This window comes from Fimicolochytrium jonesii, assembly GCF_025526975.1.
Source record: "Fimicolochytrium jonesii strain JEL569 chromosome Unknown EV422scaffold_25, whole genome shotgun sequence".
In the NCBI taxonomy this organism is placed as follows: Eukaryota; Fungi; Chytridiomycota; class Chytridiomycetes; order Spizellomycetales; family Powellomycetaceae; genus Fimicolochytrium; species Fimicolochytrium jonesii.
Window position 1 is genome coordinate 337,946 of NW_026515692.1, and position 121,854 is coordinate 459,799.

Sequence of the window (121,854 nt, forward strand, 5' to 3'; positions counted from 1 at the left end):
ACTCTGTCAATGGCCAGGCCCCACATGGGTGGGCAAGTGAATCTGTAACCATGTTGCTGGGAACAGAAATTGCCGGGCTAGATTCATGAGCAAGTGAGTCGTCCTATGTCTCGAAGGAAACGACGGCGAGAATCAGGAAGAAATGTTATGATTCATTGATTGCAAGTGTTTGTAGTTTCTGCATATGCTATTTACACTCGACAGTAAGTGATGCCGGCGCAGCAGATTCGACAGCGCGAACCGACAGCGAGACGGGGAGCGCAGCCGTGCGGCATTTTTTGTGACATTGGGACCCGTCTTACGCGGGAAGCTGAGCACCTCTATCCCAATAACCCCCACTAGATGTGCGTATGTAGGACGGGAAGTGGACGCATGAGCCTCTGCGTGTGTGGCTTCCAGTTGACAAACCCGCGTTGGTGTTAGGACCCGGGGCATTTAAGGAGGAGGGTCTTTGCTCCTCTTCCCCGGATTTCTTTTTACTTCCGATTTTCGGATCGACTACTTCGTTGCTCCTCCATGGTCTCGAAGATAAACCGGACCCGCAAGCAAATGCTCCCACAAAAGAGATTCCCCGCCGCCACTGAGGGGTTCGTGGGTTCGTGGTGAGGCAAAACAGGTCGACGGACGGAATACATCCTTCTTCATCGCACTGCGTGGATCGCAGACATGGATATGAGGCCTTTCACATAGAATCGGGTCACTCAAAGGTGTCGTACGACTCCTCGCCAGGAAACATGCGACCGCCGCCGCATGTTGCGCCTTTCTATCCACGGCGGGCGTGCGAGCAGACTGGGAATCGGACATTCGATCATGGGCTCCGGGGAATTCGGACACCGCGTACAGTACATACGTAAGACGCGTTCTTTCCAAGACGCGTAAACGAAAAGCTCTCCGACGACTTATCAATCTCTACTCTTTCTCGACAACGCAAAGGGCTCCCTGGGCAGCGGCAAACACATACCTGGTTGCGCGGGCGGAGTCAACACGAAGCGCACCGAGACCTTGCATATCGCTGAATCTGGACCGGATGTTCTCCGTAAGCTGGGTCCTGGGCGAGTGCTTTGAAAAACTGCGATGTATCTCCGGTCAACATGGCCTACGCTCGTCAAACGGCCATACTGGGCGCCCGGAAATCGACCCGCAGTAGCAAATCAGCGCGCCTCTGCAGCTGTTTTGCGATCCGTTAAAAGGGCGCTCCGGAAACCGATGTAGGGTTCAATCCGAGGAAACCACCATTGCGGGACAAGCGCGGAGTGCGCTCGGGTTTACTCGCAACGCAACCCCGTGACGTATTGCCAGCGTGGAATCACCCGACATGTGGGGCGCGCACAAGAAAGCGTGGAGTGGGGATACTCGCGGCAATACGTCCCATCGGATGCTCGCATACCTATCCCGCCGCCAGAGTTACGTGGACTGGCCTGGTACGTTGCCTCACCTTTTCTTCTCAAAAAGCTCCGCAAAGCCTTTCCAGAAGAGTTCGGATAGGCATGGCACCGTGGGATGTCTCATGGATGCGCGGATGTGCAGGAGAGCGTCCACCGCTACATAATGGACCTATCTGACGTCCGCCGGGCAGATGTGGGAAGCGCGAGTCGGAGTTGGAAAGGCGCGTGCAGCCAAAACACGCGTTAGATCATACGCGTTCGGAGGTTCGGCCAAGGCCATCCTGTGTGCTCTGGACGAGAAACGTAGTCCTCTAGAGTCTATGGACGAGGAGGAGGTTGCTTAGTAACCTCCGAACGGAGTCCATTCAGTGCAGTGAGAATACACAACACCTTCTCTCGAAAGTCGAGCGCCATTGTCGCCTGGAGGACATGGCCACCTGTCAAGTTCACTCCGTTACGAAATGGAGGAACTTTTACAAGATGGAGGAAGGGTCCCGCCAGCATCGTTTTGTCCCACGCGGCTCGTGCAGAGCTTCGTCGCGCTGGCGAACCACGAACAAGTTCACTGAACGATGTCAATACCAAGCACCAAGACTGCGACGGGACTGTGTCTCACTGTCGGCCGGGTGCGGTCTCCTCAACTTGCCGTCCGTGTGCCGTCCCGTTGGTCATTCCCTGCACATCTCCTCGCACATCTACTGTACGCCCTCCAGGAATGAGAAAACGTGCAAATACCCAACATGTCGAACAGGAGCTTGGATTAAGTAATAAGCCGTCGGGATTATTTAAGGCCCTCAAACCCGGCCCATTGAGGCATCAAACGCCGGGTGTGGACCGCATGTGCGGAATGTCGAGCGTATTCGTCGCTGGCAGAAGGTACAGCGCGGGATATAGTACACATCAGAACGTAGCGAAACCTTGAACCCGGCGACATTGCACCATGGATGTGTCATTCCCACCCATGCAAATCGTTCATTTTTCCTAACATCATCCATCCCCATGGATTTAGTTCGTCTGATGAAGACGGCACCCCGGCAGTAGATATCTGATTGCATGGACAGGACGTTCAGAGGATGGAGGTGCACGCATCAGACGGGTGTAGATGCGGCATACTAGCACTGCATGAAAACAATCCGGTGGGATGCAACGGCTCGCAAAACATGTGAGTGGGCTGTGCCTAGCGACCTCATCCAGGAGGCGGCCCACATCTGACCAGTAACCAACGAGAGTGGCTTACCGTCGCCGCACGGCGACGGGGATATCTACTTGATGTCCCCAAACCGTTCCGGCGTCGATGATGAGCAACGTAGCTGATTATCCCCTGCCGCATGCGGGCCCCTTCTCATGCGTTGCGCGATCTATGCGCTCTCGGCCCCAGCTTGTCCGTATCCTATTAGCACATGAACACCAACGCATGGCGTCCGTACGACTTTTGTTGTTCTTGGCAACCTTTTTTGCAGGCGTTCGGTGGCCCATACGCAACCCTCCAATCTCATCCCGCGCGGTTACATCGCTCCTACAGTACGTCAGCCCCCCAAAAAAACCAGCAAACATCTTTCAAAAGAGACCTCTGCATTTTTCTTTCAAGAAAACACTTAACAAAAAAAAAGAAGAAGGCGACAAAAAGGGCAAAAAAAAAACACAAAAGGTTTAACAAAAACCCCGCTCCACTCTCCCTTCCTCCATCGTCAGGGGGGGGGGGGGGGGGGCGGGAGCGAGGCGGGTGTAACGATGAATACAAAAATGCGAGACGGGGGGGGTGGGTGGGTGGGTGGTTCATGTTCATCCCAAGGAGGAGGTGGTGGTGTCCCCATCTATATAATCTCTCACTCACTCCCCGCGTGCCCCCTCTCAGCCCTCCCAATCTTCCTCTGGAAGTTTGGAAACCCGGGATGACGAAATTTTTTTTTGTCTCAGTCATTCAAGGTAGGCCGCTCGATCTTCACCGGCACAAACGTATCCAGCTCGATACCGCGGGCGCGCAGCGCGGCCTCCGCGTGGGGCGGGACCAGTGCGCGGTTCAAGTCCGGCTGGATCGACAATTCTAAAGATTGCAAAAAAAAAACAAATTCGCAAATTCAGCCATCGCAAAAAATAATTCCCCCGGTCACATATCACCGAACGCCCCACAAGGAGAGTGTGTGATGGGACTCACCCATGGGACTGAAATCAAACAGCTGGGGTAACTCCTTCCCGTTGGGCATGCGCGTGTTCGGATCACGCAGCTCGTCAAAGAAGTTGTGGGCGAGGGCTTCGATGGCGGTGAGGCGGTTCAGGGGCGTGTATTCGAGGAGCTTGGCGATCAGGTCGAGGGATTCGGGGGTGGTAGGTTTTGCGCGGAAGGTCTGCGGGGGTAGGATGGGCGATAGCGATGGCCGCCAAAATATCGTCAGTTGTTGATTGGGGAAGGGTGATACCCCCCACGCGAAGGGGACGATGGAAAGTAAAATGTACGAGACACTCCCCGCGGGGATAGATCGAAAAAAGGACAGGACGGGAGGTGTGTGAGTTCCGCACGCACCTTTTGCCACGGACTAGCCTTAATCTGCGGAAACTTATAATCGGTGTAGTTGCGGTTCATGCTCTTGATCTGCTCGCGGGTCGGGGTGCCGAGGACTTTGATGATTTCTACGAGTTGGTCGACGCCCGATTCGCCGGGGAAGATGGGCGCGCCGAGCATTAGTTCGGCCATTACGCAGCCTGTGGACCATATATCTGAAAGTTCATAATGGGAGTGAGTATACATTTGGCGGGAACAGAGTCAGCGGATGGAGATATTTTTGACGAGGGGTGTTCATGAAGGAGGTGTGGGGAGCTTAGCGGACGGTGGGGGTTTTTTTTACGTACCGATGCTAACAGAATAATCCGTCGCGCCAAAAATAAGCTCAGGTGCGCGGTAATACCTCGAGCAGATGTACGACACGTTCGGCTCGTCCTTGACCAGGATCTTGGCCGAGCCGAAATCGCACAGCTTCAGGACGCCTGAGTGTGGGTCTAGGAGCTGCAAAAGAAATAGGGGGTCATAGACCAAGTTAGCAGGTGCACGATGATGAGACACAGGGAGAGAGAGGGAACGATAATGAGACGAGACTTACCAGATTCTGAGGCTTAATATCACGATGACAAACCCCCAAGCAATGGATATACGCCAGCGATCTGAACAGCTGGTACATATACAACTACGAAAAAATCCAATCCCTATCAGTATCACTCCGCTAAACTGAACCTTCCCCCATGGCGACTTTTTGACGCACCTTAATAAGCAACATGGGCATAGTCTGCTTGGCCTTGGAATGGTGTCTGGAGGCCTTGTATATCGTCTCGGGGATATACTCTAAGGTGAGGTTAAGGAACAGCTCGTCCTTTTTGTCGCCGTTGGAGTAGAAGAAGGCCTTGAGGGAGCAGATGTTGCGGTGGTCGAGGAGACGCATGATTTGGAGTTCGCGGTTCTAATAAATGAAGAGAGTCGTCGGGTTTAATCGGGGTGTTGGGCGGCGAACAGAAGACATACACACAAACAGGCGAAAAACAAAAAACACCCTTCGCAAAACCAAAATTAAGTTGCCGGAAACATACCTTAAACCTCTTATCCTGCAAAACCTTCTTAATAGCAACCTGTTCCCGTCCCGGAAGCAGCTGCGCCTGAAACACGACCCCAAACGATCCATTCCCAATCACCTTATACCCCGTATACTGCAGCTCGATGCTCTCCCCCGTACGTCCATCATTAGCGGGTACACTGATGATCTTTGTCGAGTCGGGTTCGTTCATCAGGTGCACGCCGTTGATGACCGGGCCGGAGGTCGAGGATGTGGAGGGGGCGGTGGAGGACGGTGCCGCGGCGGTCGAGGATGTGCTGGGGGGAGGCACGGATTTGATGCTGCCGGGGTCCCCGAGGGCGCCGACAAGGTTGCGTGGGAGGTTTTTTTTGGTGGACATGGTATGCGCGGACTGTTTCTTTTGAGGCAGTTATCCCCAAAAAAGTTGATAGCGCGTAGGTGACAAAGAATCGACTGGTACTGTCAAATCAACCGTTGTGGCGGGGCGGGGTATATGGGCGTTATAAATTACGCTTCGGGTAGGGTCGGTGGGTGTACAGTCGCCGGCGACAGAACAGAAGAGAAGCGAGCGGATAATGGGAAATCGAGCACCGAGGGTGTTTATTCCGTCTGTCACGCTTTGGGGAGCAAAATTGGTGTCACTCAGTAGTGAACCCAAGAAAAGTTTGTTCGTTTTTTTTGTCCGCCAGGGATATTCCAAAAAAGAAAACGTCGGATAGGGGTGTGGGGCGGAAGGGATGGAGGATTGGGCGATATCCGTTGCAAGATGTTCGTCGGGGGCTTGGAAATCGAGATTCGCGCGTTCGGTGATTTGAGATTTTCGGGGTCGTCGGAGATTTCGCAATCTTCTGTGGTAAGGATAGACGGGGTTTGGGCCAAAAACGAGGATATTGCTCGGGACGAGTGGGGAGTGTTTCCTCGTCGATGTGATTTGGGGCGGTGGGGGGTATCTTGTACGCGTGCGAGAATCAACACGGGGAAGCGAGGCCAAACTCCGGGTGTTTGCTGCTGCTCGTTGCCGGAGGGTTGTTGGGTGGGATAGGGCAGGCGCAGACGGACCCTCACGCACTAGGTACGCTTGCGAGTTGGCGAAGGGGGGTTGGGGGAAGGGAAGGGGAGTTGTGGTTGGCGATGAGCAGGCAGCAGTTGGGGGGGTGTTCTGGCCTGGGCCTTCGAGGGGGTTTGGGTGGAGTGACGCGCGCGCACGGCGATTGCTGCGAGAGGGGAGACTAAGAGTAATTAGCGGTGCTTGTGGGGTCACCAAATACTTATGCGAATACGAAGCTCAAACTTGAAAGTAACATAACGCCAACAACTCTCACGGAAGTAAATAGGCACCCAACGTAACTAACCCACTGGCTGTCACTCACCTCTGTAACGTACGTGGTCTCTACACGACCGCCAAAGTGAATGGCCCGTGTTCAAGTCGGTTCCGTCGGAGTGTGAATTGCAATTCCGAAGTGGTACAGTTCCCCGACGATGCACTCAGTCACTCTCGGGCACGCAAGTCCCAACCAACGCCAGTGGCCGCAGTCGCAGTCCGTTCGTGCAGAGTGTTGTGAAGAGAAAAAAACCGTATGCTGACGAAAGCCGGTGCAGGGTGTCCAACTGTCGTGTCACGCTTGCTAAGGTAAGGTAACGTGAGGGTAACGTCGAGCGGTTCTGTGCCGGCGAGCGGTTCCTCTCCCAATACGAAGGTGCTGGTGGAAACAGCGAGGGGGCAAAAGAAGGCGCTCTGGGAATGGTGTGGGAAGGGGATTTGGGGGATGTTTATGTGTGTTCGTTGTCTTGCGTATTGTTGGCCCAGATATCTCCCACTGCCGATCACTTCCAAGAAACGTGTCCCAGCGCGCGCGTAAGAGGGGAAATACTGTACATACGCAGACACCCTGGTCTATACTGCGACAGTGCCCGTCAACCGGCAGGTCTCCAATGCACTCCGATAGCCTTCTCAACCCAAAAATATTGGATATTGGGTTATTCGAAATAGGAGGGGCACTGGACTTTCTGCGGGTGTCTTGACATCATTAACGAACCGCTTCCCGCGCATACGCTCCCGTTTACACTTTTTTTGCCCGTGAATCAAATCGATCGCTGTGGAAACTGTTCACTCGGGCCTACCCGCGCCATTGCCCCGGCGACCCCTTGAGTGAATTTAGATCGAGCTTCTTGTTTTTTCTTTCACCCCAATTGAAATTGATATTGTAATTGTTTGACGTGCACTTTTGAAATTGACGTTGGCCTTGACGTGCACGGGGGGTCATCAAGCATGGATGATTGATCCAGCGACGTTCCAAGCCCAGACAGAGTCTGACAGACATGCCCGCAAGCGGCATCACGTCGACTCCACAGGATATCCGTCAGCGCCCCAGTTGACATGCCCATAAGAAAGCCAGGGTGTCCTAACCCTAACCCTTTTCTGAGATTTCCGTAGTACTGTGATGGCGCGTATGTTGCTCGTGTGACGCGGTCCAAAAGGGAGTCGCATCACATTGGCCACAACAAGAATAAGAGCGGCCAAATGGGATTCATTCTGGAGGAGTCACAGTGACTCATGGGAGTGACTCACAGTGACTCCTCCGCCCATGTCCCCCTGCGCCTGCGGGAGTGTTTGCGCTGCTCAATTTGAACTGGGCGAGCCCCAGCGCACGAGGATAATACGGTAACAGGTAATAATGGCACTCCACCCACCACCACCAGCAACGGCCACCCCTATTCCCACCCACAGCACTGACTACGAGACAACCCACTTCCGTAGCGAGCCCAACTACCTCCACCTAAAAGAGCACTGCCGCGACCACCCCTTGGACTTTGACGCGCCGGAACTCGGAAGCGAACATGAGGCCACCCACAACGACTACGAGGAGGAGTACAAGGACGACGCCAACGAGGTGCAAATGGACGACGCGGGTCGCTACATGGCCGAAGAGGAGTATATGCAGAGCGACGGGCGGATAGACTGTGATGTGATGGAGGAGGATGTGCGGTGGGAGCGACATGGGGATGGGCATGGCGACATCTTGGCGAATGGCGTTAACGGCGAGCCCTCCGCATCACATACGATGGTGGTAGACGATACCCATACGATATCCATCAACGACACGGGAAGGCATATGCAACAGAGAGACGGGGCGATACGGAACCAGCAGAACGACCAGGAGAAGGAAAAGCAGTCCGAAGACAATGTGAAAGCCCGGTTGCTGATCAACCCCAACAAGGCTGGAACGCAGCATGTGGACAAGGAGCGGATACAGGAGATTATCTATGAGGCTTCAAAGGTATTATCGTAGAGGGTGTTGGCGATTTGGAAAGTGATTGCTGGATACATTGATGGACCCACGAACCAAATCTTCCCGCAGGGCACACCCTTCTTTTTGGACCAACAACGCCGCGACGCCCTCCTCACCTCCAAAATAACCCACTACACCCGTCTCGCAACTCACATCCGCTCCCTCCCCTCCCTCACCCGCGAACAATCTTACATCGCCTCCTACACCTCCACCCTCCTCTCTGCCGCCGCCCTCCAACCCCCGCGAACAATCGTCTGCGTCGACATGGACGCCTTCTACGCCTCGGTAGAGGAACTCGACCAACCCCACCTCAAACACTTACCCATGGCCGTCGGCAGCATCGGCATGCTGACAACGGCGAATTACGAGGCCCGCAAATACGGCGTTCGGTCCGCTATGCCAGGATACATCGCCCGTAAACTCTGTCCCCGGTTGGTCATCGTCAAACCGAGCTTTGAGAAATATACCCGCGTAAGCACCGTCGTCCGCCAAGTCTTTGCGAAATACGACCCACACTTTGTATCCATGTCCCTCGACGAAGCCACCCTCGACCTCACGCCTTACCTCACCGCCCATCCTACTCAAACACCCTCGGAAATCGTCCAACAGCTCCGAACCGATATATTCACAACAACAGGCCTAACAGCCTCCGCCGGAATCGCCCCGACAAAACCCCTCGCGAAAGTCTGCTCGGACCTCAATAAACCCAACGGGCAGTACGTCCTCACACCCGCCGCCGTCCCAGCTTTCGTCGAATCCCTTCAGATCAGAAAAGTACCGGGGATCGGGAGAGTGAATGAACGGATATTGAACGCACTGGGGATCCGCACGTGTGGGGAGATGAGGAGGGAGTTGGTGTTGATATATAAGCTGTTTTCGCCCATTTTCTTTGCGTTCTGCGCACGGACGGCGCTTGGGTTGCCGCCATCACCCGCTCCATCGGATGGCGAGAACGCAGGGGAGCGGAAGAGTATTGGAGTGGAACGCACCTTTGCGCCGATCGCAACCCGCGAGGAGATGTATGCCAAGATCGGGCATCTGGCGAGCCTGCTGGAGGAGGATCTGCGCCAGGCCAACAGGAAAGGGCTGCGTGTCACACTCAAGTTGAAAAGCGCCGACTTCAGATCCTGGAGTCGGGCAAAGACTCTGGAACGCTTTGTATGGAAACGCGGGGACATCGAACGTGTTGCGAGGGGGTTGTTGGATCGGGAGTGGGAGGCGATGATGAAGGGGGGAGGAGGAATGAAGTTGAGGTTGATGGGGCTGAGCATGTCGAAACTGGCTGTACGGTCGCTCCATCCCGGGCCTGCCGAGTCGTCGCCGCACGGAGCCGATGAACAGGCCGAAGGGCGGGAGGGAGATGAGGAGCAGGGAGAGAGCGGGGTGATCAACCGCGCGGTGGGACGGACGACGGCGGGCTTCTTTGCGCCCATCATACGTGACGCCGACGCGGAACGGAAACGGGAACGCGAGTTTGGGATCGTCAAGTTCCTGGTGCTCGATTCCGAGGTCGACCCACATGGAGGTCCGGCGGCCAGACACGGGGATCCTGACGACGACCACGACGACGACGACGCAGCGGAGAACACCACCCGCAACAAAAAACGTAAGTTGGACGCTGACGAAAACGGAGACTCTGCCACCCACCCGACGTGTCCGGTCTGCGGGAAAGTCTTCCTGTTCCGTGGCCTAAGCAACGGCAAGGGCATGGAAGCACCGGATGGGGTTGAGAAAGGCGACGAGGCGGCCGAACGCGCGATGAACGAGCATGTCGGGCGGTGTCTGGACGAGTCGCTCGGTAACCCAAACCATACCCACGACCCGCCGTTGAACCCTGATAACCTCGACCCGGTCCCACCCGCGACGAATCCCTCCGCAACCGCTGCAGCGAACCAACCCGAACGCACAGGCATCCGCAAATGGGTCGTGTCCACCCCCGCCGCCCCGACGTCGAATACGTCCCCGGCAACACCATCACAGCAGAGCGGGAACGAGGCCACGTCGACATGCCCCGTCTGCGCCCACCCCTTCCCGGACCCGCGCAACCTGGCGGCGGTGAACGCGCATCTGGATCGCTGTTTGTCCGCGTATACGTGAGCTGGAATCAGCGAATACACCCCGTTTTGGACGCGTTTTGGGGGTTCTTTTTTGGGGATGCGGGGGATGTACTGTATGTACGGTGTATATATTGGACGCGTAGTTTTTTTTTCACCGGCAAATCGGACGATGGAGAACCCCCGACCCCGCTGTTGGCGAACGCAGATGGGTTTTTAACGGTTCGGGTGATGGATACGCAAGGAACGGGCGTTTCCAATCTCATGAGTGAAGCGTATGAGTGTGGAATGAGAACGGGGGGTACGCCGACGAAGGGGAAAGCGGCAGGCTGACTTGGCAGGGGGGCGGGGGGGGGGGGAGGGGATCCTGTCTTTCTTGGCTGGGTGTTTTGGCGTACTAGATGATGTTCTGTCGCGCTAGGGCCCCCCCTGTTTCGCAAGGAAGTTTCGACGGGATCTCGACAGGATCGGCCCCCGACCCCGACCGGCGGCCGTGAGATATTCGGCGAAGACTGGCCCCATACGTGACCTCCGACCGCGGGTCGCGTATGGCGCTCATCGTTTATCCATTAGTCTTTCGTTCGAAATCGTTTATGATGACCGCCATACCTCACAAGAATAGCGACAGAGTTGTGGCGCTGGCTGCAAGACCCCCGTTGCTTGCCAACCCTGTTGTAACACCCCCTCTTCGATGCCCCGCATAGCCCGGAATCACGGACGGGGCAATCCGCCGAGAGTGCGGGTAGCAAGGAAGGGAGGTGGAACCAACACCCCGAGATGCTAGACGGATCCGGGGGGTGCATTGGTACGACCCCGACATCCCCCCGCTGCGAACTCATGGCGTGTTCGTGGGGGACTGTGGTCCCGGTTCAATCTACCATGAAAGACGTGCTGGATAACACCGCTGTTTTCCCGTTGATCAATACAGGCCGCGGAATACTCTACGAGGGTCGAGATACTCCCCTTGTGGATTCCGCAACCCCGTGGGAGATGTGAGCGAGTGCGGGGCCCACGTTCAACAACACGCGGGTATGGCCGACGGGGACGGGTTGGGCACGGAGATGGGCGGCTACAGTCAGCGTCCCGGATTGGATTTGGGGCTTTTTGCGGCTTGGGCAGCCGGGGCCGGGTCGGCAGGGCATACTCTATACCGCAAGTGTAACGCAGCACGGATGTTTTGCGCGCGGGGGTAGAAAATCGGAAGCGCAACGTACGAAGTCTGTGAGGGGGGTGAGGGAAGTGCGAAGGCTTCGCGGGGGACATGCTTTCGTTCGCTTTGCGCCTGGATCCGTGTGCGGCCGCGGATGTTAAAGGTGTTTTGTGAGTAAGGGACGACGAGCGCCGAGTATGCCTTTCGAATACTGAAATGAAGTGAATGCAACTGTATTCGTTACGCGCCAAGGTGGGTGGTGTATATATATATGTATGTACAGAGGACGAGAAAGAGTGTATGTGCAGTAGCGGATGTCCGGGATGGCAATGTACAAGAAGAAAAAAGGTGGACTGCTCTATATATAGTGTGGTGTGGGTCCAGCCAACGCCATACGCCGATATCTCCAAAGCAAGGGGGACGTCTCACTGACGGTTAAACCTTCTCACCCATCCAAAAAACACTCATCCCCCCAAAACTCGGCACCCACTCCCTCCACCTCTCCACCCCGCCCAACCCGACCGCGCCCCACGTCCTCTCCACCCCGCGCATGAACCCCTTGTACTCCTCCTCGTCCGTGTTCATCTGCTGCACCACCTTCCCCCCCTTCTTGAGGATCTTGACCACGTTCGCGTACAGCTCCGCGGTGTACAGCACCTTGGCGCTCTCGGCGGTGTTGTCGGTGCAGTCGATCAGCACGATGTCGAACTGGGAGGAAAGGGTGTCCATGTGCATGGTGAGGTACGCCGCGGCGTCGGTGTGGTGCCAGGAGACTTTGGGGTGCGTGAAGGAGTTGGAGGCGCCCGCGGGGGCGAAGAATGTGCGGGTGAGGTTGGTGACGTGCGCGTCAATGTCGATCAGCGTTATGCGGTTGATCAGCGGCGTGTGGTTGTCCAGGAGGTGCGATGCTACCCAGCCTGTGAGAATGGTGGGATTGATTAGTAAGTGAAAGAAAAGGAGAAGAGCGGGGGGGGGGGGGGGGGGGGAGGGGATTGTGGGTACGTACCATCACCACCACCGATCATAAAGATGTTGAGGCCTTCCGAGGGGACTTTGTTTTCGTGGCGGGCGGCCCAGTCGTCTTCATCATCCTCGTCATCTTCAACCACCTTTCCATCCACCGTCGTCGTCTTTCCCGCCTCGATCGTCTTCACCTTCTTCATATCAGTAGAAGGGGTGATACGTCGCGGCGCTCCACTCCCCGTGTACCCCTTCATGACCCTCCCCACCATCCCCTCCGTATACACGTGATTGTCACTCTCACAGAACTGCACCACGCGGTCAAGCAACATACACCGTCCAAAGCTCTGCGTGTCGACGATCTCGATGCGTTGGTAAGGGGATGTGACGTCCGCGAGGATCGTGGCGTGGCGGAGGAGGGTGCAGTCGTCGGTGAGGGTGTCTGCGTTGATGCAGAGGTGGGCAGTGTATGGGACAGAGGGCGGGGAGAGGGCGAGGGTAAAGTCGCGGGCGTGGCCGAGGGTGGGTGGTGGGACGATTTGGGGGACTTGGGTGAGGGAAGTGGATAAGGAGGAGGATTTGTCGGCGATGATGTGTTGCGGGGTGGGCGTGTCCTTCGTCACATGGTGCATCGTGCCCCTCTCGACGTACGTTTTGACCGTCTTGCCCGGTTGGAGTAACTTTTCGAAGCGGTTGACAATGTTCCCTGGATCCCCCGCGCCGCAGGTGTAGACGTCGAGGGCGACAAACCTGTTCTCGGGCCATGTGTGGATACTGACGTGGGATTCGGAGAGGAGGAAGACGGCGGTCATACCCCCACACTCGAATTTATGGGACGAGGATCCGAGGAGGGTCATTCCGGCCTCCGTGATGTAGGATTCGATCTCGGAGAAGGATGTGAGGGTCTCGAGGGTTGCCAAGGCCGAGGGGTTGACATCGTGCAGGTCGACGAGGTAGTGGCGGCCTGCGGGGAGGTGTTGTTGGGTGGAGCCCGCGGGGGATTTGCAGCGGAGGGGTGGGGGTGTGGTTGAACCCCATGTTCCCGAGAGTTGAACGGGAATCTTGTTATGTGTGCGGATTGTTGTCGGTGGGGTGGTGGATGATTCATCATCTTCATAGTAGGCGTCGCGGAACCGACGAGGGCTTCCGAGGGAGATGTAGCCGGTGTCAAAGAGGATGAAGGCGAGGGCCCAGAGACCGAGGTTGAGGAAGAGGAAGAGGTTGAGGAATCCGCGGGAGGAGCCGGTGAGGGAGGCGAAGGAGAAGGAGCGGCGGCGGGCGAGGAGGTCGCTTGGTCTGCGTTTGGCCGTGTCTGCGTAGGAGGGGAGGTGGTACTTGATGTCGATGTTGTTGTTGTTGCTGCCGCGGCGGGGGTAGTTGTCTTTTGTCATGTCGGACATGACTTCCTAACTTCCTAACGTGGGGAAATGCCAAGAAAGAAGGAGCGAAGGGAATGCAATAACGACCGGAGGCTGGCTAATGGGTGGGTGGGGGATGGGGGGATGGGGGTGGCGAGAAGAGACACTCTGCTACGTAGGACGAATGCCGCGGAGAGCAAGAGGGAGAAGAAGGAGGAGGGCGGCGCTTGGCACGGCTCCAGTGGTATATATATCCGCCCGTTTCGAATGGGTTGCTGAGCCTTCCTTCTCTCTTGTCTCTTCTCTCCAATTCAACTCAATCAGGGATGGGTGGGGGATGGGGATGGGGTCTCAATCGGAGGCACGGGGGCCCGCCGGACATTCTAAACTCTACGAACGAGATGCCTCTTTCCCTTCTTCTCTCTCTCTCTCTCTCTCTCTCTCTCTCTCTCTCTCTCTGGCGCACTTACTTAAACACATGGGGCGGCGGGGGGGTCTCCGATACACACAATGGAATAACGGGGGAGGGGATCATGGAAGACAATCGTGGCATGTGCTCTGGGGAGGGGGATGGGTTGGATTTAGCTCCAGTGCCGTCCGAGTGCGTGGGGAATAAGGTTACTTGCTACGTACTAGATACTCATTCTCTCTCTCTCTCTCTCTCTCTCTCCCCCGTACCAACAGGGAGTCCTCTTGATGCATGCTCTTCCCCCAAATAATATAATAGAACATGGGGGGGGGGGGGGGGAGGACGGGGGGGAAACAGTGTTTCGACAGGAAGGCAGGAGTGACAGGATGGGTGGTGATGGATGAAACGCGTCCACTGACTGCGCCACTTCCCATCGGAGTTCTCTCGTGGCGGCGCGGAGTGAGGGAGGCGTGTTTCGAACAGGCGAAACAAACGGGGGTGCGATAATACTATAGGGAGTGCGATGAGAGATGGGGGCGGCTTGTTTGTTTGTTTCTTATTCGGCGCCCCCATTCCCCCAATCCGTCGCAATAGGGGGTTGTTTATGACTGGGCATTATTGGCTTATGATGGGGAGGGAGGGAAGAGAAAGAGCGAGACGCACGCACAGCACACAGCAACCGGGCAATAGTATCAAATCAGATCATGATTGCTTGCGGGCAGAGGCAGAATCGGCGGAATCATCAGACTACTTGGCTCAGCACAGCACAGAGAACGAGAACGCCTTCTCCCACAAACACACAAAGAGAGAGAGAGAGAAAGAGAGAGAGAAAGAGGGGCATAGATATCATTACCCCTCCTCGTTCTACTCCCTCCCTGCTTTACTCCCTGCATCGTCTTGCATATCTCAAAGCGCTCGCATCCCATCACACTCACATCATCAACATCACATCACAAGTAAAAGCAAAGGAGGAAAAACTGCGAAAATGACAGGCGGCGGAGATATCCACCATCCGCCCTCGTCGCCCTCAAAGCGCCGTGCCAGTACCGTTCCTCTCTTGGGTGGTGTTTCCGGTGCCAGGGTTGCTGAGTGAGTATATTGGATGCGAATACAGACAGGGACGCAGGAAGCAGATGGGAAGGTTCCACGACGATGATGTGTCGCGGCGCAAGTTGGGAGAGCTCAGCAGCAGTGATGAGATTTTGATGTGCATTCGGCAAAGCCAGGCGCAGGATGACCTTTAGATCGAGCGAGCGAGCGCAGGGAGGATATCTCGCTCGCCGCAGGATGGGCTGAAGGTCGCACATCCAGTTTCTAATCATCATCCCCTTTCCTTCCTCCCTTAGGTCCCACCACTTCCCACCACTAAAACGCCGCTTCACCCGTCTCCTCACCCTCATCGCCCTCACCCTGTGTCTCACATGGGGCGTCTTCTCCCTCTTTCATAACGCCAGTGCCGGTGCTGCGTCAAAGTGGAGATCGACTGCGAATGCGGTAAAGGAGCAGAAGGACGGGCTGATGTTTATTTACGAGCAACCAGCTGTTCCTGCCGTCAAGGTCGAGAAGGCGGAGAACGAGGTGGTCAAGATCGTCGAAAAGGTGCAAGTCCCACCCGCGTCACCACCATCCGACATCAAAACGGACACCGACGAAATAACCCTCCACCCGCACCCCGCCCACGGCACCTGCCTCCACCACCCTTCCTCCGCCCTCCCCCAAACATGCACCGCAACCGACCTCCTCCACGCAGAGCACCTCCTCCACCCCACTCTCCTCATGCACCCCTTCCCCCGCCGCGTCCTCATCCTCGGCAACCCGCAAGCCTCCATCGTCCGCCAATCTCTCCGATACTTCACACTCGAGAAAATCACATGGGTTAGCGGTGTTGGGGAGGGAACTGTAAACAAGATCAAGGAGGCGGGACGGGGAATGTGGGAGTTTGATGATATTTTGGGGATGGTTACGCAGGTGCATGGGGTGAGCGTTGAGGGATACTTGGAGGATAAGATGAAAGATATCGGGAAGGGGTTCGATATCATCATCTTGGACGATGCCTCCACGGCCGTCACGTCCACGCTTGCAGACACTCTATCAACACATCTCGCACCGGGGGGGTTGGTGGCCGTCTCCACCCCCCAACCCCTCACCTTCCCAGCCTCGGACACATTCAGGAGGACATACACACACCTCCACCAAACCTTCCCCCACACATACACCGCAACCCTCTACCTCCCCCACCTCTCCTCCCTCACGTCCTACATCCTCGCAACCCACTCCTCCGCCCTCCCCGACCCATCCCGTCTGAGTCCGCAATACATCGTGGATTGGTTGGAGAGACGGACGACGGTGGGTGAGGAGATGCCCTTGGAGTGGTACGACGAAACAGCCCACGTAGGCATGTTCGCCACCCCCGCCTGGATCCGGGACGCCACGGAGAAAATCCACGCCGCCGTGTCCGCTACCCGCAAAGGGGAGGTGAAGCCGGATTACGCACCCTTCCCCCAAGAGAGCACGAAACGGATCACGGCCGCCGTGCCCCGGGGCAAGGCGGTGGTGAGGGAGTATCATGGTATGGATCTGGAGGATCACGACGCCCACTCTTTGAAGGGAATTGTTAAGAAGGGATTGGAGTTTGCGCATGCGCCGGATGCCAAGGTCAAAGTGGTCGAATATGAACACACGCGGAATCTGACGATGAGCGACGAGGTTGTCGAACACGACGATGAAGACGACGACGAAGACGAACTCAACCCCGAGAAGAAGAAAAAAAAGACAAAGAGTGTCCACGTCTCGCAACTCCCCACCAACCGCACGCTTCTTCCCCCCACGACCAAGAAACCGTCTCCCGTCCCAGCTGACGAGGACGAAACCACGGAAACGATCACGGTCACGGCGACGTACGAGGGCGGCTCCTTCACACTGACCGTGTTCCCACACTTCAACTACGCCATCGCCCACTCACTCAACTTCAACACAAACGTCCGCATCGACGAAATCACCGGCTTCATCTTCGAAGAACTCGACGCCGGCCTCGCTTCAGGGTCCGATATACCCCTAGGCCACGCCCTCGCGCCACTCACCCCGCGCGACAACAGGGTGCACCTCCCCAACCTCAACCACTTCACCCTCCCCACCCCCTACCACACGCACCCCAGCGTGACCACCCGCACCTCCCCAACCGCAGGAACAGGCCAGTTCGCCCGCTCCCCCATCAAAAAGGGCACCGAGATCTTCACGGGCCCCATCGACCCCCTGCTCCTCCCCAGCGCGGCCGTCACCACACCCAAGTGGTTCCACGCGTTCAGCAACCATATGGCGGAACAGGCCGCGCATAACATATACGTTGCGCCCGGCATACATAGCGTCGACGCGAGCTTCTTTACGAACCATAACTGTGACCCGAACCTCGTGTACACGTCGTATGATACGATGATTGCACGGAGGGATATTGCACGGGGAGAGGAACTGACGTACGATTATGGGACGGTCGATAGCGAGAGGTAAGACATCCCCACCCCCGCGCAAACCTCCCCATCCTAATACCTGATGCCCAACACGTACCATTTTTTCTCTATTTTTTTGTGTTTTTCAGTGGGAGTAGGTTCAAATGCAAATGCGGCGCACCGACATGCAGGGGCATCGTCACCGGCGGGGACTGGAAGGACGAGGCGTTGGTCGAGCGGCTCGGCGTCGGCGCGTTCTGGCCCCATGTGCGACGGAAGATCTTGGCGAGGAGACGGACGAAGATGCTGGCCGCGGCGTAGATCCCAGTGACTGTGCCCTCCCTATCGTTGACGGCGGTGTGGGTCGTACCTGTACATATCTTGTTTTTTTGCGCGTCTTGTGCGGCTTTCTGTATATAGCCGTTCTGTTGTATATATCGCATGTTCCCCACCAGTCAGCCCACACAAACACATCAAGGCTGATCAGTCAGCCTAAACCCGCCACGGAGATGCACGCCCGCCTTGTGAAATACATCCCACCTGCATATCACACGCGTCTATCTCCTTGAACCTGGCAACCCGCCCCGGGGGACTCACTCACTGCCTAGCGTGACAAAGCCCCAAAATCCCCCCGCCTCCGTTTTCCGAAGCAGGCGGGTATCCACGGACCCCAATGGACATGACATAAACCGTGCGCTTGTGTGAATGCGTCCGGTCGGCGTACGGGTGCGGAAGAACTGAAGCGATCCGCGAGGTGTCGTGGCAGTGGGGGAGGTGGGTCACCAGCAAGATGACTTTTTTTGCTTTTGCTTCATATCGACATATGCGGGGCAGATTCGGCATTGAGAGCACGGTTGCATGCACGCGTGTCTGTTCGTTGAGCCCAAAGCCAATCGACCCACTATCCGGCCAGATCTTTCAAGTCTTTTTTTTTTAGGCCAGGAAAGGAACACTTCTTTTGTTGAATGGACTGACTGATGATCGCATGAGATGGGGCTGCAGGCCGAGTGCCGCAACAGTAGCAACATGAGTTGATGCTGCGTGGGAGCAATGTGGTTAGACGTTTCCCACTTCGTAGCAACCCGCGTACAGCCATGTCACTTTCCAGCCCTGTCCCGACCATGATTCCGCCGAAGTTGGCACACTGGAGAAGAGAAAGGAGTCACCAGAGTTGCGCTTCGGTGAAGACCATCTGTGGGACCTGGGAACAACCATGGTAGACCGCCCGCAATCATTGGATCCGGGATCTTGAAATCGCGGATCTCTGAGAGCGGGGTAGGGATGGTTCGGAATGGGGGATGGTGCACTTGTGGCGGTCGCGGCTTGTTTCAAAGGAACTCTTCGGGCAAAGGCCTTTGCTACACAAGTGAAACCCCCCTCTCGCTTCTCACGCGAATGGCGACCGAGGTTCGGAGGGTCAAGGACGTCTCCTTGAAGGTATTCCCCACATGATGGCCGAGTCGGTTGACGGCGTTGGCGAATCGCCGCGGGATCAACATATTCGGCAATCGAAAACCGGAAAAGTCCATGGGTATCCGGCCGAGAGGCGCACCACGCCCGTTCCGGTGTCGCCCCTCTCATGAGTGAAATCAACGCCAACATCTTCATCCTCCGCATCGTTAAGGAAAGACTGATATGGTCGTGCCACCTCAGCTCCCACCACTTCCGACTCGTCCTCTGAGTTCGTCGTGGCGAGCATCCCACCTTATGCGGCGTAAAACACCAAAAAAACTCCTTGGAGGGGCTGTTATGTCCATCTCATGGCAAGCCCTTGGCAGGATTCTGACGGCATGCCACAGCCAACTGCCGCCGCTGTCAATTCCCCGTCGAAACCGACTCGACAGACAAGCCGCGCGAACCAGCCGCGTTTCCGTTCCCTTCTTCTTGTTTCCACAAAGAGTAGAAATAGCGTAGTCCATTGCGGTCCCCTTGTTGCTCTCCAGCAGATCAGCACAAGTCATCCCTTCTTGTCATAGTTCGGTTCCCAGTCAATACATATCAAGCCCTCGTCGCCTACACTACCTCTTCCACTGCTCTTGTAATGTCCCAGGCCCTTTGGGCCTCGGGACCTTCCCGTCTGGACCACTGTTCACACCGTGGCCGCACGACCCCATCTGAACCCAGTCTGAATCTGTTCCAAGTCCACGGAACCCAGTCTCAGCTCGATACTCGCCTTCGTCCCCACCCTACTCTTGCCGTGTGAGCCCCGTGCCTAGTACCTTTCCCGCTCGATCGTGACAGGGGCCGAGCGCCCTTTGCGCCGCATTCAAATGGATCACCAATCCATGGTGTGATAAGTATACGCGGGAGGAAATCAAAAAGGTTATCAAGAGACTCTTGGAGGCAGACAAGGTTGCGCTTGACGTGGAGCGTGTAATGAGTTTGGACGAGTGTGTAGTCCCGTCTCCTCGGACCCCTATGGAGTTTCTCAAAAGGCCAAACCTCTCGGAAGAGGTGCGGACGCTCATTCGCGAAGCTTGGCCGTCCGCTGGTTCCGTTCTCTTCACCTACACGTAGATCCCCTCAGGGGAAGTGGTCAGGACAGCTACTGATCCGTTACTGCATTCGCAGCAGGTGGTACATATCCTGTGTATTCCAACTTGTGATCATAGCTTGTAGCTAACTGCTATTTGTAAATCTCCGTGAACTACATATACATTAGGAAATAAATGCGTACCCTTTCCCATGAGAGGAGCATTCTCGGGCACGACCTTGTTGTTCTCGCGATGTGATGGGCATGACCGGGATTGATATGGTAGGGAACAAACGCGAGGCGTTCGAGGCGGGGGGTGATGCTCATCTGACGAAACCGGTTGGGCTGAATGGGCAGAAGGCTGTGTTGGCGGAGGTTTATGGGGAGCGGGTTCGGGGTGGACGCACGGCGCCAGCATTGGCACCGGCGTCTTAATCGGCGGTATACATATTTACCTCGGCGGTATACATATCTACCTATGTATTCACGGATCTTTACCCTCGGTCATATGTTAGGACTAGCAAGCCCCCGTCATCCTTTGGCGCACTACTATGTAGCTTGCTGGTGGCCAACATCTACATGTATGATCGATTCAGTCTACGGCCTCAGTAGATAATGGACATTCATTTCGATCTCTTTTGGCGGGTGTCATGTCTGCTGCGGGAAAGGTTTGTGTCCGCTCAGCGGCTACCCTACAGCGGTCGTTCGCGCAACAGTCCGGTTCATCCTGAAAGTGGCGGAATCAGCATGAAACTATGCGTCTAAAGCCGATAAGGGTGTAGGCTGCAACATTTCCGAATACAAAACGGATTGCGAGTGCGCTGTGCTTTTCATTGTGGTTGAGCAACGACTCCCATGTCTGACCTGTGCTTCACCGGCTTTTTCCTCACGCCGATACGAATATTATTCGGTTTGGAAAGGATATATAATGGAGGAAGAAACGAACGGCCACTATCTCGAATGAATCTCAACCTGAAAACGGGAGTAACCCCGCTAGAAACTTAAGACATATCTCTAGTCAACTTGTTATCTAACTCTATATTAGGTATGGGACTCGGAAGACAAAACTCAAACAACGTCCTTCGCTACGCGCCGGGGGTTAAGTAAGCAGCGTTCTTACGCCGTCCACAACTTGATGGTCTTGTCAGTGCTTCCACTGAAGACTTGCTTCAGATCCGGGGACGTCGCTAGGGCCAAGACTTCATCTCGGTGACCTGGGAACGTGTGCACGTTCTCCGCGGTATCCACGATCCATTCTTTGATGGTTTTGTCAACGCCGCCGCTGAACAGCAGTGTACCGTCGCGTGATAGGGCGACGCAGCGGATGCCACTTGGATGGCCAGCGAACTTCTTTACAGAACGGGTGGTAGTGACATTCCACTGGATGATGGTATTGTCCCCACTCCCGCTGAAAAGCATGGTCCCATCCTGTGAGAGCGCAATGCCGTTGACTTGGTCCGTGTGACCGGTAAAGATCTGGAGGGTCTCCCCCGTGGCAACATCCCACTGCCGGATAGTGAAGTCACCACTGGCGCTGAAGAGGTGCCGCCCGTCCGGAGATACTGCGAGCGAATACACCTGGCCCGAATGGCCAGTGAAGGTGCCGATGTTTTCTCCCGTCTCCACGGACCACAGCTTGATTGTTTTGTCATAGCTGCCGCTGAAGACGAATCTCCCGTCAGGCGACAGAACAATAGTGTTGACACCGTCAGAGTGTCCAGGGAATTGTTGAAGGACATTCGCCGTGGAGATGTTCCACTGGATGATGGTGTGATCGCCACTGCCGCTAAAGAGCGTTCCATCGGGCGAGAGAGCTAATCCGTTGACCCAGTCGCGATGACCCGCAAAGTTGCGGATTATCTGTCCGGTGATGTCCCACTGTTTCACGGTATGGTCTCTGCTAGCGCTGAAAAACTGTTTGCCATCTGCGGAGATTGCCATAGTATTGACTCCATCAGTGTGATTAACAAACGTACGCAGAGAACGATCCGCAACCGCCGTCGGAGTTGGAAGAATTGATGAAGTGGTGGTCGACGAGGTGGTAGGCTGCGTTGTGGACGCCGGAGCCTCGTGGTTTGATTGCATCAATTTGAAAACACCCGCAGCAATGCCGATGACGATGAGAACGCCAAAGACGGAGAGCGCCAAGTAGCGTCTTGATCTCGGCCAGGTGCGTACGCTGAACAAGGCGGCGCGGCCATTTTTTCCTTGACGCGTGCCGGTCGTGTTTCCGGGATCTCCTTGGCGTTCCATCCCAGGATTCGAAGCCGTCTCTATCTGGTCCCCATCGATTGCTACCAACGTATTTGTTGCAGAAGGATTCGTGACGGGTTGATGGGGGACATGCGTGTCCGTCTGTGATGAAAGCTTCGGGTAAACCGAGACAGGCCTAACAGTTGCGGCAACACCTGATCCCGATGTCGTAGGATTTGCAGGTCGCGCGGGATTCACAATCGGCGCCATCGGGGCCGGTGAAGCGGGCGCTTCTCGTAATGCTGCTGACTCGGGATCATCGGCACTGCGTGCCTGAGACTTTCCAGGAAACTCAAGGCGTGATGGCTCAGCACTCGTGGGTCGAAACGTGACGGCTCCACCAGGTAGGCGTTGATCCCCTTCCTCGTCGCCAACCAAAGCCTCACTGTAAGCCGGTGGAAGTGGCGCGAGGGAGTCCACATCGTCGACCGACCTCCTTACTTTGACCAGAAAGTCCAGGCGGGGTTGCTGTGCCGTATCCCTCGGAGCAAGCAAGGTCCACACATCCGCCAACGGGTCATCCAGTTCGGTGACGCGAAACATGTCCTGGATGTGGGGAGGACTGCAGGTCAGAGAAACGCGCCTCAGCCGGTCGTCTGTGACGCCAAGCGCATCCTCCTCGTCGATTCGGTACAACGTAACGTCCGCAGCGGTGTAAGGTGTCTCTGGTCGTCCCCCCGCTCCTGCTGCTACTGCTGCGGAGTTTGAGAACGAAGTTTGAGCAAACACGAGGCTGCGAAGTTGCGCGACGGTGAATGTAGAAGCGAAATCCGACGGAACTTGCACGGCGAATACCCTCCGAGGATCGTCCCCGTACAGAAGGCAGAACAGAGTAGCCGCCATTGCTGCTGCTGCAAATGATTGTGAGTGGGAGGGAACAAACCAAGGCGTACTGTACTAGCCTGTCTTAAATAGGAAGGTCGCATACGCAAGAGAAGGCGTTGCCGCTGGCGGCACAAGCGGTCGGTTACACGAACCCCCCTCATTGAATAGTATTCATGACCGGACGACATATGTGTGTAGTAGTGTACAGCTGCATACAGTACCGTACAACCGCCCTTGTGAAGCGCACCGGTTGCCTCTACATGTACAGTACAGTCTGAGTAGGCTGCCAGATATCAGGTTACGACGGGTTGTTGAGCCTCCGTGTGCAACCCAGAAGTCACCGGCCAGCTGCCGTCAATTTCCAGGACAGGCAGGCCGGCGACTTCTGTTGGTGGCCATCTCGGCCCAGAGAGTAAACAGCCAACGCCGTCGCCAAGATTGCCAAGAGGCCGACATTGCCTCCGGCATTTTGACAACCTCAGACATGTATGGTTGATCTCTTCTGGGGGGGTCATCAGTGCTCTCCCCGTCGTGTGCTGGTGTGGTTGTTGTCAAGTGCTGGGGTTGTGTGGTTGTCAAATTGTACCTGACTGTAACTCACGGCATTGTACAGTATACCCAGGTATCTGGCCACCTACTGTATTACATGCCGCTCGAGATCCAAACTGCCAGTCAATACTATAGGCGAAGCGTCGTGCACGATCTGCTTTAGAGGCGTCAAGGAAAGACAAGTTGTATCATGAACGGGTCCGGGGACAGAGACACAGGTAGGATAACCGGAGCCAACTTCCAAGAAGTATTGTCGAGTAGGTTAAAGGCAAAACGGAATTTGAACAGACCGTACATGGACGGAATGCCTGGCACGCTGATGCTTTTTCTTAAAGCCGCTCAAAGCGCTTTGCTGGCACACTGGCAGGATCATCCCTGGAAAGTGAGAACATAGTGCCGATTGCTTTACGGCAATCGGGGAGGGCAAAACGAACTGAGCGCGATGTTGGCGCCTGGCTGTTGGAGCTTTCCCACGTGAATTCCATTGCGGCGGTCTCAAGAACGTACGGCTTGCCTATTGCGTGAACTCTGATTGCCATGGCCCCCCGGTTAATGCGTGACAGCCATCCCATCCCCACTGCAGACCCGCTAAATATCGCCCTCTTGGCGGGCTTTGCCAACGTCCCCTCTCCCCGCTCGCACATAACGGTTTTCCCAGGGTGCAGCTGACAGTCTCTTCCTCGTCTCGGCTCTACGCGTGTCTCTCAGCCGGTAAGATCAGGAAGAGATCCTCGACTATGCTCGGTGGTCTTTCTATTCTGGTATCTTCGCCAGAGGAAGAACTCGCCATCTTCCCTGGACATCTTCCCTGGTTATCGTTGAATATATCTGTTTCTTGAAGGTTGTGAGTGCTGGAAGAGCCTCGAGTGACCAGCAGAAACCAGGGTCCGTAGGCTTGACTCTGTGGTTGTACTCCGTGCCACTTGGGACTTCTGGTTCGATGCACAGGTTTGGAACTTGCGAACCCGTTCAGCCCGTTTGTGGCGAGCGGGGAAATGAATGTGGAGGGCTTACAGGGCGTGATGACTCAGCAATTGACGGAATCCGACAGCGTGGCAGCAAAGCGGGAAGTCAATCGCGAATTGCGCTCAGTGACGCTCGGTGACGCTTGCCATAGGCAAACTTCCTTTGAACGCACTCGTGTGAAGGAAACAAGCTGTTACCTATGGCCATGAGCTAGCTTTCGCTCCCGCACCCTATAAGGAGGATTGATTCGGTCGCATGCCCTGCGGCCGTGCCCATACGCATCAATTACCCATAGAACCTTCAATTTCCAGTAACATCCAAAGAAACAGCAAACGTGGCCAAGTCCTTCTAACTCGGCGCTCCTTCCCACGGCTCACCAGCGCGGCGTCTCATTTGATTCGAACAGTCAACAGACCCGGTCCATATTTGACAGAGCCTGCAAGGAATGGTCTTGCCGTCACAGGAGGACGGCACAGTGGAGGAAGGAAAACGCCGGCCCAGCCACCTCACCCCTGGATGTTACAGTCCGCCCTTTGCCCTGTTCCTGATAGGTAAAGGTTGATCAACGGCAGAGAGATTTGCATACCCCACCTCGTCTCATGCAATACCTTGTAGTTCTTGTCATTGTCGCAGTTGCGGTAACAAGTGCCATCATAAGCCAGCTCGCTTTCCGTGGATGGAATTCGACGGTTGACCATAGTAAGAAAGCGTTTACATTCCATACCTTCCAGAGTCTATTGCTGATGTACTATTTTCGCAGGCACCGCCCTGATTTTTGAATCCAGTTTGCAAAGAAGTTACGATGCGGTGACGAGCATACTCACTGGGGGGACGGCAGCTCTGGACGCCGTTCTCGCGAGCCATGCCGTCCGGAGTATGGCCACCGATATGAACCCCGATACGAGATTAAAGTTTTCTGATTACCCGGATGCGTATGTGCGCCACCTGTATCCGAGCAGTCACTCCTTCATCCGAAGCCTTATGTATCTTCTCGCAGAATCTCCACTATTTACCACACCGCCAAACGAACTAACGGCGCGGCCAACATGGGGCTTGCCACCGGCGCGCAACCCAAAGCCAATCTCTTGCTAGCTTTCCCCAACGTCCCATGGATACTAGACACAACGGGCAAGGATCTAGGTTTTTTCCTTGTGCAAGACGGATCGACCCCGTTAAATCAGGCAATCGGGAGCGATTACTACTTCAATGCGCTGTTCCAAAAACTGGCAATCGCGGGGCCTACGGGATTGGTTCAGTGGAGCTTGCTGCCCCCGATCCCCGCCCTCGACCCGCCAGGCCATCAGTACCCCATAGATCTCCCCGCCACAGATCCTGCGTCAAACGTCTCCGTCGGGATATGGGCGCCGATCAAGACTGACAAGGCGGGCATGCATTTTCCGTTGTACCGGAAATACTGGTGAGTATCAGAGCGAGCTTCGCGTCGTCTGGAGGTCAAACGAGAGCGAGGGGGCCTATATGACAAAGCTCATCGTTTCGTTGACGCAGGAAGAATCAGCCTTTAGGGAGTGCGACGCCGAACGAGGACCATGAGGGAATGGGCATTGTTGCGCTGTCAGTTCGCTCGATTGAGGCGTTCCTGATGTCGATATATACGTCAGACAATGCTGTGTTGCTTATCTGGTACATCAGCGGAGCATCACAGAAGAATGTTTCGCGCTTCGCAATGATCCTGACCTTTGAATCCTTTATATAGCGAAGCGAACGGGTCCATGGTGGCAGCATCGGTCCCTGACCAAACGCAAATAGGCAACACAACGGAGCGATACAGCGCGACATCCGCACCAAACCCGTTAATCCAACAGACCGCCCGGTACCTCGCAGGCATGTCCGGCGGTCTTGCGGGGCTCGGCCACCGGTTTGGAGGGTCTTTCGAAAGCTCAATGGGCACGACGCTCGTCAGCACCAGGCGCCTGCAGGACAGCGGCGGTCTGAACTGGATTTTGATCCTCAGCGCACCACAGTCCGATTTCACCGGCACGCTCTCGCAGACGCAAAAGACCATTATAATAGCCATCGTAGTTACGGCCGTCACCGCCGCGGCAATATCCGCGGGCGTCGCCTACGCGCTCGTTTACCCCATCCGCCGTCTCTGTCTCTTCATGGAACAAGCGACCGATTTTGATTTTTCAGCGGTCAGGAGCGATTTCTTCGCCAAGAAGCTCACGTTGGATCCGAGGGAGATTGTCATCTGCAAAAAGGTCTTTTTGGTCATGCTCACGAGGTTTGCAACCGCTGTTCAAAGCTCGCGCCAAGGCTCCAGTGTACGAAGTGCGCCTCGAAGTGCGCAGGACGGGATTAAACAGACCCCTGCCGCGAAGATGATCAATGCGTTGACAAGAAGCGAAGTGACGAGGGATGCACCCGCGACACGGTATGGATGCGACATGTGAACATGCAGCCTATGCTCGAGACAGTGCAGACTGGGACCCTATATATTCCGTAGCGATGCCCAAGTTGCAGAAAGGACATTAGTGAACGCCCAGTGGAGATGTCGAAGTCTGTTGCCGCTTTGCACATCACGACAATTTGTTCGTCTTTTAGATAGGATCGTCTCACACTCGGATAACCCGGAATGTCAGCTTTATTTGGTGTACAGTTGCAGAATCTGAAGAGCTTGATATATAGGAAAGACAAGCCCCATGTCTTCCTGTTGCGCCAGGGATTCCTATGATGCTCAAATTAGTGCTTACCCGATGAAGCGCAAACTATACTGACGCGCATACGCACTGCAGTCTAACGTTTCGAGACACCGCCCCAAGACAGCGTTTCGGAAACTTTCAATCGCGAGTGCTACCCATGGGACTTTCGTCGGCGCCAGCAGCGTGGACTCGTTACATGATCACTCTCTTCTCCGATCTCATTGATCAGGGATTAGTCGTATACATGGCCGATTTGCTTACCTATTCGAAGGATGACGCCACGCACCGATCCCTGTTAGACGAGCTCCTTCGACGTTTAAGCGCTCAACGGGTTCGCAGCCAAATTATCCAAGTGCAAAGTTCTACGCCGAATCAGCACTTTTTGCGGCATTGTCGTGACGCGTGACGAAGGCCGAAAACTCCGCCGAAAACGCCGTCAGTAGCCCGTCATTTCATATTCTGAGGCCTACCATGCCGCCGCAGCAATGGGAAGAAAGTGTCCTCCGGCCCTCCCGAGCAGTCCTGAGTGGCCTCCAGAAGGCTGGGAGGTGTCCTGTAGGAAAAAGAAAACGCCATTCTGAGAATGGGTTATGCGAGCATACGGCATGGGCGATTGAGAGCATTTCTAGTCACCTATCACCGCTTTTCCTAAATTTCAAATCTTCAATGCGGTTTTGCTATTGCACAGTTGGCAAATTGACGTCCCCGGAGGAGTGGCAGGATATATATATGTCCCGGGGAAAGGCAGTGTTTCCAACGTCTAGAATCGGCACTGTTGCTACTATATATATAAGTAGACAAGCTGAAGGCATATCGAAAACCTTTGCTTCGCCACTTCGCTGGTTGCAAAGATATATCTCTGACCCTCTCCGTCTTACATCTCTCCCGTCTCCGTTCGTTCTCTCGCCCTTTGCTAACACACCTATCTCGACAAACCATCCAGCACATTCAGGTCTAGCGGAAGATGTGTCCCACGATGAGCAGGTCCCCTTTCGATATTCTCGCTTGAAAAAGTAGTCCGCCGTGAGCAAGAACGAGGGCTTGTATATGTAGTGAAGGACTACGGAGACCATGACCCGGTTAGTTTCGCAATTCGACCTATTGCGTTTTGACAGCTCCAGTGACAGCTTCCGAAGTTACTGCAAAAGGGGCTTTTTCACTTCGTTGTTAAACATATCTTGCTTACTCATACTCTTTCCTCTACATTTGCCTCGCTTCTCTCGCTCGCATACGCTTTCGTTCATTTCTGGTCATTCGATCCCCCTTCGACATCGGAACATGAAACTCACCATCAACACCGCCTTGGCCGCCATTTGATGCTCCCTTTCGTGCTGCCCGGAAACAGGTCGACTCTGTTAGGGGCATCCCCGATGCAGGCGTTCTGCCACAGTTGCCAGTGGGAACTGTAAGTGCTGTCAACTCATGCATAGTGAGCATCGCCGAAGCTTTGCCTGAGTTTCGACGCAGACATTGGACAACGTATCAACTCTGCCCAATCCCCAGAATTGGTGGCCTGTACCGGCAGCATGGCCAACAATTGGGACTACCGCTACCGGCCCAACGCATACTAGCGTCATCAAGCACGGCCTCCGGCTTTTTTGGCAGATGTTCACGGTCGATGAAATTGTTCAACCGTTTGCCTTTTATTGCAAAACAGTCCTGAATCCTGCCATTCCTCAACGCGTTTTTATCCAAGACTATCAGGTGAGCGCTTCATTTGCGACATTGAGTAGTTTGCAGCCTCCATCCCTGTCCAAGCTGGTCTGATCGTAGATAATGGTCGACATATTTTGCAGAGCCGTTCGCCTAGCGAACTTAGGCAGCTGATCTTGCAGCACCTTCCGGAGATACGAGTGGAGGCCACCAGAACCCGACGCGTATATACGGAAACAACTTTGGCGCCCACGGTTACCCGAGACATTCTTCGCATTCCTCCCGAATTCTACCAAGAATGCGTTGAGGAAACGGTGGCGGTGGCTATGATGGTTTGAATTGGGCGGTGGCTATGATAAACCAAGTCATCTGGGCTGTAAGACCATTCCGATCGAGTAGCTTGGCACCCATGCCAGGTCTGGGTGTCGAGAATAGGTTTCTCACACCTACGGCCACGGAGGTGGTCTACGAAACGGACGATCTGCCCCTGGAGGAGAGGGGGGCGCAAACCGCACCGGCTGGTCCGGCCCCCGCCTGACTAGAAGTGCGTCGTCGTTCTTCCCGACGCGACGCACTTCTCGTCAGCGGCGTCGAGGCGTTTAGGTGATGCTAACCTTCGATTGGACGCTTGTTTCTCGTGTACTTACCCGAGTCGGAGGAGGAATCAGAAGGAACTCGCTCCCCTGCTTCCTTCTGATTCCTCCTCCGAGTCGGGTATGTCCGACAGGGGAGCGAGTTCCTTCTGATTCCTCCTCCGAGTCGGGTATGCAAATCCGTTGAACGGCGTAAAGAAAGGTGTTCGGTGTTCGGAGCGCGTTCTTTACGCCTTTCAATCTGAGGAAAGTTCCATGAAGGGAAGGCACAAGAAAGAAAGGGTCTCCCGGCTTCGCTCCCCGGCCTTTCACATCCACAAACACGCCCTCGGAGGGACTTCAGTGCGGCGGAACTACGGTCGCCGGCGACTTCGACAATGCACCAATGGAAAGTCGCCAGTGTAGAGGCCATGGGAAGATCAAGCCGTTCTGTCGGTGCAAACGAAGGCAAGCGTGACGAAGGCAAGGCGGTCGCCGTCAGAAACCCGTCATTTCCAGGTCATGCGCATTTATCAAACATAGGGCCAACCGGCCAAACAAGCAGAAAAGGTCTGGAACTTCGACGTCAAACACAGGCGGAAGTAAACATCTGCATTGTTCAAGTCATACGGTGTTGAACACTCCCTCATGATCCCAGTTTCATTTCGTACATCTGGACATAATAGTCTTCGCGGGTGGTGGCTGAACGACATGAAAAGGTCATTGTCCCCGCCGATGCCTTTCGATCTGCACGACATTCGGTGATTTTGAACCGGAGAGCTGACTCATTTAACCTTGCTGAGGACGTTGTTGACGTGGGATGGGGAGACGTATTCTACCTGTACGCGATGAATGGGGTTACATGAATCGCTCATGGTATTCGCCGCTTGTCGCCGATGCCTTTCGACCCGCACGACATTCGGTAATTTTGAACCGGAGAGCAGACTCAAGCCTAACCTTGATGAGGGCGTTTTTGACGTGGGGGGATGGGGACCTGTACCCGATGAAAGGAGTTTGGTGAAGGTCCCGAGCCCTTAAATGCCAAGCCAGCACCTCTCGGGAAGCCTCGGGAAGCCATCGCAAACGGCAAAAATTGCCAGCATTGCAGGCACTGGGAGATCGTACCCAAACGGCAAAAACGGACACTGGGAGATCGTACCCTCCGACGATACTGTCAAAGTCAACTGATCAAGATGAGCAACCGAGACTCGACCGGGAGCAAGGACAACATTGGGGACCTCGCTCAGGAATCGAGCCATAAGCACAAAGCGACGTGGCTGCCGGCGATCCCGTTGACCCTCTTGGCGCCGGTCTTGATCGGGCTGGCCTTGCTCGGTGTGCTGCTTCCGGTACTGGGCGGAAGAGTGGCCAGAAAGAAGAATGATTTTCCTCACGCTGATGCTAACGTGCTCTGCTCAACTTGGAACTTCTAGAATACAATTATTTTGACGAATGCGAGCGACGAAACGGCCCAGCTAGTCACTCAAAAATACCTTTCGGAGCTCATCTCAGATGTATGGAAAAGATCGCATTAGACTCTCTCGAGTGGGCATCGAATAGCTTACTCGCAGGGCAGGTTTCCTTCCGCTGCCAAACCCCAATAGCGGCGATCCTGCCTGTGATCCAATCGGCGGTGGCAAACGCCGACATTACGGATCTGTTTGCTGGACGTAAGTGGTTGATATGGCCATTCAACGTTCGCTGATCTAGATTTGTGGTGAGGGTGCATGATCTGACTCCCATCATCCATCCAGCACGGACCTCGTTCCAGATGTCCGGGGTGGCTCCATACGTGGCCATATTGCGGCAGAAAAATGGTCTTGATAATCTCGTATGCTCGACCGCAAGCTGGCGAGCTGGATACGACGAAACGTAGGGTGTTTATGTATGCGTGCTTCCGGAAGCTGTTTGTTCTGACCGCCGTGCTTGCATTTAGCAACTCACCGGTTCTCAACACAACGAGCGTGTCCCGAGCAATAGTGAGGAGACGGAGATACTGCATTCCAGCGGATTCGTGTTCATGGTCTAATTCTGTTCGATCCCTTGAAGATAAATTCCCTAAAGAATCCGGCCACCGGAAACGATGACACGATCGCTTTCCTCGACGACGACAAGCCCACTCAGTTCCGGGCATACGACCTGGACCCACTGAGTAAGTCGCTCCATTCGTGTGCGCTCAACTAGTTGACTAACCCTGCCGCAATAGCTCACCGAATTCTCAACACGTCGAATCCTCTTGTATTTCCTTATCCTGACTACACGATGTCGATGCAGATGGCGCTCAAGAAAAAACCAACGTTTGGTGTCCCGTACTTTCTCCTCAGCACGGTTTCAAACAGCGGATACACGGGCGCCTATTTGGGCCTTACCCGTGTCGACGGCAATCCGGTCTGGGGATGCAGTGGTGGCATCAACGTCGGTGCGTCGTGGATTACCATGCTGCAGAAAATCAAGCCCATGGAGCGGAGCAGTAAGTCTGCATCCGCGTCAGTGCAATTCTTTGCCGTGTGGTATCCTGATCTCAATTGAACGTCACTTTTAGTCGTCGCAATCCTCCAACTCGATGACCTGTTCTTCCCCACGAACTTCACGGTGTTGTCCAGCAGCAACATGGTAACGACGGGCGTAAGTATCGATGCACGTGGGAATCCACAATACGCCACTGCCAAAGTGGACGAGCGGACCGCCAGTATGCGCCTGCAAATCATGCAGAAGTTCCCGACTGTCAGCGCTGCAGAGGCGGCCGCGTTGTCCAACACGTCTTTTGAAATTACCTTGGATAATGAGCGCTTTGTAAGTTTGGAACATAGCTGTAACTGCGTCGTGCTCGTAATGAAATCCCCCCCGGGGCACTGTAGATCGCGATGATGGGCGTTACTCGGTTCGCATTCAACTACCGAGTCCTTAATGTAGTGACAATGCCAAGAGACGAGGTACGGTTTCTGGCACTTGTCCGCTTTCTTCATTGTGACTGGAGTTTTGATTCCGGCCTTTTCACCTTTCGTAGATCTATGGAAAGATCGACGCCGCCCGCACTCGCAGCAGAGCCATGTCCATCGGCATCAGTGTCGGAGTGACGGCACTGATCGCCGCCATCTTTGTCGCCGCCGTGTTGCCGCTTTTCTCGCTCGCTCAACAAATGGAAGGGTTAACAAAGCTCGACTTTGGAACGCTAGAATCTTCCGGGGCTCTCGACCGTCGCTCCTGGGTGTGGGAGGTAAGTTGTCTCGAATTTCGCTTCCTCCTACTTTGTGCAAAGACCAGCGATGAACACCTATACCGTCCCATAGCTCCGAAAAGTCCAGATCGTGTTCGCAACTATGGTCAAAGCATTGTAAGTCTTCCTCCAGGGGCGCATCGGAAACTCATTTTCCGCTGACACCTTCACTCTTCCAAAATGCAGCGCGGGAGCGATCAAAAAGAACAAACAAATGCTCAACAAGAATCATAACACTGGAAGCTCTGTTTCAGCCGCCGGCTCGAAGCAAACTAACACCGCCGTGACCGTGGATCCTGCGGCTTCACGCAAGGCTATTGCGGCTCGTGTTGCCAATGACATTGTGTAGAGGATTTAGACTAGGCCCGTGTTGGATGGCGAACGGGCAAGCAGTCCTGCTTGGTAGTCTACTATGAATGATCAAGCACCGGTGAATGATCAAGCACAGAATATCAGATGTCGATCAAGGTGTTAGCTCAACTTCCAGCTAGCAGACTGAGTGGAAGATATTCAGATTTACTGCAGTCTGGATATGGTTGACAGGGCTGTGGGGAATGAGAGCATAAAATGCCTAATCTGCAAACCCTCCCATTTTTGGTCGGGTACTTGATGCTCAATGCGTTGCTATGACTTCACGTGGGTGGAGTGGGACGTTGCAACACTCTCGAATGATTTTCACTCCAGACCAGGTTGGGAGACGTCGGAGAGTGTGCCACCGCCACGACGACGAACTCAGGTGCGGTTCGATTGATGTGCGCAAAGGACGTGTTACGCGACACTTTCGTTGCGCACAATAGAAATCGGCGGATGTGCGTTTTGACACGGATATTTGCGGACAGGGCAGAGATGGATGCATCGGCAGTGAATGGGGTCGAGGGAAGGCGCACTAGAGGAGGTTGGATAATATGTCGGACGGGGAGCGAAGGCGCATCAAGGATCCAACATGTCTGTACGACAGTTCATCCTTCGATGCTCCCTTCTTGATGAGAGTGAAACATCTGAGCCAATGACACTCGGGATGCTCTAGCTGTATAATAGAGAATTCCGATCGTCCCCAACGACTTTTGGAACCTCGACAGCATCATGCGCATGGACACGTTCGACGAGATTCTATACAAATGACGGGGCCCAATGTCCGTGGATCTGAGAGATCGATTCGAAAACTGTACTGTACATGTCTCTACTCCCGCTGTACTCGACCGATCTTGTTTGTCCTCGTGGAATCTCGGGCGTGACCAGAAATGGGTAACTCGTGCTAAATGTGGGTAGCTCACCTCCAGAATAAGACTTTTTTACAGCCAAAGTGAACCATTTGATTAACAAACCCAACCCCTTTGCCTTCGGTGAGTCGGCCTTACCTCCTTAAATCAGGGTCTACCCTCTCCGCTCGGCAGCTGTCTAACTAGTCTAACCCTAAACCGAGTTACTCACATCTAGCACGAGTTACCCACTTCTAGTCAATCCCGGGAATCTCGGGACTGTGAATCACATTCACGGTGAGGTGCTTTGCACAAGATGGAGAGGGAGGATTTCGCTTTCATCGGTGTTGGGGAAAATCCATTTTCTGAGGCAAAGGATTCGAGGGAGAGACGCCGACTAGCGAAGTGGAGACACGTTGGAGGATGGGTCCACTGGTGGTATGTGGCATCGATGTGGCAGACGGATAAGCAAAGGCTCTGGAACACTTCGCAGAAAACGCCTCGTCGTCGGGAGCATTATACCGTACGATCATGACAAAATCCACCGTTTCTGTCGAAGTCAGAAGTGCGGAGGGGGGAGGGTGTGACGTCATGGGTTATGTAACTTTTAGAATTAGAAGGTTCGCCCGGTAACCAGGTTTGCGGCGGTTGCGGCGACATGGGTTAACCATGCACTCATCATGGACATGGACATATGTTGATTAATCTGATGAGGAGCACAGCCACATTCCGTCGCGTTTCGGCGTTTCGGCAGTTGGGACAATGGCTGGGGGGAGCCTTGGTTGGCTTGGTATTATCATTGGTGGCTGGGGGACGATGAGGAGAGACGAACGGGCGCTTGGCAATGGAACACCTCTTCGTTGACGGAGACACTCGGGCCGCTTGCCAATTGAGAGAAGCTTCGCTTAAAAGAACGTTCGCTCGCAAGAAGGTTCCCCCAACACACGGACTGCACGCCCTGACAGACACCATTCTCCTCCCCACCTACTTACTACTGATCAATCACTCCAGACATGCACAGAGTCCGCGGCAGAGCCCAGACAGAGCTGGGAAAGAGCTTCATCAACCCTCTCCGCGCTTCTTTCCGTTCCTCCCGCTCCTCACCCAACACCGTCTTTTCCTCAAACTCTCCTACCACTACCAACACCACTCCCTCAAACGCTAACCATGCGCCTACCCACGGCGCAGATACCGTCATCGACCTCGACTCGACCGATACTGCGGGCGACGCTGCCCGCCGATCGCAGGATATCGGCGGGTCAAAAACTAAGACGCACCAGCCGCCCGTAGAACATTCCATTCTAGGCCAGATGAAAATCGCCCTGTTCAACTCCTACCTCAACATCCTGCTCGTGCTTGTCCCTGTCGGGATTGCGTTGCATTTCACGAGCGTTAGCCCCACCATCATTTTCGTCGTCAACTTTATCGCCATCATCCCTCTCGCTGGTTTACTTTGCTTCGCCACCGAAGAGCTCGCGGGCAGGACAGGCGAAGTGTTCGGCGGGCTCCTGAACGCCACCTTCGGAAACGGTAAGAGAAATTGCTTCATCCACATCGCTGACGCGGAGCACTCCAGCGGGAAAGCTGATATCAAGTTGGCGCGTCATCACCACATTTAGCCGTCGAGTTGATCGTGGCCGTCATCGCCCTCGCCAAACGCGAAGTCATCGTCGTGCAAACCTCAATGGTCGGCTCCATTCTCTCGAACCTCCTGCTCGTGCTCGGCTGCTCCTTCCTTCTCGGCGGCTTCAACCGCTACGAACAGTATTTCAACACCACCGTCGCGCAGTCCGCCTCTTCGCTCCTCGCGCTCGCCGTCGCGGCACTCATCATCCCCACAGCGTTCCACATGACGGCGACCTCGGCGGCTCCGAACGTCGTTAACAGCGGTATCGTCAACCTCAGCCACGCTACCGCGGTCATCTTGCTGCTCGTGTACGCCAGCTACCTCTTGTTTCAACTCAAAACACACGCCCTGCTGTTCCAGATGCCGAGCCAGAAGGTGCCCAAACGACACGAAATCCACTCCGTAGAACAGTTGACCAATTTGATCCCGTCCTCGGTCGCGTCCGCTAACCCGAACGTTCGCGCCGGACCTGCGCGGGATGCGCCGGAGGCCGCTGAGAAAGAGCAGCCTGATAATGGGGTGGTGACACGTGAAGGAGAGGCCAATGACAACGCTGACGATGACGACGAGGAGGACGCCCCCCAGTTGACCGTCGCCGGCTCCGTCATCCTGCTGACCGTCGTGACAGTCGCTGTAGCCTTCTGCGCCGAGTTCCTTGTCGACGCTATCGATGAAGTGTGCACGTCCACGGGTATCAGCCGATACTTTGTTGGTCTCATCCTCTTGCCCATCGTCGGTAACGTACGTATCAGATATCACCCCTCGTACTCTGCTCATCCGCGTCCATTAGAAACTAACCTCGGCTTCTTTGTACAGGCCGCAGAACACGTAACCTCAATAACGGTAGCCATAAAAGACAAAATGGACCTCGCCATCGGCGTCGCCATCGGCAGCAGTCTCCAAGTCGCCCTCCTCATCATCCCCCTCATCGTCATCCTCGGCTGGATCATGGGCATCGAGGAGATGACATTATTCTTCGACGGGTTCCAAGTGATTATATTACTTGTGAGCGTGTTGCTGGTGAATTATCTGATACAGGATGGGAAGAGCAATTTTTTGGAGGGGAACTTGCTGATTAGTATGTATCTGATTATTGCGGTTAGTGCGTGGTATTTTCCCGATACGCAGGGGGCGGCTGAGGCGGGGAAGTAGGGAGATAGGAAGTAGGGTTTGAGAGAAATTTCAATAGATATCAGGGATTGTTAACCGCAACCCGCTCCCGTTTTGTTCATTCGCACCCACTGCCGTTAATCACACCCATCTGGACAGTGGGTAGATATACGATTCCTTCCTGTTTCATTTCATTTCTGGATTAATCACTGCATTCCCTCTTTCGACGTCGCGGGTGTTTGGTGCATGCGCTAGATGAGCTTCATACGGACAAGAGTATTGCTTCGCGGTTTGCCGTCTCGGAGAGAGAGGGATGGAGAGGAGGGTTCTGACGCGTTTGTCGTGCATGCACTCCGCTTTCCAACCCTCGCCCTGAAACCCCCATTGCCAAATCCCATCACCGAAAACATCAGTAACCCCCCTACAACAATAGCGAACCGCAGCCTACGTGCGGAGACCAGCGAGAGAAAGATACCAGGTCGGCGAACACGCATGATGAGACGAGAGACATGGGCGCCGGTCAGGGACAACGCAGGACCAGGATATTCAAAGCCGGACAGACCAGGGTTGGAGCAATCTGGCATGGACGGACCCAGGGGTGCAGGAGACTCTGCCCATTGAACGAGTTTCGCAATTTCGAAACAATGGATGCAAGCGGCTGGGGATACCTTCTACTTGCATCCCAAAACGAGCAAAAGGAGCACATGCACTCCCCTCTTCGCGTTCGCAGATGGGTTCCGGACACTATACTCATACCATCCTCGGCCATACCCCTGCACACCCAACAAACGCTATCCAAATACGAAACCGCGGCGTTCACGGAACTTCCTGCAACCCGGGGACTGGATTGTGGGAATTTCCTGGGGACACGTATTGGGTTGGGTTGTGGTGGTGTTTGCCGACGGATGGTGTGGGGCTTGTCTCCCTTATTTGCCGGAAGCAGGTGTGGGGGAAGAATGTACGCTGGCCGGCATCTGCCATCAGGTGGATTATGGGGAACGATACTGGAGCAGCAAGCGCACCCAGCTGGGGTCGATTTGATGGATCGAGAGCAACGAAACGACACTATAGCGCCGGTGTCAGCATCCGAAGCATAACAGCAGCGTACAGCTGCAACTCACACAGGACACGAGCAGAAGGAAAGAGCAGAGGTACAAGCGCCAGAACGAGAGGGCCAAGTAGCGAACGCACCCGCGGGTGCTACGGTGAGCCGAAATGGTACGTAGCAAGCCGCATATATCTTTTTTGCTCTTATACAGTCACCTCGCAAAAAGCCGTGCCCCCCGTCTAATTGACATCAATATTGGTCACTCACGTGCATTTGAGACCTCTTGAGACCTCCGAGACCTCTTTCTCGCGCTCTCTTCTTCCAACCTCAGCACACGCCGAGAAGCACACACACGCCTACACAAGAAGCCACAAGAACAACCCCGACAACCCGCAACCACAACAACAACACCAAACATGCCCAAAGCCCCACTCACGTCCACCCGCTCTGGTGCTGGTGCGGGCGGGGGCAAAGACGATCGAAACTATTTGTGCCTTGCACCCGGAGGCGCCTGCGTCGTGTGTGGGGCCACCACGTCCGCTGCCTGGAGGACGGGCATTGTCGGTGGCGTTAAGACATCCCGTGCGGCTTGCAACAAGTGTGGGCGTGCAAAAGCCTATCTCGACGCCATTGCAGCCATCCCTGGCAAACCCGTGGTCCCTCCCAACCGTAGCGCAACTTCTGGAACCCACACTTGAGATGGAAAAAAACCCCTCCCACATATTTTTTCGAAAGCCCCGATTCCTACAAGAAAGAAGCCACAAAAAGAGAGGCCTGGCAAGCAGCCTGACGCGATATACTGAGAGAGACTTGCGTTTGTACAAAATGCCAAACCCCTATACCCAACAACAGCGAGTTTGTTACGTGCGAGGAGTGTCTAGAAGAGGAGCGCGCATTGGTGCGGACTCGGAACTATGTAAGCTATCCAGGTGCACAATTTTGGTGGAACTTGCTCCATCCCAAGAAATCGTGCTTCGACAGCGACCTGTTACCTGCCCTTTCTCACGGTCGATAGGCTAACTCTCTGGTCCCTCTGTTCATTCATTAGAAGACGGAAATGGAGGGAGCCATGGGGAAGCATGCAGGCCGCATGGACGTCCACGCTTTGGATCTTGCAGCAAAAGGCGTTGCTCTCCAATTCCCCGACTGGCCGCGTGAGCAGAGGTTACAGTATGTGTATCGGATTGCTATTCATGGCATAGCTCGAAAGACCGCTTACATTTGCTTGCATACCGCCTGAGGTTCTGCGAGAGTTGTGCGTCGAAGGGCCACGGCATGAAATGAAGGATGGAGCAATGTTTCGCCGGAGGTCCGGAATATTGATGTGGTCGACTTGATTTGCATCTACCGGACTTGGATTGCCGCAGGGTTTTTGGTCTGTTTGGCAGAATAGGCAGGTCATTGACGACCAACGGATCTGCGTACATTCATGCCGGGTTTGCGACTAGCACACTATGCGACTCAGGGCCCGCGGGGGGTGCAATGTGAGCAACGTTCTCGGCCCGGACATCCGCGGGAAATGGTTTGGAGACACGTTTGCTGTACGCCAGCCCAGTGGCGGTTTCAGGCAATCTTTTGAATTTCGGCTTTCGGGATACTTTGATGTGTCGTGCAAGTGAAAAGGAGCTCCCGGCTCCAGCTAGTGCTCCTGCCAATGCCATGCGTCTCTGTCACCGCCCGGCCCCACGGTGAAAAAGGTAGGCATGGCGTAGAGGATCGATCGAAGGCTGTGGCGTGGCTCTCACCCAAGACTGAAAAACAGCTCGAGGAGGAGAAGCGCTACACCCACCGCGAAAAGAGGGACCGGGTCAATACTGGGAAGATCAGACAACGTGGATTGGGAAGCCTTCCCGATTGGACTTTTGCGCCGGGGGCCAAAGATAAACCGCTAGACTGGAAAGACAGCTCAAGGAGCAGAAGCGCTTCGCCTGTTGAGAGAATGGACGCCTCCAGGTTCAGGCACGCGAGCTCTTTACGGATAAAGCTTTTCGGCTGGTCGGTGTCTTCCGTGCCGATCTGGATGGTCACATGCCAGATTAGGCTAGCGTACCGAGCTGACATCGATTTGGAGATCACTTATCGAAAAAAATTCGACGATGCATATCGGGCACCACTGACCCGCGGGTGCTTCAAGTCTTCCGGATGCGAAAAATACTCCAAGTCTTTGCGGGTGGCGGGTTATATGCGATTGTAAAGGCGGCACGGTCAAACTGTGGCCACTGCTGGGTGGATCTCAAAACATCATAATGTCCCCCAGATGATGGCGCTTGTCGTCCCGGGATGAAAAGTACCTCAAACTGGGAGCCAGCGGTCAACCCAAGGATTGAAAGTGCCCCGCCCTGCGAAAAGAAGGAGCGGATGAAACCAGCGTGACAACTGGAGGAGCGCTCGGTCGCTTCAGAACTACCCGAGTGCAAATGGTTTTGGAAGATTGAGAGGACCGCGGGTTTTGACTGACCTCTTCGCGACAAAGAGGAGTGGAATTGGCAGCTCCACTGATCGGTGCCGCAGTGGGAGTGCCGGGGGTGACTACGGTCTTCGTCAGTACATGGGACTACCCCGGGGATCACATCTCGAAAAAGGGCTGTGTCACATTGGGCCTCTTGCACAACCCCGGAGCTCCTTTGGGTTCGCGACGATGATACAGCGGCTCTGGAGTGAGACCAACCGTGCAAGAAGAGTGAGCCGTGCACTTCTACCGAGGGACGGCGCATCGCACGACACAACAGTCCTCGATATGGAAGAAGATTGGGACAACGACTACAATACGGCTCCGCCACAGACGATGAATTCCCGAGCCTAAACAGCGTTGCTCAAGAATAGACATCCCGAGCACTGTTGACCTGAACGGGCGGGATCCAGGAAAGACGCACGACGGATCTTCGCGGTGGGCGCAAATGGACCGGCTTCGTACCGCGGCGGGTTTGCAGTTTCCATCCTCCGGCTTCTGTCCGCCGTACCCAGGAGCCCGGGGATGGATATTGTCGAACACGTAGGCGTCAATGTCCGGCAGTGGTCGACGCACACTGCAGATCTTGGACGAGGGGATGGCGAACTCGGCTGGGTGCCTCAATGGGGCTGCGCTATACCCTTACCGATGGGCATTGCGATGATAGCAGGCGTCCGAAATTCACCCGCAAATCTGAATTGCCAACGGGAAAAATTGACCAGCGATTGAATGGGCTGAAATTGACATAGCAGCTTACCGCGGTTTTTCCAATTTCGGAGTCTGGGGAGGATTGCGGGAATCATGCGGTGACCTTCATACCTTTCGGGAGTTCATCAGCATTAAGGGCCCAATTGAGGAGGTATACTCCCCAAAGAGCATGCTTCACTGGAACGGCGGGAAGGCCGTCGGAGAAATCTACCCGCCCGGGAACAGGAGAGGCAGAGGGAGCGGGAGTGGCAGAGGGAATAGGAGAGGGAGAGGCAGAGGCAGAGGGAGATGCAGAGGGAACAGGAGATGCAGAGGGAGCAGGAGATTACATTAGGCGGTAAAAGCAATGGCTGGAAAAAGCACTCCCTAGCGATGAGTGTCCGACAAGTATGCACGCAGCCAAGGAGTTTTTGGCGTCGATGGGTAGGAATAGGACGCTTTGACCCCGGCTGAGTGGAGAACCACGCCTGCGGAGAACCGCGGACATGTCTGATCGAGAGCGCAGGGCGTTTCGATGCTACATCCGTCACTGGATGCCGTCCTGAGGACGTCGAGTGTGACCTTCCACGGTGTACTCATCCTACGCGGAGATGCTGATTGTCGAGCTCTGTGCGAGGTCGACAAGACCTGTTTCTGTGACGAGCGGCTTGGCTGCCAAGATTTTCCCGCGTTCGGGATTCAGCGTCCCGGGCACATCCGCTTGTCGTGAAGAAGGGCATCTGGTTTGCGAATAACTTGGGGAAGATCGCTTTGACCCCGATCCGATTCCGAAAAGAGCAACTATCGAAATTCTCCTTTTGGGCGAGGACTTCACAAATGATGGCGCCATGGGGTGGTCATTCGTAGAGGTCCTGTAGAGGGATGCAGCTTGCTCTCTGCACTTCTTTGTTTTATGGGGAATCCGAAGCCATGGACCTTTATGGTCGACGTTCTCAACTCCGCGAATTGTCGTCATCGCTTAGGGATTTGTCATCATCGCCGTGTATGTACTGTACTCGCGAACGACCGTAGATTCCAACTCTTCGTCACAGCGCACAGTAGGCATCAGCATCGGCAAGTCAGAATGTCTCTCACCTCTGCTTTACGATGGTTAACCAGACCATTTACCGTGCCCGAGACCGAGACCGAGACCGAGACCGAAGTCGAGAAGGGGGTCGAGAAGGCGGTCGTGGAGGAAGCCGAGGAGGTGGTGCAATTACAACATACATTGGACGACGCCAAAGTCGTAAGTTCTTACCTGATTCCCCTCTTGGAGGACGACGAAATTGCCGCCGTTGTGTGAGGTCGGAGGGTTCCTCGAAGGACAGGATCTACCATCTGAAGCCGCCGTTCCTCATGCGAGAGGACCTTCAAGGCGACTCTCGGGACCATGAGAAGCGTCTCGGTCGTATCGAGAACGCGGGAAGGACCAGGGACGGACGGATGTCGTTCGGTGGATCAATGACTTCATGAGGTTCACAAAAGATGTCAGGAAGGGCAAGGGCAAGGGCCTGATGATATTCCTCTGCTTCGGTCGATCATTATGCAAACCGACCGGGTAACACGCCCATGGACTACCGCGATAGTGATGTCAGAGATTTCCCCACTCGCTTATCAGTGCTACTGTACAGTACAACTCGGCGCACTACGATATGCTCAACCACTTCTACGTAAACATGTTCGAGAATAACGAACGCCGTCCAAGCTTCCTGACGCTCATGCATCACATGGCCATCGCAGCTCGACAACCTGTTCCTCCGAAAGGCATGGCGCTCGTCATCGATTCTCTGGGTGTCATCCCAGTGCTGTGATGGGAATACATGGAAGTCATCCGCCCTGCAATGTGCCAATCCAAAATCATCATCCACAGTAGCGTTGGACGACCGTTGTATCTGAAGCTGGAAGTGGCACTAGAGCTGTCGGCGTGGCTCATGGATTTGCGGCAGGGGAGTACAACGCACTGAGCCCTGACGGGAAGTACTTCGCCGATATGTTCCGCGAGCTCCAGCGTAGGCGGATGCGGCAGGAGGGCGAGGGAATACGCGGCGGCCGAAGAGAAGGTAGATCGGACAATCCCGCCTATTGAGGTTGCGAGGGCTGCGAGGGACGTGAGAACCTCCAACTGTAGACTGTTTGTATAGTTGTTCTGGTGTTAGGATTGTATTTTCGTAGGTAGGCAGGCAGAATTTGGATGATGAAAGTGATGGTATGTTTTGATGTACACCATTCGATTACAACATCCATTCGATTACAACATACAAGAAGTAATGTCGCATATCTTGCGATGCACGCAGGTCCGTGTGCCATCGCGGGTGGGAATAGCTAAATACCTGATGCTGATCTTTGTTCTTTACCTATACCCATATACCTGTGCCCCATCATCCTCAAGCGTGTGAAGAAAGCGTGTGAAGCGCTTCTCATCCTCAAGGGGCGCCTTAGACCATCGGGCCATAGAACCCTCTGGCGAACCGCAAAAACAACACATTATATCTCCATTCCTTTCCCACCCCCGTGCTCCCTCCTCAGCCTCCTTGCCCACGTTGAATTGTTCCAGCAACTCCATGAGCCAACAATCTGACCCTACGACCCTACAACCCTACGCACATCTGACTGCACTTTGCAAACCCATTGTCAATCAAGCAGCCGTCTATCGGGCGAGCAGTCACAGATGATTGGGCATTGGACTGTCGGTGTAAAAGTCCATCGACTCCCGGGTCATAGAGGATGTTGAGCGGACGAGCCAAGGAACGGGTAATGTTTCTCGAAGAAAACAGAACCCTGGCAGGAATCCTTGCAATCTTCGATCAGCTGCTGTTTTTGTTGCTGCACAATATCCCATTGCCTTTTCCCATGTTGAACGGAGCCCGATGTGGTTGCGATTGGGTCACATCTGCTTGGGAGAAGCGCGATTCAAACAGGCAAGTCGAACAGACCAAGTCTGCCACATAACAGGGTAACCTCAAACCCTTGCAGTATCCCGCAGGTGGAGCAATCCCACCCTTCGACGCTCCTGCAGGGGAGTGAGAGGAGAGGGGATAGGGGGCGAAACGTGGCTTTACTTCCTTTTGCTACCTGGAGCTCCAAGTGCCTGATGAACGCGCTGTCGAATTCTGTCATTCGCCAAAATGTTAACCCCCGATCGTTGAGAGACCACAAAGGCAACCACTTTTTTCCTTCTGTCTCTGCATCTGGCGTGGAATCTTCAGGCTGCCCAGCATTCGTCGCAACTCGGTATACGACGTACTCGCACAAGGTGGGTGACGCACCTGACGTAGTATGCGTCGTATGCGTAGTATGCGTGCCAGGTGCAGGGGCCCCAGTTGCTGCCCCGCAGTCCCACTCGAGCCGCCGACGATCGCCTTCCCCACTCAGGCTGATCCACCCCGCCCCACCACCACAGGCTCATCCAAAGCCACTATCGGATACATACTACAGCGGAAGGAGAGTGAACGTGCAGATATCACCAGGTAAGTGGGCCTATAAAGGCTGTTTGCCCGAGCTGGTCACTCTTCTTCCAGCACCCCGTTCCTGAATCCTACAAACTACACCTGGGAACCTCCCCGACAACAACCGCAATGGACGCCCATCACCACGACATGCCAAATATATCTGGAGTCTTCCAAATGGAAGCTCTGCGCTATGTGCGCACCGGGCATCCGCTACTAGACGCCCTCCTCTTCTCACTCTTCACGTTCCTGCTATCCAAACTTTTCAACTCCGCCCAGTACATTGCGTTCATACAACAGTGGTGTCGGCGAGCGCAGTTGAACAAACCGCAAATCACCTACGTGATCGAAAGCCAACAACCGGTCAGCGAAGCGAGCGAGGATTCGTATAGAGACGGGGTCCCAAACAAGCTGTACTTTGCGCTTGCCTGGTATCTGCGAAAGAACAACGCCATCAAGGGCTACGCCGACTCGTACAAAGTCGTGGCGAAGGATTTCTATGGCGGCGAGGGCGAGGATGTGGACGAATGTGTCTTGATTCCCACTGCCGATTTCACCATAGATCACAAAGGGATTCTCATCTCTGGACGATACAATCACTCAGAGGACGACGCCGGGAAGCTTGTTAAAGACGCATTTGAGCTGAGCATAGATCACGACCTGGCGACAGAGATGGACCCGTTTCTGCAAGGCGTGGTGCGGGCGTTCAAGGCGTATACGAGGAAGGTACAGAGCGGTCAGAAGATTTTTACGCTCACAAGTCAGTACAACAACGACGACAAGCTGCATTGGATTTCGAATGACTTCCACTGCAGGACGTCGCTTTCCAACATCATCTTGAAAGATCATTTTGAGGAAGATCTAGGTAATGACATTGATACATTTCTTGCAAGTCGAGAACTGCACAACAAGGTATGTCAGCCACATGAGTTCCCCGTGCTTCCGCGATGTTCTCGGTTTTAACATGCATCGGTATTTTCGCTGCAGCTTGGAAAATGCTGGAAACGCGGCTACCTGTTCTACGGACCTCCGGGAACGGGCAAAACATCACTAGTCAAAGCCATCGCCAGCAAAACACAGTACGACATTTACAACGTAAAACTTTCCCGCTTCAAATCCGACATCAACATGGAAACTCTTCTACGGACCATCCCCAGCAAGTCCATTGTTCTCTTCGAAGACGTCGACTGCATGGGCACCGTGGTGCACAAGCGATCATCGGGGGTGGAGACCACGGAACCGGACGCCTTGAAAAGCGATGGAAGCGGCGCATCGGATGCAGCATCGGAACCAGTATCAAGGAAGAAGAAATCAGCCAAACAGAAGTCGGAAAAGAAGAAGCCGCCCCTCAACCGCCAAGGCCCAACCCTCTCCACCCTCCTCAACTTCCTCGACGGCATCAACAGTCCCGAAGGCATCATCGTGCTCATGACCACCAACCACGTCGAGAAGCTAGACCCGGCCCTGCTCCGCGACGGGCGCATCGATTTCAGGATCCCCCTCGACCACTGCACACGGCAGCAGATTCGGGATCTTGCGGAGCGGTACATTGGCGTAAGGCCCGCCGAAGAGGATCTGGCGGGTGTACCGGATTATAGCTTGAGCCCAGCGACGGTTACGAAGGTGTTGACGGAGTTGGCGTTTCAGCAGATGAAATGCCCGACGGCGGGGGATGGTGAGACATTACGGCCTGTTCTAAAGAAGCTGCTGCTGGCAGAGCTTTCAAGCAGATGACGGAGCCACGACACACACATATATATAGATTTTTATTGGGGCTGCAAGTTTGTCATATCTTTCTGACACGCTAATCCTACTTGTACATGTACATACATCTATTTATTATTCAATCGCAAATACGAGGCTGAGATGAAATCGCTCGGCATCACAGAACTGTCATCATCGCACACGGACGGCCCCACGGCATATATTCATTTAGCGCACTGGTATCGTTATCAACGACATGGTGTGCGGGCCGTCTCTCGAAGGCGGTGCCCACGATTTATATATAAACCTGCGATGCCGTCCGGCTTGCTCGCCACCTTGACAACGGGTAGTCCGGGGTCGTCATCTTCCGGATCTCATAATGATATCTCACATCAACCAACACCTACTGCGTGCCAATTTCGGAGCCATTTCTCCCGTTTCGCGCATAGTGTAAATGTGTTGGGAGCCAACCTTTACTGAAATGTGCTCCCCGCGGATCCACGTCTCGCCAACCTCGCATACTCATATCGGCTCATCCAAACAAGCTATGACATTCAAACGACCCGTGTATCCGTCCATCCAACATCTTCCCGCGCAGCGTCGCGTCACTCCCTCCCGACACGGAATGCGAGCCCAGCGATTGAAACCGCCAGGCTCAAATTCCTCGTTTGGGAAGCATTGACAAGCGGGTGATGTTACGATTGTGCGTGTTCTTTGGATACCCTCAGCGACCATCATTTTGTCAAATACGTCGTTGAAGATTTCTGTGTCGAGGGAGTGGGGAGGAGTGCCCTTCGGGGAGGGCGGCGAAGCTGTTTGTAACGTTCAAGAGTGCGTAGGCAAGAAGTGTTGACAGCACATAAGGGATTTGGTAAGTACTCCCTGCCAAGTAATTCCTTCACCCAGTCGAATGCCTCTTCGCGAATCCGTAAAGATCTAGAGGACAGCGGTCCTTGTCCGGAGCACACTGTCCGTCCGTCCTCTGCCGCACTCGGACGCGACGTCGAACGGGACGCGTTACATAAGCACAAAACGCGTCGGGGGAAAGTTCCCCAACTCCTCGCGCGTCAGACTTGGGAATCCGGCGCCTAGCTTAACAAAGCGAGGCCCAGCGAGACCCTTGTGTTCCTCAGCTCCTCCTTCTAAAGGAATGCGTTGCCTCTCAAAGGAGAGCTTAACATCCCTTTTGACGAATATAAATGACAGCGCCACGATGAGACCAGAGCCATAGGAGGCGTGGCGCACAACCACGAGACGGCGCGGCATGGTATGCCAGAGAGAATCTGCGCCTTCCGAGCATTGGGCCCTGCATAACTGAATTTCATCCTATCCATCTCCGGTAACAGATGTTCACCATCAGAAGATGGATCAGCGAGTCGAGGATATTAGAATTAATCCAGGTCGCACTAAGCAGGGCATGCGGTGGCGCGAAGTAGATCTTGACTGAGCTCTCTGTCACTGTGACATACTTAGCGGCGGAGACCTGTTCGGTCTCGTTTCATTGCATAGATGCGCTTATACTTTTGCAATAGCGGCCTGCCTCCTTTGTCTTGCGTAAGTTCCTCAACCCTAAAATGATGGCCCGTGCGCCAGTAGTCTTTGAGCTGTTGCGGATCCAGCGTGCGGTTATGGGCTCACTTCCTTTCAGTGTATGCCGAGAGATGGAGCGACAGAGTGTGTTCAAATTGTTCGACCGCTTACTCTATGGGCGGTTACCAGTGGGTTGGAGGAAACCTGATGACATGTGTGGGAATCAGGGTGGTTGGTCCCTCTCCACGGACGCCTTCAAATGTGGCTTTCCACTCGGAAGGAACCGCTTTGCGAGCCCCTGTGCCTCTTGAAAACCCGCCACCCTCTCCAGAGCAGATGGAGGTTAAGAAAAGAGGACAACAAACGGGATGCAAAAACAAGCAAGTCCATTTTGACACCCTCCGACCACACGTCATCCTCCGTTCTTCAAGAAGTGGGCAAACCCCACCCCGAGGCCCATCCTTCGTCAACCTCACACCACTCTCCGGTCGCCCCTCCAACATTCCAGTTCTCAGAACACTTCCGCCCTGCGCGACGTCCGTGACCAGTTTGGGGCCGAAGTCTCCGGGATTGCATTTGCTCACTTTCTGCCGGGATGGCTGTGAAGAACGAGCGGAGTTCGCGTCACGCGTTTCAAACTTGCGCGAGCCGTAAGCAAAACGCGCTCGGGGATGGACCGACAGCTCGTTCCCGTCATTCCGATTGTTCCCCGCGGTCATCGCCCCCCCGAAGAGGAGCCCAACAGACGCTTCGACGCAGACAAGGCTTTGCCAAAATCGAAGATGGGATATCTCTCTGGCAGGCGTCGGAGTTGCGTAAACGCGCGAGGTAAGCACCAAAACGCGTCGGCTCGCTTATCACAACATGCCGATAGACGCACGAGGGTGCTTGTCTCAATAACGATGGCATGGCAGCATTTTGGTCGCACCTGGACAGCCAGCAACAGGTTCGCTTTGTTCAGAAAAGTAGAGAGAAAGTACATATAGAAGTGTAAAGAACACTGTGCGATGTGCGACGCCCACTAAACCCCGAAAATAACCCTCAAATCACTCTCAACCCTCGCTCTCCTACTACTTGCATCCTCCACCCTCCCACCCCCTTGCTTAAACCCCCGAAACGCATCCTCCACCAAACGATCCTTCTTCGCCTGAATCTCCAGGATACGCTCCTCGATTGTTCCCGCGACGATGAGCTGGACGACGGTGACGGGTTTGACTTGCCCGAGACGGTAGACGCGGTCGATGGCTTGGGTTTGCACGGAGCTGTTCCAGTGGGGGTCGAGGACGTAGACGCGGTTGGCTGATGTTAGGTTCTGGTGAGTTGGTTTAGAAACAGGTTAGAACGACGCCCATTGGTGAATGAGGATCGCGGGCATTCTACTCACCAATCCCAAAGACCCCGACTTCAACGAAATAAGCATCACCCTCGGCGGGGCATCCACCTCCGCATCTCCGTTCACCCCCGCAGCTTTCTTTCCCTTCCCTTTTCCCTTCTTCCCCTTCCCCGTCCCCTCTTTCATCACCACCCCGGAGAAAGCACTCAAAACCTCCCCCCGCTCCTTCAACCCCATCTTCCCATCAAACCGCACAAACGAGATCCCCTATCGTTCCAAAAACGGCTCCACCATATCGAGCATGGACGTAAACTGCGAGAAAACGAGGGCCTTGTCGTCGGCGGGTTGTGTTTTGAGGAAGGAGATTAGGTGCCGGATTTTGGTGGATTCGTAGGGGAGGGTGGATGTTGAGACGGGTGCGCGGGGGAGGGGTTGGGAGCCGGTGTCTTCTGTGATGGTGGGTTTGGGCCGGGAGAGGAGAGGTTTGTGTTGGAGGTCGTTGCGGCACATTGGGCATGTTGGTTTTGTCTGCCCGCGAAAACGTTGCAAGTAAGTACAACGCACGAGAGACTGGCACGTTCACAACATACCTTGATAACAGTCTGGATACACTCCCTACAGAACACGTGCGTGCAAGGGGTGATGACGGGCCCCTTAAGCGACTCCAGACAGATCGGACATTCCACGCCATTCTCATCCGCATCGACAAGTTTCTGAAGAAGCTTCTGAATATTTTCATCGTTGAGATCCAGCTCGGGCACGCCTGCAGCTTCCTTGGATAGCCGCCCTGAACGCATGTCGTCGAGGAAGTGTTGAGGACAGAGGGACATGTTGTCGCAGAGTTGACGGAGACGGGTTAGGAAGACGAGCATTTGGGCGGAGTTCTTACCCTACAGCGACGCGTATCAGTCAGAACATCAAGAACGCAGCTTCAGCGAGGGGGAAGGGGAAAAATTACCAAAGTGCCCTCCTTCGCAAACCGCGCCACAAGTCTCTTACTCTCCCCCGCAACCTCATCATACACCTCCTGCTCCTCCTTCTCGAATTTACACTTGAACATAAAGACCTTCGCCGGTGGCAACATCACAATTGGCTCCCCCTCAATCTTCATACTCTTCGTCCTCCTCAAACAAATCTCCTGCATCAGCACGCGCAGCCGCTGAAACCCATCCTCCAAACCCCTGCTGAGGGGCCGTTTAAAGCAGCGATTCCACCATTGGTGGTCGTCGAAGGGCTCGACTTTAAGGAAGCGGACCATGCCGTAGAGGTCGTCGATTTCGTTGACGATGGGGGTGCCGGAGAGGATCCAGCGGCGTTCGGAGTGAAGGGCTGCGCAGGCTATGGATACTTGGGTTTTGCGGTTGCGGATGAGGTGGCCCTATGGGTGTCGTTGGCGTCATATCAGTACATACATTCGCAGGTTTGCGTGCGATATCCAGTGAGACCTGCAAGAACAAACCTCATCCAGAATGACCCGCCGCCACTTGATAGAATGCAAAACCCCAGTATACTCCGGCAAGTCATCCTGCCCCCTCGCGCGCTGTTTGCCCTTCGCTTTGGCCGATTGACTCAACTGCCCTCCATTCGGTTCCAACGCCAATGTCTGATATGTCGTGACGACCACGTCGTGCTTTCTCAAAGCAGCAGCTGTGACGTTCCTGTCGTTTCCGTGATAAACGTAGACGGAAAGCTCGCCGTCGCGCACGTGCGTGTGGATCTGCGTGCACCAGTTGTAGATGACGGAGAGTGGAGCCACTATGAGCGTTTGCTTTCCGAACTTTGACTTTACGTCGGGGACGGGGGGTGGGATGAGGGGCGCGCCAGTGGGGTCGCTGAGGATGAGGGCAATCGAGGTTAGAGTTTTGCCGAGACCCATATCGTCCGCCAGAATGCCACCGCGACATAGTTGCGGCGGAGCTCGCACGGGGCTGTCGGTGGCCACGTTGAGGTAAAAGAGTCCCTATAGAGAACGCAGATGATGAGTCCTTCACACTGATCCTTACCTGGCTAGCGATGTTGCAGTGCGAGGCTCACCTTCTCATCCCGCTGCACCATCCAGAACTGTTTCTGAGGCAGGTCCTCTTTGGTGTTTGCGTTATCAGCTTCAGTCGGTAACTGCGGGTGCTCGCTTTTGACCATCCAGGCAAGTCCCTGGAGTTGATACGGGTGCAACTTGGTGCGCAGAGCCGACGGCGCTTGCGGATGAAGAGGCATCTCCGAGAGTTCCTTGCCCTTACGACAGAGATCGTCCAACATCCTCCGTGACTGGCTGGGATCCGTTTTGATGCCCTCGCGAACGAGTTGCTGCAGAGCGAGATCGACGGGCGGGCCTAGGGGAACCGGCTTCTTTGGACCACCACCCTTCTTGTCGGCGGTCAGGTAGGGCGCGAGGACATCCAGTACATGTGAGCGTACCGCAGCGGAGCCATAAACTTCCAAGTCCAAGGACAGTTTGTACACGCGATCCCCGCTGGGCACGGTACCCTCTACGCGAATGTCGCCCCTATCCATGAAACGCGCGAGAGCGGCGGCCTGGTCACGAGGGATATGGCCAACCTGTACTCTGCCGATGTTGAGGACCCGAATAGCGTTCGCGTCGTAAGGGTTTCCAGGGTCCCGCTCGAGGATGACGCTTTCGTGGTTGCCCACCATGCCCCGATAATAGCGGATGCCTACGACGGCGCTCCTGTAGCTGGCAATCTCGACGTCGCTGTCAGCGGATTGTGATGCGCTGGGTTCGGGTTCCTCAGAGTCAACTGCCTCAACCTACAAAACAAAAACCGCAGACATTGAGAGTGAGAGGAATGTCTCCGCGACGAACGGTTCAATGGTTGGGTTGGGTAGTTGGTTGAGGCGGATAGTCGAAACGATACCCCTGCTCGCTCCGCTCGCAACAAGGAACTCTCAAGGCCAATCTCCTCGCTATCGCTCGGATCCTCACTCTCCGCTCTCGCACGCACCTCATCCACAACATCAGGCACTGGTGTTTGCTCAATATTCAGCAAGTGTCCCCCTAACCCTTCCTGGCTCGCCCGTTCGTGAATCTCTCTCTGAACCTCTCCATAGTCGTACAATTCCTGCAATCCGGGGATGCCCAAGTCGTTGTTTCCAGAGGCTTGATTGTTGTGTCTTGAAGACTCCCCGTCCGTTGTTGTAGCGTCGCTGAGGGAGGTGGAAGATGGGTCCAATCGTCTCTTCTTCCGAGGGTGTGGTGCTGGTGGTGGTGATGGGTCTGGAGATGCGGCGGCTGTGGAAGAAGAAGAAGAAGTAGGAGTGAGAGTCAGGAGTTGGGATGTTGCTTGCGGGGGAGGTGGTTGTTTAGCGGAGGGAGCCATTGCTTGCTGCGTGGGTGGTGGTTGTTGGTGGGAGGATCTTGTTTCCCACGCCCCCCCACCAAGGGAAGTGAAGTTGAATCCATGCGGTCTCCCTTCTCCTCGTGTCCGATGGGCTCCCCCTAAATTGATTGATCCAGGCGCAAGCCTCGAAGGAGAGAGAGGAACTCGCAACCCCTAACCCTAACCCCATTCATTACACTTGCAACTTGCATCGAAAAGCCTCTCCATCCCCCAACCCCAGTTCCCCTACTCAGTCCCACTCAACTGGCCGATGCAGTGATGGTGGAATCAGATGGATGCCTCCGAGAGAGCGGAGGGAGGTGGTTGAGCACGGGAGACGTGATATATTTCCAAAGCCTCACGTCGTCAGGAATCTGGACCCCTACTGGCCCTATAACCCCTATCCTCCTCCACTTCATGCTTCCCTCCGCGATATTTGAAAGCCAGCAGTGTGCGCGAGAGGAGAGGGGGGATTGAAGCACAACCAGCCAAATCGGTAAAATCGAGGAGGCTCGCCTTCACAACGCGCAATGTGGCAAGAACGCGCGCGACCCAACTTACCCTTGGCACACGCAAATATCCATCCTGATGATTGGATCTGGAAGCCGCACAGTTATGGAGCTTCGTTCCCATCTTCAACGGCATCATCTGGATCCGGAAATACCAATGCTACCCGCCCTCTGCCGCCGCGGGTTGCCGAAGCATCATGAAAAGAAAACGACCTGCCAAGTCAGTAGGAAGATACACAGTCGGCGGCTCCTGCGTTCATGGCCAGCGGCTCTCTGCCAGTCAATCCCACAGCAAAGGAGGTTGCTCGGTAGCTATGTTGGATGTGGACAGGCCAAGTCAGTAGGAAGAAACACAGTCGGCGGCTCCTGCGTTCATGGCCAGCGGCTCTCTGCCAGTCAATCCCACAGTAAAGAAGGTTGCTCTGCAGCTATGTTGGATGTGGACAGCACTCGCTGCCAGTAGAGGCTACGCATCTCCCCCGAGAAATTGTCCCGGAGCATAAAAAGGCGCATGAAGGAAGCACTTCCCTCCTCCATCTCAGTACCTTCTCTCGCTCGCAAAACAATACCCACCCCACTTCTCTCCCTACCTCAGCAAGTCCTACCAATCACATGCGGTTCAAGCACATCGCGGCGATCGCCGCCATCTTCCACGCTCGTCAAGCCCTTTCTCAGGAGGTCGAGCCAACCCCGTCGGCGGGCGCCCATCCTACTGTCGCCGGCCCACCGCACCTGATCCACAATCCATCCGTGGCCTGGGAGAACTGCATCATCAACCCGTCGAATGCGACCAATCCGAACATTTTCCCGCAGTTGGCTAGGCGCGCCCCGGAGCCTAACACAGATCTGCAGGGGCTTTGCGCTCTCTTGCAGCCTGATGCGTAAGTTCTTTCTCTTATTTGAACTATTGGCGCCCGCGAGACCGCATTGCTCACTCTTTTCGCCGCCTACACAGCGCAACAGGCATCGATGGCCTCCGCCAAGCGATCCAATTCCTGCCCGCCAGGTCCGGAAACAGCCGCGGCCAGTGGTGGCTCATCCAAGGCGGCCCCGGCGGGTCCTCCATCACCAGCCTACCTGGCCTCACCTTCACCAGTCCCCTCTTCGTCGAGCTGATGCAAGAATGGGACATCGTCATGTGGGACCACCCGGGAACCGGTTTCTCGGACATGTTGGCCTGCCCCGAAGGCATCCCAAGTACACCTGACAACGTCCAGCCGTGCCTTGACTACCTCGCAACCAACCAGAGCATCAAGATGGAGCAGTTTACGGTCGCCAACGCGGCCCGATCCCTTCAAGTTGCACTCAACGCTACTCGCGCAGCCAACCCCGCCAGCAAAGTCATCCTCCATGCCATCAGCTACGGAACCTTCTTGACCCAGAAACATATGTTGCTGTTCCCCAACACCGTCGACGGCTACGTCCTGGAAGGGATCTCCTATTTCCGCAACGGCTTCGAAACCACCGATCGCGATCGCAACACCGGGTCGTTTGAGCTCGCCAAGGCGTGTGCCGCCGACGCTGTGTGCTCAAAGTACTTTCCATCACCAGACGCCTTTGCCGAAGCGATGCTATGGCGCAACGATTCCCGCTGTTTCCAGGCCGCAAGCACCGGAGAAGACCAGGACAAAGACGCCGCGGTCAAGGATCTCGTCACCAAAGCGCTAACCGAGGGCCGATCGTTCGACGCCGAAGGCAAACCCACCGACTCCCGCGTCGACTTCCTCACCAACCTCTACCGCATGATCCGCTGCACCGACGCCGATTTCGAAACCCTTCACGTACAAAACGCCACGGCCCCTCCCGACCACGCAGAATCCCCCCTCATCCGCCGCGCACCCAACCCGCTCTCCCTCCCCCAACGCGCCGCCAATGCCGACATCCTTCAATCCGAAATCCTCTTCAACGAGATGTGGAAATTCCCCGCCCCCGGCGAACCCCTCTACTCCCAACTCAACGAGACATACCCGTACGCGACAAACATGTACAACTGGCAGCAGAAACATGCCCTCGAAAGCGCGAAATGGCCTCTCCCCGCCGAGAACCCTACCTACCGCCAGGGCCCCGACATGGCCGTGTTCAGGGTGCCGGTGTACCTCCAACAAGGCCGGCTGGACTGCCAGACCGTGTACACAGACACGGAGGAACTGTACCAGCACATGGGCGCCGAGAAGAACGAGCGGTTGTGGTTCACCCGCTCCCCTGCGGCGGGGCACGGGGTGTCGATGCTCGGCGCGCCGTGCGCGAGTGCATCCGTGCGCGCGTTCGCCGGTGCGATCGTCACGGGCAACATCGCGGCGATTGGAGCGGGACGAGACGCGGCGGGCAGGGCGTGTGGGAACGATACGGTGGATTTCTCGGCGATGCAGACTGCGCTTGGGAATGAGAATCTCGTCAAGTTTAATTATACCGCCGGAGCGGTTGTCGATACGAAGACCGGGAGGTTTGTGAAGGCGGTGCTGGGTGGTGGGAATGGGACGGCTGGGGGAGCACCGAACGCTGGGCCGTCGGGTGGGGAGAAGAATAACACTGGTACGGCGGATAAGGCCAAATCGGGTGCGGGGACGGTTGCGCCCAGGTGGGTGGGGGTTGTTGGACCGGCCGTCGTGGCTTTGTTGTTTGTTGGCGTGATGTCGATGTAAGACCTGGCAGTTAGTGTAGGTGATAGTCGACCATCATAGTACCTCTTGGCGTAATTTCCGGATTTTATACATAGCTCAGAGTGTGGCATTTCGATATAGCTTTAGCAAAATAACAATTGATATTGGAACCCCACACACATGTCTTATCCGCACCCCACTCGCTGCTGTTACCTGTCTCCGGTTTCCAGACAAACGTTAGTCCAACCCTAAGGCAGAAGCTTTATCAGAGCCATGGCTTCGCATGCCCGTTTCCATCATTATTGAAACAGCCAAGACGGAAGCTCAAATAACTATCTCATGTATATAACATCGCGAGAATAACAAGATCGTGCCTGAGAATGATCATCTCATGGCAGAAGGTACGCCTTTATTTCCTAATGTATATGAAGTTCATGGAGATTTACAAATAGCTAGTTAGCTACAAGCTATGATCAACAATTGTAATACACATGATACCTCTTCCAAGAGGATTGGCCTTTTCAGAAACTCCATAGGGGTCCGAGGAGGCGGGACTACACACTCGTCCAAACTCATTACATGCTCCGCGTCAAGCGCAACCTCGTCGGCCTCCAAGAGTCTCTTGACAACCTTTTTGATTTCTTCCCGTATATGCTTATCACACCATGGATTGGTGATCCATTTGAATGCGGCGCACAGGGCGCTCGGCCCCTCCAAGGAGAGGTTCGCCGAATACTTGTCCAACAGCTCTTCGAATATAATGAAGTTTCAGGTCGAGATCGCTTCCGCCAAAGGGCTTGGGCTCGGCGTAAAAAGTTTTGGAGAATTTCCTTCATACAAACCGCTCATTGAGAACGGCGTTCGGCCTGAACTGACAAGAACCCTGAAAATGTCGAGCCCGGCATTGATGGCACAAGTGAGAGCGTCCGCGGTCACATCAGCTCCGTGATTCCGCAGAAGGGTGATACTTTACGCATCGGAGTTTTCGCATGCGAGAAAAAGAGGAAAGCCATAAACGGTCCATATTCCAATGCTGGTAGGTATGGTGAGAGAATAAGTCGGGGCAATTCCCAGTTACTTTGGAGAATCCAGATGGGCCTCAGGCTTTCCACACACTCACGGTAATCCCCTGGTGGGGCGTCCAGCTGTGTTTGGATTCGCGCCAGACTCCACCAAAAATTCAACGATGCCCGTCCGCTTCCATTGCGCGGCAACGCAGAGCGCCCATGCATCCGCCTGGTTCACTTGTGCACCTGCGTCAATCAGAATTTGACATATGCCGTCATGACCTTCTTCAGCAGCGGCTGCCAGGGCATTTGCAGGATTGCCCTTCTCGCGAATCTCGAAGCACTTCGTGTCCTTCCTGCAGCAGTTAACGTTTGCTCCCTTTTCTATGAGATATTCAACGACGAAGCGGTGTCCTTGAAGGCAGGACGTTATCAAAGCGTCCTCCCCGTCATCTTCCCAGACCTCGGCTCGATCTGGAGCGTAGCTTGGTCCCGGACGAAATCCGACCTCGGTGCAGATTAGCTCCTCTGCGAACAAGTTCTCGCAGCACTTCCAAATGGCCAGATTCCGCCGCAATCTGTAACGGAGTCATGCGATCCCAGCGAAGATACTTCATGCTATCGTCTTGGCGATGGGCGTACCAAGCACAATCTACATCCACGTAGCCAGAAGTGAGACATTCCACCGAACAGATCAGCTGGACGGATTCAACTGAATTGCCGAATGCTGGCCTGGCCAGAGCCTCAGGCATATGGTCCCGTAAGTTCAGCTCAAAAAAGAGATAGCGAAGCGTGTCAATCCGCTCATTTTTGGCTGCAAGAAAGACGACCGCCGCTCATGGTGTCGTCAATGGGACGCCCTTCTTGACAAGAACCCGCAAAATTCGGTTTTGACCTGCGCTTGCTGCACCGGCGAGAAGCTTTACGACACTCCCGAACGGGATTCCCCGCGGCAAAGAGTCCTCCCGAAGGCTATGGTCTGCTACAGCGGATTCAAAGAAGTCCATAAAGGAATCCGCGAGCTCTCCGTGATTGGTTCGAGACAAACGGCAACCAGAGTGATGTACCAGTACCTCACCCCGCGTCGATGTGATACGCTTCAGACTCGATGGTTGGCAAAAGGCACCGGTGAGTCTCCTACAAAGGAAACAAAAGGCTCATAAATGCTGCAACTTCTATATCATGCCTTTTTGCAGCTCCTCCATTGTGCTTTGTACGATATCGCAAGCTTTACCCTTTCCCTTTGCAAACACTGATTTCTGCGTCGGAATCGCGGTGAGACCCGGTATAGAGGTAGAAATGAGGTTCACTTCCCTTCACATGACTTACTAAGTCAATCCGTCCATCGATAGTTTGCACCTCCCAAATGCCATTCTCAGTATTTAAGCTGATGGGAGGCTGCGCTGTCAACGAATTCACGGCAATCTCCCCAAATCGGTTGGAAACACTGTCCAAATAACCGGTGGTGTATGGATTCCCCAAAGTTCCTATGCTGCTAAAAGTCGAATGCGGGAAAGGTTGCAACGTGCCATATGAGTAGCCGTCGATGAGGAGGACATCCTGGAGTTCGATAAGTCCACTTTTAAGAAGCGAGGAAATATGTTTCCCAATCGGTTCATTTGTTATAAGAGGATTAAAAAGCTTATCACTTTTGGAACCCAGAAAGGTTTCATCTCGACCTGCCCACATCTCCTCTGGTTCGCCTAGTCAACGCTCGCTCGGCTATGGGAACGTTTTGATCTGGCGCAACGCCCTTCGGTATCCAGCAGGTTCCGCTCTTCTCACCACTCTGTTTTCCCTCGTTCTCCTCGACAATGCTCCTCTCCCTCTGGGGACGAGTCCAGTTTCTGCCGGCAACTCTTCGATTATTGGACCGTTCCTGACTTCGATTGCCAATCGCGACTGCGGTCTCGCTTCAACCAATCGGTTGTTTCCTGCGGCAGGCGGTGCCGTCAGGTGAACGCTCCTGGCATCCAGGTTGAGATTTAACAACTTGTTTTCGGTCGCCTCGTTGAGAACGTTGATGACCTGTTGTTGATTCAAAATGTTGTGTATCTGCTGTTGCTGGAGCGTGTTGTTGACTACGCTTTGCGGGTTCTGCACGTTGTTGACCACTTGGCTGTAGTTCGTCAAGTGATGGTTGACGTTCTTAACCGTGTGGTGGTGTTGCTGTTGGAGATAATGGTTGTCGTGAACGGTTTGGTTGTAGTGATGGTGTACTATTTTATTCAACGATGGTGACAGAGAATTTGCAACCATGCTGTCAACGGAAGTTGACGTGTCCATCTCCCTCAACTGGAATTATGAACTCTTTTAAGCTCACCTTCATCCAAAATAGATCAGATCGATATCTGACCCATCTCCGAAATGACGGATTCCACGACAGTCGGATCTACATCCGGATCCTCCACCTCCTCGTCGCCCTCACCATTGTCCTCGTCCACCTCCTCCTGTTCGCTGTCGTCTAGTGCCGACAAGTCCACGCGGGAGTTGCGCGGAGTCGATCGGTATGCGCGGTGAATGAGAGCGATGAGATGATTGTACACGCGCGTGCATCCCTCCACGTCCATGATCTTGCCCTTCAGCTTCCCTACCACGATTGCTGACCTCTTTACAAGGATGCGATCGCCCCTCGGCCGGAGATATCCAAACGCCCATCGCTCCCCATCGGTATAAGCAAAGTACGTGCGGTATGCTCCACGTCCGCGGGCCTTGGTCCGACGGTGGCATAAGATCGTGCTCGCTTGAGCAAGCACTTGGTAGTATCCATTCTCAAAGGTCTTGCTTTTCTTCGCCTCGACGACACATAGTGCAGCGTCTGATGCAATGTCCTGTGTGGGGCGCCGGTCACCTGGGAAGTGCCCCACCACGAAGTCGAGCGGGCCATTGTACCGGACGACGTCTTTTCCCAATCCCTCATCCGTGCGATCAACGCTTTTCACCAGTGTAACTCCAATCTCCTCCCCTACAAGGAGATGTTCTTTGTCGTGGTCCACTACGTCCAGCGCGCACGTCAGATAGATCGAGATTACTGTTCTACGAGAGCTTTCAGATACTAAAAGGCTGCGCTGGCGGTGTCGGCCCAGCATTGACGTCAGATCGCTGGGCATAGGCATGGACCCGATGGCGGGGGTCCACGTCGCGTCATCTTCCTCGAGGCCAAAGTCTCTCATAATGGTGTCCGGAAGGGCCTCCGAGAAAGCTTCTGCTCGGGAATATGCCGGTTCTTCTTCCGCTTTGACGTCGATCGAGGCTCCGTCCGTGAAAGTCTGGAGGGAGAGCGACAAATTGTAGTGCGGAAGACTCGCACTCGGGGGCATGAAGCCAATAAGCCTCAGGGAGTCTTCCGTCCAAAGACTGGCGCTGACGATACCCATTTGTTCGAAATAGAAGAGGGGGAGTCTGCCATCGACAAGGTCGATGGTCACGGTGCGGAAAGGCCTCGTTCGCACTCGTTGCTGCGGTCGAAAGAGGCGCAAAGTGGCAGACTGAATTGTGCGGAAAAGAGCCTGTTAAGCAAACGAGGAGCTGAGGGAAACTCTCAAAGAGCCTCCTCTTACCATGGCGCAGGAGCAGGCAGTGGGTGCGGTGAGCCGTCGACACGGGGGTGGTGAAAGAGGAGGGCACTGAAGCCAAGATGCAGCCAACCTATGGTGAGAGGTAATGATTCCATCGAGTAAGAAAGAGGGGTTCAGGGTCCGACAGAGGGAAAAGTCTTCCCTGACACCGGTGCATCACGTGACTGGACGGGAATTTCCGGGGACGGAAACAAACTGAAAAGGCAGATACCGGACAGCGTCTAGAACGATTGCGCTGACCCATTCTGATTTGTATCTACATAATACCATAAACTCTACATATATACAGTATGCGTGATTTTTTTTGTACGCCGGTCGTAGTGTTGTGTGAAAGTGGTCGATTATTCCCTGAGATAGGTCCTAAATCGGGTCGTTCGCGGGCGGAGATTGTTGTGCGAAGACGCGAACTATCCTGTCGGTTGCTGTCATTGCGTAAGCAGACGCGTAAGCAGTCTGGTCACGGTCAGAGAGACAAAGACCCCGACGCCAGAGTCCGGAGTATATGGAGGGAAATCAAAACTTGCGGACGACGTGTCTCGTCACGTGAGGAGCATGTGCATGAGGCACATCCCTGCGACGTGAGCGGTCATGTGCCACACGAGTTTAGTCTCATCGGTATTCAATGACATGACGCCATCAATGTGATTTGACATCATCTTTGTTGTTGCCGTCGTGTGGCGTTTTCAACCTCATTTCCACATCACCTCGCCGCAACGACGCAGTGACGTGAAAATCGACAGTTGAAGTCACGTGCGAGGTCGCTGTCAGTCCCACCTTCACCTTGCCCCCTTTTCGTCCCAATGATGCAATAAGCGTGTTTTTTCCACTCCCAAACATACATACGCACACCACATGTTATGATCTCGACGACTGAGGCGGAAGCGGAGTAGAGAAGACAAGGCGAGAGTGATAGGCAACAAGAGATTGTATTGGCGAAACAAGAAACAAGGACTAGAACAAGAGACGAGAAGAACTGGTGTTGATCTGCTGGGGAGGAAGGGAATGGCCGAAGAGGGGGCGGCTATTTATAGATGAACAACCCAGCAGAGCAAAGAACAACAACAAGATGGGGATGGGTAAGCGCCAGCTATGCTACCTAGCCTAGAGCGGGCGTGGCGAGCGTAGAGAGCATTGCTACAGCTGCTGGCTGTGGAGAAGTATTGGGGGTTGACAAATGGCCAGAGATTGGCTCACAGATGAGCGGGGTAGAGGAGGAGCGGCGATATTGCGGGGGGATTGGCAAACGAGAGGAGAGCGGAGGAGTGGTGTTTGACATTGACATTGACACTGACATTGACACTGACATTGACATTGACATTGGCGTTTGACATTGGCGGTTGACATTGGCGGTTGACATTGGCGGCTGCCAGTAGGTAAGCTTATGGTATGGGCGCGTCGTCCATACCAGACCATGGCCAACAAACAACTGTCCACAGCCGCTCCCCATCGGTCCCAATGCCATCGCTTTCACCCGTACGTGGTCGACACACTATTCAGGCATTAGTGCTGACAGGGGTCGCACTAATGGTCCTGTCGAAGCGACACCGAGTACTCAGCATCGTACTTGAACGCCACGATTTGGTACGATGCTGGCCCCCATGATCACTCCGGGGGCCAGCATTGCTGTACGGAGTGCGGTTTGCGAACCGCATGCGCTCCCGGATGTGGGTGTCCAACTCCTTCTTTCGCTCGTTCATCAGCTTGATTTGGTTTCTTGCGGTCTTCACCTGGTTGGTGAGGTCGATGTACTCCAGCACAATGGGACGGACGTCGTCCAGGACGGGGATCTCGGTCTGTTGCTCGGAAGACATGTGGATGGTACTCCATTGTAACAAAAAAAAGGCCCCTGGACCGCGGACGCACTTGACTTGGACCCGTGGCGTTCAAGAATTGGCGCACCGTAGGTGGCCCTATCACGTGATATCAGGTGACCGCGTCACCACAAAAGAATGCCAGGCGTCACTGCGTCATTCCCCCTCTCTGAGACGATCGATCGCGGCCTGTCTCTTACTCTTCCGCTATCTTACCACAGAGAGTTTGGCATTGCGTATTCTACCAGTGAGCTGTTGGGTAGATTTAGGCCGCCATGGCTGCTCAATCAAAGCTCGGCAGCACTTACGAAACGATGCTGGCAGAACTCTTCCGTCTGATGGCGGACTGCATGCCGTTGGAAAGTGTCCGTTCTTTCCGTCTCACCGCGCGTGCTGTGACGAACTCCGTTGACGACGTCTACCTTTTCACCCGATTTTATGCCATTTTTCCAGAATTGCGGAAATTCGGGGACGACTTTGCCCTTGCTCTCGTCCGAGCTCGTGAAGACCACTCCAAAGCCTGGAACAATTTCCTAACGGATGGATCCGGGTTAAAGCTTAACATTCATTCCTTTTTCAAAACGGCAATATTGAAAAGAGACACAACCATGATCGCGTGGATTTTGGTGGCGGCAGATCATCTGAAAGGCAGCGTGCGCTTTCACTTTGGACGGGAGTGTTGCTATATGACGGTCGCAGACGAATGGTACCTTGGAACCCATATGGCGTGGACCTTTTTACGAAACGCGTGGGCCGCCGTTGATGGGATTGAAGGACGATTTCGGGGCACGGGTGTTTGGTTGCATTGGTTGGGTGAAGTCGTTTGTAAATTGCCAGATGAAGGAAAGGAGACAGCCTGTTTTCATTTCCTACGGAAATGTCTCCATGACATGGTGAAGAGACCTTGGGACAGTGCGGACGTTCAAATCTTCCTTGACGCTTTCGAAGGGCGGGCGCAATCCGGACTCACCGCGCGAGCCATGGATGCTGCTCGCGGCGCGGGTATCACATTCGATCTGACCAATTTGCAGACGCACTACTCGCACAGGGATTTTTTGGTTTTTCTTTGGGAGTTCAATCGGCTCTCAACTTGTGAAGCTCTTTGCCTCTTTGCATCGTTGTCCTCAGAATGCAGATAAGGGCCGACGTACTTCATCGCACCGACTGGTGCTTCCATGGATAAAGATGCATAGTCAATGGGATGGGGTAGATATTGTGCCATCGAACCCTAGTACATCCTTTCGTAAACATGTGGAAATTTCTAAATGCACCACCCACTCAGAATCCCTCCACGACCGAGCCCGTGGCGTCCCGCGCGACGTAGGCGCGCTTCAGACCGAGCACGTCGGGAGTGACGGTGATCGTCCCGTCCACCGCCGTCTCGTCGTCGCCCTAGGCCGCCAGTTACGATAGCCGGGCCCTCCACCTACCGGGCCATCCTGCCGCCATCGGGCGAGTTCCTACGTCGCTGTAGGACGTACGAATTCGCCTACAGCGTACGGCCCGGAAGCGCAGTATCCGGGATAGCGCTTCCCACGGCCCGGAAGCCTGTGAGTATCCGGGCGGATATTCACAAGCTACACGGCTCGGGTAGTTCCCACGCCTGTGAGTCTACATACGCTACAGCGTATGTAGCGATGTACCAGGCGATGACATAGGGTAGGCCCTGTACGGAACCGGTAGCCCAGCGGCATGCGGAACAGGTTCCACGCCCGCTACGACCCGGGCGTGGCCCGGCTGGAACAGCGGTCCCGTGTCTGTACAGGATGGCCCGGGTGGACACGGACGACCAGTACGTGCGCCTTCCACGGAAACTGGTCGACACTGCTTGGAGGTCTCCCTTTCGGTTGAGTAATCCATTCATTCCATCATTCCACCGAAGTCCACGTACCGAAGTTGCAAGCTCGTTGTTTCCCATCGAGGAGACGACACCGTCCAACCTTCAGAAAAGGAATAACCATGGGCGGGTCGGAGAGTACGGAGACTACTTGATGATTCGACAAGTCACGCCTTTCTTCACGGTTAGGCATGCAAACGACTCAACCGCCGGGCATCCCAGTTTCGGTGGGGAAATAAGCGATTTACAGTCAGGGTTGTCGTTTACCCTGGAGGATCATAGTTAGCTTCGTTTAGGCGAAGTGTCCCATTTTGTATGAAACGTACTGTAAGAGTGCGGTGGCCCACGGATAGTTTACATCGGTCACCTATGTCTAAAACTATCCAAGACTAGATAACGCTATGTACTGTGGCTTGAATGGAGCCCCAGGCCCTATCAGGCAACCCGGAGACCAACGCGCTAATGTAACTAATGTAAACTGAGAAACCCAAAACTCAACGCCCGGAGAAGGATGCATGCCTCTCGCCCCGTTGATATCCCTGTCTACAACATATCCACAAGCTCTACACCTGAATACTCTCGCACCGCCCAGATTATTCCTGATTTGACCGCACCGACTGCAGGTTTTACTGGTGTAGGCCTCCGACGGTAAGACAACCACCCTTTTCCCAATGCGCGGTTACCTAAACATACCAAAATATTCGGCGATCGCGGTTCGTCAAAACGCACCAACGATAATGAGCCTCACCCTAGTATATAAGATATACATCCGCGACTACATATTTTCACATTATACTCCATGGATCCACACATCCTGGCTTTTCAACATGTGGAAGGGCGGTTAAGCAATGTGGAGGATACCATCGCTCAGGTCATGCGTGCCTTGCGCATTCGAGATGAGTGGCAAGTGGGATGTGGGTCAAAGTACATCAACCACGCCCTGTACAACCTACCGTTTAAAATCGAGGTGTTGTCTTACCGCAATGTCGACGGGGACTGGACAGCTCTTTGCGCTGCAGTCGATTTTGACCTCGCACCTCGACTTTGTTTAACGACAGCGATTCCACGTTCGGCTGCAGCGGGCCTCGTCTCCCCCGATGCAGCGGCTGCGTTCCGTAATGAACCCCCCTACGCGTACGATTCGGAGAGCCCTAAGTGCTCTGATTTTCACATCGAGACATGTGTCTCGGATGATAGTTTATATGCGGAGGTTTGCCAACGCTATTTGAAAGCAGATCTGTCTGCAGAATTCGTCGACCTCCATTACAGCAAAATCATGGAAGAAAATACCGTCATTATCACTGCTCAGCAAAAGCTTCCGCTCGTCCGATTTGTGGAAGAGACGCACCGATTGGTTGGAAAGCTCAATCGCAGGATCACCAAAGCCCTTTTGGTATCTATTCAACGTGAACGAAAATGATGCGACGGGCGAACACAAGGCGAAGGAGCGGGCCGCGCGCTTATGGGGGGAGAAACCAAATCCTTGGAAGGAAATGGCGATACGTAAATGGGATTGGTTTAGTCATTGTCCAGAGGTTGGTTATCTTCACGTCGACCGTGAATTCCTTCCGTAAATTTCTGTACCAAGTAGAAGCATACGTTGCGTGTAGTTCAGATGATATCTTTGACGAACGAGACAATATAAAGTCATCATAATCATGCAGCTTGAAGAAACGTACAGTAGTCTTTTCCCTCTGCGTCCGTTTCATTGAAGCTCACTCAAAAGACCCCCGAAAGCAAACCACCTACCAATTTTCTCAAATATTAGCGGGTGTAAACTGCATATCAATTATGATGCCATTGCTCATGATGTTTCCACGACCAGGTGGAACTTGCAATCCTGAGAGAAATCCGACAGACTCAACGGTCTGGAAGTGCCGAAAAGCATTTTACGCCGATGTGGCACATTGGTGGAAGAGCTGACAAGACAGCCCGCTGTGGCAGGCGAAGGCGTTGAGAAGGCGGAACGAATGGCGATGGATTGGAACAAAATGGTTCGGGACGGAAAATTTGTGTGAGTACGGCTGCTGGCCTGCGCGAGTGACAAATCACTGAACAACGTGAAGTGCTCTAAAAGGTGATGTGCCAGAAATCAAGGCTACCGCAAACCACCCCCTGCCGGCGATGCCCGCTGAGCAGGATATTCTGGATGCTTTCCAACAACTGGAGCCCAACAAAGGCGACGTGCACCGAAGCTCAAGGAAGCTGGGCGGAATTTCCATAAACACATCAGATGAAGTCGAGCGGCGGAACATTCTCATTCGTGTAATGCTGTGGCTGGGCTGCGACGTTTCTGCGATTGCTGTCACGACCGACATCCACAATATAGCGGTTGCAATGTGGTTGCAATTTATTGGCTCAAGCTGTGCTGGGCAGTCGAGGATACGTGACTTCAGCTCTCCACAAAATGACGAACTATTCTTAAGCAATCACCACCTGAGCTGTGCGGAGGGGGTCCAAGACACAGCGACAAAGCAAGCAGAACAAGCCTAGTCCAACAAAACCGAACCACGAACGCTAGAGATGTCCTCACACACGGGACATATTTAACTCCGAATAGTACGAGAAAGACTTCAAAAATGCTCAACTCTGCATTGTGACATATTTAAATCCGAATGGTACGATAAAGTGCATCTTAGCAAAGTGCATCAACGGCTGCATCAACAGCTTCAGCGTACTTGTTTGCATCTTCCCTCAATTTCTTCCGATCAAATGTCCCTTCGCGAAGCACCGTCTTGCTGGGGTCGGTGATGATCGCGCCGCAGACTTTTCCACCCTTTCTGAGAATCGAGACTCTGGGGTCCTCGGTAAGGACCTCTTCCACATTCTCGGCGGACTGGCCCCAATGGATGGAATCACCTACGAGCCTCACGTGTAAGGAGTTTCCCATCGGTTTTGACGAAAGGCACAGAGGCGGTTTATCGTCAATATCTCCCTCATACGGAAAGAGGTGTGGGAGTAGCTCCGCTTCAGGAAACTCAAGCGAAACTATACGACGGTCCCCGCTGTAGGATATTTGAAAGCCATCTTCTGAAACATCCTCGGTCCCGATGATGACGCCGTGGGTAGCTCGTACGAAATAGAGTTTGAAAGTTCCGTCGAACTGACGCCATTGTACATCCCTGGCCAACGTGTTAGCAAGCGTACAGATTTGATCAAGCATGAATGTTTCCTACCAGAATAACTCATTTTCTTTACTGTTCTGCATTGTGAAAGAAAATTTGACAACTCCTTCAGTTCTGGGTTTGAACACCGGTGAATTCATCTGCAAACTATAGACGGAGAACAGCGAAATAAACTCGATCAGCAAAGAGCCAGGTACTGCAAAATTATCAAATTTACTGAACCTGAGTCCACTCATGTCGTCTGACTCTACGATCGCAATATGTAATGATTATCCACGGGAGCACGCCTTTATCGACAACGACTCGAATAACGCCTTCGTCTGCGGTCCAAAATGTGTTTGGTAGAAGCAAGTCAACAGCCACCCTTGTGGGTTGGTCGTTTCTGTTGCCGGGTCTTTCGACGATGCGATTGGTGGTTTGCGCTTGATGGCGACGGAGGATATTTTCAATCGTTTGAACGTTGTGACGTCGGCGGCCGAGAGCGTTATCTTTTGCTTCGTCTGACCAGGAGAATGTTGTTGTGTAATCGATGTTTGCAAGATGTGCAACGAATTTCTGGTCTCTTGTACCCATCCAGCAAATAGTCTATGTTGCCCACCAAGAACTTTCAAAAAAAGCGAAGTGGGAACAAGAACATCAACCGTGGGGCCCTTCGTGTGGTCAGCAGTATGGGCCACCGCTTCTGCCGAAAATACATGGGAGGTGAACTTTTTCGTTTTTTTGGCTCAACATGCAGACATTTTGATCATGCGCGCGAGAAGTCAACATTTGACCATGAGAGATGAACATTTTGCTATATATGTTAAATCAACGGACGAACCACACTCACTTCAGGGTCTCAAGACATCACAACAGTCACCTCGCTCAATGACACAGCACGAATCAACAAAGGAAGAGGCACAAAGGTATAGTAAAATGTATTACAAATTGAAGCAAGCACCAACGACGTACATCCCGTCTGTACGGTTTCCCTTCTGTTGGTTTGACTCGATGTCACACATTGGCAAAGTGAACCAAGGTCGTTCTTCGACAGAGCTCTCCACGTGATTGTCCCAGGGATATCTGCGGTAATGTGTTCGAGAAACATGTTGCCGCTAGCTGAGCGAGCGGACGAATCCGATCCAGCTCTTTGCAAAGCTGGAGGATTTCTGCTTCTTTTTTGGCGATGGTACGGTCCTGTTCAGCGATGATGAGTATCAGGAATATCGTCTGCCGGTGCGACCACTGGCGCCGGCTGACAAGGACTGCAAGCCGAAGCTCGTCGGCAATGGATCCCTCCGCCTGCTGTTTGGATTGCGGCCAACACCTTCAACGGCCTCGTGGACCGCCGCAGGAACGGCATCGCTGTAAGGGTTTGGCGAGGTGGAGAAAGCTATTCCAATAAGCAAGAAGAAACGCAAGCGGCGAAGCGTGGGATACGGTGGGAACCGTGGGATACGAACTTGTGGGATACGGTCCTCGCTGGAGCGCTGAAAGGAGCCGTAAAGGGCGCCTTGGTCGCACTAGGGCTCAAGGAAGCAGAAACGATTGCGAAAGCATTGTTCGAGTTGATCCTCGGCGGCGGCAGTGAACCCGAAATATCGACACAGTTGGAGCAAATCAAGGAAGCTCTCGAAGACCTCGACCACAAAATCGACCAAAACTTCCATGCCATTATGGCAGCCATCAAAACGATGCCAGCGTGGGAAGCGCTCAATAACATCAACACCGACTACGGCTTGATGTCCACTTACATGGAGGCGGCATACGCCAAGGCGAACACATCTCAAACGGCTTATAACGACCTGTACAACCATGCCCTGAAGGTGCAGCAATGGGCCCCTACATACGCCAATACCATCTACGAGAACATGGTCCATGACCCCAGTATGGGAGGATTGAAAGCGATCTGGACGTCTGCCTTGGATGTTTACAGGGATGTCCGTACGGCGGCTACACCTTCATCAAAAGCTTCTCGCTTCATTACGCCGGTGGGGTACGGAAAGCCGCAAATCTCCTCCATTTCGCTTCCCGTGTGTTGATCGACGAAGAAGAAAAACAGAAAGGTATCACAGTGAACGAGGCTGTCAGGAGTATCGCCCTCGGTTTGGAAGCCCAACTGGACACTTGGGACGCCTACTTTGAGGTCGGTGGGGAGGTAGCCGACGGAGACAACACGATTACGGTAAACGACCCGGTGCTGCACCCTACGTACTCGCGGTGGGGCCGCGCATTGCTGAACGCGTATAACACCACGGGCACTCCACAGGCCAACTTCTTGTGGCGAGTCCCCGGTGACGAGGAGAGCGCGACCCGCCACATGGTCACGTCCTGCACGACTGGAACATATATCACCCACAACCGAGATGCTGAGGCATACAGCCGCGACGATGCGCAGGGGGCCTTTTTGAAGTGGGCGGACGCGCCCGTTACTTTCGACAATCCCGAGCCAAACGAAACCTTCCAGCTGACGGTGGATACAAAGCTGAACAGCTTCCACATCAGGACCTTTCCCAAGCCCGGCTGCACGGACCAGATCAAAGAGAATTTGTTCAGGGTTCAATATTTGTTCAAAGAGAGTTTGCACATCGGAGACTATCCCGATTTTTACGCAAGTTGCCAAGTAGGCGAGGAGGAGCCGGAATGCCCACCCGGCGAGATTTGCAAGTGCAACACGTTCTATTTCACGCTGAACGACAACGGACGGTTCCAAGTTCGCAGCAACTGGGACGGTTTCAATGAGCTTCCCCGTTACCGTCCGGTTCTCTACTGGGATTTTGAGGAGCCTAAGAACGGCATCTGGGTTCAGGATGAAGGCGACGGCGCAGCCGGAGCCAAGTACGAATTCTATTTCGATCCAGTCCCAGCGCCAGAACTATGAGTGATCATCAACTTTGACGATGTGTGACTACAAAGGCAGAAAGCGATGAGTCTATTAGTCGTTTAGATTTGATGGTGGTTTCGCGACTAGCAAAACGAACTAGAATACATAGAACTAGATCGAGTTTGAGAAAGACCCCGCAGAAACACCTGATAGAAGCCTTTTGTACAAGTACAGTATGTAGATAAATACATAACGTGTATTCACTTTATGTTAAGATCCAGTTCACGCAAGTGACATACATATTCTATATACGAAAAAAACGAACTATTTCTTACCGTCATGCCAGCTACACATCTTGCAGCCGCCTGCTGGTGCCGGGTGCAGTCGGTACTCTGTTCTTCGCTATGCACCCGCACTGGCCCTACACATGCAACATGTACATTCTCCGGATGACGAGGCCATCCGGCCGTAGCTTCGCCTCGCGTTCTCGGTCTTTCTCGCAGTCGACGGACATGCCGAGTTCATAACCTACCGCCCGCCACTGACCCCCGCCCGCCCCGTCTCATTGCTATCATTGACTACTCTTGGCTGTCACCACAGGAGCACCTCTCCCCACTGAGTCCCCAGCCTGGAACGACGACGGAGAACATCCATTTGATCCAGACTCACCGAGTTCAAAAAGACCAATCGGGCACCCACCGTTTATTTACACTGAGATTTTGGTGCCGTCAGTCGCTCCTGTCAAAACAGAACGGCGTGGCAACTTGGTACCTTATTACCATCGGAATGTCATCAACTTGAAATATCTCTAACTCTCACTACTTTCAAAGTAACTAGAACAATGGCACGACCACATCTGCGGCCTACAGCCGATGCTCCTACCGCCACCTCACAAGGGGTCCAACCCGCCACTACTGTGTCTGGACCGCTCGGGCAACAACAACAACGGCAATGACAACAACAAAGACAACAACAGGCCCGGGTCGCGGTGCAAGGAGGAATTCAGGTGTCGACCTCTTCAGCATGGGGAGCTTTTCCGGCCGGCTCTTCCTCCTCGTCAAGGACCTCTTCTGCATGACAAGCTCTTGCGACCAGCTCTTTCTCCTCGTCGAGGACCTCTTCTGCGGGGGCAACCTATACCTGGCAGGACCCAAATGCCGTGCTTTTTGAGCCAGTGAAAGTGGTGGTCCAAGGTCCTGCCGGTACCAAACCCTTACCACCACCACCACCCATCACCGACACGCCAACCCCCACATCGCAGCACCAACCGCTAAAACCCCCAACAACCACCACCACGACAACCGTCCTCCAAGCCGCCCCGCACACTCGACCCCGGCGTCACGGTGGAACTACCAGTCCTGGCGGGGACAAACCCCCCACGACAACAACAACAACGGCTAAATCCCAACGCTCTTTGAAAGACAAGAAATCCCGGGACCCGCATATGGTTTTACAAGATAAACGGAGTGTGGCGAGAGGGGTTCGGATGTTGGATGCTTTAGGTAATGTACTATACATGCCTTGTGTCCCCTACATCCCCCCTTTCTAACCAATGTGGTTGTTTTTTTCTTTTTTGCGTAGTGAAAGACTCCAGAACGCTCCGAACAGCCCTGGACCTCTGCGTCCTCCGGCACTCACCTCCACCCACCCCAGACCTTCCCCCACCACCCCCCAACAACCGCGCCCAAAACCAGCACGCCCAAACCTCCCCGTTATGGTCCAAACCCTACCTCCACCTCATCCTCTCCGAACTCCTTTCCCTCGTTTCCCCCTCACCCATAACAAAAGCAGAAGAAGACCAAGAAACGGTACTGGAATCACTCTACCGCCGGGTCCTCAAGGAAGTGGGTATCAAAGGGGCGTATCCTGGTGGTGCGGGTGGTGTAGGGACAGGGCGCGACCGCCGCTGGCGGCAGAGAGAGCAGAGAGAGCGGAGAGGACAGCAGAGAGCAGAGAAGAGAGGAGCGGAGAGACGAGAGACGAGAGGAGAGACGAGAGGAGAGACGAGAGCGGAGCGCAGAGCAGAGACGAGCGGACCGCGGGCGCGGAGAGGGCGGCAGAGACGACTGTGGGGCCCTGGCCGGGTTCGTGCCGTGGCGGGGAGGGGGTCTGGCTGGCGCTCTCGAGAGGAGAGGACACAGAGTGGCTCTCTGCTCGCGACCTACTTCACTCAACGGGCGGCTCATGGCGGACAGGCAGCAAGCGGAAACGACCAGAGGGCAGCCGCCCGTCCGCATGGAGAGAGACCCTAGAGAGAGCATGCAGGGAGCAGAGAGCTCGCGGTCTCTGGTTTGACGAGAGCAAGCTGCCGCCCGCAGCAGAGAGAGCCATGCCGCTGCCTGTCACTGTCTCTGTCCTACCGAAGCTAGCACGTCCGCGGATCGACACGCGCGCGAGAGAGTGCGGCATCGCGGCTCTCCACCCACGCGCGGCAGCTTGGTTTGAGCAGAGAGTCGACTACTCTGTCGATTGGCAGTTTCCGCCGCGCACACCTGGCTGCTTCCATGTCAACCACCCACCAGTAGAGACAGCCACTGTGATCGACCATGATGCTCTCATCTGGGGACGCGACGAGAGCATGAATTGGATCCTTGTCGCCGCCCACCTGCCGAATGCCTTTCTCGCGGAGCAGATGGGTCATATGGAGAGGGCTTATAGGAGTTGGCAGACACAGACCAATCTGACTGTCGCGACTCAGAACCACAGTCCTGTTCGCTTTCGGCTTCGTCGCTGTGGAACCCATAGGCAGCCTGATGACCCAGAGAGCAAGGAGCAGCACTCGGGGATCTGGATTGCGAGAGGACAGTCGGAGCTGGCCCCTGTCGCGAATGTGACTGGGCAGAAGCTGCAGCATGGCATCGGGTCCTCGATCATCCGAGTCCATTCGGCTTTTCGAAAGCAGGGCATCCAGGAGCTCATCAGCCAAATGGTTTGGATGCTGGACCCCGACCAGTTTTTCGAGGCTCGCGATTTTTTCGAAGGCCTGCCTCGTCTGCTGCAGGGTTTTTTGCCCCAGGACGATGGCTGGACAACCCACACACACACATGGTTGGGCACTGCCGACTGCCATTACGACACCGAGGGAAGTGCGGAGCCGGTGGGCATTGGCACTAGCTCTTAATAGGGGATAGACCAGCGACAACTGGCCCGGAAAAACTGGTCAGTTAATCAGACACATTAAACACGCAAAAGTAAACGGTTGTTCTAACTGGATAAACGTGTCCACCATTACATGAGAAATCCTAGAAGGCCTTGAGCGAATCTCTTGGTGGCTTTAAGCTAACACCATCTGGACCGAGCGATCCCACCGGGAGGCAAAGCCACGCATCTTGGTATCTGCAAACGTATCATACAACAGGTAGCAACCCAAAATAGGGAGGTATGCTGCGGCTTTTTTTCCAGGTGTAGACTTGCGCTTAAGCCCTTGCTCCGCCTTCGGGATCATCTTCAGTAGCTCTACGTCTGGTTCCGGCGCCTGGTTCATCAGCGTGGCGATCCGACGGCCGTCGGGGAACACGACGGTTCGTAGGAACTCCAGCATTCGCAGGCCGTTGTGGACGCTCTCCTCGAGACGACCACAATGCAGACGGAAACCGTACTGCCACTCAACATCCAAAAAAGGCCGGCGGGGTGGAGAACAGGCGTCAGGCTTCTGAACGCAACTGTGGAGTGCGATACACAGGCGATGCGTGATGGAGGGTTTCTTTGGTGACGAAACGCAAAATTTTCCTTGATTCCAGAACCGCCTCGGCCGAACCCACAAAGATGTCCTTGTGAACTGCGGTGAGGTCCCTCTCGAATTCCATGACCAGAACGCCGCAATAGCGGGCCACACCGTACCGGGCCACCACGGCAACATCGGAAAATGCACTCGCCACGTCTCCGAAATGGTGGGCAAATTCTAGCCGCACCGCCAAGGACGGAGACATGAAGGTGACAGCGTCAGCCATCAACCTGCTTCCCAATAGCTTGACCTCCGCTTCAAAGGGCGAACGTAAAGTGCCGATGTTCGCGTTGACCGCCTTAGAGAAGAGAGACGACCGAAATGGACGGGATCGCCCACTGGCAGAGGCGTGGTGCCGCCATTGCGTCATGCACGCTTACGGGCTGCAAGTCCTCTTTGCGAGCCCACAACGTCGTCACGATGATTCTGTTTAATTCAAAAACAGCCTCACCAGGGGCAACGATGCTGTCCTTACGTTCTGCGACAGCATCAGGCGGAAACTCGACGATCGTGCCGGTGTAGGTGCGCTCACGGCTGATGGTAACTCCCCCTCACACGGGATGGACCGTGGGAATTGGCGAGGGTTCTTGACAATAGCCGTAACGACGACGATGAGGACCCTTGCACTTGAACTTGACCGCCGCGATAGGTGGATCTTGGTGAGATGATTGGCTCACTATCGATAAGGTCTTGAAAGTCGTCTATGTGCCCGTAAGCGTTCTGCTAGGCTGACATCGTGGGAGGATGTCATGATGAGATGATGAGACAGCTACGTGGGAAAGCAGCCGCTAGTAGCGAGCTGTTCAATTTATATATGGGTTGGGACAGTAGTGGGTAATGGAGTCCCGCTACATATTCTATTACTTACGTTACATATTTATTGCGTTCTCAGTTTTCAGCTCATCCAATCTCCCAATCCGTGCTCTGCCAGAGACCACATACTTGAAGAGGGACATGACGGCAATCGTGAACTCTCTGCGGTCAGAGACGATCGCCAGGTCATATGTTCGGGTGGTTTTTATGGCAAAAAAGTCGCCTTGACCAAAATCGATAGTTGGGTGGGCTGTCTCCAGCTTGTCTAAATAGCCTTCGGAGAAGCAGGCCGACACAATCTGCGCATGACGGTGATGCAACAGAATCCCGAAGGCCTACATTGCTCAACCGGTAAATATCTCATTTTCTATGTTCAAACGTAACAAAAAAGGTGTACCTCCGGGTTGTCATGGTGTTTTTGCTCTTGGCCGAACTGTACGATGGAGAGCAACTCCGCCGCGACTTGTCCAACAATACTGTCCTCCGGTTTTCGGTGCAGCAACCGTTTGCACTCTTTGAAAATAGGAAAGTGTGTGGGAGTTGCTTTGGACTTCGCCCCACTGTCGAGAGCTACAACCACGGAACCATCCGTCTTACAAACAACTTCCACCGCATGCAGCCGTAAACCTTTCGAAAAAGGTGGAGTTCTGCTCATTCAAATGTCCCAAATCCCAACATTGTTTAGACATTGATTATCACAGGTACTCAACGACAGGAGACTTGCCTGTTTTGCAGGGTGACGAGTCTGTCATCTAGGGTTCTAACGAACCCAACTTCGTCCAGAATCCACTGCAGATAATCGTTCAAGAAGTGCACAACGGCCGTCTCGTCTTTGTCTTGCTTTTCGCTCTCCTGCGACTCCCTGCTCGCTACGCTTCCCGCAGAGCTGAACTCCAATATCTGCGCAAAGGCCGTATAAATGATGGATACGGGAGTCGGGAACTGGCGTCGCTTAGCGCCCTCGCGTATCTCCGATCTGTCTAAAACGAAGAAATCCTCTGCAAAGGAAAGCTCTGAAGGATAATAGAGAAGAGAGATAAGCGGAGAGCTCATCTGCGGCTTCCAACGTACTGCCAATTTGTATTACCCGTCGTCGTAGGCGCGCACTCTTTAGGTACGACCTCAAAATGGTCATCGCACTGGATCACTTTGACTTTTAGTGCGACAGCGTAGCGGGCGTCCCACTTTGACGCTGACTGGAAGCCTGTCGTCTGGAAGATCTTGGTAAGTGAGACGGCTGGCTCACTATCAATAAGGTCTTGGAAACGGGCTACGGGCCCGTAGCGCTCTGCTACGTTGGAATCGTGGGAGTATGTCATGTTGAAACAGCTACGGAGGTTCAAGGAACGACCTGGGCGGGAGCTGCCCATTTATATATACATGACGGGGCTTCCGCACAGCCCCCGTTACCTTCCGTACAACACAACCTATATATATACACTTAGAGCATCTTTACCCGTCGCCGGTTCTTTCATAAAAGGACCTATTAGGGGGTTTCAAAATCCCACTTTTCGCGATAGTTTGGGGCGTTTTTTGGGGCGAAACTATCGGTTCTTTTTGGGGGGTGTGACCAATCAGAACGCGTGGTGTTTTTGGTTCCCTCCACACTCCATGCCCTTGGTGGTTTTCATTTTGAAAGCCCCTAAAGTCGGATTTTGCGCTTTGCGTTGTGCGCACTACGCAGTTTGCATTTGCTCATCACACAGCTTCTGACTGCGATGATGAAAGTTCGCTGTGCGAAGTGCGTACTACGCTATCTCGACTTGAACTATCTTCATCATGTTGGAGGTATCATCCTCCCGAGTCCCCGGTTAGGGTTCCCGTAGTTTGTTTCCTCACGTGACTCCCCTCCCGCTTACGCCACGCTTCCGCATACGGAACTTCACTCTTTTCTTCCCTTTCGGACCTCGCGTCCTCTTTACACTTCAGACTTCTCTGTATTACATCTTATACCATACAGTATTACATCTCACCATTACATAGAGTTCGCTCAATCATCTGCTTCCTCTGCTGACTACTGCTAAGTGATTATGAGCCCTGGCTTCGCCCGCAACTAGCAGACGGTCCAGGATAAAGAACTCACGGTCTCCAGTCACCGCTCTCTTAGAAAGCACCATGCCACCTAAGGATTCAACAACCCAACCTCAGAAGGGCTACGCAGCTGCTGTGGCAGCCGGCAAGCCCTCCGCTCACAACACGCGGTCCCAAGGAGGAGCACTCCTGGGACCCCTACCTGCGGCCACTAGAGGAGGAGGAAAGAAAGTTCAACAACACGCTGTTAAGAGTTCTGAACCCTCGATTAATCAGCGCTCTGGCATTGACTCACGTACTCCGCTTAATCAAGGCGTAGCCCGTCATGCCGACTTACGCAGTGAACCAACACCTACCCCGCCTTACAAAATGCCTGGTGAATTTGTGGATGAGAAGAAGAGGAAGGAGGAACTTTCTGCTACTATTCCAGAAGGGAAAGACGCAACCACGCCATATGTGGATGCGCCTGAAACACGCGGACACACCGGAACCGAAAACAACCCCTTCCTGATGGATTCCATTCAGGAAGAACCTATGCCTGTCAAGCAGGAAGAGGAGGTGATTCAAATAAAGGATCAAATAGCCAGTCTGACTGGATTAGTTACCTCGCTCTTGAATTCGGACCGAGCGCCACAACAAGGCGGACCTACCGTCCCCTCCGTGAACCCGCTCACTCAGTCGCCAGTGAACAGCACTCGCTCTCATTATTCGACTAGCCTTATCCAGGCAAACGCGCCATATATGACCTCGGTGTCACCGGCACCCCATGCGCCTCCTCAGTGCGCTATGGCCTACTCCGTCCCATACGCTTATAAAGCCCCGGAACGGCATCCTTACTTTCAAACCCGTTCTCAGAGCCCTCCTTTCGCTGAAATTCCTCACGAAAGTGCATCTGTGGGATCTGTTACTCCCGTAACACCCCCTACGGCCAGCAAATCAGCTTCCAAAGTCTTCATCAACACTACGATTAGTAAACTCGGCACCTACAACGGCGACCCCAAAGTTACCAAGCTTCAAGGGTTCATTGATCACATCGACGTGATTATGAAGTACCAGATGATTTCGCCTTCCGAATGCGTAGATTTCGTCGTCAACGCGCTCACTGGACCAGCTCTCCAGTGGTGGAAAAGCCTTCCTGAAAACGAGCGCTTCTCCATAATTTCATGGCATGATATTGAAGACGTCTATGGACTGCCTCCTCAACTCGGATTACGCTCCGCGATGTTAAGGCGCTTGATTCCCCGGACTCATCTGCCGCAAGTTCTTCACAGACTGCGCGCTCTGAAGCCCAAATCAATTAACCATCAAGGTTTAACCAAATTCGTTGCCCAGTTCAACCTTTTGGCTGGACAACTCCCCGGGCTCCCGGAATACGTGCTCTGTGCCGACTTCCTTCAAGCCCTTCCTAAGAATCTTAGTACCCTGATCACTGCTCAGGCTCAGTACGACGATCTACTTAGTCCTTCTCAAGAAGCCGCGATTTGTATAGCCGCCCAGCTCAACGAGAAGACCCTGAGTGCGCCTCAGTCGGGCGCATCCGCTGCCCACGTTACTTCCGCTCTACCTCAGAAGAAGAAGAACAAATGCAAGACTGGCGGCTCTAGAGGCTCCTGCTCTACGCAATCCTCGTCTTCTGACGCAATCAAGAAACCTCCCCAGTGCAAATACTGCCAAAGGGAAGGCCACAAGTCAGAAAACTGCTTTACTTACAAAGCTGTCAAGGATATTATGGACAAGAACGCGAAAACTAAGCAGGACGCACCCGCTGCAGCCTCCATGGCTTATGCCATACACGTCAAGTCCAACCAGCCAACCATGACGTCCGCATCTTCAAGGCGAACGTGGATTCCGGTTGTACGGATCATATGACCCCCTATATCGAGGAACTAGATCCATCTTCTCTTCAAGACTACCAACGCCTTATTGGACTCGCGGATTCGACTACCATTACCTCTCAAAAGAAGGGTACCGTACTTACCCAACCTACGTCCGGCGGCAACGTTCTCGCTCTTTGCGACGTTCTATTGGTTCCCAGTCTTAGGGTTAGGGTTAGGGTTAGTCCATGCTTTTATCGCCGCGCATTACTGATGGTCATAATCTGTCCCATTGTTTAGTTGCTGTTTCGCCTGCAGCCACGCCAACTACACCAATATCGTCTGGTGCGGATGTTCCGTATCCCTCGCCGCCATCAGGAAGTGCCGCCTTTACGCCAGCGTCACACCCTAGTGGTACTGTTGGAACCAATGCTCCGTTATTCGAGCCGCGAGCCACACGCGACTGTGAGATGTCGGAGCAATCAACCCGCGAAACGAGCTTTAACAGAAGCTTCAACACCGAGTTCAACACCGGCACAAGCGACGCAGCATTCAGCGATGACGAAGACACAATTGAGTCGGATCTGCGACTTTCTAGAAGGGAAAAAATGACGGATGTAGACGACGCGGACCTTGCAAACGGAATAAAGTCGGTCATCAAATTCAAGTGGTAAGTACACTTGTAGATACAATCTTGGTTTCTTCCTGCGCCCTTTTTTACAAGGCGACTCAACTAAGCGTTGTTCTTGATACACTGTAGTTACACACTCCAGGACTTTGAAATGACGACGTTGAACCACTCCGAGTTCCACCACTTGCGAGAGTTTTTCAGCACCCCACGACCGCGCGCCAAAGGAATCAACCGAGTGCGCAATCCTCAGACAATCGCCAAGAGTCGTGAACGAATTTGCGGGTTTCTCGGCTGGCTGAAGCAATCGGGACGCGTAAAGCAACCATCGTTTAAAGACTTTCACGACTTGGACCTTTTCTTGGTGAGCGTCCCTCCCTTATTTGACAAGTGACATTTTTGGTAATATGTCCATAACATTTGTCGCTCACCTGGTCGGTTAGGACAAGTATGTAGAAGGATATCTCGTAGGAATTCGCGGGCTGTCACACGGCTCCGTCGCAAACGCCATCACAGCTGCGATAGATGTGCACAAATTTCTAGAGTCGGAATCGTCTACAAGACTGCCGGGAACAAAAAAGTCGATGAGCATCACACGTCTTCAAAGCTACCGAAACAGAAAGCAGACTCTTGCAGAGCGAGAGCGTCAAGCCACTGTAGATGAGGATGGATCGACAATTTTATGGGAGCAAGTTTGTAATGTGCTTCGGCAGTACACGCAGCCAAAAGAACATTAACATATTCCACTCCAGTTTCTAGAAGCGATTCGCTGCCAGAAAAAAGTGGTCGACAGCCTGCTAGTTGACGCACAGGACAGCCGGCTTCCGGCGCAAGTGCAAAAATACTTGGCGCTCGCTTTCTACGCGGCAATTCCACCCTCCAGAAGCAAAGAGATTCGACTTCTTTTGGACCGAATCCTTACCGAGTCAGAAAGTCGAACCTCGCTACAAAATCACATCACCCTTGTTCAGGGGCGCCATGTGATTGTTGTAAGGTATGTGGATATGGTGGCGAGCGGTCATTTTTCCGCGGAACACTACCTTATCGTCTTTTGTTTCCACCCTCTTTTTCTTCCAGCGACTACAAAAACAGTCTTTATAATGGGACAAGAGACGCCATCGAACTCCCTGACGATTCAAGCATAATTTTAAAGTATCTTACATACTTTCTCCAGCCGATAGTTCGTGCGCAAGTTACGTCGGGGAAAAAACACGGCTATCTTTTCTGCAAAAACAACGGTGACGCATTCGACAGCGCGGGCGAATGGTCGGTGTATCTCGCCAGGATTGTCGAAAAGCACATCGGAATCGCCAACATTTCCAGTAACGCCTTGCGCCATTCTTTCACGACGTATATGGAGTCTGCAGTGGAAAGTGACCATGTTCGGCTACGCGAGAGCACCGCGTACGCAATGCGCCATAACATCAGGTATAGTACCGCAATGGCTATCTGCGGAGTGTGAGGACAGTATCGGGACTGAATTCTTGACATCTGTAAAGGATCCAGCAACACACATACAACAACACCCCGTCTATAGAACGCAAAAGAAAAGCGGTCGACTTTGCTAGTCGCGTGTTCAAGCGCATAGTGCTGGAAGATTCGGCAACAGAAGCGGACTCCGACAACGGCGCACCACCCCTTGGAGCACTTGTAGGAACGAAACTGCTAAATGGACGACCTGGATTTGGAAAAGTAGTGCGTATCGAGAACGCCGACGCCATCATAATGCTATTAACGCCGCGCCAGACCGAAGGGGCAACTTTGAGCGAATATGTCGCTGACATCGGAAGTCTATTACGACGCAACATAGCTAGGGAGATTCTTTATCCTATTGATGGTGTTTATACTAGAGAGCAAGGGGTGTATGAGGTCTTTACGTCTTTAGAAGATGTGAAAAGGATGTTGGTACGGTAGCTGTCGATTCGTGGGAGCTTTGACGCGTGACGCGTGACGAGCTGTTAACAGCAATGAAAAAAGCGATTGTCCAATTTCAGCGATTGGAATTGTGTTAAGGAATGAAAGAGCGATTGCGACGCTCAAGGGGGATACGATTGAAAGGGGGGGGGGGGGGGGGTGAAAGAGCGATCGTCAGCTATGGGCTTTGTACTAAAGAATGAAAGAATGAATGAAAGAGCGATTGTCGCGTTAAGATCGACACGATGAAAGGGAAGAAAGAACGATTGTCGCGTTAAGGTCACACGCACGATGAAAGGGGATGAAAGAGTGATTGTTCCTTTCAAAGTCAACAGGATGAAAGGGGAAGAAAGAGTGATTGTTCCATTCAAAGTCAACACGATGAAAGGGGAAGAAAGAGCGATTGTTCCATTCAAAGTCAACACGATGAAAGGGGAAGAAAGAGCGATTGTCCCTTTGATGTCAGCTTTTTTCTTGACCCTAGATAGAAAAGATAGATGTCCTTTTTTATCTTTGGTTATGGATTTAAATCTGTTGATTTTGCAAATTTGTATTTCTAAGTTTCTATAAGTTCTACATGACGGCGTGACTAGAAAACGGATTTTGCTATAAGGCATCCAGGTCTGTAGGGTCAAAACAGTTGAGTTTCTTCCGCTCCCTGCCGCCTCTCTGATCAGATGGTTTCATTTTAAATCCTTTGTGAACAAGGGCAACTGAGCTTCGTCCAATATCCCCATTTAATTCTGAATCAGGTTGAAGAGGGCACTCAATGGCTTGCTGATTGTCGAAAAGGAGAAATTGTTTTCGATGGCGAGCGTATATACGAGTAATTGGAAGCCGTCTCGGTGACTAACCTGGGGGAGCCCAGTTTAAGGTTTTTCTCAAGGAGTTTAATACTTTCGTTGAACCACGCGCCCTGGCTCAGGCGAGTGATTTGGACGGTTATCTTTGCAGACATGTTTTGCATAATTGTTAATATGTAAAGGTTTACTAAATGTAAATAGCATCATATCTTTAAATACTGTTTTTGCAACACGCGGAGCGTCACTTGTTTGAGCGTTTAACTTAAAGAGAAACTAACCGACATCTACCGTCTGCATAGCGCACTTGCCCCTCCCCCCCCCCCCCCCTCTCATGGAGCGGTATTTTGGAGCACCGCGCTTTTCCAGACTCTTGCAGGCTTTGGATGAGAAAGGAGAAATTGGCGTTCAATAGTTCATATACTGCTTAGTCAGCACGAGCACCTTGGTGTTTTGGACAGGATGTTCTAATCTTCGGGCAGGAACACAAAAGCAAAGCCTTCGCAGAAATCTAGTTGGTCGTATTTCTTGATACAAGCAAGTGCAATGACGCCAGTGGGGTTATTAAGGATTTCATCATAAGTTTCTTTCCCAAAGCTTGGCACCAATTCTTGAAAGAAGTCAGCCGCAGAATAAACTGGATACAAGCCTTTGGTCCCTTCAAAACAGAATTTATACACCGGTTTGGCACTTCTAGAACACGCTTCTCTTGCGCTTTCACGCACGGCGTAATGTGCGTCCTGAAGTCTGTAATGGAAGTAGTCATACATCCTGCTTAAACGTTTTTGTTTCCTTTTGCTGCATGATTTGAACAAGTCGTTTCCGATGCGATGGTCTCCGTGCACTGGATAGCGCACCGTATCGACAAATTCCCAGAATTCACTTTCAAGCTCCAGCTGCGTGCGTTTTGTTTTGGTCATTATGTGTTTATTAAATGTATATAACCGTATATCTTCAAATAGACTTTTTGCAACGCGCCGTTTCCCAATTTATACAAATAATCGACGCGAAACCGATGCAAAATCTGATGTAACATGCGCCGAAAACCGATGCAAATTCCGCATCAAAACCGATGCAACTATTGTCTCCATATATAAGCAACCAATCCGATGCAAATTACATAGGTGATTTCATATCCGGTGCAAATGACAGAACATGACCTCATATCCGATGCAAGTCTAGGACTATATAAAAGAGGGTTTTCTGCTGTTTTTCGTTGAAGAAATAAATACAATGAGCGACAAAAACATCTGCGGGTGCATAAGAAAATGCGAATGCGACGATGAATTGAAAGCGAAAATGGTCATCGTTGCCAATGTTGGAGATATAGTAAATCTTATAGAAGGAGTTTGTAGTGACATTCACCTGGCGGCATCTGTCACACAAGATGCACAGCAGCTTGCAGGGGTATGCAGCGGTGAGACTGAAGAGTGACTGGGCTCGCTGCTCTACCATTTAAGGAGCCCTATGATTGTGGATTACACAAAAGCGCTGCTGAAGACCGCGCGCGAGCTTCAAGAGCTTTTGATATCAGGTAACGAGGTACACAGATATGTCAGTGCGATTTACTTCCCGCCGCCTAAACGTAGATAGACTACACTATGTTTGTATTTTTGCTAATGTTTAAAATCACATGTTTCGTAATTATTGCTTTTATTCTCAATATTTGCGAACCCATGCTGCACGTGGCTGCCCCAAAACATTTCCTGGACCGTTAGATGAAACAAACGTCTTTTAATAACGAGATGGTAATTTTGTACTTTACTCGCATGGGCACGCCGCCTTTTGCTCTTCTGCTTTTTTCACTCATTCGGTAGTGTGTTTTCAGCTATTTTTTGAGACCGTCATGTTGTTGCGCTGTCGATTTTGCAATTAGTCAGCTGAGGCACCAAGGTGTGCGTTTTTGGGTCCAAGATTGTGCTTTTTCTCCTATTGTTTACCTCGTTGATACAGCCCGACTAATGGCTTGGTTCCTGAAGGTAGGTTTCCTGGGCATCTCATACTTTTATAACAAGTCTTCTCTTACCCGCCGCAAGTCACTACAGATACAGGGGTCCGCACCGTCCTCAATATCCGCGATGTCGATGTTGCTTTCCTCGCAAAGATCATACATCTGTTTGAGACAATGGTCGTGATGTTCCGCTTTTTCACGGAGTCGATTCCATCCCTCATAAAGAACCTCACCCCGGTTTTTGCGTAGTATTTCCAGAATATCCTCAAACGACTCATAAAGGGACCACGAGTTCACTCCCAATGCAACAATCGTTCTTTGATACGCATAATTCCTGTTACAGAGCTGTCGGGCAATGCACATACACGTCGCGCTTTTCGACAGATTGTCGTGTGCCTTTTTTAGATCGTTCATTGACTCAATTATTGTGTTTTCCTGCAGTCCCCGGAGTTCTTCTTTCAGCCGGGACACCTCTGCCTGTAGGTCCTGGTGTTCGTTTTGCTGTTCGTCTTGTTCTCTGTTTGTCTCAGCGTCACCTTTCTTTATGTTTTCTGGTTTTTCCGACATTTAGCGGATTTGGATATGATAGACACTTACTTTTTAATTATAGGTTCGCAAGCGCACCTATTTCTCCCCGCAGGAAAAAAACTAGGAGAGATGATATACAGCTAGTGCTTTTATATCTATAACAAAAGACGATCAGATGTCAGACCCCTCTATAGAAAACGCGATGGAAAACGCAGTCATCACAATCGAGCAGCGCATCGACAAAGACCTGATGAGCTGTGTCATCTGTTTGGATGAGCTCGACTTTCCCATTATTCAATGCTCAAATGGACCGCATTTTATATGTGCGGCGTGCGTTCCAAGAATCGACAAATGCCCAGTTTGTATGAGCGGAGGCTTCCTACACAATCGTCACCTCGAAAACCAGCTGATGCCCTTTGCAACATCTTGCACGGTCCCAGGCTGCGATCGCAAGTGCCTTCCTTGGGCAATAAAAAGTCATGAGCGCCGATGCGCTCATAGCTTATTTCCCTGCTTTATCTGCGGGAAACAGGTCTCTCTCCATGGTCTCGCAAAGCATTACAGCAGCGAATGCTCATGTGTGTATCAGGTGCACGACCGTTCAGGGCATCAAAGAGAAAGCCTTTTAACAATAGGCAGCTTGCATCCCGTCTTGCCTTTAAGAGACGAAAACAGCATATGCCTCTACTCTCAGGGCGTTAACCTTTTATGCAAGCCGATAGGTGGGAACTTAAGCGAGCACCCTTATTGGGGCGTCGTTGCTGTACAAAAGCCGCGCAACACGCCGACAGCAGAACCTCCTTTTGTAACGCTTCGCGTCCACGACAAGACTGGGCAATCTTTGTCGTTTTTGTCGGTAACAATCAGAGCATTTAACGAGCTGAAACACGTTACGGCAGCGCATGCAGCCCTTATCCCCGCCATCAGCAATGACACGGAGCTCCATTGTAGCGTTCAAAGCAATAACATCTGGTTTTCCCCGCTATCAGGCATCCACTACGACGATGCGACAGATAATGACGATGACCTCGACAACGACGATGCGACATGACATGAAAAATGTGCTAATTTTCATCCGGGTCTCAGATTACCATAATCGACCCAGAATGCTATCACCTCCAAAAGCTCGTTCTTGCTCCCTTTAAACCACTCGCAATGTCCTTTGGTGGTTTTACAGCAGCACTCGATATGACCAAGCCATTTGTTTTTTGTCTTTAGTTCATTGTGTATCAAGTGCTCGCACAAGCGATGGCGGCTTACCTTCCAATACCCTTCTAAAGTAATAGGTTGTTTGCATTGCCTCTCCCACTGTTTTCCGCGCTTTACCGGTCCCACCTTTGTGTTTGTACAACCGATTTTATACTGTTCCAGTTCTACGGATTGATTTCCACTTTTCCGAAACATATATATATACCCCGGTTCGTCGTTGCCTTTTTCCTTGTCGGACAGCAGTACGCTAAGAACGCGAAGACAACTGTGTCCCTTTAGCCGATCGGCAATCAAATTTAAATCATGATCTGGTGAGCAACGTTTTGATGTGCGGACAGGGACAGGTGGCGGCTCAATACAAATAGGACCCAAAGGTTGCGGTAAATGGGTCTGCGATTCTAACGCTTGAGATTGCGATTGCAACCACTTGTTGCGCAATACTACTACAACCTTCTGGGGCAGAACGGACTTGATAAATAGGAAAAGTAAAGCACATATTGCTAGTAATTTAACGTGTCGCCAAAACTCGCATCTACGCATCTTACTGTTTCACCACAAATTACTGTAGCGACAGTGCGCCCGCATGTAGCGTGTTGTGTACTTTTACGACGTGCGAATAATTAGAGCTCTGAGGTATACTGCGAATAAATGGGCAACTCTTAATTTCGGCTTTATGCAAATTTGAATGATTAAATAATAAAAAGAAACAGATACTGAAAATAAATAGGCAACGTCTATGTCAGCTTTAGGCAGAATTGAATAATAAATAATAAAATAAATTAGATAATGCGAATAAATGGGCAACTCTTAATTTCGGTTTTTACGCAAAACTGAAAGATTGAATAATTAAATAATAAAAAGAAACAGATACTGAAAATAAATAGGCAACGTCTATGTCAGCTTTAGGCAAAATTGAATAATAATGCGAATAAATGGACAACTCTTAATTTCGGTTTTTACGCACAACTGAAAGATCGAATAATAAAAAATCGAAATGATGCATATAGGTAGGGAACGTCTAATGTCAGCTTTAGGCAAAATTGGATAAATGAACGACCAGAAGATAAGAACATCGAAATAATATATTGAGCTTGTTTTAACTTCAAAACTTTCCAACAACCAGCGGATCCTCTTCCAATTAGTTGGTCCTGCGGTTGCAGGTGGTGCCTCACCTCCCTAAAACCTCTGGACGCACTCTATTATCCAAGTGAGTACCGTTCCTTTATTTATTATTTTTTCCACAAATAGTGTAAAGAAAAATAAGAGTCCATAGGGTCTAGGGCTTTGCCGTCTTCAATAGTTTTGTATAAAAAGTCGGAAATAAATCGAAAAATTGACAATACAATCAATTTCTCAACCTATACAGCAGTATATATAGAAAAGTTTCAAGAGCGGGCTCAACCCCTGAGCCCATGGACGCAAATTTATGGAACCGTTTTCCCCTACATGTCGGTACAGATTCGACTTACATATCGTCTGCCTGACTCGATGAATGGAGGGCGTCCACAGGTGGGAGCTCGCCAGCGTTTCCTGAGCTGTCAGAATTCTGCTCTTCTGTTCACTGAGTCATCACCGAAATCTGGAAGATTCCCGGGGTTATGCCCCATATGCCCCATATGCCCCACATGCCCCATATGCCCCACATGCCCAAGAAGCAGGGCATTGTAGACCTGCACGACTTAGCCATGACAACAAGAATTTGATTTAGTGTGAACACACGATTTACAACCCTCACCCTGCCATCCGTCCTTCCTACGCACACACGCGCACACAAACACATACAAACACACCTTTCAGCGGCAATGAACGGCTCCGTAGACCCTTTCAAAGAAGTCGCAAAGTTTACAGACTATGCCGACTTCAAGCAGTGGTGCTCCCACAACAAACTCCCCCGTGGATACGCAAAGGCAGTTTGGGATTTCCACGAGAAGGAAGCCCGCGATATGGAATATAAACGCGAACGGCGCCACAACATTTTCGAGGACGGCGACCCTATCGCTGGAACCATCACGTCCCCTGCACTGCTCGACCTTCGCTTCGACGCACCCATCCGCAAGACCCTTGTTCTTGTCGGTCCAGCCGGTTCCGGGAAGGTTCGATGGGTTCTCGAAAACAGCCCCAAGCCGATCTACATCATTCGTTCCCCAAGCGACCTCCGCGGCTTCAGCAAGTTCCTGCAGCGATTTCCCGGTTACATCAAGTCGATGCTCTTTATCCAGATGGATTTCAAGAAATATCCTTATAACGAGCAGAGAAACGTGGTGGAAAGCCAAGTCCCCACTGCCCGTATTCCTTACCACGGACATGGGGTAAAAATCCCAGTCAATATTCAGAGGACATTTGTCTGGAGCGGCGACGGATTCCCGTTTGGAGAAGAAGCGGGGGTCAGGCGTAGGATGCATATAGTTAATACAAATCTTGCTGAGTAAGCACAGGCATCGAGGTGTCTGTGCTTAAAAGTAATGGAACAGTTTAGATTTTGATTTTTTCGCATGCATCATAAATCACTATATTACACAAATCACGCCAGGAAGTAGCGGCAGCCAGCGATTATCTAGCAGACGTCGGCTTTTTGCTTCGCCTGGTATCGATGCCCTGAGTCAAGCTGCTACGCAAACCCGGCGGAAAACTTGCTTCGTCCACAGGCGGTTGCCTACGGTACGCACGAGCGGCGTTAATTAAGTGTATTGCACGTTTCCAGGTAGTGGAGAAAATGCGCTGGACTTCAGTAAAAGATGTCTTCTGAGGAGCTGCTTGTCGTGCTTCGTTCAAAACAGTCCACAAATCTTTCATGAGCACCCGTAATGTATTGTCGTCCCAGCTAACCATTTCCTCATATGCCGTGCGCTTTCCGCCATCGGCGTGATTTGCGCCACCCTGAAAGGGGTCGGGTGTGGTCGTTGCTTGAAGGACGAGTACCCAGAGTGCCAAGAGATACGCACGTTCGACGTCACCATCATCCGCATCGCCGACGGTGCTAGCTTGAGACTCTGTATCAGCGCTACTTGTGTCGGCATCGTCATTTTCAGAGTGCTGGCTCTTGGCAATTAGCAGAGCAAACGGGTCGTCGTAATTTTGTAACTGGTCGTTCTTAGAGATATGAACCATTTCTGAAACTTAGCCAAGAATAAGTTTTCGACAGCCGGTCGACCGCACTAAATTTGCGCGGATGGAAATTGTTGGCTAGTGTTCATGAACTTACATTGCGATCTGCAGCATAGGATCTCGGACATGTTTATGCCGTGAAGTCTGTCTGCTGATGCAGGGGGCTTCTTAATCGCAGGTCTGTTTTGGCATCACCGACTTTTGTGGTCTGCCTGGTGCGGTGGCTTGTGTCAATTTTCATGACCGAGGATCCTTGTCGCTTCTCTCTCTCTTCTTTTGCAACTTTCTGATAAAGTCTCCAGAAGATCAGGGGACCGTAAGCCTGCGATATGAAGAAGACTGCACAGGTCACGACCGTCGTGGTGCTGTACCAGATCTTCCATTCGGTCCAATAACTAACGATGGCAACTATGCTGAATATCTGATTCAGAACCTTGCACGCAGTATCGATAGCGAACGTTGAGAAGAGTAGGCGCGAAAGCAGGCGAGTCTCTCCTCGCCAAACTCGATAGTAGACCAGTGAAATGTTTTCCACGAACTCGCAGAAAAGGAACCAGCCGTAGATACTGACCAGGATGCTTGCGCCAAACTCAGTGATTGGCTCGTTCGAAGGAGGGTCGTACAGGTAGATACACGCGAGGACGATTGTGCTGACATGATGCAGTAGACACAACATCGAGGTATCAACTTGCCTTCGATTGAATTAATGTTCGGCACATTAGCATGTGGTTGTGTCAAGGACATATCGATCGTCTTAAGCCCTCACCAGATAAGCTCAAACAAAAATGTCCCGCACGTGAACGTGATAAGGTATCGGATACAGATTACTGATCCCACTCATGTTCTGGTGTTGCGAATCCACAAGATATCCAAAAACGGGTAGATTCCAGCGAGCATTGAGAGAGGTTTGACGATGGCGTTCCAAGCATCCTTGACAGTTGCTCGACGGGCGGTGACCGAGAGGTTTGTGAACGAGGCACCAAACGTCTTGACAAGAATGTAGCTGTCGAGGGCTTTGGCAAGGACCAATATGCCGCCAAGTTGTCCAAGCAGGACGAAGAAGAGGTCTTGAGGAATCATGGCAGAAGGTTTTTGTCGCTGCAACTGGCTAGCTGCGTATTGCAAGCAGTTTATTGAGGGTCGTAGTTACTGGAATGAGTTTTTTGGGCTCAGTCGTGCGTTTGCGCGTGTCGTTTTTGAACCCATATGGACATTCCCTTCATCATTTTTGAGTTTCATGTGAGTTGAACTATTAAGCAATCACGTCTGTTGACTTTAAACGAGTAGTTACTCACTGACGTTACTCAATACGATCTTTAATGGTTTTTGCGTGTGGGAAATGTTTCGATAGCTTGTATCTCCATGGACTATCAGAAAACCTGGGGAGGAACCCGGCTCGCGTTCAGTGATTATGTAATATCATCCGCGCGGTCGGTCAAGCGTCTCGATCGATCGTAAGAGGAAAGAAGGGTAAACGAACACATAAATGATTGCCCATTTCTTACAATCGACCAGTTTATTTGGACTTGATGAAAACAACCGGATATGTGTATTTTGGAAAATATAAAAAACGATAATAAAGTTATTTGGTTAATAGCGGAAAATACGTCCGGTCGCTTAAAAAAGAAATGAGTATTATGGGTCAGATATAGTGCGAGTTTTATTGGGTTAGGACCCTATTGGGTTAGGACCTAACCCTAGGAACTCAAGTGAGGAAATAAATAGCAGAATTAAATGAAGAATTGATGAATAAAATAACAACAAATAGGAATACCGTTCATCCAAAAAGGCTGATAATTCACGAAATTACATTAATTCCACGAAAAGGGTATTTTACTTTGCAACAAACAAAAAAACAAAACCGGCAAGCAGTGAGGGTTAAAGATCGGGTTAGGGTTAGCGAGCGCCAAGACCTTGTTCGGCGGTCTTCATTGGGGTTAGGGTTAGGGTTCTTACCTGTCGAAAACAAATATGAACAAAACAACCGCCGCGTATTCCTCAAAGCGCGGTCGGTTCCAAAGGTTCTAGGGTTTTATTCTTAGTCTCAAACTCCTGGACCCGTTCCATTATCCGAGTGTGTTACTTTCTTTTTATTTATTTTCTTTTCAAAAGTAATGTAAGTAAAAATAAAAGTCAAGGGGGTCAACGGGTTTAAGGATTCCACAAGTTTTGCATAGAAAGCTAAAAATAAATTAAGAAATTGACATTAACGCCAATTATTCAATGTGTACATATATATATATGGAAAAGTTTCACAAACAGTCAACAGCTCTGCCCCCGGGGACGCGACTTTATGGAGCGGGTTTTGGCTACATTCGGCAGAGATATCTCAGTCAAATTCTCCGTCTGTCTCCATGAGTGGAGCGCGTCCCTCGGTTTCTCACCGAAAATATACCCAGTGTTCTGGAATAGGCCATGTGAAAGTGATAATGACATCGATTGAGCGCAGCACAATTTCACTTTTTCTGTAATTCCCTTCGCACTTGATTTATTGTTAAAGGTACTCACCTCGTCAGCGGGGTGCGTTTCCGGTTATTTTGCAGTAGAGTAGCGTGGTCAATTAAAATTATAGGTATCCGGAAAGTGATTATTCTAGTGATTCCTATTTCAATGTATGTTTATTCATATCCATCCCTTTTCTCATTAAACGCACATCTGGTGCCTCGCGGTATAGCCCTAAACCAACATGCGTTTAAAAAGACGTTTTTCTTTTAATGATATACTAATAAATCAACAACAACTAACGAAAAGCGGCAAAATGACGGACAAAAACAACAAGACTATAGACGCAGTGGTGAAGAAAACTGAAAAATTGATCAAAGCAGCGAGAGATGAGTATACAGACGGTTTCATTGCCGATAAATTGCACGACCTCGGGAACTTTCTGAGTCCGCTCGATTGCGATGACAAAGATGCTGCAGAGGAGCATCTAAAAAAAGAACTTGCAGAATGGCTTGCTTTTTATAAACGGAAGGGCGCGCTGGATGATGAAACAGAATCATGGTTCCAAGAAGCCGTGGACAAAATGTTGGAAAAGCATGTGCGCAAAATTGTGGATTAAGAATTACACTAAATACGCATGGTGGTTGGCAGTCTGTCGAACACATGGTAATAAAACACATAATGAATACACTTGGCAATGATGGTGCCATGTTTATTTATTATATAGTCCAATGGGAGTTAATGGTAACACCCTCTCCTCTAATTTTATAGTTCCCTTCTGACTTTGTTGATAGTTAGAGGTATCCGCCCACTGGGTGGGTGTGTGCCGTTCATTTTGCAGTAGCGAATCGCGGTCAAGTGGTTTATTCCTAGTTGTGCCGCCAGTCCACGGATTGTGTCGCTGTGAAACTTCTTTTCAAAACCGTGCACTTTATACGTTGCGTAATAATCAAAGTCCCTCCTACCTTTTTGCTTGATTGATTCGATTGCGGTGCCGGTCATGGTTTCTTTCTATACCTTAAGCCAAAGAAAAACATTTTTCATAGTAAACGCAAACGCACACATCATGTGCCTCGCGGTATATAGTTAAACCAACATGCGTTTAAAAAAGCGCTTTTATTAAGTGATAGACAAATATACCAACAACAACACGTACCCAAAATGTCAGCTGCACCCGCCGCAGTCGCCTATCCTTCGCGAACAACTGGAGCAAAATCCGCCCGGCGTCTACGGAAAACATTAAAAACGAAATCAGCAGCTGGAGAGGGCGGCACGCCAGCGGCTCATGTGAAACTGAATCTGAGCCAACGTCTCCAGCCTTTACTCAAAAAGGGAGTATGCCAACGAAATGCGTATAAACAAGTTGCTGAAATCACCCTTGCTGAACGCAAAAGAGCGCAGTTCACTATTGGCTTACCAAAATCAGCGTAAAAAACATGACGCTTTCGAAGGAAATTACATTTACAAGCAGCCGCAAGGCTACGGACGTCTTTATGTCGACGGCATTGGGCACCAGAACCTGTCAAAAAATATCAGAACTTACATCACAAACGGTTACTACACGGACATCGATGTTGTGAACTGTCAACCGACGCTGACTAGATTTCTTTTCCAGCTTTTCCATCTCCAATGTCCGCCGGATCTGGAGCGTTACTTGACAGATAAGGGCGCCGTTCTAGCAGAAAATGGGATAACGGACAAGAAAGTGGTGAACAAGTATTTAAACAAAAGCAAAAACGACGCACCGCACGCGTTTCTTAGAAATATCCACAAGGAGATTTACGAGAAGCTTGTGCCGCGCCTTCAGGAGTCGCCGGAGTTTAAGCCGCTGTGGCAGTGGGTCGAAGCTTCCGACAAGAAATACAACAAACGCGGCTCTTTTTTCTCGTACGTTGTGGCGAGTATCGAGAATCTTGTGCTTTCAGCAATGCACTGCTTTTTTACGAGAGGGGGTTTTTCGCCAGACAGCCTGATATTCGACGGGATGCTCGTAAAAGCCGACCCTCGAATAAACGACGACCTGCTGAGGGAATGCGAGCGTTTCATCGAAAAGCAAGTGGGTGCACAGGTGCAACTCGCGGTCAAGCCAATGGAATGTACTGTGGATTTTGACAAGGAAATCACAGTTGACACAAGCAACATTGTAATAGAGGGTAATAAAGAGCTGTCAAAGTTGATAGAGGAATCTCGGAGCGGCACTAGTGGACGGCTTGCTATACTCGCCATGTATTTGATGAAAGAGCGATACATTTGCATTCGGCGCAGGCAGTGGTTTAAATTCGAACAGCACAAGTGGACCGAGCTGGCAGGGTGCCCAAGCATGGACGCAATGGACTTGTTACTTTGTCCCATTAAAGAGTGGTACGACGCACTGCTTGTGGAATTGGATCGCATGCAGTGCGAAAGCGAGGATGAAGCCGAAAGACGGTACTTAAAAACTCAGGTTGAAAGAGTGGAAAGGGAGAAAAGGATGCGCGTCGAAGCGATTGAAGACTCGGGGATAAGGGTGAAAATCATGAAAGACTTAGAGGATCTAATGGACTCTTATACAAAAGACGTCGTTTTTGACACAAAACCGTATCTATTGTGCTTTAAGAACGGGGTGTACGATCTTTTACTAGACGAATTGCGGGATGGGTTGCCGGAAGATTATCTCACCATCGGCGTGCCGTACGCTCTTCCTGACTCTATGTGTCCTGACATCGACGCAAAGCTCGACGCTTTGCTAGAAAGCATCTTCCCTGATAAGGAAGTTCTTCTATACGTGATGCTGACGCTTTGCACATGTCTAGAAGGAATCAATCGGCACGAGCAATACTGGACGTGGCTGGGCGTTGGTCGTAACGGCAAGGGTATTCTCAAAGATCTAACGCAGCACACGCTTGGAGAAGAGCTGTGCAAGTTTCCAAAGCCAACAATTCTAACTACAAAACGGTGCGGGTCGAGCCAAGCGAACCCCGAGTTTGTCGACCTAAAAGGCGCACGAGCGGTATTCGTTTCTGAGCCGTGTGTCGGGGAGAAAATCAAAAGCGCAACCTTGCGTGAGCTTACCGGCAATGATAAATCCCGGCAACGAGGGTTGTACGGTGCGCAGGAGACCGTGAGCCCTGATTACAGCTTATTTCTCTTGTGCAACGGACGTCCAGAGATGGACGCCCCTGACACCGACGCGATTTGGGATAGGGAAAATAGCGTCCATTTTCCACACAAGTTTGTGGAAGATCCAAAACTGCCTCACGAGCGCCTGACTGACAAGGGATTGAAGCAAAAGCTCACAGAATACGCGCCGTATTTCATGCTCAAACTTTTGCAATGCTACAAGCAGTACAGGGAAAATGGATTCAAGTTGGATGCGCCACAAGGTGTTTTAGCGGTGAGCCGAGAATACCGGTTGGAAAACAACCCTGTCGAAAAGTTCTACCAGGAGCAAGTGGTAAAGGCGTCTGAGACAACTGCAAACGAAGGTTTTGAAGAGCTGGAGTCAAACAGCATGCTGCTGCCGGTCTCTCGACTCTGGTCTTTGTTTGAAAGGTGGAGAAAGGACAACACTGTGGCGGCAAGTATATCGGAAAATGGGTTCTATCAGAAGCTAGCGAAATTAGCCAAGTGTGATGGTTTAAAACCCGTGAAAAGAAAAGTGGATGGTGCAAGGGTTATGTGCTACGAGTGTATGGTTATTAGGGAGTATGAGTGGAGCGGCGTGGACAGCTGCTGGCGTTTAAATTAGGATTAAATACACATTGCCATTGAATTCCTGCTTACTAAGCTCAGGCACCTGGATGTTTGACAAGGCTTATCATTCGCCGGAATTTTGCAACCGCTATGTTCAATTGTTTTGCTTTTGATATATGATTTATTATTATTGTTGCCAAACGGTTGCGTTTAACAACAATTCATGGTTATTGTGCGTATAGCGCCACCGAGTTTCCTAGGTTCTACAGCAAAAACACAGCGTTATTCTTTTAAATCGACACGGACATAAAAGTGCGGTAACTTACTGTGGACGATTATTCCTGTTCTCTCGACGCAATCTCCTTCCAGTGGGGATCACGGCTCATAAAGTCGTCGAGTTGTTTCGCGCTAAGCCTTTGATGCGTTTCGATTATGTTTGCCTGCATCGTCGTACAGTCTGTGCAAAACTCGCTCGGCTCTACTGTCTGCCTGTCGCATCGTTGTTTAGGCTTATTTAATTGGTGGCATTTGCCGCAGCTTGTGCCATCCGCAATCAGTGGCTGACCACAGACATTTTTTTGCTCCCTTACAAATTCTGGAGTAAGGAGGGAAGGAAGGAAATGAGTCAACGCAATCACGACCTGTGGGCTAAAATACACGTAAAAGCTTACTTGGCTTTACACTACATGTTTCCGGCTCGACATGAGCGGCTGCTGCACAATCATTGTCTTGGGCACTTGAACGACTCGCTCCAGCTCCAGTATCCTGATCTAACTGTTCCTCGTCATACTGCCGAGAGGCGAACACTTCTTCCGCGATACGGCTGTGTTTCTTACGGAGCTCATTAGGAGGCACGGAGGTCCAGTCCGAAGTGTCTCCAAGAATAAATTGGGTTGCCCACTCAAGAGCATAGGGTCCACAACTGTTAGCGTCCGTTTGTTTCGGGATGAGCTTAGACGCTGTGACAGTGTCGATTGGGGGACACGGTATTGCAGTCACGGTGTCTTGAGTGACCACACGTTTGACCACCTTTTCCACCTCGTCGATGTGGGCTCCTTGATGGAAGGAGTCCGCAAATTCCCATCTCCACTCCTGAGCAGACATTTTGCTTGCGGTATAGACGACCCAGTGGTTTTTACCGCGGTTGAAGGGAGCCACGATTCTTTTGGTTTCGTCGTCAATGATACGGAAGCCTCCATCAAGGCTATCGACAACTGACAAATCCTCGTGGTTCGCTTTGGCGTGGTTCAAAAGATAGTAGAAGCAGGTGTCGTTGTACCACTCGGCTCGAAGGCGTTGTACCATGTCTTCATAAGATGTCTTGCTGATGCGATCAATGGACGCTGTACGTTGTGGTTTCCCCATTTTCGATAAAGATCGTTTTGGTGTGGAAGCCGAGGCGAAAAGCCTTTTTCCTTTAAGCGCCGGAGTCCTAGGGGTTGGGTACGGGTTGAGCTTACGGTCCCGAGTTGGAGGTGTCCCAGTGAACGGGGTCGACGCCACGGGCGATCGGGCGACTTGTTCATCGACAGGCGAAGCAATAACTTCCTCCGCAAATGTCGGGAGGGTCACACTGTTCCATTTCGTCCATTCTGCCGGCGATACGCTTTTGCTGCGTCGGATTCTCCGCAGGACTGCGTTCCAGGTACGTGCAGTGATTTGCAAAACGCCTTTCTTTGACAAGAATTCTAACCCATCAGATTCAAAGTTGAAAAGCAAGATTCCCTTTCCGATTGCGTCGACCAAATCCCTGAATCGCTTCCCTGCATTCACTTGTCGGCGAAAGACCTTGGTGTTTTTGGGGATGATGCCTTCCCTCGTCATCCAGGTAAGAACTGCGTTCGTGAATTTGCCGTCATCTTTGATTATCGTGTAAGGTCCGGACGTTCTGCGAATCAGTACCTCGCGCATCCCGTAGTCTACGCATCTGTCGTACGCGTTTGCAAGAGCAACTGCACAGACATATGACTGAAAAATGGCAATATCTCTGTGCAAAAGTTACAATGAGTGACTTTTCTTTGTCAATGTGGTATTATCGAAGCAATTTACCTGTTTCCGGTGCATTTCTCCATTCTGTGCCATGCGACGGTCAGAGCTTTGTCGGCAGTTTCTTCGGGAGCACTCAGATCGATTTCCATAAGATCAGTATGTTCCAGACCTTTACTGGTTAAAAAATATGTCGGATGTAAGCTCTGTGTTCCCCTGAATTTACCGGTAGTAATGCCTGTGTAGAAGCCACCCATTACCTAACCAGCGTGACACACTCTTCTAACTCGGCAGCTGTTATCTCTTCCAATTTCTCCAACAACCTCGTGATGAATGTGTCTTTACTCGAAAATGTTTCGTCATCTGATGAAGGGGGTGTCCCACGGGGTGTCCCATTGCGCGAACGGGTCCCCGTTTTCGAGGGTTTTGTGACGTGGTTTATGCTTTGCTTGCGCTTTTTTTTGCGCTTCTTTGCTGGACGGTGTGCCTTGTTGTCATCATGTTTTGGTATCTTTCTCTTGTCACCAGTTGTTTCGGTGTCGTCCGTTTCTTCGCCCGATTCCTCGTCTTCGTCCGAGTTCCTCTCCGTTTCCGTGGCGTCCTTCCCTTCCCCACATTCCTCGTCTTTGTCTGAGTTCCTCTCCGAGGCGTCTTCGGTGTCCAAGTTCACGTTTGGTGCAAGAGGTGCTGCACCCTCTTCCGACTTGTCCCTAGTTTTTTCTTCTGGGTCCGAGCTGATTGTTGCTACGCGCTCGTACACTTGAACTCTCCGTTCGTCGGCGTGATCCTCTGTCGTATACTTTGCAAGACTCGTTTTATCAACAGATGACCTAGTAAAAGGTGTGGACTTTAGACGTTTTTAAGCTTATGGCTCCAGAAAGCGACAGACTTTACCGCACGCTTCTTTCCATCACTAAGCGGGTTACACCTTTCTGTGCCAGGATCGCCACGAATAGTCCTATGACAGACGTCAAGGGTTCTTCAAACGTCACGTCTTGCAGTGGAAAGTAATGGACAACAGTGCCAGTTGTAAGCGATTCCAGGGTTCCGTTTATTTTTGTATAGACTGGCGGCGCTGTGCCTTGTATCCATCCGCGCATGGTCTCGTGTATTGTCCTCATAACCTCGTTCCTGTCGTCTTCAAGATTAGGTATATCATCGAGAGAATAAAGGTCGGAAACTGTTTTTCGGATGAGGTGGTGGGCATCATCTTTTCCAGAGTTGCCGATAAATCGCAAGAGGTCCTCAAATGACTTCAGGAGACTGAGCACAGGTTCTCCGGCGCTGCCCATACGCGCCCGCTCGTAGCCTGTCAAGAACTTGAGCAGTCTGATGCTCAGAGTGTCTGCGGTCCATAGTGCTTTCCCGGCGTCGTCGCTTCCTTTTTTTTGAAGAAACCTAATGGACGTCGGGTCGCCACGATAAGAATCGCGGAAATCTTCCAGTTGTTCGAGGGAGATGTGTTCTTTGTTGAGGAGCGCTTCTAGCTCATTCAACATTGCGATATCTGAATTGTCTGCACCGTCCATATCTTGTTACTGGTCCGAAATGGGAAAAGGGGGTGTAAGCGTCTTTGTGTTGTTTCCGACAGCCTGTGGTATAAGTGCACCGAAGCGGAGAGTTGTCCATTTTGCTGACTAAGCAGATGAGGATGACTCAGCACAGACACTCGGGTGCTGGAGGTTCCTAAAGCTATACTGTTCTGCAAACTTATCACAGGTCTTTCAGTGAGCACGGAGGGGGATACTCGTTTTGCCCTACTAACATCCCGCTTGTTACCATCGCGTATTCCAATCGCACAGGGGGCGACAGCGCACTTGCCAAAAGGTACTTGCCGCGGCGGAAAAACCTAGACAACAGACTCGGATTTGACGAAAGGTCCTTTTACAGATTGTGGAGTTGATCACTGTATCTCTTTCAGTTATGTCGTTTCTCGGCATGGCACTAAAAGCAAACATATCACCGGCACCGGCGACTAAGCCTGCCCTTCTTACAAATCTCGTAATTCCACCTCTACGGGATTCCAGCGCGCGCTGTTCAAGTCCAACACTGGCAACTGCTGTCACCGACCGCGACGTCGCCTTTCGCTTCTTGACCTGCAACGGCATCGAGTAGCGGAGAGCATCGCGCAAGACTTTGTTGCTGATTGACGGCACACTTGTCTGCAGCGTCTCCAATCATCAACACGAAAGCCGGGGTCACTCTGTCATGCCGGCAAGACGATAAGATTAACCGATGCCGGAGCTTGCGTGGATGCTCCTTTTGGCTGGCGCCTGCTGTTTGGAAGGTCACGCTAAAACGTGGTCGGCGACAAGACCTCAAAGGTCTTGCAACGGTTTGTAGTGTTCTTGGCGTTGATTCCTATTCTTTTTCCTAAGCGTTACACGTGCTAACAGACGCTTTACTCTTGCTTGCAAACAGAACATTGCGGCGGAATAACACATGAAACGCCAACGGCAACTAACAGACCACTCAACGATGCGCACAAGTTTGCATCCATGCGCGCCTTTTTTCACCAGTGTGATGCAAGGGGTTTCACAAAGCGAAGTGTTTCATTTGTGCGATTGCTAGGGTAAGTGGCAAAACCCTATAAACCGAAAACGTGCCTGCTCTTTCCACGTCTCAATCCCTTTACAGTCATCTAAATCATGTCCCTTATTGTCGCTGCACATCCTGTCCCGTTCAACGTGATTCAGGAGCTTGTTGGAAGCAAAACACTTCCCGTCCTTACAGGTATGTGCAATCTAAGCGTGGATCAAAATGTCACTTTACAAACTCTAACCGGAGCCACTCTCTTAGATACCAACTCGCACCGCTTTTATCTCCTGAAAGACTCGTGCGCCGGTTTTGCAGTCAACTACAGCAAAGTTCGGAGCATCATTCAGAGGGGCAAGCTCGCCATTACTAAGCTGGTGCTCAGTGGGCAGGAGCTACACCAGTTTAAAAGCATTGCCTTCTACGAAACTACGGCTTCGCACCTTGCCTTTGTCGATCAAACTGGTTTTGCGCAACTGCTACAGTTGTGCGGAGTCTCCGAAGCTGCTCGCGAGGGATTGTTGCGGGTAGAGGAGAACTCGGTGTCTTTTACACAAGGTATGTAGTAGTCTCGACCTAGATGACCCAGACGGACCCAGTTTGCAAAGCTCGGGAGCGCAACCTGGCTCCAAACCTTGCATCGCCGTTTGGCAGGGCGCCCTAGGTCGCTTAGGGTTAGGGTTAGGGTTAGTCCATGCTTTTATCGCCGCGCATTACTGATGGTCATAATCTGTCCCATTGTTTAGTTGCTGTTTCGCCTGCAGCCACACCAACTACACCAATATCGTCTGGTGCGGATGTTCCGTATCCCTCGCCGCCATCAGGAAGTGCCGCCTTTACGCCAGCGTCACACCCTAGTGGTACTGTTGGAACCAATGCTCCGTTATTCGAGCCGCGAGCCACACGCGACTGTGAGATGTCGGAGCAATCAACCCGCGAAACGAGCTTTAACAGAAGCTTCAACACCGAGTTCAACACCGGCACAAGCGACGCAGCATTCAGCGATGACGAAGACACAATTGAGTCGGATCTGCGACTTTCTAGAAGGGAAAAAATGACGGATGTAGACGACGCGGACCTTGCAAACGGAATAAAGTCGGTCATCAAATTCAAGTGGTAAGTACACTTGTAGATACAATCTTGGTTTCTTCCTGCGCCCTGTTTTACAAGGCGACTCAACTAAGCGTTGTTCTTGATACACTGTAGTTACACACTCCAGGACTTTGAAATGACGACGTTGAACCACTCCGAGTTCCACCACTTGCGAGAGTTTTTCAGCACCCCACGACCGCGCGCCAAAGGAATCAACCGAGTGCGCAATCCTCAGACGATCGCCAAGAGTCGTGAACGAATTTGCGGGTTTCTCGGCTGGCTGAAGCAATCGGGACGCGTAAAGCAACCATCGTTTAAAGACTTTCACGACTTGGACCTTTTCTTGGTGAGCGTCCCTCCCTTATTTGACAAGTGACATTTTTGGTAATATGTCCATAACATTTGTCGCTCACCTGGTCGGTTAGGACAAGTATGTAGAAGGATATCTCGTAGGAATTCGCGGGCTGTCACACGGCTCCGTCGCAAACGCCATCACAGCTGCGATAGATGTGCACAAATTTCTAGAGTCGGAATCGTCTACAAGACTGCCGGGAACAAAAAAGTCGATGAGCATCACACGTCTTCAAAGCTACCGAAACAGAAAGCAGACTCTTGCAGAGCGAGAGCGTCAAGCCACTGTAGATGAGGATGGATCGACAATTTTATGGGAGCAAGTTTGTAATGTGCTTCGGCAGTACACGCAGCCAAAAGAACATTAACATATTCCACTCCAGTTTCTAGAAGCGATTCGCTGCCAGAAAAAAGTGGTCGACAGCCTGCTAGTTGACGCACAGGACAGCCGGCTTCCGGCGCAAGTGCAAAAATACTTGGCGCTCGCTTTCTACGCGGCGATTCCACCCTCCAGAAGCAAAGAGATTCGACTTCTTTTGGACCGAATCCTTACCGAGTCAGAAAGTCGAACCTCGCTACAAAATCACATCACCCTTGTTCAGGGGCGCCATGTGATTGTTGTAAGGTATGTGGATATGGTGGCGAGCGGTCATTTTTCCGCGGAACACTACCTTATCGTCTTTTGTTTCCACCCTCTTTTTCTTCCAGCGACTACAAAAACAGTCTTTATAATGGGACAAGAGACGCCATCGAACTCCCTGACGATTCAAGCATAATTTTAAAGTATCTTACATACTTTCTCCAGCCGATAGTTCGTGCGCGAGTTACGTCGGGGAAAAAACACGGCTATCTTTTCTGCAAAAACAACGGTGACGCATTCGACAGCGCGGGCGAATGGTCGGCGTATCTCGCCAGGATTGTCGAAAAGCACATCGGAATCGCCAACATTTCCAGTAACGCCTTGCGCCATTCTTTCACGACGTATATGGAGTCTGCAGTGGAAAGTGACCATGTTCGGCTACGCGAGAGCACCGCGTACGCAATGCGCCATAACATCAGGTATAGTACCGCAATGGCTATCTGCGGAGTGTGAGGACAGTATTGGGACTGAATTCTTGACATCTGTAAAGGATCCAGCAACACACATACAACAACACCCCGTCTATAGAACGCAAAAGAAAAGCGGTCGACTTTGCTAGTCGCGTGTTCAAGCGCATAGTGCTGGAAGATTCGGCAACGGAAGCGGACTCCGACAACGGCGCACCACCCCTTGGAGCACTTGTAGGAACGAAACTGCTAAATGGACGACCTGGATTTGGAAAAGTAGTGCGTATCGAGAACGCCAACGCCATCATAATGCTATTAACGCCGCGCCAGACCGAAGGGGCAACTTTGAGCGAATATGTCGCTGACATCGGAAGTCTATTACGACGCAACATAGCTAGGGAGATTCTTTATCCTATTGATGGTGTTTATACTAGAGAGCAAGGGGTGTATGAGGTCTTTACGTCTTTAGAAGATGTGAAAAGGATGTTGGTACGGTAGCTGTCGATTCGTGGGAGCTTTGACGCGTGACGCGTGACGAGCTGTTAACAGCAATGAAAAAAGCGATTGTCCAATTTCAGAAGCAAAGAGATTCGACTTCTTTTGGACCGAATCCTTACCGAGTCAGAAAGTCGAACCTCGCTACAAAATCACATCACCCTTGTTCAGGGGCGCCATGTGATTGTTGTAAGGTATGTGGATATGGTGGCGAGCGGTCATTTTTCCGCGGAACACTACCTTATCGTCTTTTGTTTCCACCCTCTTTTTCTTCCAGCGACTACAAAAACAGTCTTTATAATGGGACAAGAGACGCCATCGAACTCCCTGACGATTCAAGCATAATTTTAAAGTATCTTACATACTTTCTCCAGCCGATAGTTCGTGCGCGAGTTACGTCGGGGAAAAAACACGGCTATCTTTTCTGCAAAAACAACGGTGACGCATTCGACAGCGCGGGCGAATGGTCGGCGTATCTCGCCAGGATTGTCGAAAAGCACATCGGAATCGCCAACATTTCCAGTAACGCCTTGCGCCATTCTTTCACGACGTATATGGAGTCTGCAGTGGAAAGTGACCATGTTCGGCTACGCGAGAGCACCGCGTACGCAATGCGCCATAACATCAGGTATAGTACCGCAATGGCTATCTGCGGAGTGTGAGGACAGTATTGGGACTGAATTCTTGACATCTGTAAAGGATCCAGCAACACACATACAACAACACCCCGTCTATAGAACGCAAAAGAAAAGCGGTCGACTTTGCTAGTCGCGTGTTCAAGCGCATAGTGCTGGAAGATTCGGCAACGGAAGCGGACTCCGACAACGGCGCACCACCCCTTGGAGCACTTGTAGGAACGAAACTGCTAAATGGACGACCTGGATTTGGAAAAGTAGTGCGTATCGAGAACGCCAACGCCATCATAATGCTATTAACGCCGCGCCAGACCGAAGGGGCAACTTTGAGCGAATATGTCGCTGACATCGGAAGTCTATTACGACGCAACATAGCTAGGGAGATTCTTTATCCTATTGATGGTGTTTATACTAGAGAGCAAGGGGTGTATGAGGTCTTTACGTCTTTAGAAGATGTGAAAAGGATGTTGGTACGGTAGCTGTCGATTCGTGGGAGCTTTGACGCGTGACGCGTGACGAGCTGTTAACAGCAATGAAAAAAGCGATTGTCCAATTTCAGCGATTGGAATTGTGTTAAGGAATGAAAGAGCGATTGCGACGCTCAAGGGGGATACGATTGAAAGGGGGGGGGGGGGGGGGGTGAAAGAGCGATCGTCAGCTATGGGCTTTGTACTAAAGAATGAAAGAATGAATGAAAGAGCGATTGTCGCGTTAAGATCGACACGATGAAAGGGAAGAAAGAACGATTGTCGCGTTAAGGTCACACGCACGATGAAAGGGGATGAAAGAGTGATTGTTCCTTTCAAAGTCAACAGGATGAAAGGGGAAGAAAGAGTGATTGTTCCATTCAAAGTCAACACGATGAAAGGGGAAGAAAGAGCGATTGTTCCATTCAAAGTCAACACGATGAAAGGGGAAGAAAGAGCGATTGTCCCTTTGATGTCAGCTTTTTTCTTGACCCTAGATAGAAAAGATAGATGTCCTTTTTTATCTTTGGTTATGGATTTAAATCTGTTGATTTTGCAAATTTGTATTTCTAAGTTTCTATAAGTTCTACATGACGGCGTGACTAGAAAACGGATTTTGCTATAAGGCATCCAGGTCTGTAGGGTCAAAACAGTTGAGTTTCTTCCGCTCCCTGCCGCCTCTCTGATCAGATGGTTTCATTTTAAATCCTTTGTGAACAAGGGCAACTGAGCTTCGTCCAATATCCCCATTTAATTCTGAATCAGGTTGAAGAGGGCACTCAATGGCTTGCTGATTGTCGAAAAGGAGAAATTGTTTTCGATGGCGAGCGTATATACGAGTAATTGGAAGCCGTCTCGGTGACTAACCTGGGGGAGCCCAGTTTAAGGTTTTTCTCAAGGAGTTTAATACTTTCGTTGAACCACGCGCCCTGGCTCAGGCGAGTGATTTGGACGGTTATCTTTGCAGACATGTTTTGCATAATTGTTAATATGTAAAGGTTTACTAAATGTAAATAGCATCATATCTTTAAATACTGTTTTTGCAACACGCGGAGCGTCACTTGTTTGAGCGTTTAACTTAAAGAGAAACTAACCGACATCTACCGTCTGCATAGCGCACTTGCCCCTCCCCCCCCCCCCCCTCTCATGGAGCGGTATTTTGGAGCACCGCGCTTTTCCAGACTCTTGCAGGCTTTGGATGAGAAAGGAGAAATTGGCGTTCAATAGTTCATATACTGCTTAGTCAGCACGAGCACCTTGGTGTTTTGGACAGGATGTTCTAATCTTCGGGCAGGAACACAAAAGCAAAGCCTTCGCAGAAATCTAGTTGGTCGTATTTCTTGATACAAGCAAGTGCAATGACGCCAGTGGGGTTATTAAGGATTTCATCATAAGTTTCTTTCCCAAAGCTTGGCACCAATTCTTGAAAGAAGTCAGCCGCAGAATAAACTGGATACAAGCCTTTGGTCCCTTCAAAACAGAATTTATACACCGGTTTGGCACTTCTAGAACACGCTTCTCTTGCGCTTTCACGCACGGCGTAATGTGCGTCCTGAAGTCTGTAATGGAAGTAGTCATACATCCTGCTTAAACGTTTTTGTTTCCTTTTGCTGCATGATTTGAACAAGTCGTTTCCGATGCGATGGTCTCCGTGCACTGGATAGCGCACCGTATCGACAAATTCCCAGAATTCACTTTCAAGCTCCAGCTGCGTGCGTTTTGTTTTGGTCATTATGTGTTTATTAAATGTATATAACCGTATATCTTTAAATAGACTTTTTGCAACGCGCCGTTTCCCAATTTATACAAATAATCGACGCGAAACCGATGCAAAATCTGATGTAACATGCGCCGAAAACCGATGCAAATTCCGCATCAAAACCGATGCAACTATTGTCTCCATATATAAGCAACCAATCCGATGCAAATTACATAGGTGATTTCATATCCGGTGCAAATGACAGAACATGACCTCATATCCGATGCAAGTCTAGGACTATATAAAAGAGGGTTTTCTGCTGTTTTTCGTTGAAGAAATAAATACAATGATCGACAAAAACATCTGCGGGTGCATAAGAAAATGCGAATGCGACGATGAATTGAAAGCGAAAATGGTCATCGTTGCCAATGTTGGAGATATAGTAAATCTTATAGAAGGAGTTTGTAGTGACATTCACCTGGCGGCATCTGTCACACAAGATGCACAGCAGCTTGCAGGGGTATGCAGCGGTGAGACTGAAGACCGACTGGGCTCGCTGCTCTACCATTTAAGGAGCCCTATGATTGTGGATTACACAAAAGCGCTGCTGAAGACCGCGCGCGAGCTTCAAGAGCTTTTGATATCAGGTAACGAGGTACACAGATATGTCAGTGCGATTTACTTCCCGCCGCCTAAACGTAGATAGACTACACTATGTTTGTATTTTTGCTAATGTTTAAAATCACATGTTTCGTAATTATTGCTTTTATTCTCAATATTTGCGAACCCATGCTGCACGTGGCTGCCCCAAAACATTTCCTGGACCGTTAGATGAAACAAACGTCTTTTAATAACGAGATGGTAATTTTGTACTTTACTCGCATGGGCACGCCGCCTTTTGCTCTTCTGCTTTTTTCATTCATTCGGTAGTGTGTTTTCAGCTATTTTTTGAGACCGTCATGTTGTTGCGCTGTCGATTTTGCAATTAGTCAGCTGAGGCACCGAGGTGTGCGTTTTTGGGTCCAAGATTGTGCTTTTTCTCCTATTGTTTACCTCGTTGATACAGCCCGACTAATGGCTCGGTTCCTGAAGGTAGGTTTCCTGGGCATCTCATACTTTTATAAGAAGTCTTCTCTTACCCGCCGCAAGTCACTACAGATACAGGGGTCCGCACCGTCCTCGATATCCGCGATGTCGATGTTGCTTTCCTCGCAAAGATCATACATCTGTTTGAGACAATGGTCGTGATGTTCCGCTTTTTCACGGAGTCGATTCCATCCCTCATAAAGAACCTCACCCCGGTTTTTGCGTAGTATTTCCAGAATATCCTCAAACGACTCATAAAGGGACCACGAGTTCACTCCCAATGCAACAATCGTTCTTTGATACGCATAATTCCTGTTACAGAGCTGTCGGGCAATGCACATACACGTCGCGCTTTTCGACAGATTGTCGTGTGCCTTTTTTAGATCGTTCATTGACTCAATTATTGTGTTTTCCTGCAGTCCCCGGAGTTCTTCTTTCAGCCGGGACACCTCTGCCTGTAGGTCCTGGTGTTCGTTTTGCTGTTCGTCTTGTTCTCTGTTTGTCTCAGCGTCACCTTTCTTTATGTTTTCTGGTTTTTCCGACATTTAGCGGATTTGGATATGATAGACACTTACTTTTTAATTATAGGTTCGCAAGCGCACCTATTTCTCCCCGCAGGAAAAAAACTAGGAGAGATGATATACAGCTAGTGCTTTTATATCTATAACAAAAGACGATCAGATGTCAGACCCCTCTATAGAAAACGCGATGGAAAACGCAGTCATCACAATCGAGCAGCGCATCGACAAAGACCTGATGAGCTGTGTCATCTGTTTGGATGAGCTCGACTTTCCCATTATTCAATGCTCAAATGGACCGCATTTCATATGTGCGGCGTGCGTTCCAAGAATCGACAAATGCCCAGTTTGTATGAGCGGAGGCTTCCTACACAATCGTCACCTCGAAAACCAGCTGATGCCCTTTGCAACATCTTGCACGGTCCCAGGCTGCGATCGCAAGTGCCTTCCTTGGGCAATAAAAAGTCATGAGCGCCGATGCGCTCATAGCTTATTTCCCTGCTTTATCTGCGGGAAACAGGTCTCTCTCCATGGTCTCGCAAAGCATTACAGCAGCGAATGCTCATGTGTGTATCAGGTGCACGACCGTTCAGGGCATCAAAGAGAAAGCCTTTTAACAATAGGCAGCTTGCATCCCGTCTTGCCTTTAAGAGACGAAAACAGCATATGCCTCTACTCTCAGGGCGTTTACCTTTTATGCAAGCCGATAGGTGGGAACTTAAGCGAGCACCCTTATTGGGGCGTCGTTGCTGTACAAAAGCCGCGCAACACGCCGACAGCAGAACCTCCTTTTGTAACGCTTCGCGTCCACGACAAGACTGGGCAATCTTTGTCGTTTTTGTCGGTAACAATCAGAGCATTTAACGAGCTGAAACACGTTACGGCAGCGCATGCAGCCCTTATCCCCGCCATCAGCAATGACACGGAGCTCCATTGTAGTGTTCAAAGCAATAACATCTGGTTTTCCCCGCTATCAGGCATCCACTACGACGATGCGACAGATAATGACGATGACCTCGACAACGACGATGCGACATGACATGAAAAATGTGCTAATTTTCATCCGGGTCTCAGATTACCATAATCGACCCAGAATGCTATCACCTCCAAAAGCTCGTTCTTGCTCCCTTTAAACCACTCGCAATGTCCTTTGGTGGTTTTACAGCAGCACTCGATATGACCAAGCCATTTGTTTTTTGTCTTTAGTTCATTGTGTATCAAGCGCTCGCACAAGCGATGGCGGCTTACCTTCCAATACCCTTCTAAAGTAATAGGTTGTTTGCATTGCCTCTCCCACTGTTTTCCGCGCTTTACCGGTCCCACCTTTGTGTTTGTACAACCGATTTTATACTGTTCCAGTTCTACGGATTGATTTCCACTTTTCCGAAACATATATATATACCCCGGTTCGTCGTTGCCTTTTTCCTTGTCGGACAGCAGTACGCTAAGAACGCGAAGACAACTGTGTCCCTTTAGCCGATCGGCAATCAAATTTAAATCATGATCTGGTGAGCAACGTTTTGATGTGCGGACAGGGACAGGTGGCGGCTCAATACAAATAGGACCCAAAGGTTGCGGTAAATGGGTCTGCGATTCTAACGCTTGAGATTGCGATTGCAACCACTTGTTGCGCAATACTACTACAACCTTCTGGGGCAGAACGGACTTGATAAATAGGAAAAGTAAAGCACATATTGCTAGTAATTTAACGTGTCGCCAAAACTCGCATCTACGCATCTTACTGTTTCACCACAAATTACTGTAGCGACAGTGCGCCCGCATGTAGCGTGTTGTGTACTTTTACGACGTGCGAATAATTAGAGCTCTGAGGTATACTGCGAATAAATGGGCAACTCTTAATTTCGGCTTTATGCAAATTTGAATGATTAAATAATAAAAAGAAACAGATACTGAAAATAAATAGGCAACGTCTATGTCAGCTTTAGGCAGAATTGAATAATAAATAATAAAATAAATTAGATAATGCGAATAAATGGGCAACTCTTAATTTCGGTTTTTACGCAAAACTGAAAGATTGAATAATTAAATAATAAAAAGAAACAGATACTGAAAATAAATAGGCAACGTCTATGTCAGCTTTAGGCAAAATTGAATAATAATGCGAATAAATGGACAACTCTTAATTTCGGTTTTTACGCACAACTGAAAGATCGAATAATAAAAAATCGAAATGATGCATATAAATAGGGAACGTCTAATGTCAGCTTTAGGCAAAATTGGATAAATGAACGACCAGAAGATAAGAACATCGAAATAATATATTGAGCTTGTTTTAACTTCAAAACTTTCCAACAACCAGCGGATCCTCTTCCAATTAGTTGGTCCTGCGGTTGCAGGTGGTGCCTCACCTCCCTAAAACCTCTGGACGCACTCTATTATCCAAGTGAGTACCGTTCCTTTATTTATTATTTTTTCCACAAATAGTGTAAAGAAAAATAAGAGTCCATAGGGTCTAGGGCTTTGCCGTCTTCAATAGTTTTGTATAAAAAGTCGGAAATAAATCGAAAAATTGACAATACAATCAATTTCTCAACCTATACAGCAGTATATATAGAAAAGTTTCAAGAGCGGGCTCAACCCCTGAGCCCATGGACGCAAATTTATGGAACCGTTTTCCCCTACATGTCGGTACAGATTCGACTTACATATCGTCTGCCTGACTCGATGAATGGAGGGCGTCCACAGGTGGGAGCTCGCCAGCGTTTCCTGAGCTGTCAGAATTCTGCTCTTCTGTTCACTGAGTCATCACCGAAATCTGGAAGATTCCCGGGGTTATGCCCCATATGCCCCATATGCCCCACATGCCCCATATGCCCCACATGCCCAAGAAGCAGGGCATTGTAGACCTGCACGACTTAGCCATGACAACAAGAATTTGATTTAGTGTGAACACACGATTTACAACCCTCACCCTGCCATCCGTCCTTCCTACGCACACACGCGCACACAAACACATACAAACACACCTTTCAGCGGCAATGAACGGCTCCGTAGACCCTTTCAAAGAAGTCGCAAAGTTTACAGACTATGCCGACTTCAAGCAGTGGTGCTCCCACAACAAACTCCCCCGTGGATACGCAAAGGCAGTTTGGGATTTCCACGAGAAGGAAGCCCGCGATATGGAATATAAACGCGAACGGCGCCACAACATTTTCGAGGACGGCGACCCTATCGCTGGAACCATCACGTCCCCTGCACTGCTCGACCTTCGCTTCGACGCACCCATCCGCAAGACCCTTGTTCTTGTCGGTCCAGCCGGTTCCGGGAAGGTTCGATGGGTTCTCGAAAACAGCCCCAAGCCGATCTACATCATTCGTTCCCCAAGCGACCTCCGCGGCTTCAGCAAGTTCCTGCAGCTTACAGGACTGTTCCGGGTTATGGGTTATATTTGGTGGTCCGGAAAGTGTCAAAAATAGGTGCTAGCAATGTTCAGGGGCGTCTTACTGTACTGTACATAAAATTTTGGGGCATGTTTTCCACTCAATGCTCCCGGAAAATCCGTTTTTCAGATTTTTTACTATGAAAATGTGACCAAAACGCATTTTCTGAAACTCTGAGTGGATGGAATTTGCTTAAAGTGGAATATGTCTCAGAAAACATCCCCAAAAACATCTAGGAACCTTCATCTACTCTAGTATTCATCAACTCCTGGCACTTTTTGTTTCCAGGCAATATGGGGGTGTTCTCCAGTTGGCGGCGAATGACTCATTTTGGTTTGCTCTCAATTTGCTACATGTTCAAATCCTTTTGAGGCCCAAATACTTTCTTTTCTTCCACTGCTCCTCCTGATGGTGGAGGATGGCAAATGCCTTTTTGCATTGCAATACATGGATATGACAGGGTGTTTGTCAACCAGCAAATCATGCAAAAAGCATGCAGTGCATGTCCGTTTGCATGCACTATGTCATCCGCACCACCTTGGACACCTGAGGAAAGTTGTGCGGATTTGAAAGATAATATAGTTACGGAAGTGGAACCAGGGAGATTCAATGACTATTGAAGGAGCTATGGCACACGTAAGTCCCCAGGGGTGGGACTTAGAGAATTTTCAAAGATTTTGGTGACTCATGGCGCAGGTTTGATTCTCAGAGGGGGCCAGGCCTTCTTTTCTTTTTTTCCTCCTTCAAAATGTCTTCAAATACGTCTAGCATTGCTTGACAGTGTCAGGAAACAATCAAAAAGCTGAGAAGTGCAGGTAAAAAGTGTTTTTGGCCGATCTACAAGCAAAACATGCGAAAAACCGGCGGTGCGTGTCCATTCGCATGCACTACATCATCCGTTCCACCTTGGCCATCCAAGGCAATGGTGCGGATTCAAAAGATAGTATAGGTACGGAAGGGCAACCAGGGAGATTCAATCACTATTGACAGAGCTATGGCACCCGCAAGCTCCAATGGGTGGGACTTAGAGAATTTTCGAAAATTTTGCATTTTGCGCCGTCTGGTTGACCTGACCAAACACAGGTAACATTCAACCGACAGACATTGGCATAGTGGCAAGTGCTAATGTTATCTGAACTAGTGCCCCAAGTTCCAACCCCGGTTTTGCTGGGGATACTTTTTTTTTTCTTTTTCCCGCGCCACCCGAAACACGATGTGGGCGTAACGAAAGTTGTAGCCAGATATATGTTCTCATAGTTAAAGTCATCTCAGATGTGCAATTAAGCTGTAAACGGCTGCAGAAAATGCAAAAAACAAAATAGGATTGACGCTTTTCTCAAAATCCAACACCACCTGGAATGCATTAAAGCCAGTCCATACACATGTCCTTTACCTAGGAACCCCCTACAGATGAATTCCCATAGTCCCCGGACACCCATAGCGCACTCTATACAACTCTACTATGCACGCATACTGGTTAGGGTTAGCCTGCGCCCTATCTGGCGAATACGTTTTCAATGCATTTCATCGATGGCAAATAGCGCAGTTGCATAAGATACTCAATTCACAACCGAGGGTGCATGGTTCAAACCTTGCGTTCGACACAACAACAGAGGGATTTTTCCGGGGGCAAAATAAATATCACCATGCACCCATATCAATACGATGTGGACTGGATGGCGGTTACGATCAGTTTAACTGATCTTAACCAGCTGTTCGATAGGTCCACCATTGTCCAAATGGCGGGCGCTCGTCCGCCGTTCAAGGATGACCCATTCTATAAGGAATGGATTACGGTTGTGAGCCAACCGTTCATACTGAGCATCCCGCCGAGTCGGGGTGTTAGAGAGGGGATCATTGAGGGATTATATAGGGACCATGGAATAATTGTGCGGGGGAGTGACAGCCCTAATAGCACGATTCAGGGCAGACAGCATGTGGCGTTGGATACCCTGATTGGGACCTTGTCGGAATGCGTTGAAGGGGGAATGGTTAGGATAGTGCAGTACGGGATGAAGGCTTACTGGGAGACCATGGCAGCGAAGGATGCGGTCTACGAGAGTTCAGGGGGCCGGTCGAATACCTTCGACATAGGATTGATGATCAGGAGCATGGATATCCCGGTGCTGAGGGGACGAGATGAGGCAGGGGATGAGACGTTCCCAATGTTCGGGCCCTTGGGGAAGGGATTTGGGAGTGTAAGCTTCGATGAGGGCCTAGTTTCAGTGACAGTGTACCCAAGAATCGTACATGCTCTCAAAGCCTACGCATCGAATATATCGATGAAGACTCCGAAGGTGATGAGGAGTTTGAGGGGACGGAAGGAAACCTTGGGGGGCCTGAGGCGATGGTTAAGAGGGAATATGGGGAAGTTGGGGGGAGTCAGGATTGAGGCTAGAGTGCAAGCCCCTACCGTAGCAGCGGCGATTAAGGTGGTGGAGGGCCTCAAGATCCTTGACCTTGAGACGGTGGTTGGAATCCTGGGAGAAGAATCGGTTCGACTAGTACAGGTGGAAGACTACCTTCGAAACCTGGATGAGATCTGGATAGCAGCAAAGGAGCGCGTATTCAGAGGCAGTCGAGACACCCAGGCGGTAACACCTGAGCAAGCCCAGCGATTCAGAGATGTGCTCAACGCTTTCGGGTTCAACCCAGGCTGGAGGAAAAGGCAGGCACCTACCATTACCAAAGATGGTGCCTGGTGGTTGAGCCCGGAGGCTGGGCTACCACCTGCGGTTGAGCAGGATCCCCGAGCGGAGTTGGAGGAGTTGTACAGTCAGTATGGGGCACAGCTTAGATGCGAATGTGGAGGAAGCATATTCCATAAGGTGGGGGGGAAGAAGGAGTTCAGATTGAGGTGCGCCAGATACACCCATGCATTGTGTAGTGAAACCTGGAGGGCAAACCAGATAAGGGATAGGATTGAGGAAGTGATTAGGGTACACCGGGAAGCTGAGGATAGGGAAGCTCAAGAGAGGGAGGCAGCCCAGCAGCGAGAGGCTGGAGATTCAGCAAGACGGGACCAAGTGGCAGAGGCCAAGGAGGATATCACAGCAAGGGCGAAGTTCAGGAAGCATAGTAGGGGGGAGCGGTGGAATTGGGTACGAGGTTCAGGATTAGTGGGAAGTACCTGGTATGGCAGCATAGAGGAATGTGTGGATGCAATCTGGGAGGAGTTTGGGGAGAATTGGGAGCAGCATGTAATGATACGATTGTAATAGATTGACTACAAGTGTGTAATACAATATCTGGGTAAACATGTGGGTGGAAATATTTTTGCTTCCCGTGAGAAGGTGTCTACTATACAACACTTCATCAGTTCAAACCGTACCACCTTGGACACCCAAGAAAAGTTGTGCGGATTCAAAAGATGGTATAGTTATGGAAGTGGAACCAGGGAGATTCAATGACTATTGAACAAGCTATGGCACACGTAAGTTCCTAGGAGTGGGACTTAGCACAATTTGAGAAAACATATCAGAGGAACTGGAGAACACACTCCTGGGGACTTAGCAAATTGGCGCAGGTTCGATTCTCAGAGGGAGCAAGGCCTTCTTTTCTTTTTTTCTCCTTCAAAACATCTTCAAATGTGTCTAGGAGTCCTCAACAGTGTCAGGAAATGATCAAAAAGCTGAGAAGTGCAGGCAAAAAGTGTTTTTGGCCTGTCGACAAGCAAAATATGCGAAAAGCATGCGGTGCGTGTCCATTTGCATGCCCTACGTCATCCGTACCACCTTGGACACCCAAAGAAAGTTGCGCGGATTCAAAAGATAGTATAGTTACGGAAGTGGAACCAGGGAGATTCAATCACTGTTGACAGAGCTATGGCACCCGCAAGCTCCAATGGGTGGGACTTAGAGAATTTTCGAAAATTTTGCATTTTGCGCCGTCTGGTTGACCCGACCAAACACAGGTAACATTCTACCGACAGACATTGGCATAGTGGCAAGTGCTAATGTTATCTGAACTACTGCCCCAAGTTCCAACCCCGGTTTTGCTGGGGATACTTTTTTTTTTCTTTTTCCTGTGCCACCCGAAACACGATGTGGGCGTAACGAAAGTTGTAGCCAGATATATGTTCTCATAGTTAAAGTCATCTCAGATGCGCAATTAAGCTGTAAACGGCTGCAGAAAATGCAAAAAACAAAATAGGATTGACGCTTTTCTCAAAATCCAACACCACCTGGAATGCATTAAAGCCAGTCCATACACATGTCCTTTACCTAGGAACCCCCTACAGATGAATTCCCATAGTCCCCGGACACCCATAGCGCACTCTATACAACTCTACTATGCACGCATACTGGTTAGGGTTAGCCTGCGCCCTATCTGGCGAATACGTTTTCAATGCATTTCATCGATGGCAAATAGCGCAGTTGCATAAGATACTCAATTCACAACCGAGGGTGCATGGTTCAAACCTTGCGTTCGACACAACAACAGAGGGATTTTTCCGGGGGCAAAATAAATATCACCATGCACCCATATCAATACGATGTGGACTGGATGGCGGTTACGATCAGTTTAACTGATCTTAACCAGCTGTTCGATAGGTCCACCATTGTCCAAATGGCGGGCGCTCGTCCGCCGTTCAAGGATGACCCATTCTATAAGGAATGGATTACGGTTGTGAGCCAACCGTTCATACTGAGCATCCCGCCGAGTCGGGGTGTTAGAGAGGGGATCATTGAGGGATTATATAGGGACCATGGAATAATTGTGCGGGGGAGTGACAGCCCTAATAGCACGATTCAGGGCAGACAGCATGTGGCGTTGGATACCCTGATTGGGACCTTGTCGGAATGCGTTGAAGGGGGAATGGTTAGGATAGTGCAGTACGGGATGAAGGCTTACTGGGAGACCATGGCAGCGAAGGATGCGGTCTACGAGAGTTCAGGGGGCCGGTCGAATACCTTCGACATAGGATTGATGATCCTTAGGGTTAGGGTTAGGGTTAGGGTTAGGGTTAGGGTTAGGGTTAGGGTTAGGGTTAGGGTTAGGGTTAGGGTTAGGGTTAGGGTTAGGGTTAGGGTTAGGGTTAGGGTTAGGGTTAGGGTTAGGGTTAGGGTTACAGGACTGTTCCGGGTTATGGGTTATATTTGGTGGTCCGGAAAGTGTCAAAAATAGGTGCTAGCAATGTTCAGGGGCGTCTTACTGTACTGTACATAAAATTTTGGGGCATGTTTTCCACTCAATGCTCCCGGAAAATCCGTTTTTCAGATTTTTTACTATGAAAATGTGACCAAAACGCATTTTCTGAAACTCTGAGTGGATGGAATTTGCTTAAAGTGGAATATGTCTCAGAAAACATCCCCAAAAACATCTAGGAACCTTCATCTACTCTAGTATTCATCAACTCCTGGCACTTTTTGTTTCCAGGCAATATGGGGGTGTTCTCCAGTTGGCGGCGAATGACTCATTTTGGTTTGCTCTCAATTTGCTACATGTTCAAATCCTTTTGAGGCCCAAATACTTTCTTTTCTTCCACTGCTCCTCCTGATGGTGGAGGATGGCAAATGCCTTTTTGCATTGCAATACATGGATATGACAGGGTGTTTGTCAACCAGCAAATCATGCAAAAAGCATGCAGTGCATGTCCGTTTGCATGCACTATGTCATCCGCACCACCTTGGACACCTGAGGAAAGTTGTGCGGATTTGAAAGATAATATAGTTACGGAAGTGGAACCAGGGAGATTCAATGACTATTGAAGGAGCTATGGCACACGTAAGTCCCCAGGGGTGGGACTTAGAGAATTTTCAAAGATTTTGGTGACTCATGGCGCAGGTTTGATTCTCAGAGGGGGCCAGGCCTTCTTTTCTTTTTTTCCTCCTTCAAAATGTCTTCAAATACGTCTAGCATTGCTTGACAGTGTCAGGAAACAATCAAAAAGCTGAGAAGTGCAGGTAAAAAGTGTTTTTGGCCGATCTACAAGCAAAACATGCGAAAAACCGGCGGTGCGTGTCCATTCGCATGCACTACATCATCCGTTCCACCTTGGCCATCCAAGGCAATGGTGCGGATTCAAAAGATAGTATAGGTACGGAAGGGCAACCAGGGAGATTCAATCACTATTGACAGAGCTATGGCACCCGCAAGCTCCAATGGGTGGGACTTAGAGAATTTTCGAAAATTTTGCATTTTGCGCCGTCTGGTTGACCTGACCAAACACAGGTAACATTCAACCGACAGACATTGGCATAGTGGCAAGTGCTAATGTTATCTGAACTAGTGCCCCAAGTTCCAACCCCGGTTTTGCTGGGGATACTTTTTTTTTTCTTTTTCCCGCGCCACCCGAAACACGATGTGGGCGTAACGAAAGTTGTAGCCAGATATATGTTCTCATAGTTAAAGTCATCTCAGATGTGCAATTAAGCTGTAAACGGCTGCAGAAAATGCAAAAAACAAAATAGGATTGACGCTTTTCTCAAAATCCAACACCACCTGGAATGCATTAAAGCCAGTCCATACACATGTCCTTTACCTAGGAACCCCCTACAGATGAATTCCCATAGTCCCCGGACACCCATAGCGCACTCTATACAACTCTACTATGCACGCATACTGGTTAGGGTTAGCCTGCGCCCTATCTGGCGAATACGTTTTCAATGCATTTCATCGATGGCAAATAGCGCAGTTGCATAAGATACTCAATTCACAACCGAGGGTGCATGGTTCAAACCTTGCGTTCGACACAACAACAGAGGGATTTTTCCGGGGGCAAAATAAATATCACCATGCACCCATATCAATACGATGTGGACTGGATGGCGGTTACGATCAGTTTAACTGATCTTAACCAGCTGTTCGATAGGTCCACCATTGTCCAAATGGCGGGCGCTCGTCCGCCGTTCAAGGATGACCCATTCTATAAGGAATGGATTACGGTTGTGAGCCAACCGTTCATACTGAGCATCCCGCCGAGTCGGGGTGTTAGAGAGGGGATCATTGAGGGATTATATAGGGACCATGGAATAATTGTGCGGGGGAGTGACAGCCCTAATAGCACGATTCAGGGCAGACAGCATGTGGCGTTGGATACCCTGATTGGGACCTTGTCGGAATGCGTTGAAGGGGGAATGGTTAGGATAGTGCAGTACGGGATGAAGGCTTACTGGGAGACCATGGCAGCGAAGGATGCGGTCTACGAGAGTTCAGGGGGCCGGTCGAATACCTTCGACATAGGATTGATGATCCTTAGGGTTAGGGTTAGGGTTAGGGTTAGGGTTAGGGTTAGGGTTAGGGTTAGGGTTAGGGTTAGGGTTAGGGTTAGGGTTAGGGTTAGGGTTAGGGTTAGGGTTAGGGTTAGGGTTAGGGTTAGGGTTAGGGTTAGGGTTACAGGACTGTTCCGGGTTATGGGTTATATTTGGTGGTCCGGAAAGTGTCAAAAATAGGTGCTAGCAATGTTCAGGGGCGTCTTACTGTACTGTACATAAAATTTTGGGGCATGTTTTCCACTCAATGCTCCCGGAAAATCCGTTTTTCAGATTTTTTACTATGAAAATGTGACCAAAACGCATTTTCTGAAACTCTGAGTGGATGGAATTTGCTTAAAGTGGAATATGTCTCAGAAAACATCCCCAAAAACATCTAGGAACCTTCATCTACTCTAGTATTCATCAACTCCTGGCACTTTTTGTTTCCAGGCAATATGGGGGTGTTCTCCAGTTGGCGGCGAATGACTCATTTTGGTTTGCTCTCAATTTGCTACATGTTCAAATCCTTTTGAGGCCCAAATACTTTCTTTTCTTCCACTGCTCCTCCTGATGGTGGAGGATGGCAAATGCCTTTTTGCATTGCAATACATGGATATGACAGGGTGTTTGTCAACCAGCAAATCATGCAAAAAGCATGCAGTGCATGTCCGTTTGCATGCACTATGTCATCCGCACCACCTTGGACACCTGAGGAAAGTTGTGCGGATTTGAAAGATAATATAGTTACGGAAGTGGAACCAGGGAGATTCAATGACTATTGAAGGAGCTATGGCACACGTAAGTCCCCAGGGGTGGGACTTAGAGAATTTTCAAAGATTTTGGTGACTCATGGCGCAGGTTTGATTCTCAGAGGGGGCCAGGCCTTCTTTTCTTTTTTTCCTCCTTCAAAATGTCTTCAAATACGTCTAGCATTGCTTGACAGTGTCAGGAAACAATCAAAAAGCTGAGAAGTGCAGGTAAAAAGTGTTTTTGGCCGATCTACAAGCAAAACATGCGAAAAACCGGCGGTGCGTGTCCATTCGCATGCACTACATCATCCGTTCCACCTTGGCCATCCAAGGCAATGGTGCGGATTCAAAAGATAGTATAGGTACGGAAGGGCAACCAGGGAGATTCAATCACTATTGACAGAGCTATGGCACCCGCAAGCTCCAATGGGTGGGACTTAGAGAATTTTCGAAAATTTTGCATTTTGCGCCGTCTGGTTGACCTGACCAAACACAGGTAACATTCAACCGACAGACATTGGCATAGTGGCAAGTGCTAATGTTATCTGAACTAGTGCCCCAAGTTCCAACCCCGGTTTTGCTGGGGATACTTTTTTTTTTCTTTTTCCCGCGCCACCCGAAACACGATGTGGGCGTAACGAAAGTTGTAGCCAGATATATGTTCTCATAGTTAAAGTCATCTCAGATGTGCAATTAAGCTGTAAACGGCTGCAGAAAATGCAAAAAACAAAATAGGATTGACGCTTTTCTCAAAATCCAACACCACCTGGAATGCATTAAAGCCAGTCCATACACATGTCCTTTACCTAGGAACCCCCTACAGATGAATTCCCATAGTCCCCGGACACCCATAGCGCACTCTATACAACTCTACTATGCACGCATACTGGTTAGGGTTAGCCTGCGCCCTATCTGGCGAATACGTTTTCAATGCATTTCATCGATGGCAAATAGCGCAGTTGCATAAGATACTCAATTCACAACCGAGGGTGCATGGTTCAAACCTTGCGTTCGACACAACAACAGAGGGATTTTTCCGGGGGCAAAATAAATATCACCATGCACCCATATCAATACGATGTGGACTGGATGGCGGTTACGATCAGTTTAACTGATCTTAACCAGCTGTTCGATAGGTCCACCATTGTCCAAATGGCGGGCGCTCGTCCGCCGTTCAAGGATGACCCATTCTATAAGGAATGGATTACGGTTGTGAGCCAACCGTTCATACTGAGCATCCCGCCGAGTCGGGGTGTTAGAGAGGGGATCATTGAGGGATTATATAGGGACCATGGAATAATTGTGCGGGGGAGTGACAGCCCTAATAGCACGATTCAGGGCAGACAGCATGTGGCGTTGGATACCCTGATTGGGACCTTGTCGGAATGCGTTGAAGGGGGAATGGTTAGGATAGTGCAGTACGGGATGAAGGCTTACTGGGAGACCATGGCAGCGAAGGATGCGGTCTACGAGAGTTCAGGGGGCCGGTCGAATACCTTCGACATAGGATTGATGATCAGGAGCATGGATATCCCGGTGCTGAGGGGACGAGATGAGGCAGGGGATGAGACGTTCCCAATGTTCGGGCCCTTGGGGAAGGGATTTGGGAGTGTAAGCTTCGATGAGGGCCTAGTTTCAGTGACAGTGTACCCAAGAATCGTACATGCTCTCAAAGCCTACGCATCGAATATATCGATGAAGACTCCGAAGGTGATGAGGAGTTTGAGGGGACGGAAGGAAACCTTGGGGGGCCTGAGGCGATGGTTAAGAGGGAATATGGGGAAGTTGGGGGGAGTCAGGATTGAGGCTAGAGTGCAAGCCCCTACCGTAGCAGCGGCGATTAAGGTGGTGGAGGGCCTCAAGATCCTTGACCTTGAGACGGTGGTTGGAATCCTGGGAGAAGAATCGGTTCGACTAGTACAGGTGGAAGACTACCTTCGAAACCTGGATGAGATCTGGATAGCAGCAAAGGAGCGCGTATTCAGAGGCAGTCGAGACACCCAGGCGGTAACACCTGAGCAAGCCCAGCGATTCAGAGATGTGCTCAACGCTTTCGGGTTCAACCCAGGCTGGAGGAAAAGGCAGGCACCTACCATTACCAAAGATGGTGCCTGGTGGTTGAGCCCGGAGGCTGGGCTACCACCTGCGGTTGAGCAGGATCCCCGAGCGGAGTTGGAGGAGTTGTACAGTCAGTATGGGGCACAGCTTAGATGCGAATGTGGAGGAAGCATATTCCATAAGGTGGGGGGGAAGAAGGAGTTCAGATTGAGGTGCGCCAGATACACCCATGCATTGTGTAGTGAAACCTGGAGGGCAAACCAGATAAGGGATAGGATTGAGGAAGTGATTAGGGTACACCGGGAAGCTGAGGATAGGGAAGCTCAAGAGAGGGAGGCAGCCCAGCAGCGAGAGGCTGGAGATTCAGCAAGACGGGACCAAGTGGCAGAGGCCAAGGAGGATATCACAGCAAGGGCGAAGTTCAGGAAGCATAGTAGGGGGGAGCGGTGGAATTGGGTACGAGGTTCAGGATTAGTGGGAAGTACCTGGTATGGCAGCATAGAGGAATGTGTGGATGCAATCTGGGAGGAGTTTGGGGAGAATTGGGAGCAGCATGTAATGATACGATTGTAATAGATTGACTACAAGTGTGTAATACAATATCTGGGTAAACATGTGGGTGGAAATATTTTTGCTTCCCGTGAGAAGGTGTCTACTATACAACACTTCATCAGTTCAAACCGTACCACCTTGGACACCCAAGAAAAGTTGTGCGGATTCAAAAGATGGTATAGTTATGGAAGTGGAACCAGGGAGATTCAATGACTATTGAACAAGCTATGGCACACGTAAGTTCCTAGGAGTGGGACTTAGCACAATTTGAGAAAACATATCAGAGGAACTGGAGAACACACTCCTGGGGACTTAGCAAATTGGCGCAGGTTCGATTCTCAGAGGGAGCAAGGCCTTCTTTTCTTTTTTTCTCCTTCAAAACATCTTCAAATGTGTCTAGGAGTCCTCAACAGTGTCAGGAAATGATCAAAAAGCTGAGAAGTGCAGGCAAAAAGTGTTTTTGGCCTGTCGACAAGCAAAATATGCGAAAAGCATGCGGTGCGTGTCCATTTGCATGCCCTACGTCATCCGTACCACCTTGGACACCCAAAGAAAGTTGCGCGGATTCAAAAGATAGTATAGTTACGGAAGTGGAACCAGGGAGATTCAATCACTGTTGACAGAGCTATGGCACCCGCAAGCTCCAATGGGTGGGACTTAGAGAATTTTCGAAAATTTTGCATTTTGCGCCGTCTGGTTGACCCGACCAAACACAGGTAACATTCTACCGACAGACATTGGCATAGTGGCAAGTGCTAATGTTATCTGAACTACTGCCCCAAGTTCCAACCCCGGTTTTGCTGGGGATACTTTTTTTTTTCTTTTTCCTGTGCCACCCGAAACACGATGTGGGCGTAACGAAAGTTGTAGCCAGATATATGTTCTCATAGTTAAAGTCATCTCAGATGCGCAATTAAGCTGTAAACGGCTGCAGAAAATGCAAAAAACAAAATAGGATTGACGCTTTTCTCAAAATCCAACACCACCTGGAATGCATTAAAGCCAGTCCATACACATGTCCTTTACCTAGGAACCCCCTACAGATGAATTCCCATAGTCCCCGGACACCCATAGCGCACTCTATACAACTCTACTATGCACGCATACTGGTTAGGGTTAGCCTGCGCCCTATCTGGCGAATACGTTTTCAATGCATTTCATCGATGGCAAATAGCGCAGTTGCATAAGATACTCAATTCACAACCGAGGGTGCATGGTTCAAACCTTGCGTTCGACACAACAACAGAGGGATTTTTCCAGGGGCAAAATAAATATCACCATGCACCCATATCAATACGATGTGGACTGGATGGCGGTTACGATCAGTTTAACTGATCTTAACCAGCTGTTCGATAGGTCCACCATTGTCCAAATGGCGGGCGCTCGTCCGCCGTTCAAGGATGACCCATTCTATAAGGAATGGATTACGGTTGTGAGCCAACCGTTCATACTGAGCATCCCGCCGAGTCGGGGTGTTAGAGAGGGGATCATTGAGGGATTATATAGGGACCATGGAATAATTGTGCGGGGGAGTGACAGCCCTAATAGCACGATTCAGGGCAGACAGCATGTGGCGTTGGATACCCTGATTGGGACCTTGTCGGAATGCGTTGAAGGGGGAATGGTTAGGATAGTGCAGTACGGGATGAAGGCTTACTGGGAGACCATGGCAGCGAAGGATGCGGTCTACGAGAGTTCAGGGGGCCGGTCGAATACCTTCGACATAGGATTGATGATCCTTAGGGTTAGGGTTAGGGTTAGGGTTAGGTTAGGTAGGTTAGGGTTAGGGTTAGGGTTAGGGTTAGGGTTAGGGTAGGGTTAGGGTTAAGGACTGTTCCGGG

At 51.5% G+C, this 121,854-nt stretch overlaps 32 protein-coding genes across 32 annotated transcripts; 19 read left to right on the forward strand and 13 right to left on the reverse strand.

The window, feature by feature from the left end:
- Positions 1 to 3,289: 3,289 nt before the first annotated feature.
- Positions 3,290 to 5,517, reverse strand: EV422DRAFT_208757 (kinase-like domain-containing protein). Its single transcript, XM_053065360.1, has 7 exons — positions 4,962 to 5,517; positions 4,640 to 4,834; positions 4,481 to 4,564; positions 4,233 to 4,386; positions 3,907 to 4,100; positions 3,541 to 3,730; positions 3,290 to 3,429 (listed from the first exon to the last, which is right to left on the reverse strand). Exons 1-7 carry the CDS (start codon positions 5,322 to 5,324, stop codon positions 3,299 to 3,301), a joined length of 1,311 nt encoding a protein of 436 aa, XP_052922831.1. The 5' UTR covers positions 5,325 to 5,517; the 3' UTR covers positions 3,290 to 3,298.
- A 2,067-nt stretch (positions 5,518 to 7,584) lies between these two features.
- On the forward strand, positions 7,585 to 10,630 carry EV422DRAFT_540253 (uncharacterized protein). Its single transcript, XM_053071128.1, has 2 exons — positions 7,585 to 8,223; positions 8,305 to 10,630. Exons 1-2 carry the CDS (start codon positions 7,621 to 7,623, stop codon positions 10,330 to 10,332), a joined length of 2,631 nt encoding a protein of 876 aa, XP_052922832.1. The 5' UTR covers positions 7,585 to 7,620; the 3' UTR covers positions 10,333 to 10,630.
- Positions 10,631 to 11,713: 1,083 nt separating this feature from the next.
- Positions 11,714 to 13,941, reverse strand: EV422DRAFT_208843 (uncharacterized protein). The gene is made up of 2 exons (XM_053065361.1): positions 12,446 to 13,941; positions 11,714 to 12,356 (listed from the first exon to the last, which is right to left on the reverse strand). Exons 1-2 carry the CDS (start codon positions 13,797 to 13,799, stop codon positions 11,875 to 11,877), a joined length of 1,836 nt encoding a protein of 611 aa, XP_052922833.1. The 5' UTR covers positions 13,800 to 13,941; the 3' UTR covers positions 11,714 to 11,874.
- Positions 13,942 to 14,509: 568 nt separating this feature from the next.
- Positions 14,510 to 18,243, forward strand: EV422DRAFT_540263 (uncharacterized protein). Its single transcript, XM_053071129.1, has 3 exons — positions 14,510 to 15,255; positions 15,513 to 17,666; positions 17,759 to 18,243. The coding sequence occupies exons 1-3, from the start codon at positions 14,690 to 14,692 to the stop codon at positions 17,928 to 17,930; spliced, it is 2,892 nt and encodes a 963-aa protein (XP_052922834.1). The 5' UTR covers positions 14,510 to 14,689; the 3' UTR covers positions 17,931 to 18,243.
- Positions 18,244 to 18,665: 422 nt separating this feature from the next.
- EV422DRAFT_508687 (uncharacterized protein) lies at positions 18,666 to 19,226 on the reverse strand (the record flags this gene model as incomplete). Its single annotated transcript, XM_053068767.1, has 1 exon — positions 18,666 to 19,226. One exon carries the CDS (start codon positions 19,224 to 19,226, stop codon positions 18,666 to 18,668), a length of 561 nt encoding a protein of 186 aa, XP_052922835.1.
- A 1,703-nt stretch (positions 19,227 to 20,929) lies between these two features.
- On the reverse strand, positions 20,930 to 23,468 carry EV422DRAFT_540266 (WD40-repeat-containing domain protein). The gene has a single exon (XM_053071130.1). The coding sequence runs from the start codon at positions 23,176 to 23,178 to the stop codon at positions 21,199 to 21,201; it is 1,980 nt and encodes a 659-aa protein (XP_052922836.1). The 5' UTR covers positions 23,179 to 23,468; the 3' UTR covers positions 20,930 to 21,198.
- A 2,169-nt stretch (positions 23,469 to 25,637) lies between these two features.
- Positions 25,638 to 27,446, forward strand: EV422DRAFT_208978 (uncharacterized protein). Its single transcript, XM_053065362.1, has 3 exons — positions 25,638 to 26,092; positions 26,182 to 26,316; positions 26,390 to 27,446. Exons 1-3 carry the CDS (start codon positions 25,722 to 25,724, stop codon positions 27,084 to 27,086), a joined length of 1,203 nt encoding a protein of 400 aa, XP_052922837.1. The 5' UTR covers positions 25,638 to 25,721; the 3' UTR covers positions 27,087 to 27,446.
- A 3,307-nt stretch (positions 27,447 to 30,753) lies between these two features.
- EV422DRAFT_570342 (uncharacterized protein) lies at positions 30,754 to 33,126 on the forward strand (the record flags this gene model as incomplete). Its single annotated transcript, XM_053072865.1, has 12 exons — positions 30,754 to 30,909; positions 30,994 to 31,074; positions 31,137 to 31,230; positions 31,315 to 31,432; positions 31,497 to 31,539; positions 31,610 to 31,712; positions 31,767 to 32,030; positions 32,103 to 32,353; positions 32,419 to 32,493; positions 32,568 to 32,777; positions 32,851 to 32,894; positions 32,964 to 33,126. The coding sequence occupies 12 exons, from the start codon at positions 30,754 to 30,756 to the stop codon at positions 33,124 to 33,126; spliced, it is 1,602 nt and encodes a 533-aa protein (XP_052922838.1).
- Positions 33,127 to 34,750: 1,624 nt separating this feature from the next.
- Positions 34,751 to 36,933, forward strand: EV422DRAFT_209046 (Sodium/calcium exchanger protein-domain-containing protein). Its single transcript, XM_053065363.1, has 2 exons — positions 34,751 to 35,506; positions 35,596 to 36,933. Exons 1-2 carry the CDS (start codon positions 34,990 to 34,992, stop codon positions 36,753 to 36,755), a joined length of 1,677 nt encoding a protein of 558 aa, XP_052922839.1. The 5' UTR covers positions 34,751 to 34,989; the 3' UTR covers positions 36,756 to 36,933.
- A 1,885-nt stretch (positions 36,934 to 38,818) lies between these two features.
- Positions 38,819 to 43,223, forward strand: EV422DRAFT_508693 (uncharacterized protein; the record flags this gene model as incomplete). Its single annotated transcript, XM_053068768.1, has 14 exons — positions 38,819 to 38,931; positions 39,129 to 39,245; positions 39,385 to 39,951; positions 40,192 to 40,441; positions 40,569 to 40,648; positions 40,726 to 40,825; positions 40,963 to 41,255; positions 42,017 to 42,143; positions 42,221 to 42,350; positions 42,383 to 42,455; positions 42,516 to 42,699; positions 42,771 to 42,957; positions 43,074 to 43,103; positions 43,192 to 43,223. 14 exons carry the CDS (start codon positions 38,819 to 38,821, stop codon positions 43,221 to 43,223), a joined length of 2,283 nt encoding a protein of 760 aa, XP_052922840.1.
- A 752-nt stretch (positions 43,224 to 43,975) lies between these two features.
- Positions 43,976 to 46,234, forward strand: EV422DRAFT_622346 (P-loop containing nucleoside triphosphate hydrolase protein). The gene is made up of 2 exons (XM_053074169.1): positions 43,976 to 45,255; positions 45,331 to 46,234. The coding sequence occupies exons 1-2, from the start codon at positions 44,473 to 44,475 to the stop codon at positions 46,075 to 46,077; spliced, it is 1,530 nt and encodes a 509-aa protein (XP_052922841.1). The 5' UTR covers positions 43,976 to 44,472; the 3' UTR covers positions 46,078 to 46,234.
- Positions 46,235 to 46,569: 335 nt separating this feature from the next.
- Positions 46,570 to 52,245, reverse strand: EV422DRAFT_508695 (SNF2 family N-terminal domain-containing protein; the record flags this gene model as incomplete). Its single annotated transcript, XM_053068769.1, has 16 exons — positions 46,570 to 46,859; positions 46,907 to 46,983; positions 47,069 to 47,373; positions 47,402 to 47,530; positions 47,749 to 47,781; positions 48,021 to 48,176; positions 48,458 to 48,505; positions 48,617 to 48,889; positions 48,962 to 49,177; positions 49,202 to 49,438; positions 49,501 to 49,800; positions 49,869 to 50,288; positions 50,323 to 50,355; positions 50,385 to 50,870; positions 50,945 to 51,676; positions 51,871 to 52,245. The coding sequence occupies 16 exons, from the start codon at positions 52,243 to 52,245 to the stop codon at positions 46,570 to 46,572; spliced, it is 4,110 nt and encodes a 1,369-aa protein (XP_052922842.1).
- A 1,121-nt stretch (positions 52,246 to 53,366) lies between these two features.
- Positions 53,367 to 55,396, forward strand: EV422DRAFT_570348 (uncharacterized protein; the record flags this gene model as incomplete). Its single annotated transcript, XM_053072866.1, has 2 exons — positions 53,367 to 53,635; positions 53,710 to 55,396. 2 exons carry the CDS (start codon positions 53,367 to 53,369, stop codon positions 55,394 to 55,396), a joined length of 1,956 nt encoding a protein of 651 aa, XP_052922843.1.
- A 3,113-nt stretch (positions 55,397 to 58,509) lies between these two features.
- On the reverse strand, positions 58,510 to 60,030 carry EV422DRAFT_540305 (uncharacterized protein). The gene is made up of 3 exons (XM_053071131.1): positions 59,922 to 60,030; positions 58,685 to 59,849; positions 58,510 to 58,621 (listed from the first exon to the last, which is right to left on the reverse strand). Exons 1-2 carry the CDS (start codon positions 59,922 to 59,924, stop codon positions 58,701 to 58,703), a joined length of 1,152 nt encoding a protein of 383 aa, XP_052922844.1. The 5' UTR covers positions 59,925 to 60,030; the 3' UTR covers positions 58,510 to 58,621; positions 58,685 to 58,700.
- Positions 60,031 to 62,025: 1,995 nt separating this feature from the next.
- On the forward strand, positions 62,026 to 63,873 carry EV422DRAFT_508698 (uncharacterized protein; the record flags this gene model as incomplete). The annotated part of the gene is made up of 5 exons (XM_053068770.1): positions 62,026 to 62,808; positions 62,879 to 62,981; positions 63,033 to 63,153; positions 63,225 to 63,355; positions 63,434 to 63,873. The coding sequence occupies 5 exons, from the start codon at positions 62,026 to 62,028 to the stop codon at positions 63,871 to 63,873; spliced, it is 1,578 nt and encodes a 525-aa protein (XP_052922845.1).
- Positions 63,874 to 64,386: 513 nt separating this feature from the next.
- EV422DRAFT_580504 (uncharacterized protein) lies at positions 64,387 to 65,122 on the forward strand (the record flags this gene model as incomplete). Its single annotated transcript, XM_053073340.1, has 2 exons — positions 64,387 to 64,980; positions 65,027 to 65,122. Coding segments are annotated over 2 exons (690 nt in total), but the record flags the coding sequence as incomplete, so codon positions are not given.
- A 1,029-nt stretch (positions 65,123 to 66,151) lies between these two features.
- Positions 66,152 to 67,100, reverse strand: EV422DRAFT_209359 (uncharacterized protein). The gene is made up of 2 exons (XM_053065364.1): positions 66,764 to 67,100; positions 66,152 to 66,709 (listed from the first exon to the last, which is right to left on the reverse strand). The coding sequence occupies exons 1-2, from the start codon at positions 66,946 to 66,948 to the stop codon at positions 66,223 to 66,225; spliced, it is 672 nt and encodes a 223-aa protein (XP_052922847.1). The 5' UTR covers positions 66,949 to 67,100; the 3' UTR covers positions 66,152 to 66,222.
- Positions 67,101 to 67,579: 479 nt separating this feature from the next.
- EV422DRAFT_508701 (uncharacterized protein) lies at positions 67,580 to 69,572 on the forward strand (the record flags this gene model as incomplete). Its single annotated transcript, XM_053068771.1, has 4 exons — positions 67,580 to 67,672; positions 67,811 to 67,880; positions 67,955 to 68,724; positions 68,754 to 69,572. 4 exons carry the CDS (start codon positions 67,580 to 67,582, stop codon positions 69,570 to 69,572), a joined length of 1,752 nt encoding a protein of 583 aa, XP_052922848.1.
- Positions 69,573 to 70,387: 815 nt separating this feature from the next.
- On the forward strand, positions 70,388 to 72,636 carry EV422DRAFT_603701 (uncharacterized protein; the record flags this gene model as incomplete). Its single annotated transcript, XM_053073746.1, has 4 exons — positions 70,388 to 70,521; positions 70,611 to 71,017; positions 71,097 to 71,599; positions 71,620 to 72,636. 4 exons carry the CDS (start codon positions 70,388 to 70,390, stop codon positions 72,634 to 72,636), a joined length of 2,061 nt encoding a protein of 686 aa, XP_052922849.1.
- Positions 72,637 to 73,159: 523 nt separating this feature from the next.
- EV422DRAFT_603707 (uncharacterized protein) lies at positions 73,160 to 74,412 on the reverse strand (the record flags this gene model as incomplete). The annotated part of the gene is made up of 4 exons (XM_053073747.1): positions 73,917 to 74,412; positions 73,772 to 73,871; positions 73,620 to 73,739; positions 73,160 to 73,537 (listed from the first exon to the last, which is right to left on the reverse strand). The coding sequence occupies exons 1-4, from the start codon at positions 73,988 to 73,990 to the stop codon at positions 73,160 to 73,162; spliced, it is 672 nt and encodes a 223-aa protein (XP_052922850.1). The 5' UTR covers positions 73,991 to 74,412.
- EV422DRAFT_209637 (uncharacterized protein) lies at positions 73,935 to 75,278 on the reverse strand. Its single transcript, XM_053065365.1, has 4 exons — positions 75,140 to 75,278; positions 74,777 to 75,063; positions 74,450 to 74,699; positions 73,935 to 74,387 (listed from the first exon to the last, which is right to left on the reverse strand). The coding sequence occupies exons 1-4, from the start codon at positions 75,185 to 75,187 to the stop codon at positions 74,109 to 74,111; spliced, it is 864 nt and encodes a 287-aa protein (XP_052922851.1). The 5' UTR covers positions 75,188 to 75,278; the 3' UTR covers positions 73,935 to 74,108.
- Positions 75,279 to 78,367: 3,089 nt separating this feature from the next.
- EV422DRAFT_508705 (uncharacterized protein) lies at positions 78,368 to 80,439 on the forward strand (the record flags this gene model as incomplete). The annotated part of the gene is made up of 6 exons (XM_053068772.1): positions 78,368 to 78,567; positions 78,658 to 78,889; positions 78,969 to 79,217; positions 79,278 to 79,519; positions 79,603 to 79,953; positions 80,025 to 80,439. 6 exons carry the CDS (start codon positions 78,368 to 78,370, stop codon positions 80,437 to 80,439), a joined length of 1,689 nt encoding a protein of 562 aa, XP_052922852.1.
- Positions 80,440 to 83,168: 2,729 nt separating this feature from the next.
- Positions 83,169 to 83,757, reverse strand: EV422DRAFT_508706 (uncharacterized protein; the record flags this gene model as incomplete). Its single annotated transcript, XM_053068773.1, has 2 exons — positions 83,169 to 83,212; positions 83,301 to 83,757. The coding sequence occupies 2 exons, from the start codon at positions 83,755 to 83,757 to the stop codon at positions 83,169 to 83,171; spliced, it is 501 nt and encodes a 166-aa protein (XP_052922853.1).
- A 503-nt stretch (positions 83,758 to 84,260) lies between these two features.
- Positions 84,261 to 84,769, forward strand: EV422DRAFT_508707 (uncharacterized protein; the record flags this gene model as incomplete). Its single annotated transcript, XM_053068774.1, has 2 exons — positions 84,261 to 84,296; positions 84,413 to 84,769. The coding sequence occupies 2 exons, from the start codon at positions 84,261 to 84,263 to the stop codon at positions 84,767 to 84,769; spliced, it is 393 nt and encodes a 130-aa protein (XP_052922854.1).
- A 1,960-nt stretch (positions 84,770 to 86,729) lies between these two features.
- Positions 86,730 to 87,356, forward strand: EV422DRAFT_570359 (uncharacterized protein; the record flags this gene model as incomplete). The annotated part of the gene is made up of 1 exon (XM_053072867.1): positions 86,730 to 87,356. The coding sequence occupies one exon, from the start codon at positions 86,730 to 86,732 to the stop codon at positions 87,354 to 87,356; it is 627 nt and encodes a 208-aa protein (XP_052922855.1).
- A 121-nt stretch (positions 87,357 to 87,477) lies between these two features.
- On the reverse strand, positions 87,478 to 89,112 carry EV422DRAFT_508709 (uncharacterized protein; the record flags this gene model as incomplete). The annotated part of the gene is made up of 4 exons (XM_053068775.1): positions 87,478 to 88,017; positions 88,130 to 88,137; positions 88,228 to 88,682; positions 88,895 to 89,112. The coding sequence occupies 4 exons, from the start codon at positions 89,110 to 89,112 to the stop codon at positions 87,478 to 87,480; spliced, it is 1,221 nt and encodes a 406-aa protein (XP_052922856.1).
- Positions 89,113 to 91,822: 2,710 nt separating this feature from the next.
- On the forward strand, positions 91,823 to 94,201 carry EV422DRAFT_508711 (uncharacterized protein; the record flags this gene model as incomplete). The annotated part of the gene is made up of 1 exon (XM_053068776.1): positions 91,823 to 94,201. The coding sequence occupies one exon, from the start codon at positions 91,823 to 91,825 to the stop codon at positions 94,199 to 94,201; it is 2,379 nt and encodes a 792-aa protein (XP_052922857.1).
- A 280-nt stretch (positions 94,202 to 94,481) lies between these two features.
- On the reverse strand, positions 94,482 to 97,661 carry EV422DRAFT_508712 (uncharacterized protein; the record flags this gene model as incomplete). Its single annotated transcript, XM_053068777.1, has 5 exons — positions 94,482 to 94,741; positions 94,818 to 96,073; positions 96,196 to 96,309; positions 96,393 to 96,962; positions 97,027 to 97,661. The coding sequence occupies 5 exons, from the start codon at positions 97,659 to 97,661 to the stop codon at positions 94,482 to 94,484; spliced, it is 2,835 nt and encodes a 944-aa protein (XP_052922858.1).
- Positions 97,662 to 98,780: 1,119 nt separating this feature from the next.
- EV422DRAFT_570363 (uncharacterized protein) lies at positions 98,781 to 102,766 on the forward strand (the record flags this gene model as incomplete). Its single annotated transcript, XM_053072868.1, has 10 exons — positions 98,781 to 98,865; positions 98,932 to 99,225; positions 99,414 to 99,783; positions 99,874 to 100,105; positions 100,494 to 100,735; positions 100,819 to 101,169; positions 101,241 to 101,646; positions 101,824 to 101,846; positions 101,930 to 102,280; positions 102,352 to 102,766. The coding sequence occupies 10 exons, from the start codon at positions 98,781 to 98,783 to the stop codon at positions 102,764 to 102,766; spliced, it is 2,769 nt and encodes a 922-aa protein (XP_052922859.1).
- A 2,729-nt stretch (positions 102,767 to 105,495) lies between these two features.
- On the reverse strand, positions 105,496 to 106,084 carry EV422DRAFT_508714 (uncharacterized protein; the record flags this gene model as incomplete). Its single annotated transcript, XM_053068778.1, has 2 exons — positions 105,496 to 105,539; positions 105,628 to 106,084. 2 exons carry the CDS (start codon positions 106,082 to 106,084, stop codon positions 105,496 to 105,498), a joined length of 501 nt encoding a protein of 166 aa, XP_052922860.1.
- Positions 106,085 to 111,104: 5,020 nt separating this feature from the next.
- Positions 111,105 to 112,676, forward strand: EV422DRAFT_570366 (uncharacterized protein; the record flags this gene model as incomplete). The annotated part of the gene is made up of 1 exon (XM_053072869.1): positions 111,105 to 112,676. One exon carries the CDS (start codon positions 111,105 to 111,107, stop codon positions 112,674 to 112,676), a length of 1,572 nt encoding a protein of 523 aa, XP_052922861.1.
- Positions 112,677 to 118,462: 5,786 nt separating this feature from the next.
- EV422DRAFT_570367 (uncharacterized protein) lies at positions 118,463 to 120,034 on the forward strand (the record flags this gene model as incomplete). The annotated part of the gene is made up of 1 exon (XM_053072870.1): positions 118,463 to 120,034. One exon carries the CDS (start codon positions 118,463 to 118,465, stop codon positions 120,032 to 120,034), a length of 1,572 nt encoding a protein of 523 aa, XP_052922862.1.
- Positions 120,035 to 121,854: the final 1,820 nt, after the last annotated feature.

Coding starts and splice junctions, on each gene's coding strand:
- EV422DRAFT_208757 (XM_053065360.1), bottom strand. CDS start 5,324: ATGTCCACCAAAAAAAACCTCCCACGCAACCTTGTCGGCGCCCTCGGG. Junction 4,835..4,961: donor TGCAGGATAAGAGGTTTAAG/GTATGTTTCCGG, acceptor TTCATTTATTAG/AACCGCGAACTCCAAATCAT. Junction 4,101..4,232: donor GGATTATTCTGTTAGCATCG/GTACGTAAAAAA, acceptor ATGAACTTTCAG/ATATATGGTCCACAGGCTGC.
- EV422DRAFT_540253 (XM_053071128.1), top strand. CDS start 7,621: ATGGCACTCCACCCACCACCACCAGCAACGGCCACCCCTATTCCCACC. Junction 8,224..8,304: donor TTATCTATGAGGCTTCAAAG/GTATTATCGTAG, acceptor ATCTTCCCGCAG/GGCACACCCTTCTTTTTGGA.
- EV422DRAFT_208843 (XM_053065361.1), bottom strand. CDS start 13,799: ATGTCCGACATGACAAAAGACAACTACCCCCGCCGCGGCAGCAACAAC. Junction 12,357..12,445: donor TATGATCGGTGGTGGTGATG/GTACGTACCCAC, acceptor CCATTCTCACAG/GCTGGGTAGCATCGCACCTC.
- EV422DRAFT_540263 (XM_053071129.1), top strand. CDS start 14,690: ATGAGAGATGGGGGCGGCTTGTTTGTTTGTTTCTTATTCGGCGCCCCC. Junction 15,256..15,512: donor TCCGGTGCCAGGGTTGCTGA/GTGAGTATATTG, acceptor TTCCTCCCTTAG/GTCCCACCACTTCCCACCAC. Junction 17,667..17,758: donor GGGACGGTCGATAGCGAGAG/GTAAGACATCCC, acceptor TGTGTTTTTCAG/TGGGAGTAGGTTCAAATGCA.
- EV422DRAFT_540266 (XM_053071130.1), bottom strand. CDS start 23,178: ATGGCGGCTACTCTGTTCTGCCTTCTGTACGGGGACGATCCTCGGAGG.
- EV422DRAFT_208978 (XM_053065362.1), top strand. CDS start 25,722: ATGGGGCTTGCCACCGGCGCGCAACCCAAAGCCAATCTCTTGCTAGCT. Junction 26,093..26,181: donor CCGTTGTACCGGAAATACTG/GTGAGTATCAGA, acceptor TCGTTGACGCAG/GAAGAATCAGCCTTTAGGGA. Junction 26,317..26,389: donor AATGCTGTGTTGCTTATCTG/GTACATCAGCGG, acceptor TCCTTTATATAG/CGAAGCGAACGGGTCCATGG.
- EV422DRAFT_209046 (XM_053065363.1), top strand. CDS start 34,990: ATGCACAGAGTCCGCGGCAGAGCCCAGACAGAGCTGGGAAAGAGCTTC. Junction 35,507..35,595: donor GAACGCCACCTTCGGAAACG/GTAAGAGAAATT, acceptor CACCACATTTAG/CCGTCGAGTTGATCGTGGCC.
- EV422DRAFT_622346 (XM_053074169.1), top strand. CDS start 44,473: ATGGACGCCCATCACCACGACATGCCAAATATATCTGGAGTCTTCCAA. Junction 45,256..45,330: donor GTCGAGAACTGCACAACAAG/GTATGTCAGCCA, acceptor TTTTCGCTGCAG/CTTGGAAAATGCTGGAAACG.
- EV422DRAFT_209359 (XM_053065364.1), bottom strand. CDS start 66,948: ATGAGTGGACTCAGGTTCAGTAAATTTGATAATTTTGCAGTACCTGGC. Junction 66,710..66,763: donor AAAGAAAATGAGTTATTCTG/GTAGGAAACATT, acceptor CACGTTGGCCAG/GGATGTACAATGGCGTCAGT.
- EV422DRAFT_209637 (XM_053065365.1), bottom strand. CDS start 75,187: ATGACCATTTTGAGGTCGTACCTAAAGAGTGCGCGCCTACGACGACGG. Junction 75,064..75,139: donor GTGCGCGCCTACGACGACGG/GTAATACAAATT, acceptor TATCCTTCAGAG/CTTTCCTTTGCAGAGGATTT. Junction 74,388..74,449: donor AACACCATGACAACCCGGAG/GTACACCTTTTT, acceptor TGAGCAATGTAG/GCCTTCGGGATTCTGTTGCA.